Source organism: Scyliorhinus torazame, chromosome 24 (assembly GCF_047496885.1).
Source record: "Scyliorhinus torazame isolate Kashiwa2021f chromosome 24, sScyTor2.1, whole genome shotgun sequence".
Classification (NCBI taxonomy): domain Eukaryota; kingdom Metazoa; phylum Chordata; class Chondrichthyes; order Carcharhiniformes; family Scyliorhinidae; genus Scyliorhinus; species Scyliorhinus torazame.
In genome coordinates, this window is record NC_092730.1 from 7,094,676 (window position 1) to 7,238,854 (window position 144,179).

Sequence of the window (144,179 nt, forward strand, 5' to 3'; positions counted from 1 at the left end):
TTGAGATTTTTGTTTCCCTGCCTGGGTCGAAAAATGTCAATACGGGTGCAGTGGTGAGCTTGGCTTTCAGCTCCAACCACTCTGCCTGATGGGCCGCCTTCCACTCGAAGGCAGTGGACTTCTTCACTAGGTTGCGTAGGGCCGTGGTGTGTGAGGCCATGTCTGGGATGAACTTGTCCAGAAAATTGACCGTGCCCAGGAAGCGCAATACCGCCTTCTTGTCTTCCGAGACCTTCATGGCTGCGATGGCCTTGACCTTGTCTATGTCGGGGCACACGCCCTGCTGAGAGATCTGGTCTCCTAGGAACTTTGAGTGTCGACATGTGAAAGCAACATTTGGCCCTGTTCAGCTTCAGGCCATTGGCGTGGACACGGTGGAATACCTGCTGGAGATGGGAAACATGCTCCTCATGGATCGTGGACCATGTGATGACGTCCACGTACACACGAACCCCTTCGATGCCCTCCATCATCTGCTCCATGATGCAATGAAATATCTCCGATGCCGAACGGCATACGGTTATAGCAGTACCTGCCAAACGGTGTGTTGAAGGTGCAGAGCCTTCAGCTGGATTTGCCAGAATCCACGTGACGCATCTAACTTTGTGAAAAAATGTGTTTGTGCATTCTCCCGCTTCAGGATGACGTAGTATTCACGTATTATATTCTGGTTGAGATCCTTGGGATTAATGCAGATGCGCAGGTCTCCAGAGGGTTTTTTAACCACCACCATCGAGCTGAGCCAGTCAGTCGGTTCGGTTACCCTGGAAATGATCCCCTGCTGCTGCAGCTCCTTGAGCTGTTCCTTCAGGCGCTCCTTCAACGGAGCCGGGACCCGGCGTGGTGCATGGACCACTGGCTTGGCATCAGGTTGCAGTAAGATCTTGTACCAATATGGCAAAGTGCCCATCCCGTCAAACACATCTGGATACTGAGTGAGGATGTTGTCAATGTCCCCAGCTTGAAGATCCACGTTGGAGGATGTCGTTGAATAAACCCGCTGCACCAGGTTTAGCTTTTTGCAGGTATGCGTGCCCAGTAGGGATGCCTTGTCTGGCTTGACAATTTCAAATCTTAGTCGTGCATGATGTTGCCTGGAATGGAGAGTAGGTCTTACGAGGAAAGGTTGAGGGTGCTAGGCCTTTTCTCATTAGAACGGAGAAGGATGAGGGGCGACTTGATAGAGGTTTATAAGATGATCAGGGGAATAGATAGAGTAGACAGTCAGAGACTTTTTCCCCGGGTGGAACAAACCATTACAAGGGGACATAAATTTAAGGTGAAAGGTGGAAGATATAGGAGGGATATCAGAGGTAGGTTCTTTACCCAGAGAGTAGTGGGGGCATGGAATGCACTGCCTGTGGAAGTAGTTGAGTCGGAAACATTAGGGACCTTCAAGCAGCTATTGGATAGGTACATGGATTACGGTAAAATGATATAGTGTAGATTTATTTGTTTAAACATCACCTGCCTCTTGCAGGGCAGTGTCCCTTTAAGTGGGCGTTGCCACAGTTCGGGCATGTCATGGCGTCAGCGTCGTGCACGGTGTACGTCGTCACACATGCGCAGTGCGGTCAGCAGACGTGTGCACCTGTGCAGTGTGGGTGTCGGCCGCTTTGTTATCCTGTTCACATCGCGCATGCGTGGGGCTCCGGGAAAAGCGGGCGAAATGGCCGCTGTCTTCAATGCTGAGGCGCTGCATCCGGGAGATGGCCTGCACACTCACTGCCTCGTGGGAGGCAATTTCTCATTTTCAGCCAATTTGTACTGGGAATACCGATTTTTTGCGTCATCATGCACTGTACATGTTTCAATCGCGACTGGCAGGGTCATATGCTTGGTTTTTAAGAGCTGCTCTCTCAGAGGATCAGAGTGAACTCCAAACACAATTTGGTCTCTGATCATGGAGTCAGCAATATCACCAAAGTTGCAGGACAGCGCTAGCAGGTGGAGGCTAGTTGAGAAGGAATTGAAAGATTCATCTTTACCTTGAAGACGTTGTTTGACTATGTAGCGCTTGAAGATTTCATTGGTGTCCACTTCACAGTGACTATCGAACTTGTTCAGGATGGTCTGCAACATTGTCTTGTCCTGGCCTTCGGTGAAGTTAAACGAGTTGAAGAGTTCGATGGCTTGATCACCCGCTGTTGAGAGGAGAAGCGCGATCTTTCTTGCATCAGACGTACCCTCGAGGTCTGAGGCTTCGATGTACAGCAGAAATTTTTGCTTGAATATCCGCCAGTTGGCACTGAGACTGCCGGAGGTCCTGAGCTGGTGAGGAGCCTGAACCTTCTCCATGGTGCCGGGATACATTCGCTGGTCGTCACGGAACGGACTGAGGTAAACCACCTTAAATTAGGAGTCTCCTGGTATCATGTTGAGTTAGGTACACTGGTCTAACACTGGCTGCAACTGGATGCAGCTTAGATCACAAAGATACTCCAGACCTTGAAGTTAGTTCAATCAGGGTTATTGAACCAGTAGCACAGTTCTGTGAGTTCGACTCTCTACTAACTTAAGTGTGGTTACTCTGTCTGACTGAACCAGACTAGCTCTTAGCCAGTCTGAAGGTGTGAGATTGTAACAACACCCTTGACTGACTCTCTAGATGTTCATTGGTGGAGTGTGAGTGCCTCGTGTCTTTTATAGTCAGATCCCACCCCTGACTGTCCAGCCTGCTTATTGGTCATGTCCTGTTCGCTGTGTCCATTAGATGCTTGACTGTACATCATTATGCATGTGTCTGCATATCATGACAACAAGCACACAGGGGACAGACAGGCACGACATAACACAGGACACTAGCACACAGGGGACAGACAGGCACGGCATAACACGGGACACTAGCACGCAGGGGACAAACAGGCTCGATATAACGCAGGACACTCGCACACAGGGGACAGACAGGCACGACACAACGACACAGGCACACAGGGGACAGACAGGCACGACACGACGACACAGGCACACAGGGGACAGACAGGCACGGCATAACACGGGACACTAGCACGCAGGGGACAGACAGGCTCGACATAACACAGGACACTAGCACACAGGGGACAGACAGGCAAGACACAACACAGGACACTAGCACACAGGGGACAGACAGGCACGACACGACGACACAGGACACAAGCACACACGGGACAGACAGGCACGGCACGACAACACAGGACACTAGCACACCGGGGACAGTCAGACACGGTGTGGTGGTCTGTATTAGGGGTCATGTGGTTACCTGTGAAGCCGAGAGGCTATTAGCTGACAGGTCCCGGGTCCTGGTTGGATCTGCCGACTTCTGGCTCCGCCCTGAAGGCGGAGTATAAGAGCTCGAGTTCTCCCAGCAGCCGCATTCTGTTACTGAGCTGCTGGGGAACAAGTCTTGCTTAATAAAGCCTTGATAGACTTCATCACTTCTCGACTTGTGTAAGTCATTGTGCGCTACAATTTATTAAGCAAGCTTAAAAGACTATGGAGCTCCGGATCGCCCCGGAGTGCATGCGGATCAGCCCCCATGCAGCAAACTCGGCGGCCGTGTTTAAACACTGGCTAGCATGCTTCGAAGGCTACCTTCGAACGGCCCCCGGACGGACCACGGAAGAACAGAAAATGCAGGTCCTGCATTCCAGGGTGAGCCCGGAGATCTACACGCTTATCGAAGACGCGGAGGGTTTCCCGACGGCGCTCACATTGCTGAAAGGCGTCTGCATTCGGCCCGTAAACCAGGTCTACGCAGGCCACCAACTCGCGACGAGACGGCAAATTCCCGGAGAATCGCTCGACGAATTCTACAGCGCTGCTGATTTTGGGACGAAACTGCAACTGCCCGTCGGTGAGCGCGATCGAACACACGGACCTGCTAATCCGAGACGCATTCGTGGCAGGTATGAATTCTCCCCAAATTCGTCAGAGACTTTTAGAAAGAGAGTCGCTAGGACTCTCAGAAGCACGGGCCTTTGCGGCCTCCCTTGATGTGGCCTCTCAAAACGCCCGCGCCTATGGCCCCGACCGCACGGCAGCCCCTTGGGCTCCTTGGACCCCCGTCGCGACCGACTCCCCGGCACCACCCACCCCCCCGCAAGCTTGCGCGGCTAGAGTGTCAGATCATCCCGGGGGGGCCCGCTGCTACTTTTGCGGGCAGGCGTATCACCCCCGGCAGCGCTGCCCGGCCCGCGCAGCTGTTTGTAAAATCTGCGGCATAAAGGGCCATTACGCGGCAGTGTGCCGGTCCCGGGGGGTCGCCCCAATCCCCGGGGAAGAACGAGGACAGCAGATTCCAAACCCCTCCCCAACCCCCCCAACGATCCATGCGCGACCCGCGGGCGCCGCCATATTGGGTCCTGGACACCACGAGGGGAGGATGGGCGCCGCCATCTTGTGAAACCCCGGCCACGTGTGATTCATGGGGGCGGCCATTTTGTCCACCCCCGACCGCGTGCGATTCATGGGGGCGGGCATTTTGTCCACCCCCGACCGCGTGCGATCTATGGACGCCGCCATCTTGGTTGACAACAAAGGACCCCGGCATAGACGGCTCCACGGGGTCCGAAGAAAACGCCGTGACACTACTACCACGACTGGCTTCGGTGACTCTGGATCAATCGCGGCCCCGGACGCTCCAAACGACGACAACAACGGTGCTGGTCAACGGATATGAGACGCCTTGCTTGATCGACTCCGGGAGCACGGAATGTTTTATTCACCCAGATACGGTAAGACGCTGTTTTCTGTCCATTCATCCAAGCACGCAAAAGATTTCCCTAGCTGCAGGATCCCACTCCGTGGAGATCAAAGGGTTCTGCATCGCAAACCTAACGGTGCAGAGGAGGGAGTTTAAGAACTATAGGCTCTACGTCCTTCCCCAACTCTGCGCGCCCACATTACTGGGATTAGATCTCCAGTGTAACCTCCAGAGCCTAACATTCCAATTTGGTGGCCCAATACCCCCACTATCTGCGGCCTCGCAACTCTCAAGGTTGAACCGCCTTCCTTGTTTGCAAACCTCACCCCGGATTGCAAACCCGTCGCCACTAGGAGCAGACGGTACAGCGCCCAGGACCGGACGCTTATCCGGTCTGAAGTCCAGCGGCTGCTGAAGGAAGGCATAATCCAGGCCAGCAATAGTCCCTGGAGAGCCCAGGTGGTAGTCGTGAAGACCGGGGAGAAGCAGAGGATGGTCGTAGACTATAGTCAGACCATCAACAGGTACACGCAGCTAGATGCGTACCCTCTCCCCCGCATATCCAACATGGTCAATCGGATTGCACAGTACAAGGTCTTTTCCACCGTGGACCTCAAATCCGCCTACCACCAGCTCCCATCCACCCAGGTGACCGCAAGTACACGGCCTTCGAGGCAGACGGGTGGCTCTACCATTTCCTAAGAGTCCCATTTGGCGTCACGAACGGAGTCTAGGTCTTCCAACGGGAGATGGACCGAATGGTTGACCAGTACGGGTTGCAGGCCACGTTCCCGATTCTCGACAACGTAACCATCTGCGGCCACGATCAGCAGGACCACGACGCCAACCTCCAAAAATTCCTCCAGACCGTTAACGCCCTGAACCTCACCTAAAACGAGAAAAAATGCGTTTTTAGCACAAACTGTCTGGCCATCCTGGGATACGTAGTGCACAATGGAGTGATAGGCCCCGACCCCTAATGCATGCGCCCCCTTATGGAATATCCCCTCCCCCACTGCTCCAAAGCCTGAAACGCTGCCTGGGCTTCTTTTCATATTACGCCCAGTGGGTTTCCCAGTACGCAGACAAGGCTCGCCCGTTAATACAGTCCACTACCTTCCCCGTCGACAGAGGCCCGCCAGGCCTTCAGCCGCATCAAAGCGGATATATCAAAGGCCACGATGCACGCAATCGACGAGTCCCTCCCCTTCCAGGTCGAGAGCGACGCATCCGATGTAGCTCTGGCGGCCACCCTCAACCAAGAGGGCAGACCCGTGGCCTTTTTCTCCCGGACCCTCCACACCTCAGAAATCAGCCACTCCTCAGTGGAAAAGGAAGCCCAGGCCATAGTGGAAGCTGTGCGACATTGGAGGCATTACCTGGCCGGCAGGAGATTCACTCTCCTCACTGACCAACGGTCGGTAGCCTTTATGTTCGATAATGCACAGCGGGGCAAAATTAAGAATGACAAGATCTTGAGGTGGAGGATCGAGCTCTCCACCTATAACTATGAGATCTTGTATCGTCCCGGAAAGCTGAACGAGCCGCCCAATGCCCTATCCCGCGGCACATGTGCCAACGCACAAGTGGACCGCCTCCAAACCCTCCACGAGGACCTCTGCCACCCGGGGGTCACTCGATTCTACCATTTCGTAAAATCCCGCAACCTCCCCTACTCTGTGGAGGAGGTCCGTACAGTCACCAGGAACTGCCAGATCTGCACAGAGTGCAAACCGCACTTTTTCAGGCCAGATAGAGCGCACCTGATAAAGGTTTCCCGTCCCTTTGAACGCCTCAGTTTGGATTTCAAAGGCCCTCTCCCCTCCACCGACCGCAACGCATACTTCCTGAACGTGGTGGACGAGAACTCCCGTTTCCCCTTCGCCATCCCCTGCCCCGACATGACAGCGGCCACGGTCATTAAAGCCCTCGGCACCATCTTTACACTGTTTGGTTTCCCCGCCTACATCCATAGCGACAGGGGGTCCTCCTTCATGAGTGACGAGCTGCGTCAGTTCCTGCTCAGCAAGGGCATAGCCTCGAGCAGGACGACCAGCTACAACCCGCGGGGGAACGGACAGGTAGAGAGGGAGAACGGTACGGTCTGGGAGACCGTCCTACTGGCCCTACGGTCCAGAGATCTCCCAGTTTCCTGGTGGCAGGAAGTCCTCCCGGACGCTCTCCACTCCATCCGGTCGCTGCTGTGTACCACCACTAACCAAACGCCTCACGAGCGCCTCCTTGTCTTCCCTCGGAAGTCCTCCTCCGGAACGTCGCTGCCGACCTGGCTGGCAGCCCCAGGACCCATCTTGCTTCGGAAACATGTGCGGGCGCACAAATCGGACCCGTTGGTCGAGAGGGTTCACCTTCTCCACGCAAACCCGCAGTACGCCTACGTGGCGTACCCCGACGGCCGACAGGACACGGTCTCCCTGCGGGATCTGGCGCCCGCCGGCAACACACACCCCCAACACCGATCATCCCCTCCCTGCCACCGGCGTACCCCATGACCGCCCCCTTCCCGGGTGGATCGGTCCTCCTCCCGTGCCCGCCCAGGAGTAAAACAGGAACAAACAGCGCAACGTTCCCGGAGACGACAGTGCCCGAGCCAGCACCTGCACCACCACCGGGGCTGATGCGATCGACGAGGACGACCAGGCCACCCGCTCGACTCGTGGAATCCGCGTGACACCAAGAAAGCAGAAATTCTGTTGTAAATAATTTTGTTGTAAATAATTCGGACAAAAACTTGTACATAGCTAAATGTTGGGCTAAAAATGCATAGCCACGGTTCGAAATTTGTTCCAGGACCAGCCTTGTAAACCCCTACCACCATGCGAACCACCACCTCGTCGAGTTCTTTTTTAACAAGGGGTAAATGTGGTGGTATGTATTAGGGGTAATATGGTACCTGTGAAGCCGAGAGGCTATTGGCTGACAGGTCCCGGGTCCTGGTTAGATCTGCCGACTTCTGGTTCCGCCCTGAAGGCGGAGTATAAGAGCGCGAGTTCTCCCAGCAGCCGCATTCTGTAACTGAGCTGCTGGGGAACAAGTCTTGCTTAATAAAGCCTCGATAGACTTCATCACTTCTCGACTTGTGTAAGTCATTGTGTGCTACACACGGCACAACACAGGACACTAGCACACAGGGGACAGACAGGCACGACACAGGACATTAGCACACAGGGGACAGACAGGCACGACATAACGACACAGGACACTAGCACACAGGGGACAGACAGGCACGACACGACGACACAGGACACTAGCACACAGGGGACAGACAGGCACGGCACAACACAGGACACTAGCACACAGGGGACAGACAGACACGACATAACACAGGACACGAGCACACAGGGGACAGACAGGCACGACACAGGACACTAGCACACAGGGGACAGACAGGCACGACACGACGACACAGGACACTAGCACTAGCACACAGGGGACAGACAGGCACGACACAACGACACAGGTCACTAGCACACAGGGGACAGACAGGCACGACACGACGACACAGGCACACAGGGGACAGACAGGCACAACACAGGATACTAGCACACAGGGGACAGACAGGCACGGCACAACACAGGACACTAGCACACAGGGGACAGACAGACACGACATAACACAGGACACTAGCACACAGGGGACAGACAGACACAACGACACAGGACTCTAGCAGACAGGGGACAGACAGGCACGACACGACGACACAGGACACTAGCACACAGGGGACAGACAGGCACGACACGACGACACAGGACACTAGCACACAGGGGACAGACAGGCACGACACAACGACACAGGACACTAGCACACAGGGAACAGACAGGCACGACACAACGAAACAGGACTCTAGCACACAGGGGACAGACAGGCAAGGCACGACGACACAGGACATGCAAAGAATTCATTGCGGATGGTTGGGGGCTATAGTTCTTATCAATTAGGGTTTGGTAGAAATCCTAAAATCCCGTCCATTTTGGATGACCAGCCTCCAGTTGAAGGATTCTGCAACCAACACCCTCATTACCGGCGTAAAACTGCTTGTCAATAGGACAATGCCTTCTTTCTGGTCACTATCTTTTTCCTCTTCTGACTCTTCCGTGTCATGTGTCGCTTCATATCGAGTTGGACAGTTGAAAGCATAATGGTATTGAGTCACATCCAAAACATCGATTTATCATGCCCCGTGTATTTCTGGGTTCATCTTCCTATTGTAGGTTCTAACTGGGTTTCTGTCTTCATAATTTCCTTGTCTCGGTCTCCTTCTATAGTCTTGAGCCCTGTTCGTAGCCATACGATTTCGCCATCCTGTTAGTAGTGTATCTTCCATATTCTGCCTTATTGCAGGCTGACCTATTTGGGTCATCAGAGCCATCGGAATCGAATGTTTCCCCAGAAACTTCCTTATCAGTAAACTGAACTCCTGTCAAAACCAGGAGCCTATCCATGTTGCTCACTCTAGCACAGTCAAGTAATTTAAAGGCCAACACAGACTGTGGAAATTCCAGGTTGTGTTTCTGCAGCCTTTTATATAGTCTGCCAAATTCCATTATCTCGTCTTCCATGGAGATATCCTCCATTTTCCGGAACTTATCAAAATCCGACCATGCTTCATACGCACTTAACAAGTCATCTTTCTTATAAATCTTATCCATATAATGTAATAAAGTCTCCAGACGTTCTTCTGAGTCTAACTCTTCCAATTCCAGCTCAGAAAGCATTTTGTTTCGGATTTTACTGCCATACGGTAGAGAGAGAGCCAATGCCATACCTTGTTTTCTCTTTCCGAAAGCAGTTACCTTAGTCCACATAACTACTGCACTTCTCCATTGGTCGTACGATTCCCTTTCAGAGAATAAGGGAGGATAGTCATATCCAGCCATCTTTATCCTCGGTTCAGCCATATATCCCTTTTTTTTTTCTTTTCTCACTCACTCCTTGGTTTGATCTGGAAAGTTGTATCTTTCAACCCTTCACATTTACACAGCAACCATCCTCTGCTACCAATTGTTAGACATTTTAGTTGCTGTGATATGAAGTCTAAAGTTCTGTTCCTTTTTCACAAACACACATTTATTTCCTTCCAACAGCCTTTGCACAAAACTCTCACTATACATCACCTGACAGAGGCCACCCTGAAGCCCCTTCACATATCAGTGTCAATTAATGGATACTTAACATAAATGAGACAACTAATTGCAATGTCACTTAACCCATTACTTAACAATAGCTACATCCATCATTGTTGAACAAAGAAAATTACAGCACAGGAACAGGCCCTTCGGCCCTCCCAGCCTGCGCCGATCCAGATCCTTTATCTAAACCTGTCACCTGTTTTCCAAGGATCTACTTCCCTCTGTTCCCCGTCCGTTCATATATCTGTCTCGATGCATCTTAAATGATGCTATTGTGCCCGCCTTTACCACCTCCGCTGGCAAAGCGTTCCAGGCACCCACCACCCTCTGCGTAAAAAACTTTCCACGCACATCTCCCTTAAACTTTCCCCCTCTCACCTTGAAATCGTGACCCCTTGTAATTGACACCCCCACTCTTGGAAAAAGCTTGTTGCTATCCACCCTGTCCATACCTCTCGTACTTTTGTAGACCTTAATAAGGTTCCCCCTCAACCTCTTGTCTTTCCAATGAAAACAATCCTAATCTACTCAACCTTTCTTCATAGCTAGCACCCTCCATACCAGGCAACATCCTGGTGAACCTCCTCTGCACACTCTCTAAAGCATCCACATCCTTCTGGTAATGTGGCGACCAGAACTGCACGCAGAATTCCAAATGTGGCCTAACCAAAATCCTATACAACTGTAACATGACCTGCTGACTCTTGTACTCTATACCCCGTCCGATGAAGGCAAGCATGCTGTATGCCTTCTTGACCACTCTATCGACCTGCGTTACAACCTTCAGGGTACAATGGACCTGAACTCCCAGATATCTCTGTACATCAATTTTCCCCAGGACTCTTCCATTGACTGTATAGAACATAACAACGCAGTACAGGCCCTTCGGCCCTCGATGTTGCGCCGACCTGTGAAACCACTCTAAAGCCCATCTACACTATTCCCTTATCGTCCATATGTCTATCCAATGACCATTTGAATGCCCTTCGTGATGACGAGTCCACTACTGTTGCAGGCAGGGCATTCCACGCCCTTACTACTCTCGGAGTAAAGAACCTACCTCTGATATCAGTCTTATATCTATCTCCCCTCAATTTAAAGCTATGTCCCCTCGTGCTAGACATCACCATCCGAGGAAAAAGGCTCTCACTGTCCACCCTATCCAATCCTCTGATCATCTTGTATGCATCAATTAAGTCACCTCTTAACCTTCTTCTCTCTAACGAAAACAGCCTCAGGTCCCTCAGCCTTTCCTCATAAGATCTTCCCTCCATACCAGGCAACATTCTGGTAAATCTCCTCTGCACCCTTTCCAATGCTTCCACATCCTTCCTATAATGCAGCGACCAGAATTGCACGCAATACTCCAAATGCGGCCGCACCAGAGTTTTGTACAGCTGCAACATGACCTCATGGCTCCGAATCTCAATCCCTCTACCAATAAAAGCTAACACACCGTACGCCTTCTTAACAACCCTCTCAACCTGGGTGGCAACTTTCAGGGATCTATGTACATGGACACCGAGATCTCTCTGCTCATCCACACTGCCAAGAATCTTACCATTAGCCCAGTACTCTGTTTTCCTGTTATTCCTTCCAAAATGAATCACCTCACACTTTTCTGCATTAAACTCCAGTTGCCACCTCTCAGCCCAGCTCTGCAGCTTATCTATGTCCCTCTGTAACTTGTAACATCCTTCCGCACTGTCCACAATCCACCGACTTTAGTGTCATCTGCAAATTTACTCACCCATCCTTCTACACCCTCCTCCAGGTCATTTATAAAAATGACAAACAGCAGTGGCCCCAAAACAGATCCTTGTGGTACACCACTAGTAACTGGACTCCAGTCTGAAAATTTCCCATCAACCACCACCCTTTGTTTTCTTCCAGCTAGCCAATTTCTGATCCACACTGCTAAATCACCCTGAATCCCATGCCTCCGTATTTTCTGTAGTAGCCTACCGTGGGGAAGCTTATCAAACGCTTTACTGAAATCCATATACACCACATCAACTGCTTTACCCTCATCCACCTGTTTGGTCACCTTCTCAAAGGACTCAATAAGGTTTGTGAGGCACGACCTACCCTTCAAATTATTCCTTTCCAGATGATTATACATCCTATCTCTTATAAACTTTTCCAAGAATTTGCCCACAACAGAAGTAAGGCTCACTGGTCTATAGTTACCGGGGTTATCTCTACTCCCCTTCTTGAACAAGGGGACAACATTTGTTATCCTCCAGTCTTCTGGCACTATTCCTGGAGACAAAGATGACTTAAGGATCAAAGCCAAAGGCTCAGCAATCTCCTCCCTAGCTTCCCAGAGAATCCTAGGATAAATCCCATCCGGCCCAGGGGACTTATCTATTTTCACACGTTCCAGAATTGCTAACACCTCCTCATTATGAACCTCAAGCCCTTCTAGTCTAGTAGCCTGAATCTCAGTATTCTCCTCGAAAAACATTGTCTTTTTCCTGTGTGAATACTGACGAAAAATATTCATTTAGTACCTCTCGTATCTCCTCGGACTCCAAGCACAACTCCCTACTACTGTCCTTGACTGGCTCTACTCTTACCCTAGTCATTTGTTTATTCCTGACATATCTATAGAAAGCTTTAGGGTTATCCTTGATCCTACCTGCCAAAGACTTCTCATAGTCCGCTCTTGAATTAGATCTTCCAAAATACAAACCTCGCATTTGCCTGGATTGAACTCCATCTGCCATTTCTCTGCCCAACTCTCCAATCTATCTATATTTTGCTGTATTCTCGGACAGTCCTCCTCGCTATCTGCAACTCCACCAATCTTAGTATCATCTGCAAACTTGCTAATCAGACCACCTATACCTTCGTCCAGATCATTTATGTATATCACAAACAACAGTGGTCCGAGCACGAATCCCTTTGGAACACCACTAGTCACCGTTCTCCATTTTGAGACACTCCCTTCCACCATTACTCTGTCTCCTGTTGCCCAGCCAGTTCTTTGTCCATCTAGCTAGTAAACACTGAACCCCATACGACTTCACTTTTTCCATCAACCTGCCATGGGAAACTTTATTGGTGGTATTTCATTGCTGGCTGCTGATATTGAAATGAGAAGTTAATTATAAAAGCACGGGACAATAGCCTGTGTTGATTACCTTGATGTTAAACTCTGTATGGTGATGTATCTCTTGACTGATAAAACTCATCAAGCTGAGAACTAACTCTGTTTCTCATTCCTTCCTCAATGCTGAAGATCTCCAAATTAATCCATCCTTCCAGCACAACCACGTTTTGTAATTGTCTCTCTTCAAAAGTGTATCATTTAAAAGATTAAATTGAATTAATTGAGACGTAGGAATTGTTGTAATGTCTGAGATGTGACACTTTTCTTCAGAGTCCAGGCTCCTGTGCAATTTCGCCTCAGAGCTGTGCAGACGGCACTATCACAGCTACACCAAACACCCCGAGCAGCTAAGTTAAGTATTGGCCAGTAGTGATAGGTTTATTATATAGAAAGTAGTATTAGGGTATTAATATTGCTTGTTGTATATAATACATGACCGTTGTTTTAATCCTTACTAAGCGGTGTGCTGTATTATTAATCATAACCTGAACTTGAACCACGTGGCGGTATCATAAAGATACCTGGCAACTCATGAGCAAAGGTGACGTAAACCGAGCAAATAGACTAAGGTTAAAAAGAGCAACAGACCAGACGGGTTTCCGGTGGAATTCTACAGGAAGTATATGGATCTGTTGGCCCCACTCTTGGCGAGAACCTTTAATGAGGCTAAGGAAAGGGGGATGCTACCCCCGACAATGTCGGAGGCGACGATATCGCTCATCTTGAAACGAGATAATGACCCGCTGCAATGCGGGTCATACAGGCCTATCTCACTCCTAAATGTAGATGCCAAACTGCTGGCAAAAGTGATGGCGACAAGGATAGAGGATTGCGTCCCAGGGGTGGTGCATGACGATCAGACAGGGTTTGTAAAGGGGAGACAACTGAATGTTAATGTACGAAGGTTGCTGGGGGTGATGATGACACCCCCACCGGAGGGGGAGGCAGAGATAGTGGCGGCGATGGATGCAGAGAAGGCATTCGATAGGGTGGAGTGGGACTACCTGTGGGAGGTGCTGAAGAGGTTTGGGTTCAGTGTGGGGTTTATTAGATGGGTCAGACTCTTATATGGGGCCCCGGTGGCAAGCGTAGTCACAAACCGGCAAAGATCGGGGTATTTTCGGCTACACAGGGGTACAAGACAAGGGTGTCCACTGTCCCCGTTACGTTCGCGTTGGCAATTGAACCACTGGCCATAGCGCTGAGGGATTCTAAGAAGTGGAGGGGGGTGCTTAGAGGGGGAGAGGAACACAGAGTGTCGCTCTACGCAGATGATCTACTGCTATACGTTGCGGACCCGGTAGAGGGGATGCCAGAAGTAATGCAGATACTTAGGGAGTTTGGAGAGTTCTCGGGATACAAACTAAATATGGGGAAGAGCGAGCTTTTTGTAATGCACCCCGGGGATCAGGGAAGGGGATGCTCTGCCACTGAGGAGAGTGGAAAGGAACTTCCGATACCTGGGGATCCAGGTGGCCAGGAACTGGGGAACCCTGCATAGACTTAATCTGACCCGACTGGTGGAGCAGATGGAGGAGGACTTTAAGAGGTGGGATATGGTGCCGCTGTCGCTGGCGGGCAGAGTGCAGGCAATTAAAATGGTGGTTCTCCCGAGGTTTCTTTTCATGTTTCAGTGATCACAAAGGCCTTTTTTAAAAAAATAGACAGGAGCATTACAAGCTTTGTGTGGGCAGGAAAGACCCTGAGAGTAAAGAGGGGGTTCCTGCAGCGCAGTAGGGACAGAGGAGGACTGGCGCTGCCGAGTTTGAGCGACTACCATTGGGCCGCCAATGTGTCGATGGTCTGTAAGTGGATGAGGGAGGAAGAGGGAGCAGCGTGGAAGAAGCTGGAGATGGCGTCCTGTAAGGGAACGAGCCTAAAAGCGCTGGTGATGGCGCCGCTACTGTTCTCCCCGAAAAGGTACACCACAAACCCAGTGGTGGTGGCAACCTTGAGGATCTGGGGGCAGTGGAGGCGACACAGGGGAGTGACGGGTGCCTCGGTGTGGTCCCCGATAAGGAATAACCACAGGTTTGTCCCAGGGAGGATGGATGGGGGGGTTCCAGTGTTGGCAACGAGCAGGAATTAGGAAGCTGAGAGACCTGTTTATAGACGTGACGTTTGCAAGTCTGGGAGCGCTAGAAGAAAAATATAAGTTGCCCCCGGGGAACGCCTTCCGGTATATGCAAGTGAGGGCATTTGCAAGGCAACAGGTGAGGGAATTTCCGCAGCTCCCGACGCAGGGGATCCAAGATAGAGTGATTTTGGGAGCATGGATTGGAGAGGGCAAAGTGTCCGAAATATACCGGGAGATGAGGGACAAGGGGGAGGCGATGATAGAGGAGCTGAAGGGAAAATGGGAAGAAGAGCTGGGGGAAGAGATCGAGGAGGGGCTATGGGCGGATGCCCTGGGTCGGGTAAATTCCTCGTCCTCGTGTGCCAGGCTTAGCCTGATTCAATTTAAGGTCCTACATAGAGTACATATGACGGGAGCAAGACTGAGCAGGTTTTTCGGGGTGGAGGACAGGTGTGGGAGGTGCTCGGGAAGCTCGGCGAACCACACATACATGTTCTGGTCGTGTCCGGCACTGCATGAGTTCTGGGGGGGCGTGGCAAGGGTAATCTCAAAGGTGGTGAAGGTCCGGGTCAAGCCAGGCTGGGGGTTAGCTATATTTGGGGTTGCAGAAGAGCCGGGAGTGCAGGAGGCGAAAGAGGCCGATATTTTGGCCTTTGCGTCCCTAGTAGCCCAGCGTAGGATTCTACTCATGTGGAAGGAAGCGAAACCCCCCGGGCGTGGAGGCCTGGATAAACGACATGGCAGGGTTCATAAGATTGGAACGAATAAAATTTGCGTTGAGAGGATCGGCTCAGGGGTTCTCCAGGCGGTGGCAACCGTTCCTTGACTATCTCGCGGAACGATAAGGAAAAGTAAAGATAGAAATGACAGCAGCAGCAACCCAGGGGGGAGGGGGGGGGAGCACTATTCTGTGTTTTTGCTATGTGTTTTTCTTTTTAGTTTTTGTTGTTAGTATATTATTTAAATAATGTTATTTACCAGTTAATGTATAATCCCTTGTTGAGTTGTAAAAACGGAAAAATGTTTGTTTGAAAAATTTTAATAAAATATATATTTTTAAAAAATAAAATAAATGCAAACCCTTTCCCATCGCACCTGTACAGTGGAGTTGTTGTTCTCAGATGAGAAAATCCAGCAGCAGGAAGTCAGGAACATAAACAGGTGCTAACCTGGAATGGGAGAGGAATGATCAACAGGTCTTTATGCAAATGTTTAGCTACAAGCACCTGGCTGTCCTGAGAGAAAGTGAGATCGATTTCAGCGTTTTGATAGTGACATCAATTCAGACAACAAACATAAATATCGATGTAAATATAGATCGTCAACGATTGGTGCAGAGAACACACAATATGGCCGATACAGTCCGGAAGTGTTTGTGAAACTCCGAGGGTGAGAGATTGTTTACCGCTGCCTAACACTTGCTCTCAATAAACAAAAACTGATCTTCAACAAGTAAGTTGATCCTGCACATTTTTGCTCTTTTCCAGTTCTAATGCCTTTAATTCCAGGCTTTTTTGTCCAACAGTCTTCATATTGATAACATCTCCATACAGGTGTACTGATTTTAATCTTTTCAATTTGTAGATGTTACCTGTTGTGTTATGCTGCTTCGGATAACCCAGGCTGCTACTTGATGCAGTCTTAACTAAAGGATGCTCCAGACTCTGAAATTAGTTCAACGTGTTTATTGAACTATTAACACGGTTCTCAAATGAGTTTGACTCTCTGCCAATCTAACTGCAGTAACTCAGGCTAACTGTACCAGCTTGCTCTAAGCCACGTGCTGGGGTGTGATGCTGCTGATGAACCCTGTCTAACTCTCGAGATGTCTGTCTGTGGAAAGAGACACGGAGTGAGTGCCTCATCCTTTTTATAGTGTTTATGTCATGCCCCCTTGTGGTGATGCCACCTCTGAATGTCCTGACTGTCCATTGGTTGTGTCCTATTCTGAGTGTTCCTTGGTTGCATGTTTGCATATCAGAGGGCAACACGGTGGCACAGTGGTTAGCACTGCAGTCTCACGGCGCTGAGGTCCCAGGTTCGATCCGGCTCTGGGTCACTGTCCATGTGGAGTTTGCACATTCTCCCCGTGTCTGCGTGGGTTTCGCCCCCACAACCCAAAGGTGTGCAGGGTAGGTGGGTTGGCCACGTTAAATTGCCCTTAATTGGAAAAAATGAATTGTGTACTCTAAAAAATTTTAATTTAAAAAAAAATGTTTGCATTTCATGACATTACCAATTAGTACATCAATCAGGATTGACAAGCCAATATGGTGGTCGTGTTGAGTTTAATCAGTGTTTAATCAGGACAGCAGGCGTGTTCAGACAGCTCTTTATTTCATCCACATCCCTTCTTGCTGCGCCCACTCTTCTAAATTATTCTGGATTGTTGGGCTGGAGACCTGCAAATTCTTCTCCACAAGCTAACTGCCACTGAGACATTCCCAAGTTTCTTATTTCATACTCTTTTTTAGGGGTGAAGCATTGGTAAGACCTTATTGCCAGGAAAGATTTCTTTATTTGGAAATACCCAATAAAAAGTTGAGTACATTGCCTAAAAGCAACTTTCAGCGTTATCCACCGCCCATTAGCTTCTTGAGCCTTTGCGCATATCCTCTGTCCTTGATCAATCAGACCAACTTCCGCCTTTTCTTATCTTACCCTCGGTTCTTTCGCGTGACTGGTCTGAAAACTCCCTTCCATCTAATAATAATCTTTATTAGTGTCACACGTAGGCTTACATTAACGCTGCAATGAAGTTACTGTGAAAAGCCCCTAGTCGCCACATTCCGGCACCTGTTCGGGTACACAGAGGGAGGATTCAGAATGTCCAATTCACCTAACAAGCACGTCTTTCTGGACTTGTGGGAGGAAACCGGAGCACCCGGAGGAAACCCACGCAGTCACAGGGAGAACGTGCAGACTCCGCACAGACAGTGACCCAAGCCGGGAATCGAACCCAGGACCCTGGCGCTATGAAGCAACAGTGCTAACCACTGTGCGGCCATGCCGCCCATCTCATCTCTGGACTGATCTCAGGGGCTCCATTTTTCCAGCTGGTCTGTTACTATTCATTTCTGCTGTTCGAAAGGTGGATTCAAAATTGGCTGAGCTGTAGGAGACAGAGGGTGAGGACAGACGTCTGCTTTAGTGACTGGATGTCAGTGTCCAGGGTCGTACCACAGGGATCTGTGCTGGGCCCCCTATTCATCATTTATATAAACAACATAGATGACTATGTGGAGGGTGGGGGGATCAGTAAGATTGCGGATGACACAAAGATTGGCCGGGTGGTTAACAGTGAGGCTGAGAGTCCCGGGCTACAGGAAGATACAGACGGGATGGTCAACTGGGCAGAAAAGTGGCAGATGGAATTTAACCCTGAAAAGTCCGAGCTGATATGTAAGGAGCAGTTTAACAAGGAAATATTCAATGAGCGGCCTGACACTGGGACGTTCCGAGGAACAGAGGGAGCTTGGCGTGTTTGTCCATAAATCTCTGAAGGCAGAAGGGCAGGTTAATAGGGAGGTGAAAAAGGCTCATGGGACACTTGCCTTTATCAATCGAGGCATGGATTACAAAAGCAGGGAGGTCCTGTTGGAGTTGTATAGAACTTTGGTGAGGCCACAGCGGGAGCACTGTGTGCAATTCTGGTCACCACATTACAGGAAGGATGTGATTGCACTGGAGGGGGTGCAGAGGAGATTCACCAGGATGTTGCCTGGGATGGAACATTTAAGTTATAAAGAGAGATTGGATAGGCTGGGGTTATTTTCTCTGGAGCAGAGAAGACTGAGGGACGACCTGATCGAGGTGGACAAGATTATGAGGGACATGGACAGGGTGGATAGGGAGCAGCTGTTCCCCTTAGTTGAAGGGTCACAAGTTCAAGGTTAGGGGCAGGAGGTTCATGGGGGATTTGAGGAAAAACATTTTTACCCAGAGGGTGGTGATGGTCTGGAACACGCTGCCTGGGAGGGTGGTGATGGTCTGGAACGCGCTGCCTGGGAGGGTGGTGATGGTCTGGAACGCGCTGCCTGGGAGGGTCATAGAGGCGGGTTGCCTCACATCCTTTAAAAAGTACTTGGGTGAGCACTTGGCATGTCTTAACATTCGAGGGTCTGGGCCAAGGGCTGGCCAATGGGAGTAGGATTAGGTAGAGAGGTCAGGGCCTTTCATGTGTCGGTGCAGACTCAATGGGCCGCTTCTGTGCTGTATTATTCTGGGATTCATTTGGAAAAAAATTACAGTACCCAATTCATTTTTTCCAATTAAGGGGCAATTTAGCGTGGCCAATCCACCTCCCCTGCACATCTTTTTGGGTTGTGGGGGCAAAACCCACACAAACACGGGGAGAATATGCAAACTCCACAGAGACAGTGACCCGGAGCCAGGATTAAACCTGGGACCTCGGTGCCGTGAGGCAGCAGTGCTAACCACTGTGCCACCGTGTTGCCCTAATTCTGTGATTCATAAAGCATATTAATACTTGTACATAATAGCAATCCAGTCTAAATTGGCAATAGAAACTTTTATCCGACTTCCACACACTAACTAACTTCTGCTTTTCAACAGGCATCTTAATGAAGCAAAGTTAAGTGCAAACAACACCCAGCTTTGCATTATGCTCATTTGTTTTAAATATCTTTTCCGTTGATCTCCCACTATTGCAGAAACTCTGTTTAACCGTGGGCAATTCCTAGGTCGTTGTCTAAAAATAGTTCCTCCTCTTGCTGGAGGGAAACGAAACTTTATCTGTTTATGGGAAAACGAAACTTACAGCAATTAACCTCTTCCATTACTTATTGCAAACCAAGTCCTGGAAATTTCACAATGTGCTGAATATATAAATGACAAAGGACCCGGGTGTTTAACTCTATAAATATCATTGTTAATGCAATATCCCAGAGCCCATTCACTTATTAAAACAGAAATAGATGGAGTAAATGGGAACACACATTTCAATTTAATTTCCTGCCTTGATTTAGCTTTGGGATTTTGAGACTCCAGGATCTATTTCAGTTTCAGTATGAGTTTAGGGTAAGAGGGAGGAGGTTTAGAGGAGATATGCCTCCCCCTGAGGGGGGTGAGGGTTTGGAACTCACTGTGTGAAAGGGTGATAGAGGCAGAAACACTCATTACATTTCACAAATACCAGGTCCAGGAGCTGGAGGTGAGAATCGGCTGGATTGCTCCGTGATGCCCAGCACAGAGACGCTGGGCTGAATGGCCTCGTTTCCTGCTGTAAATCTCTGATTCTATGTTTCACCCTGGACTCTCGGGTCATTGACCTTCCTGTGGGAACACTTTCCACGTCTCCATCTTCAATTTCATCCACCATCGTTCTGTTCACTCACCCACCTTTTTCTAATTCATTCTGTCCTTCCTGGACTGTCCCTTCTGATCCCACTCTCCCTCCCAGTCACTTCCTCACAGTGTTCCACATCAATATGAGGTGTCATTGTTCCTAATGGGGAGAAGCTGGAAAGCAGGGGGGGGGGAGTGGCGAGGGGGAGATGGAGAGGGGGAGGGGGAAGAGTGCCGAGGGGGTGGGGGGAGATGGGGTGGGGGGAGATGGAGAGGGGGAGGGGGACGAGTGCCGAGGTGGAGTGGGGAGATGGAGAGGGGAGGGGGAAGAGTGTTGAGGGGGAGTGGGGAGGGGGAGATGGAGAGGGGGAGGGGGAAGAGTGCCGAGAGGGTGTGGGGAGATGAGGGGGAGATGGAGAGGGGGAAGAGTGTCGAGGGGGAGGGGGAGATGGAGAGGGGGAGGGGGAAGAGTGCCAAGGGGGTGTGGGGAGATGAGGGGGAGATGGAGAGGGGGAGTGGGGAGGGGGAGTAGGGGGAGGGGGACGAGTGCCGAGGTGGAGTGGGGAGATGGAGAGGGGGAGGGGAAGATGGAGAGGGAGGGTAGGGGGAGATAGCGAGGGGGAGGGGAGGGGGCATAGAAGAGCGGGGGAGGGGAGGGGGACAGGGGAGAGAGAAGGAGCTGTGATGGGCTATGCACCAGTTGCTACAGCTTAATCCATTACATCCCATGCCACAGGGTGCCCCAACTAAACAGAGAAGCGGTAGGCCGAGTGGTCACGTGACAACGTGATGACACAGCGACAAAAAGAGGTTACAGACGGCAGCACAGAGGTTATCCCCAGGACATTGGGAAGAGCACAAATGTTGTGTAGAGCTGCTGACTTCAGGAATAAACTACCTTCGTTGGAAGTCCTTGTTGTCAGTGATTCAGCGAACCCACAACATTTTACAGGCCTTAACCTCTCCTCATAATACAGCCCTCTAAACTCCAGTATCAATCTAGTGAACGTTCACTGCCTCTCTCTCTAAGGCAGGTCCATTAGCGAAGCAAGTCCAAACTGCACATCAGGTGTGATCTCACCAAAGCCCAGCTTAATTGTTGGCCATTGAAACAATGAGAGTGGAATACAAAGGAGTGGACTTTACATTACACATGATCCAGAGATGTGTTCAGATCCCCCTTCGGGGTAACTGCCTTCAGTTTTGGGCACTGCAATTCAGGAAGGATATATTGACCGTCGAGGGGCGAGTGCTAAGTCACCAGAATTACACCAGTGCCCAAAAGGATTAATGCACAAGAACAAGTTGCACAGACTGACCTTGTATTTCCTCGAATATCGGAGATTGAGGCGATTAAGTCATTAGTTCTATTGTTAATCTGCACCTTAACCACTACAACCCAAAGATCTGTAAATAAATGCACTTTCAAATAGCTGTACTGACATCTAATGTCAAAACTATTTTCTTTCCAACCAAATCCTCTCCCTGATCCTGGAGATTTGATTGAAATATCCCATCATGCATTTAAAGACTGGACCATCTATGTCGGAGATGGATATGGCACTGACTTTATTTCAGGTAAGGGGGATTAAACTTTTCTACTTAGATTCAATGATCTTTTCTATTGACAGAATAAAAGTATGAACCTGAAGTCTGCCCATTATCCATTATTTCCAATGGAGACTGCCGATGTAAACGTCACGCTGCAATTACAACATTTCACCAGTGGAGGTGGTGCAGTGTCACCACTGGAAGGAGGGTGTGACACCGTTCTGAGACCAGGAGCTAGATTCTCCGTCCTGCCGTGCCACATTTCTGTTTCACCCCGCCGACGGGAGATGGATATGTCACTGACTTTATTTCAGGTAAGGGGGATTAAACTTTTCTACTTAGATTCAATGATCTTTTCTATTGACAGAATAAAAGTATGAACCTGGGGCGGGATTCTCCGCAATCGGCGCGATGTCCGCTGACCGGCGCCAGAAACGTCGCGAATCAGATCGGCATCGCGCTGCCCCAAAGGTGAGGAATCCTCTGCCCCTTGAGCGGCCGAGCCCTAACCTTGAGGGGCTAGGCCCGCGCCGGACTGATTTACGCCCCGCCAGCTGGCGGGAAAGGCCTTTGGTGCCCCGCCTGCTGACGCAGAAATGACATTGCCGGGCGGCGCATGCGCGGGAGTGAACCAATTGGTTGGGGTCTGTTTCTCTTGGGTTTGAGGAATTACTGTGTTAGGAGTTTTTAAAAATAAATTTAGAGTCCCCAATTCATTTTTTCCAACTAAGGGGCAATTTAGCGCGGCCAATCCACCTACCCGGCACATCTTTGGGTTGTGGGGGCGAAACCCACGCAGACACGGGGAGAATGTGCAAACTCCACACGGACAGTGACCCAGAGCCGGGATCGAACCTGGGGCCTCGGCGACGTGAGGCAGCAGTGCTAACCACTGTGCCACCGTGCTGCCCCTGTGTTAGGAGTTTGAAAGGTTTGGGTGTGGGGGGCTTTGGTGTTGGTTTTCTCTATGTGGGGGATGGGGCTCTGGCAGGGGGCCACCATGCCAGCAAACGTAAGTTGGCTGGTGAACGGGAGCGCGGTGGAGGGAGGGACCGAGGTCATTGGAACCCCTGTATGGACAGGTTTCAATGGGCCTGGGAGGTGTGAATGGTGGGGGGATGGGGATGATACTGATGATGTCAAGAGGAAGTTGCTGGGGAGTTTCTGGGAAGGGGAGGAGGGGATTGTCGCTGACATAGGGGTAGGGATGAATCCCACCTGTCGAGCGGAGCCAGGAGTAGCGGATAAGAGGGGCGAGGAGTTGAAAGACCCCCGATCCGGCTGGTGATGTGGAACATGCGGTGGCTGGGGACAGGTAAAGCGAGCTAGCGTCTTCTTGCATTTAAAGAGCTTGAAAGCCGACATGGTGCCCTTGCAAGAGACCCATCTGAGGGTGAAGGACCAAGTGAGGCTTCGGAAGGGGTGGGTGAGTCAGGTGTTCCATTCGTACTTTGATAGTAGGGCCCGGGGAGGGGCAGGGGGTTGAGCTATTGGTCGGTAATAGGGTGAGGTTCCAGATGGGGAAGGTAGTGGCTGACCAGCGGGGGAGTAGGAACGCAACAATAATATCAATGCTTTGAGGGGAGGTTGGTGGTGCTGGTTGTGCCATGAGGATGTCACTTTAAGGAATGTTTGGCTGCTCATGTCACTGCAGTGATGTCAGAGTGTGGGTGGAGCTGAGCTCTGGCTCCATTTTTTTAGTTTCACTTTGAGAAAAGCTTGGGCGTGTCTGTGTTTTTTTGGTTTCGTTTCAGTGTTGGAGCTGAAGCCAGACAGAGCAGGTGCACTGTTGATCTCTCTGCCATGAAAAGACTATCTCTTGATCATTTGTGAATTCAGAATTATAAATGTTCTCAGTAGTGCTTCTCTGCACCCCCTCCAGTCCAATCACATCCTTCCTATAATGTGGTGACCAGAATTGCACACAGTGCTTCTGTTAAAAGGTGTTTCTTTGTTCTTCTGGATGTTGTTTGGGAAGTTATTAAGGATTACTTAGTGTTGTAGTCTTTGGGGATTGTATTTGAATTAATGGTTGCTAAGATGTTCACTGTGTTTTAAAAAGATGAACTTAAGAGTTCACAGAATAAACATTGTTTTGCTTTCAAAAATACTTTTCCATTTCTGCTGTCCCACACCTGTAGAGTGGGCCGTGTGCTCCCCATACCACAATCTAGTAAATGTTGTGGGTCAGGTGAACTCCATGATATACTTTGGGGTTCTCTAAACCCTGGCCCATAACAGGTTGGCATATACACCCTGTATTGGGACAACATAGGATTTATGAAATGTTGGCTGCCACACCGAATTTGGATATGCACCAGTTAATACAGCACTTGAATGCAGTGCTGAATCCCAAGTCGGATAGGTCCAAGCCGCGTTCGCTGACCCCATGCAGGGTGGAAGGTGCGAAGGTAATGGCTGGGTTTATGAGGGAGATGGGAGGAGCAGACCCGTGGAGGTTTTTGCAACTTCGGGATAGGGAACGCTCGTTCATTCCCCAGTGTGCAATGTGTATTCAACGATTGACGTTTTTGTCATGGGGAAGGCGCTGTTGGTTGGGGTGAGAAAGGCAGAATAATCGACGATTGTTTTCTCGGGCCGTGCTCCACATTGGGTGGATGTGGTCCTGGAGAAGGGGTCGGTACAGAGGCCTGCCTGGAGGCTGGATGTGGGGTTGTTGGCGGACTCAAAAGTTTGTGCCAAAATGGTGATTGAGGACTACATAGGGTTTAATAGGAATGGGGAGATTTTGCCGTCAGTGGTATGGGAAGCGTTGACAGCAGTAGTGAGAGGCAAGGTTATCTTGTTTAAGGCTCAGGTGGACAGGGAGTTAAGAGGAGCGGCAGCGGCTGGGAGAGGAAATTTTGGAGGTGGATGGGAGGTATGCGGAGGATCCAACTCCAGCTCTTCTAGTGAGGAGGAAGGAGTTACAGGCGAGGTTTGACCTGCTTTCCATAGGAAAGGCAGTTCGGCAGTTGTGGCAGGCGAGGGGGGTCGTGTATGAGTATGGGGGGGGGGGGGGGGGAGGCCAGCCGCTTGCTGCATAAGACATCTCTGTCTGTGGATGATCTGTTGCTGTGTATCTCCAACCCGGGCTCTTCAGTGACGGATATAATGGGACTGCTGAGGAGATTTGGGGCTTTTTCAGGTTACAAATTAAATTTGGGGGAAAATTAGTGTTTTAGAACATAGAACAGTACAGCACAGTCCAGGCCCTTGGGCCCACGATGTTGTGCCGACCATTTATCCTAATCTAAGGTCAATCTAACCTACACCCCTTCAATTTACTGCTGTCCATGTGCCTGTCCAAGAGTCGCTTAAATGTCCCTAATGACTCTGACTCCACCACCTCTGCTGGCAGTGCATTCCACACACGCACCACTCTCTGTGTAAAGAACCTCTGACATCTCCCCTGTAACTTCCTCCAATCACCTTCAAATGATGTCCCCTCGTGACAGCCATTTCCGCCCTGGGGAAAAGTCTCTGGCTATCCACTCTATCCATGCCTCTCATCACCTTGTACACCTCTATCAAGTCACCTCTCTGCCTTCTTCGCTCCAGTGAGAAAAGCCCTGGCTCCCTCAACCTTTCTTCATAAGACATGCCCTCCAGTCCAGGCAGCAACCGGGTAAATCTCCTCTGCACCCTCTCCAAAGCATCCACATCCTTCCGATAATGAGGCGACCAGAACTGGACACAATATTCCAAGTGTGGTCTAACCAGGGTTTTATAAAGCTGCAGCAAAACCTCGCGGCTCTTAAACTCAATCACCCTGTTAATGAAAGCCAACACACCATATGCCTTCTTAACAACCTATCAACCTGGGTGGCAACCTGAGAGATCTATATACGTGGACCCCAAGATCCCTCTGTTCCTCCACACTTTAAAGAATCCTGCCTTTAACCCTGTATTCAGCATTCAAATTCGACCTTCCAAAATGAATCACTTCACATTTATCAAGGTTGAACTCCATCTGCCACTTCTCAGCCAGGCTCTGCATCCTGTCAATGTCCTGTTGTAACCTGCAACAGCCCTCGACACTGTCTACAACTCCCCCAACCTTCGTGTCATCGGCAAACTTACTAACCCACCCTTCCACTTCCTCATCCAAGTCATTTATAAAAACCACAAAGAGCAGAGGTCCCAGAACAGATCCTTGCGGGACACCACTGGTCACCGACCTCCAGGCGGAATACTTTCCATCCACTACCACTCGCTGTCTTCTTTCGGCCAGCCAATTCTGTATCCAGACAGCCAAATTCCCCTGTATCCCGTGCCCCCTAACTTTCTGAATGAGCCTACCATGGGGAACCTTATCAAATGCCTTACTGAAATCCATATACACCACATCCACTGCCCAACCTTCATCAATGTGTCTCGTCACATCCTCAAAGAATTCAATGAGGCTTGTGAGGCATGTCCTGCCCTTCGCAAAGCCAAGGTGACTATCTTTAATCAAACAATGTTTTTCTAAATAATCATAAATCCTATCTCTCGGAACTCCTTTCCAATATTTTGCTCACCACAGATGTAAGACTTTTGGGTATGTAATTCCCAGGGATTTCCCTATTCCCTTTCTTGAATAGGGGAACAACATTCGCCTCCCTCTAATCGTCCGGTACTACTCCAGTGGAGAGTGAGGACGCAAAGATCATCGCCAACGTCGCAGCAATCTCCTGCCTCGTTTCCCGTAGTAACCTTGGGTATATTCCGTCAGGCCCAGGAGACTTATCTATCCTGATGCTTTTCAAAATGTCCAGCACATCCTCCTTCTTAATATCAACCTGTTCGAGTCTATTAACCTAGTTCACACTGTTCTCATGAGCAACAAGGTCCCTCTCTCTCGTGAATACTGAAGCAAAATATTCATTTAGGGCCTCCCCCATCTCCTCAGACTCTAGGCACAAGTTCCCTCCACTATCCCTCATTGGCCCTAATCTCATTCTGATCATCCTCTTATTTCTCACATAAGTGTAGAACGCCTTGGGGTTTTCCCTACTCCTTCCCGCCAGGGTGATGTCTTCTCCAGGGGCGGGAGTTGGGGTGGGGGCTTTGCCACTTTAGGTATCTGGGAGGGCAGGTGTTGTGGGACTGGGCTCGGTTCCGCAAGTTGAACTTTACCAGTCTGGCGGGCTGACTCAAAGCGGATTTCCTGAGGTGGGAAAACCTTCCCCTCTCTTTGGTAGGCCGGTTGCAAGAGGTTAAGATGAATATTTTGCTGCGGTTTTTATTTCAGTACCTATCGGTCATTTTGCCGAAATCGTTTTTTATCGGAGTGGACAGATTGGTCTCATCATTTGTGTGGGCAGGGAAGGTGGCGAGATTAGGACGGTGCTTCAGAGAGGGCAGCAATCGGGGAGGATTGGCTCTTCCAAACCTGTTCTACTATTATTGGCAGGCAAATGCGGAGAAGATGCGGGGTTGAAGCAGGGAGTCGGGGGCTTTGTAGGTGAGGATAGAGCCAGGTTCTTGCAAGGGGTCATGGGCACTGGCAATGGCGTCACTCTCGTTTGCTCCAGGGAGGTACTACGGGAGTCCGGCTGTGGTGGCCATGCTGAAAATATGACGGCAATTTTGGCAGCATTTCAGGTTTCGGGCAGGGTCAAAGTTGATGCCGATCAAAGGAACCATGGGTTTGAACCGGCAAGGATGGATTCTAGGTTTCGGGGATGGGAGGAGCGAGGGGTGAAGCAATGAAGGACCTGTTTTTAGAAGGGCGGTTTGCGAGTCTGGAGGAGCTGGGGGAGAAGTCTGGGATCTTGTGGGGGAGGGTTTTCAGGCACCTTTCTGGTGGTACCTCTCTCCTCGTTGTTGGAGGGGGTATTGTCGGTGATGGGGCTGGAGTGGGGGGTCATCTTGGCGATCTATGGGAGGATTTTGGGGAAAGATAATGTGTCCCTGGAGGGGGTTACATAGGAACATAACATAAGAACTAGGAGTAGGCCATCTGGCCCCTCGAGCCTGCTCCACCATTCAATGAGATCATGGCTGATCTTTTGTGGACTCAGCTCCACTCTCCGGCCCATACACCATAACCCTTAATCCCTTTATTCTTTAGAAAGGTATCTATCTTTTTCTTTAAAATTCCAGAGATTCACAACCCTTTGGGTGAAGAAGTTCCTCCTAAACTCAGTCCTAAATCTACTTCCCCTTATTTTGAGGCTATGCCCCCTAGTTCTGCTTTTACCCGCCAGTGGAAACAACCTCCCCGCATCTATCCTGTCTATTCCCTTCATAATTTTTAATGTTTCTATAAGATCCCCCCCGCATCCTTCTAAATTCCAACGAGTACTGTCCCAGTCTACTCAACCTCTCCTCGTAATCCAACCCCTTCAGCTCTGGGATTAACCTAGTGAATCTCCTCTGCACACCCTCCAGCACCAGTACGTCCTTTTCAGGTAAGAAGACCAAAACTGTACACAATACACCAGGTGTGACCTCACTAACACCGTATACAATTGCAGCATAACCTCCCTAGTCTTAAACTCCATCCCTCTAGCAATGAAGGACAAAACTCCATTCGCCTTCTTAATCACCTGTTGCACCTGCAAACCAACTTTTTGCGACTCATGCACTAGCACATCCAGGTCTCTCTGCACAGCAGCATGTTTTAATATTTTATCATTTAAATAATAATCCCTTATGTTGTTATTCCTACCAAAATGGATAACCTCACATTTGTCAACATTGTATTTCATCTGCCAGACCCTAGCCCATTCACTTAGCCTATCCAAATCCCTCTGCAGACTTCCGGTATCCTCTGCACTTTTTGCTTTACCACTCATCTTAGTGTCGTCTGCAAACTTGGACACATTGCCCTCGGTCCCCAACTCCAAATCACCTATGTAAATTGTGAACAATTGTGGGCCCAACACTGATCCCTGAGGGATACCACTAGCTACTGATTGCCAATCAGAGAAACACCCATTAATCCCCACTCTTCACTTTCTATTAATTAACCAATCCTCTATCCATGCTACCACTTTCCCCTTAATGCCATGCATCTTTATCTTATGCAGCAACCTTTTGTGTGGCGCCTTGTCAAAGGCTTTCTGGAAATCCAGATATACCACATTCATTGGTTCCCCGTTATCTACCGCACTGGTAATGTCCTCAAAACATTCCACGAAATTAGTTAGGCACGACCTGCCCTTTATGAACCCATGCTGCGTCTGCCCAATGGGACAATTTCCATCCAGATGCCTCGCTATTTCTTCCTTGATGATAGATTCCAGCATCTTCCCTACTACCGAAGTTAAGCTCACTGGCCTATAATTACCCGCTTTCTGCCTACCTCCTTTTTTAAACAGTGGTGTCACGTTTGCTAATTTCCAATCCGCTGGGACCACCCCAGAGTCTAGTGAATTTTGGTAAATTATCACTAGTGCATTTGCAATTTCCCATGCCATCTCTTTTAGCACTCTGGGATGCATTCCATCAGGGCCAGGAGACTTGTCTACCTTTAGCCCCATTAATTTGCCCATCACTATCTCCTTAGTGATAACAATCATCTCAAGGTCCTCACCTGTCATAGCCTCATTTCTATCAGTCACTGGCATGTTATTTGTGTCTTCCACTGTGAAGACCGGCCCAAAAAACCTGTTCAGTTCCTCAGCCATTTCCTCATCTCCCATTATTAAATCTCCCTTCTCATCCAATATTTACCGTAGCCACTCTTTTTTTGTTTTATATATTTGTAGAAACTTTTTCTATCTGTTTTTATATTCTGAGCAAGTTTACTCTCATAATCTATCTCACTCTTCTTTATAGCTTTTTAAGTAGCTTTCTGTTGCCCCCTAAAGATTTCCCAGTCCTCTAGTCTCCCACTAATCTTTGCCACTTTGTATGCTTTTTCCTTCAATTTGATACTCTCCCTTATTTCCTTAGGTATCCATGGTCGATTTTCTCTCTTTCTACCGTCCTTCCTTTTTGTTGGTATGAACCTTTGCTGAGCACTGTGAAAAATCGCTTGGCAGGTTCTCCACTGTTCCGCAACTGTTTCACCATAAAGTCTTTGCTTCCAGTCTACCTTAGCTAGCTCTTCTCTCATCCCATTGTAATCTCCTTTATTTAAGCACAAAACACTAGTGTTTGATTTTACCTTCTCACCTCCATCTGTATTTTAAATTCCACCATATTGTGATCGCTCCTTCCGAGAGGATCCCTAACTATGAGATCATTAATAAATCCTGTCTCATTACACAGGGCCAGATCTAGGACCGCTTGTTCCCTCATAGGTTCCATTACATACTGTTCTAGGAAACTATCGTGGATACATTCTATAAACTCCTCCTCAAGGCTGCCTTGACCGACCTGGTTAAACCAATCGACATGTAGATTAAAATCCCCCATGATAACTGCTGTACCATTTCTACATGCATCAGTTATTTCTTTGTTTATTGCCTGCTCCACCATAATGTTACTAATTGGTGGCCTATAGACTACTCCTATCAGTGACATTTTCGCCTTACTATTCCTGATTTCCACACAAATGGATTCAACCTTATCCTCCATAGCACCGATGTCATCCCTTACTATTGCTCGGATGTCATCCATAAATAACAGAGCTACACCACCACCCTTACCATCCACTCTGTCCTTCCGAATAGTTTGATACCCTCGGATATTTAACTCCCAGTCGTGACCATCCTTTAACCATGTTTCAGTAATGGCCACTAAATCATCGTCATTGCCGATGATTTGCACCATCAACTCATTTACCTTATTCCGAATATTACGAGCATTCAGGTAAAGTACACTTATGTTGGCTTTTATACCTCTGTTTTGAATCTTAACACCTCGATCAGTAACCTCTCCTAAGTTATATTTCCTCTTAACTTTTCTCCTAATTTTCCTTGTCGTTGAACCCATATCTTCATGTAACAACCTGCCGCGTCGCTTACCATTAATGCTTTCACTTCCCGTTTTATTCCTTTTAGTATTCCTGGTCCTATTCACTGAGCTCCCCTCAGCCACTGTACCTTGTACTGTCGCCCTTTTTGATTTTTGACTATGGCTTCTCTGCCTTACACTTTCCCCCTTACTGCCTTTTGTTTCTGTCCCTGTTTTACTACCTTCCGACTTCCTGCATTGGTTCCCATCCCCCTGCCACACTGATTGCCCAAGCATCTGACAATATAACCTTTGACCTGGACCAAGCCCAACAAGATGACCAGGCAGCAGGATCTTCCACTCTGTCGGGATGCCACAGGCCCAAGGGCTAATAGATGGCACGCATGTTGCCTTGCACGCGTCACCAGGGAGTGCCCTTCATTAACAGGAAGGGGTTCCACTCCATGAATGTCCAACTTGTGTGCAACCATGTTGGTGCACGCTTCCCCGGGAGTGTGCATGACAGCTCCCACAAGTGTGGGGCCAGTGCTGTCATGAATTATTTGTAGAACTCTGCCGGGGATCTATCTCGCCCGGCTCATTCCCAGCCTACATGAAGGTGATGCTCTCCATGACCCCTCCCTGTTCTAATGGTGCTTCCAGACGTTGTTTCCTATCCTCCCCTGCAACTGGCATGTCCAGTCCATCAAGGGACTGTTTCATCCCCAAGTCACCGGAGGGGGCTTGGAGGTGTACAGCCCCCGGTAGAAGGTCTCGAATGCCTTGTTGACCTTTTCCGGATCTGCTATTAGTTTGCCTCTGTTGTCTCTAACCTGTGCTATTTCCCTCGTGGCTGCCTGCTTTCGCAGCTGGTGAGCGAACAGGAGGCAGGTCTCGTCTCCGTATTCTAAACAGACAGTTACCTAAGGCAGGAATTGAACCCGGGTCCCTGGTGCTGTAAGCCAGCAGTGCTAACCACTATGCCGCCCCATAAATGGAATCTTTATCTCCAGTTCTCTGAATCTTCATCAAATGATTCCATCGTGCCCAAATTTCCCCATATTTTTCAGTATCGGAATGGTCTTCCCACTTCCCTTAAATTAATGGTCTAGCTAAAAAAAAGTTGAACCAACAATTTGTAATCGCTTTATGATGCATTGCAAGCTGTGAGAATCCTTTGATCTCTGCCCCACTCTACCTCCGTGTCTTACTGTATTGCATATGGTGAGCCCTGCGGCCTGACTCCTCAGATTGCCATCTTAAAATTGGTACGAGCCCCTCATTATTAGTATTATCATTTAGAATTTTTGTCCCACAAACCTTACCTGTTCTAACACCAGGTGCAATTTCAGACCTTCTGTTAATCTGACGATCGATCGATCTGGTGAAGCAGCTCCACTCTTCACACGGTAGTACAGTGGTTAGCACAGTTGCTTCACAGCTCCAGGGTCCCAGGTTCGATTCCCGGCTTGGGTCATTGTCTGTACGGAGTCTGCACGCTCTCCCCGTGTCTGCGTGGGTTTCCTCCGGGTGCTCCGGTTTCCTCCAACAATCCTCTTAAAACGCATTTTATTCAAACTTGTATCAAAGTAGGTTACAGCAAATAAACGCCCCGGGAAACATTCTTCCCAACAATCAGCTATACAGTTTGTACAGATTTTTCTTTTTCACCCCCCCTCCCCATCACCCATCCCCCCACCCCCCTGCGACGAACAGCTCCTCAAACACGGTCAAAAACATCCCCCATCTTTTCTCAAACTCTTCTGCTGAGCCCCTTAACTCATACTTTATCTTCTCTAACCGCAGGAAGTCATACAGGTCACTCAACCAAGCTGCTACCCCCGGTGACGATGCCGACAGCCACTCCAGCAAAATTCATCGGCGGGCAATCAGAGAGGCGAAGACCAAGATATCCGTCCTCCTCTCCATGAGCTCCGGCTTCTCTGAAACCCCAAATATCGTCACCAAAGGGTCCGGGTCCACTCCCTCCTTCACTATCCTGGCTAAGACCGCCAACACTCCCGCCCAGAATCGTCCCAATTTTTCACAACCCCAAAACATGTGCACATGATTCGCTGGCCCCCGCCCACACCTCTCACACTCATCTGCTACCCCCTGAAAGAACCCACTCATTCTCGCCCGAGTCATATACACCCTGTGCACCACCTTAAACTGTATCAGGCTCATCCTTGCACAAGAGGTCCCCTTTACCCTTTGCAGTGCCTCACCCCATACTCCCCAATTGATCTCCATTCCCAACTTCGCTTCCCATTTCTCCTGGATCTTCACCACACTGCTCCCCCAGCCACTTATATAGATCCCCAATTCTTCCCTCCCCTTCCACATCCGGAAGCAGCAGTCGCTCCAGCAGGGTGTATCCCGGCAATCTAGGGAACCCCTTCCAGATCTTTCGTGCAAAGTCCCTAACCTGCAGGTACCTGAACTCACTGCCCCTCGGCAGCTCTATCCTCTCCCTTAGCTGCTCCAGACTGGCGAACCCTTCCTCCAAATACAAATCCCTCACCTTGACCAGTCCCACTTCCCTCTACCTCCTGTATCCATCCCCCCCGGCTCAAACCCACGTTTCTCCCACCTCTTAAGACTCTCCCTGGCCTCCTCCACCAGCTTCGTTAAGTTCCACTTATGAAGCCCCGTCCATTCCCTCGCAACCTGAATCCCCAAGTACTAAACCTATCCCTCACTACCGTAAATGGCATCCCCCTTAAATTAGCCCGCTGTGCCAGCTCATTCACCGGGAATACCTCACTTTTCCCTACATTCAGCTTGTATCCCGTGAACCCTCCAAACCTCCCCAACAGGCCCATAATCCTTCCGGTACTCTCCAACGGATCCAAAACATACAGCAAGAGGTCATCGGCATAGAGCGACACCCGATGCTCCCTCTGTCCCCTCATTATCCCCTGCCACTCTGCCAACCACCTGAGAACCATTGCCATTGGCTCTGTGGCCAGCGCAAACTGCAGCGGCGACAGCGGGTACCCCTGCCTCGTACCCCTGTGTAAGTCAAAGCTTCGTGAGCTCATATCATTCGTCCTCACCCTCGCTCTTGGCGCCACATACAGCAACCGCATCCATGTCACAAATCTCGGCCAAACCCAAACCTTCCCAAAACTTCGAACAAGTACCGCCACTCCACCCGATCAAATGTTTTCTCCGCGTCCATGGACACCACCACCTCCAGTACCAGAGCTCTCAACGGATTCATCACCACATTCATCAGCTGTCTTATATTACTCACGAGCTGCAAAGATGTGCAGGTTAGGTGGATTGGCCATGTTCAATTGCCCCTTAGTGTCCAAAATGGTTAGGTGGGGTTACTGGGTTATGGGGATAGGGTGGAGGAGTGGGCTTTCCAAGAGCCAGTGCAGACTCAATGGGCTGAATGGCCTCCTTCTGCACTGTAAATTCTATGACTCTTCTACATGGAACTCTACCTTGCTGGTCAAAGTCTGGCTTTTCTCTTTCTTCTGAAAATATATTTTCTTCTCTGATCCGTTTCTCGTCGCCAGATTTCTTTTTGTAAACTGGCTGGATCTTTAGACTAATAGGACAAAAGAAATAGACTGCTGATGCACGTGGGTTTAATACAAGATCAACAGAGCTTTTTTGGGTAGGTCTTCACTGTATTAAAAAATTTATTGACTTTCCATTCTTCGTGTCAAAGTGGACACGCTCACATTTTCCCCACATGACACCCCATTTGCCAAATATTTGCCCACTCACTTAATCTAGCTACGTCCCGTTGCAGATTCCTTATGTCTTCTTCAGTTTACTTTCCTACCTGTCTTTGTGTCTTCAGTAAATGTAGCTGCCACACATTAAAGAGAGCTTCTCTCTGAGGTTGTTGGAAATGATTGTTACTGCATCAAGAACACTTTGGACACAAGATGGAAACCATTAGCTGTTGACCAGATGATGGAAAATGCTGAAGCAAAGGATGGAGAGAAAGTCAAGTCCAAACCAACAGCAGTAAACTGTAAAGACTTTGTCGATGAGCTTCATTGCGGCAGAGTTAGGATGTTGCAGGAGAGTAGATCCCATAATCCACAAGTACCAGCCTCCCCGAACAGGCGCCGGAATGTGGCGACTAGGGGCTTTTCACAGTAACTTCAATTTGAAGCCTACTTGTGACAATAAGCAATTTTCATTTTCATTTCATTTCATTACTGACGGACAGGAATCCGATTGGTCTCCCAGTCAGCAGGTTATTCGATATACTCAGCAGGACTGACAGCATCTTTGGAGGGAGAAACAGAGTTAACGTTTCAGACTATGTATGTGTGTGTATAGAGAAATAAATGGGATCACAGTCATTGAAAACATCTTCACTGATGAATCTGTTTCCATCACTAACTGATACCCATCTCTTTTCACAGGGTGAGGAAATCCAACGTGACCTTGGAGCTGTTCGTGGTGGTGGCGGCATTGGCGGTGGTATAGGAGGCACGGGTGGTAATGGAGGTAGGGGTTATGGTGGAGGAGGTAGGGGTGGTGATAGGCATGGTGATGGAGGAGGTAGGCATGGTAATGGAGGTGGTAGGCATGTCGATGGAGGTGCTAGGGGTTGCGATAGAGGTAGGCATGGTGATGCAGGTGGTAGGCATGGTGATGCAGGTGGTAGGTGTGGTGATGGAGGTGGTAGGCATGGTGATGGAGGTGGTAGGCATGGTGATGGAGGTGGTAGGCATGGTGATGCAGGTGGTAGGTGTGGTGATGGAGGTGGTAGGCATGGTGATGGAGGTGGTAGGCATGGTGATCGAGGAGGTAGGCATGGTGATGCAGGTGGTAGGCATGGTGATGCAGGTGGTAGGTGTGGTGATGGAGGTGGTAGGCATGGTGATGGAGGTGGTAGGCATGGTGATCGAGGAGGTAGGCGTGGTGATGGAGGAGGTAGGCATGGTGATGGAGGTGGTAGGCATGGTGATCGAGGAGGTAGGCATGGTGATGCAGGTGGTAGGCATGGTGATGCAGGTGGTAGGTGTGGTGATGGAGGTGGTAGGCATGGTGATGGAGGTGGTAGGTGTGGTGATGGAGGTGGTAGGCATGGTGATGGAGGTGGTAGGCATGGTGATCGAGGAGGTAGGCGTGGTGATGGAGGTGGTAGGGGTTGTGATAGAGGTAGATGTGGTGTTGGAGGTGGTAGGCATGGGAATGTAGGTGGTAGGTATGGTGATCGAGGAGGTAAGCGTGGTGATAAAGGTGGTAGGAATGGCAATAGAGGAGGTAAGCGTGGTGATAGAGGTGGTAGGAATGGCAATAGAGGAGGTAGGTGTGGTGATAGAGGTGGTAGGAATGTCAATAGAGGAGGTAGACGTGGTGATGGAGGTGGTAGGCGTGGTATCGGAGGTGGTAGGAATGGCAATAGAGGAGGTGGTGGTTGTGATGGAGGTGGTAGGAATGGCGATAGAGGAGGTAGGTGCGGTGATAGAGGTGGTAGGCATTGCGATAGAGGTGGTAGGGGTTGTGATGGAGGTGGTAGGAATGGTGATAGAAGAGGTAGGGGTTGTGATGGAGGTGATAGGCATTGCAATAGAGGAGGTAGGCGTGGTGGGGAAGGTGGCAGGGATTGTGATATAGGTAGGAGTGGTGTTGTAGGTGGTAGGCTTGGCAATGGAGGAGGTAGGGGATGTGATGGAGGTGGTAGACATGGTGGGTGTGGTGATGGTAATGGAGTTGGTAGGCATTGCGATAGAGGTAGGCATCGTGAGGAAGGCGGCAGGGGTTGTGATATAGGTAGGAGTGGTGTTGTAGGTGGTAGGCTTGGCAATGGAGGAGATAGGGGTTGTGATGGAGATGGTAGACGTGGTGATGGAGGAGGTGAGAGAGTTCATCAATTGATTCCTTGTCTTGCTGGTGTTGGTTTCTGTTCTGCTGCTCGTGTGGCTCTGCGTGTGGCTAGTTATGCTGCTGCTGCTGGTGTTGCCAAAGTTGCTGCAGGTGTTGCCAGTGCTGCTGCAGGTGTGGCCAATGTTGCTGCAGGTGTGGCCAATGCTGCTGCTGGTGTTGCCAATGCTGCTGCTGGTGCTGCCAATGCTGCTGCTGGTGTTGCCAATGCTGCTGCTGGTGTTGCCAATGCTGCTGGCAAACGGAATCAATGAGGGAGACATAGAACATAGAATACAGCGCAGTACAGGCCCTTCGGCCCACGATGTTGCACCGAAACAAAAGCCATCTAACCTACACTATGCCATTATCATCCATATGTTTATCCAATAAACTTTTAAATGCCCTCAATGTTGGCGAGTTCACTACTGTAGCAGGTAGGGCATTCCACGGCCTCACTACTCTTTGCGTAAAGAACCTACCTCTGACTTCTGTCCTATATCTATTACCCCTCAGTTTAAAGTTATGTCCCCTCGTGCCAGCCATTTCCATCCGCGGGAGAAGGCTCTCACTGTCCACCCTATCCAGCCCCCTAATCATTTTGTATGCCTCTATTAAATCTCCTCTTAACCTTCTTCGCTCCAACGAAAACAACCTCGAGTCCATCAGCCTTTCCTCATAAGATTTTCCCTCCATACCAGGCAACATCCTGGTAAATCTCCTCTGCACCCGCTCCAAAGCCTCCACGTCCTTCCTATAATGCGGTGACCAGAACTGTACGCAATACTCCAAATGCGGCCGTACCAGAGTTCTGTACAGCTGCAACATGACCTCCCGACTCCGGAACTCAATCCCTCTACCAATAAAGGCCAACACTCCATAGGCCTTCTTCACAACCCTATCAACCTGGGTGGCAACTTTCAGGGATCTATGTACATGGACACCGAGATCCCTCTGCTCATCCACACTTTCAAGAACTTTACCATTAGCCAAATATTCCGCATTCCTGTTATTCCTTCCAAAGTGAATCACCTCACACTTCTCTACATTAAACTCCATTTGCCACCTCTCAGCCCAGCTCTGCAGCTTATCTATATCCCTCTGTAACCTGCTACATCCTTCCACACTATCGACAACACCACCGACTTGAGTATCGTCTGCAAATTTACTCACCCACCCTTCTGCGCCTTCCTCTAGGTCATTGATAAAAATGACAAACAGCAACGGCCCCAGAACAGATCCTTGTGGTACTCCACTTGTGACTGTACTCCATTCTGAACATTTCCCATCAACCACCACCCTCTGTCTTCTTTCAGCTAGCCAATTTCTGATCCACATCTCTAAATCACCCTCAATCCCCAGCCTCCGTATTTTCTGCAATAGCCTACCGTGGGGAACCTTATCAAACGCTTTGCTGAAATCCATATACACCACATCAACTGCTCTACCCTCATCTACCTGTTCAGTCACCTTCTCAAAGAACTCAATAAGGTTTGTGAGGCATGACCTACCCTTCACAAAGCCATGCTGACTATCCCTGATCATATTATTCCTATCTAGATGATTATAAATCTTGTCTCTTATAATCCCCTCCAAGACTTTACCCACTACAGACGTGATAACATTGTGAATGAACCCACAGGCAGATTGGTAACATTATGGATCCGCCTTCTGCTGAAGTTCTGCACCATGATGTATCTCTTGACTGACAAGAGACACCGTCCGGAGATGTTAACTCTGTTTCTGTCTCTCAGCTGGGCTACTGAGGGTGTACACATTCCCAGTATCCATTGTAATTTGCTTTTATCTGTATCAAAATCAAAGCTCCCTGAAATCATGGATTAAGTTATAGAATTTAATCCAATTATCTCTACTGTGTGTAGTTAACTGTGGTAAGGTGGGAAATGTCAACTTTCCTTCAGGCCCTAAATATTACCTCTTATCTGTAAATCACACAGCAACCCATAGAACCATAGAAAGGTTGTTCTGGGTCCTGGATCAGCAGCTAGGGGGCAGCAAGCACTCTGCCTGCTTTACAAGAGCCTGACGTGATCGGAGCTGCCAGTCCTGAAGGGCTCGCTCTGGCATCCGCACCAATAGCCACCTTCTCCAGTTTCTCAAACGCCTGCCCCTCTTCTCAGGTAGAGAATTCTAATATCATCTCAGTGAGACTGAGAATCAATCTGGCGGAGACCTGTACAAGTGAAGGTGAAGCTCCAGAAGAGTTTGTGAAGCCCAGGAGGTTTAATCAAAGGCAGATATGAAAAGATCCAGACCATCCGATGGTTTTTCAACACCTCGCATTCTGAGAGGATTGGCACCTACCAAGACCACAACCTCAGCAGCGAAGATTGTCATCTCTCATTCCCAGTATAAAAATGTGATTTTGATCCTTCCCTACCCCCACCGTGTGTCTGTCTTGTGTACATCTGGGTGGAGGGTGGGACGGGGTTAGGGGAACAATTAGATTAGCAGACCGTTGTTCAATTATTTACCATTACATGTTTATCCCTTCTCTTGTTATAAATAAAGTTTAAAAAAATGTTTTACTTACAAATCTGGTGCCTGTAAGTTAATGGAACAGTCAAGGGTCAAGCATATCAGGAAAATCTATAAATTATTGGTTAATTCACTTGGGTGGGGACTCGAGGGCCTGTGGAGCTGGAATTGACTGTGCACTAGCCCAGGGTGTCGTAACAGCACCTTTCCCCAGGAAGCTCACCCTCCCATCCACCCCCCCCCGCCGGCAAGGGTTCACCCTACCCTGGGGGGGGGGGGGGTTACCCTACCACTCACAGACCCACCTGCCCTCCGGCTCATCATTCAGATTTGTAACTGAAATCTCCTTGTGTGTAAGTGACACAGAGAATCCAGGAGCTCCTCATGTGTGTTCTGGAATCAGGGGAGAGGGGACTGGAGGACAGAGTGCTGTGATGTGAAGCCAGGGGAGTTACCATTGCAAATCAGGATGATCATGGAATAGTCAGCCCTTTCAGCAGAGGAGAGCAGGACCCGATGATGATTAATGTGGTCCAGGCAGACCTGCTGAGAAACAGCTCAACCAGCTGTCCACCATATTGGTTTCAGTCTGCATCCTTTCATCTTAAGTCAGATCAGGGTCATTCCGGGGAAGTGTGACCAGGATGAGAGGGTTTTTAACAGGGACCAGGGGGTATCGGAGAAGCGGGTGAGGATGTGATTGAGCTGTTCATTGGGTCCAGAAATGTGACTGTGAATGAAGAGCTGAAAACTAGACTGATCCATTTTAGTTTCTATATTTATATTCATCCCGGGAACTCTACTTTTCGAAGCCCATACTTTCCCTCCCATTGTAATGTGTCTACTCCGTACCTGAACTGGACACCCGTTGCTGATTTACTGACCTGTCAATGTCAGATTACAATCCGCCACTTTAGAACTAATGATGATATGATCAATGTTAAATCTAATTAAATGTCAGTGCTGAGGGAGCGCCGCACTGTCAGAGGGTCAGTACTGAGGGAGCGCTGCACTGTCAGAGGGTCAGTACTGAGGGAGTGCTGCACTGTCAGAGGGTCAGTACTGAGGGAGTGCCGCACTGTCAGAGGGTCAGTACTGAGGGAGCGCCGCACTGTCAGAGGGTCAGTACTGAGGGAGCGCTGCACTGTCAGAAGGTCAGTACTGAGGGAGCGCTGCACTGTCAGAGGGTCAGTACTGAGGGAGTGCCGCACTATCAGAGGGTCAGTACTGAGGGAGTGCCGCACTGTCAGAGGGTCAGTACTGAGGGAGTGCCGCACTGTCAGAGGGACAGTACTGAGGGAGTGCCGCACGGTCAGAGGGTCAGTGCTGAGGGAGTGCCGCACTATCAGAGGGTCAGTACTGAGGGAGTGCCGCACTGTCAGAGGGTCAGTACTGAGCGAGCGCCACACTGTCAGAGGGTCAGTACAGAGGGAGTGCTGCACTGAGGGAGGGTCAGTACTGAGGGAGCGCTGCACTGTGGGAGGGTCAGTACTGAGGGAGCACCGCACTGTGGGAGGGTCAGTACTGAGGGAGCACTGCACTGTGGGAGGGTCACTACTGAGGAAGCACCGCACTGTGGGTGGGTCAGTACTGAGGGAGCACTGCACTGTGGGAGGGTCAGTACTGAGGGAGCGCCGCACTGTCAGAGGGTCAGTACTGAGGGAGCGCCGCACTGTCAGAGGGTCAGTACTGAGGGAGTGCCGCACTGTCAGAGGGTCAGTACTGAGGGAGCGCTGCACCATCAGAGGGACAGTACTGAGGGAGTGCTGCACTGTCAGAGGGTCAGTACTGAGGGAGTGCCGCACTGTCAGAGGGACAGTACTGAGGGAGTGTTGCGCTGTGGGAGGGCCAGTACTGAGGGAGCGCTGCACTGTCAGAGGGTCAGTACTGAGGGAGCGCCGCACTGTTAGAGGGTCAGTACTAAGGGAGTGTCTCACTGTCAGAGGGTCAGTACTGAGGGAGTGCCGCATCGTCAGAGGGTCAGTACTGAGGGAGAGCCGCACTGTCAGAGGGTCAGTACTGAGGGAGTGCCGCACTGTCAGAGGGTCAGTACTGAGGGAGTGTCTCACTGTCAGAGGGTCAGTACTGAGGGAGTGCCGCTCTGTGGGAGGGTCAGTACTGAGGGAGTGCCTCACTGTCAGAGGGTCAGTACTGAGGGAGAGCCGCACTGTCAGAGGGTCAGTACTGAGGGAGTGCCGCACTGTCAGAGGGTCAGTACTGAGGGAGCGCCGCACTGTCAGCGGGTCAGTACTGAGGGAGTGCGGCACTGTCAGAGGGTCAGTGCTGAGGGAGTGTCTCACTGTCAGAGGGTCACTACTGAGGGAGTGTCTCACTGTCAGAGGGTCAGTGCTGAGGGAGTGCCGCTCTGTGGGAGGGTCAGTACTGAGGGAGCGCTGCACTGTGGGAGGGTCACTACTGAGGAACCACCGCACTGTGGGTGGGTCAGAACTGAGGGAGCGCTGCAGTGTGATAGGGTCAGTACTGAGGGAGCCCTGCACTGTGGGTGGGTCAGTACTGACGGAGCCCTGCACTGTGGGAGGGTCAGTACTGAGGGAGCCCTGCACTGTGGGAGGGTCAGTACTGAGGGAGCGCTGCACTGTCGGAAGGTCAGTACTGAGGGAGCGCCGCACTGTCAGAGGGTCAGTACTGAGGGAGCGCCGCACTGTCAGAGGGTCAGTACTGAGGGAGCGCTGCACTGTCAGAGGGTCAGTACTGAGGGAGTGCTGCACTGTCAGAGTGTCAGTACTGAGGGAGCGCTGCACTGTCAGAGTGTCAGTACTGAGGGAGCGCTGCACTGTCAGAGGGACAGTACTGAGGGAGTGCTGCACTGTCAGAGGGTCAGTACTGAGGGAGTGCCGCACTGTCAGAGTGTCAGTACTGAGGGAGCGCTGCACTGTCAGAGGGACAGTACTGAGGGAGTGCTGCACTGTCAGAGGGTCAGTACTGAGGGAGTGCCGCACTGTCAGAGGGTCAGTACTGAGGGAGCGCTGCACTGTCAGAGGGACAGTACTGAGGGAGTGCTGCACTGTCAGAGGGTCAGTACTGAGGGAGTGCCGCACTGTCAGAGGGACAGTACTGAGGGAGTGCTGCACTGTCAGAGGGTCAGTACTGAGGGAGCGCTGCACTGTCAGAGGGACAGTACTGAGGGAGTGCTGCACTGTCAGAGGGTCAGTACTGAGGGAGTGCCGCACTGTCAGAGGGACAGTACTGAGGGAGTGCTGCGCTGTCAGAGGGTCAGTACTGAGGGAGTGCCGCACTGTGGGTGGGTCAGTACTGAGGGAGCGCTGCACTGTGATAGGGTCAGTACTGAGGGAGCCCTGCACTGTTGGAGGGTCAGTACTGAGGGAGCCCTGCACTGTGGGAGGTTCAGTACTGAGGGAGCGCTGCACTGTCGGAGGGTCAGTACTGTGGGAGCGCCGCACTGTCAGAGGGTCAGTACTGAGGGAGTGCTGCACTGTCAGAGGGTCAGTACTGAGGGAGCGCTGCACTGTCAGAGGGTCAGTACTGAGGGAGTGCTGTGCTATGGGAGGATCAGTACTGAGGGAGCGCTGCACTGTGGGAGGGTCAGTACTGAGGGAGCACCGCATTGTGGGAGGGTCAGTACTGAAGGAGCACCGCACTGTGGGAGGGTCACTACTGAGGAAGCACCGCACTGTGGGTGGGTCAGTACTGAGGGAGCGCCGCACTGTCAGAGGGTCAGTACTGAGGGAGTGCCGCACTGTCATAGGGTCAGTATTGAGGGAGCACCGCACTATCAGAGGGTCAGTACTGAGGGAGTGCCGCACTGTTGGAAGGTCTGTACTGAGGGGAGTGGCGCACTGTTGGAAGGTCTGTATTGAGGGAGTGGCGCACTGTTGGAAGGTCAGTATTGAGGGAGTGCCAAGCTATTGAAAGGTTAGTGTTGATGGGGCACCGAATTGTTGGGGCCTTTTGCATTAAATATCACACTGAATCTTCTAATAGCCCTCTGAAGTGAAGGTAAAGATCCCACAGCCACCACTGGATGAAGAGTAGAGAAGATCTCTCCTTCGTCTTGGTCAATATTTATCGTTATGTCAATGACACAGAGGGAACAAGATCTATTCATGCGCATGTATTGGATCTGACTGTGCACAAATTGGCTGCTGGGTTATTACAATAATGACTATGTTTCAGTGAGAAGTACGTCAATGTCCATAATGGACTGAGATTTTGTGAGGTTGTGAAAGGTGCTATATAAATGCAATCATTTCTTTCTCGTCACGTCTGTACGATGAAGTTGTTGTTATCAGACAAGAGGATCCAGCAGGAAGTCAAGAATGTTGAGAGGTGGGAACCGGGAATGAGAAGAAGAATGACGATCCTGCTGATGAGGGATATGTTCGGTTGCAACAGTGATGGGCAACCGAGCTGGTGAGGGGGCCGCATGAGAGGCCCTCCTTCATCTCAGTGACCCCAAGATTGACATCGGGCTTGTTCACTAACCATGACCCCATGAATAAGATTAAACACATTTAATACACGGTGAATATTTCATAACGAGTTATAGAAAATGCTTAATCATTCATATATTAATGTGACTGTCAACAGTAAAAACAAGATAAATATTTATATTTGGACATAGAGGGAGGGCACGGCCGTCACAGTCAACGTTGGGAGCAATCAGTCGCACCTGACTTCACATGACCTCTCCTATCACTTCAGTCATTCCCGTCGGAAAATGACTGACGGTTATGTGGACAGAAATCAGCGGAATGTGGGAACCCTGCACACGGGCAAGGATCAACACATGTCTCGTGGGCCGCACGCAGAACCCAGATGGGTCGCATGTGACCCCTGGGCCGCAGGTCATCCAATATTGAGTTACAGGAACCTTTCCCAGCAGCAGATGAGGAATGTTCACAGGTGGGAACCTGCAACTGGCAGGGTATTTGGGCAAAACCTGTATCACAACAACCTTTGTACGTGAGTAATATGGAAAGTGAGATAAGGTGCAAACGTGTCATTAACTGATTATTGCTCCATTTATACTACATATATAAAGGCTGTCAGGGGTCAGTGCGGGGAACAAGCAGTAACAGTCTCCAGGAACTTACATTGTTTCCCAATTCCAGTCTGCAAGTGATTTGAAACTCCATCACAGAGAGACAGGTTACAATTGTCTAATTCTCGATTCCAGTTTGCAGTCACTGATCGATAATGGGAGAAGTAAGTTTGTCTTTTACATTTTTGATCTTTCCCAGTTTTAACATGTTTAACCTCAGCTCTGGATTGTGTCTAACAGGCTTCCTGTTGTTGATAACTGGACCCGGCTGTTTAACTCTATAAATGTTCTCATTAATCCAATATCCCAGAGCCCATTCATTTATCAAATCGGAAATATACGGAGTAAATTGGAACTCACATTGCAATTTAATTTCCTGCCTTGGGTTCGATTCAGGTTTTCCAAGACGTTTTAAGAAATAAATTTAAAGTAACCAATTCATTTTTTTCCAATTAAGGGGCAATTTAGCGTGGCCAATCCACCTACCCTGCACACCTTTTTGGGTTGTGGGATTGAAACCCACGCAGACACGGGGAGAATGTGCAAACTCCACAAGGATAGTGACCCGGGGCCAGGATTGAACCCGGGTCCTCGCCACCTGTGAGGCAGCAGTGCTAACCACTGCGTCACCGTGCCACCCTGGGTTTTCCAAGACTTGTGGATCTATTTTATTTATTCCAGGATTTCCTGGTCATGGATCTTACAGGGACTGAAGAGTCCCTTGTGGAGTCTCGCTGAGGTTTGCAGCTGTAACAGGAATGAGTGACAATGCCAATTCGATTGAATATTTAATAAAGATAACAACCACAACAATAATAATTATTGTAATAAAACTAAAAAACTAAAAGAGAAAGAAAGAAAACTTCATTGGTGTCTACTCACTCGTGCTATCATAGAATTTACAGTGCAGAAGGAGGCCATCCGTCCCATCGAGTCTGCACCGGCCTCTGGAAAGAGCACCAACTTAAGCCCACCCTATCCCCGTAACCCCACCAAACCTTATTCAATAATAATCTTTATTAATGTCACAAGTCGGCTTACATTAACACTGCAATGAAGTTACTGTTAAGGTGGCAGCGTCAAACCTGTGAGGACACCTTAAGTGAACTAATTAATGTTGGATTCCGTTGCCAGTTTCGCTGGACCGAGCGCCCGGAAACTCTTGGCAATTGCAGCTCGCTACACCACTTGGAAATGTTTCCGGAAGATCTCGCCCGGAAAGTGGTTAGTCTGTGGAATTCTCTCCCAGAGAAGAGTCGGGACTGTGGGACATTGAACATATTCACAGATGAGTTAGATGGGTTTCTGATCAACAAGAGAGTTGAGGGGTACGGGGACAGGCAGGAAAGTGGAGTTAAGGGCACATTCAGATCAGACATGATCTTATTGAATGGTGGGAAGTGGAGCAGACTCGATGGGCCGAATGGCCTACCCCACCCCTATTTCTTATGATCATCCCTGTCAGCCCGGTCAGGATCTCACGTTTCAATCAGATCAACTCTCATTCTTCAAAACCCTAAAGAGTAGAGGACCAATCAGCCCTAATCAAGAGGTTTCAGATGATTAAAGGATTCAGTAGGGTCGATAGAGACAAACTATCTCCTCTGGTGCGTGTCGTGTTAATCACCCTGGGGTAACACGGGCTGCAACTGGATGCAGTTGTACTTGAAAGTAGACTCCAAACTGTGATGTTAGTTCAATACGCTTTATTGAACTTGTTAAGCAGTGCACACAGTTCGCTGTGGGTTTGACACTCTACTAATCTAAGCGTGCTTACTATAACTAACTAGACCAGACTAGCTCTGAGCCATGTGTAGAAGGTGCAGACTGATATATACACCCTGACTGTCACTACCAGTGGAAAGAGGCAGAGTGTTGATGCCTCGTGTGTTTTATAGTAGGAGACCACCTTCCAGTGTTCTGCTTGGTGATTGGTTGTGTTCTGTCCAGTGTGTTGATTGGCTGCACTGGGTGTCTGTCACTGCCTGTCTGTATCTCATTATGTGCATATCATGACAGTGCGGGAATCCAGAACAAAGGTATCTCCTCTCTAACCCTCTCCACATCTCTCTCTCTCTCTCCATTCTCTCTTTCACCAACCTTGAGGGTCACAAGTCCTTGGGCGGGATTCTCCGAAATGGAGACAGTGTTCGCGCCGTCATGAACGCCGTTGAGGTTCACGACGGCGCGAAACGGCTCCTATCCCGACCGATTCAGGGCCCGATAATGGGCTAGGAGCGGCGCCGCGCCATTTACGCGCGCCAGGCCTTGGCGCCGCGTAAATGCGGCGCCACATACATGACGCGGCCGGCGCCACATAACTTCCGTCACCGGCGTATGCGCGGGTTGGCCGGCGCCAACCCGTGCGTGCGTGGTTGCCGTTCTCTCCGAGTCCGCCCCGCAAGAAGATGTCAGACGGATCTTGCGGGGCTGCGGAAGAAAGGAGGTCCTCCTTCAGAGAGGCCGGCCCGACGATCGGTGGGCACCGATCGCGGGCCATACCCCATTTGAGGCCCCCCCCCCCCACCGTGCAGGATCCTCCCTCCTCCCCCCAGAGGCAGCCCCCCCCCCCAGCGTTCCCGCTCTGTTCCCGCCGGCAGCGACCAGGTGTGGACGGCGCCGGGGGGAACCCGCCGTTTTGGGCAGGCCGCTCGGCCCATCCGGCACTGAGAATCGTGGGGGTACCGGTGAATCGCCATTTTGGCTGTCTCGGGCGATTCACTGGACCGCGCCGTGCAAAACGCGATTGTGCTGATCTGGCCGCTTCCGTGAATCGCGGGAGGGCGTCAGAACGGCGTGGCGGGAAAATTTGGCGACCCAGGCGTTCTCCCAACTGGCGCGGGAGCGGAGAATCGCGCCCCTTATGTTTATTTATTTGATTTGGAGTCACATCGTCTTTAAAAATGTGACTGTGAAGAACTTTGGGATGTTCAATTGATTGATTGATTTGATCGATTGTCACATGTTCATGTGAAGTACAGTGAAAAGTATTTTTCTGCAGCCAAGGGAACGTACACAGTATATACATAGGAGACAAAAAGAATAAAGAATAAATCAACAGGGTACAACAGAGGAGGGCGTTGTGAACAGAGTTCTTGCAGATAACATAGAACATAGACATAGAACGATACAGCGCAGTACAGGCCCTTCGGCCCACGATGTTGCACCGACATGGGAAGTCAAAAAACAAAAGCCATCTAACCTACACTATGCCATTATCATCCATATGCTTATCCAATAAACTTTTAAATGCCCTCAATGTTGGCGAGTTCACTACTGTTGCAGGTAGGGCATTCCACGGCCTCACCTCTCTTTGCGTAAAGAACCTACCTCTGACCTCTGTCCTATATCTATTACCCTTCAGTTTAAGGCTATGTCCCCTCGTGCTAGCCATTTCCATCCACGGGAGAAGGCTCTCACTGTCCACCCTATCTAACCCCCTGATCATTTTGTATGCCTCTATTAAGTCTCCTCTTAACCTTCTTCTCTCTAATGAAAACAACCTCAAGTCCATCAGCCTTTCCTCATAAGATTTTCCCTCCATACCAGGCAACATCCTGGTAAATCTCCTCCGCACCCGTTCCAAAGCTTCCACGTCCTTCCTATAATGAGGTGACCAGAACTGTACGCAATACTCCAAATGCAGCCGTACCAGAGTTTTGTACAGCTGCAACATGACCTCATGACTCCGGAACTCAATCCCTCTACCAATAAAGGCCAACACTCCATAGGCCTTCTTCACAACCCTATCAACCTGGGTGGCAACTTTCAGGGATCTATGTACATGGATACCTAGATCCCTCTGCTCATCCACACCTCCAAGAATTTTACCATTAGCCAAATATTCCGCATTCCTGTTATTCCTTCCAAAGTGAATCACCTCACACTTCTCTACATTAATCTCCATTTGCCACCTCTCAGCCCAGCTCTGCAGCTTATCTATGTCCCTCTGTAACCTGTTACATCCTTCCGCACTGTCGACAACACCACCGACTTTAGTGTCGTCTGCAAATTTACTCACCCACCCTTCTGCGCCCTCCTCTAGGTCATTTATAAAAATGACAAACAGCAACGGCCCCAGAACAGATCCTTGTGGTACGCCACTTGTAACTGAACTCCATTCTGAACATTTCCCATCAACCACCACCCTCTGTCTTCTTTCAGCTAGCCAATTTCTGATCCACATCTCTAAATCACCCTCAATCCCCAGCCTCCGTATTTTCTGCAATAGCCTACCGTGGGGAACCTTATCAAACGCTTTACTGAAATCCATATACACCACATCAACTGCTCTACCCTCGTCTACCTGTTCAGTCACCTTCTCAAAGAACTCGATAAGGTTTGTGAGGCATGACCTACCCTTCACAAAGCCATGCTGACTCATCCCTGATCGTATTATTCACATCTAGATGATTATAAATCTTGTCTCTTATAATCCCCTCCAAGGACTTCCGGCTGCGGCGATGACCAGCTAAGCCGCACGTTTCGGCGGCTCCAGCTCGAACGGACCTTCGGGCTCTTTTAAGAGCCCCAACGGGGAATTTTTTCGGGACGAAACCCGGTGTGGGGTGAGACAGCAGGGAGTCCCCCCCAACGAAAAAGAAAAATATCTTCGCGGCCAGATCGCGAAGAATCCTCGAGGACAGGGGCAGAAGGAAAAAGGAGCAAGATGGCGGCGGAGAGAGCCCAGGCTACATGGGGGCCGGACCAAGACGAATTTTTGAGACGGTGTGTGGAGCTGCTTAAGAAGGAGGTGCTGGCCCCGATGCTACAAGCAATTGAGGGGCTTAACGAGGCACAAAAGACCCAGGAGATGGAGCTCCGCGTGATGGAGCAGAAGGTGACGGACAACGAGGACGAGATCCTGGGCCTGGCGGTCAAAACGCAGACGCACGAGGCGCTCCACAAAAAGTGCATTGAAAGGATTGAAGTCCTAGAAAACAGATCACGGAGAAAGAACCTTCGGATCCTGGGTCTCCCCGAGGGAGTGGAAGGAGCGGACGGCGGGGCTTATGTGAGCACGATGCTACGCTCGCTAATGGGAGCTGAGGCCCCCTCGGGCCCCTTGGAAGTGGAAGGGGCCCATCAGGTCCCTGCGAGGAGACCAAAGGCGGGTGAACCACCTAGGGCGACGATCGTGCGATTCCATCGCTTCAATGACAGAGAGGTGGTTCTGAGATGGGCCAAAAAGGTACGAAGTAGTAGATGGGAGAATGCGGTGGTATGGGTGTACCAGGATTGGAGTGCGGAGGTGGCGAGAAGGAGGGCGAGTTTTAATCGAGCCAAGGAGGTGCTACACAAGAAGGTGAAGTTTGGGATGTTACAGCCGGCGCGACTGTGGGTCACGCACCAGGAGAGGCATCACTACTTCAAAACGGCGGAAGAAGCATGGAACTTCATTAAAAACTAGAAACTGGATCAGAACTGAGTGACTGATGTTGGAGGGGAAACGACAATGCTGATGTATATAGAGATGTAAATTGGGGAGGGGGGGGGGGGACACTAAGAAATGTGGGCGCCGGTGGGGGGGGGGGGGAAGAAGAGACATAGGCGGGGGATGGGGAATGGGAGTGGGGCGGCAGAGGGAGCTGCGCCACGGGGGGCAGGACGGCTCTAGAGAACACGGGGCTTATTGTTCTTGTTCCCGCGCCAGAAAGATGATGGCGGGAAGATAGGTGCAAGGTAGATGGGAGTTCCCCACACAGGGGGGTCAAGGAGAGAGCGGGAGAAGCCGGGGTCAGTTGAAGTCAGCTGACTTTCGGAAGCAATATGGGGGGAGTAATCATGCTAGATGGGGATCTAGCGGGGGGGGGGGGGGGGGGGGGGGAGGATAACTGGGTTGCTGCTGCAGAGATCGAAGAGGAACTGGTAAAAGAAAAGGTGGTCGGGGCGGGAATGCGCCGCCTGGGGAACGGGTGGGTGCGCGGAACCGGGACGTGGGACTGGCCTAGAGAGGGTGATGGCTAGTCGACAGGGGAGGGGGGGCAGGCAGCCCCCCAGTTCGGCTGATCACGTGGAACGTGAGAGGCCTAAATGGGCCGATTAAAAGGGCCCGAGTGTTCGCGCACTTGAAAGGATTGAGGGCAGACGTGGCCATGCTTCAGGAGACGCACCTGAAGGTGGCGGACCAAGTTAGGTTAAGGAAAGGATGGGTGGGACAGGTGTTCCACTCAGGGTTGGATGCAAAGAACAGAGGGGTGGCCATACTGGTGGGGAAACGGGTGTCATTCGAAGCTAGGAACATTGTAGCAGACAGCGGAGGCAGATATGTGATGGTGAGTGGCAGACTGGAAGGAATGGAGGTCGTGTTGGTTAACGTATATGCCCCGAATTGGGATGATGCGGGATTTATGAAGCAGATGTTGGGACGTATCCCGGACCTGGAAGTAGGAAACCTGATAATGGGGGGGGACTTCAACACCGTGCTGGATCCAGGGTTAGATAGATCTAGATCTAGGACCGGAAGAAGGCCGGCAGCGGCCAAGGTGCTTAGGGGGTTTATGGACCAAATGGGGGGAGTGGATCCGTGGCGATTTGTTAGGCCGATGGCCAAAGAGATTTTCTTCTCCCATGTTCACAAGGTGTACTCCCGGATAGATTTCTTTGTTTTGGGAAGGTCACTGATCTCGAGGGTGGAAGGAACTGAGTACTCAGCCATAGCTGTTTCGGATCATGCCCCACACTGGGTGGACCTGGAACTAGGAGAGGAGAGGGAGCAGCGTTCACTCTGGCGACTGGATGTGGGATTACTGGCGGATGAGGGAGTCTGCGGAAGGGTGCGGGGATGTATCGAAAGGTACCTGGAGGCCAATGACAACGGGGAGGTCCGAGTGGGAGTAGTATGGGAAGCACTAAAGGCGGTGGTCAGAGGAGAGCTGATCTCCATCAGGGCCCACAAGGGGAAAATAGAGGCCAAGGAAAGGGAAAGACTACTGGGGGAGATCTTGAGGGTAGATAAAGAATACGCGGAGGCCCCGGATGAAGGACTATACAGGGAGAGGCGACGACTCCAGACGGAGTTCGACCTGTTGACCACAAGGAGGGCGGAGGCATAGTGGAGGAAGGCACAGGGGATGAGATATGAATATGGGGAAAAGGCGAGTCGCCTGTTGGCCCATCAGCTGCGAAAGAGGACAGCGGCGAGGGAGATAGGGGGAATTAGGGATGAAATGGGAGCTACGGTGCGGAGAGCAGGGAAGATAAACGAGGTGTTTAAGACCTTTTACGAGAGACTATATAGGTCCCAACCCCCGGAGGGAAAAGAGGAGATGCGGCAGTTTTTGGACCAATTAAGGTTTCCGAGGGTGGAGGAGCAGGGGGTGGAAGGCCTGGGGGCGCCGATTGGGGTGGACGAGGTTACCAAGGGGCTGGGGAACATGCAGGCAGGGAAGGCCCAGGGACCAGATGGGTTCCCGGTGGAATTCTATAGAAAATATGTGGACTTGTTGGCCCCGCTGCTGGTAAGGACCTTTAACGAGGCCAGAGAAGGGGGGACCCTACCCCCGACAATGTCGGAGGCGACGGTATCGCTAATCTTGAAGCGGGATAAAGATCCGCTGCAGTGCGGGTCCTATAGGCCTATCTCACTGCTAAATGTGGACGCCAAGTTGCTAGCAAAGGTGCTGGCAACGAGGATAGAGGATTGTGTCCCGGGGGTGGTGCACGAAGACCAGACAGGGTTCGTAAAGGGGAGACAACTAAATGTCAACGTGCGACGGCTATTAGGGGTGATAATGATGCCCCCAGCAGAGGGGGAGGCAGAGATAGTGGCGGCAATGGACGCAGAGAAGGCATTTGATAGGGTGGAGTGGGAGTATCTATGGGAGTTGCTGAGGAGGTTCGGGTTCGGGGACAGGTTTGTCAGCTGGGTTAAACTCCTCTATGGGGCCCCAACGGCAAGTGTGGTCACAGGTCGGCAAAGGTCGGAGTATTTTCGACTACACAGGGGAACAAGACAGGGATGCCCGTTGTCCCCATTACTGTCCACGTTGGCAATTGAACCACTGGCCATAGCGCTGAGAGACTCCAGAAAATGGAGAGGGGTGATTAGAGGGGGAGAGGAACACCGAGTGTCACTCTACGCGGATGACCTACTGTTGTATGTGACGGACCCAGTGGGGGGATGACAGAGGTCATGCAGATATTGAGGGAGTTTGGAGATTTCTCGGGATATAGGCTTAACATGGGAAAGAGTGAGCTATTTGTGATACACCCTGGGGACCAGAGTAGAGGTATAGATGGCCTCCCACTAAGGAGAGTGGAAAGAAACTTCCGACACCTGGGGATTCAGATAGCCAGGAGCTGGGGAACCTTACACAGACTCAATCTGACACGACTGGTGGAACAAATGGAAGAGGATTTCAAAAGGTGGGACATGCAGCCGCTGTCACTGGCGGGCAGAGTGCAGGCAATTAAGATGATGGTCCTCCCGAGGTTCCTATTTGTGTTCCAATGTCTCCCTATACTGATCACTAAGGCCTTCTTTAAAAAAATAGATAGGAGCATCACGAGCTTCGTGTGGGCAGGGAAGGCCCCGAGGGTAAGGAGGGGGTTCCTACAACGTAGGAGAGACAGAGGGGGACTGGCGTTGCCGAATTTGGGCGACTACTACTGGGCCGCCAACGTGGCGATGATTCGTAAATGGATGATAGAGGGAGAGGGAGCGGCGTGGAAAAGGTTGGAGATGAAATCCTGCAAAGGGACGAGTTTAAAAGCGCTGGTGACGGCGCCACTACCGCTCTCCCCAAAATAATTTACCATGAACCCAGTGGTGGCGGCAACATTAAGTATCTGGGGGCAATGGAGGCGACAGAGGGGTGTGCTGGGAGCCTCGGTGTGGTCCCCGATCAGGAACAACCATAGGTTTGCCCCAGGGAGGCTGGACGGAGGATTCCAGAACTAGCACCGGGTCGGAATCAGGAGAGTGGGAGATTTATTTATAGACGGGACGTTTGCGAGCTAGGGAGCGCTTGAGGAAAAGTATGAGCTGCCCCGGGGAAATTTCTTTAGATATATGCAGGTAAGAGCGTTCACGAAACTGGTGAGGGAATTTTGGAGGGGGAGAGGGGACCGGGGGGGGGGGGAGTATTACTTTGTGTTATTTGGTTAGTTTACCATGTTAGTTACACAATGTTGTGTTGCAGTTATCATGTTACCTTTATTTTTATTTTTTTTCATTTGTAAGGGAAAAAATTGTGTTTGAAAACTCTAATAAAATATATTTTTAAAAAAATAATAAATAATCCCCTCCAAGACTTTACCCACAACAGACGTGAGGCTCACCGGTCTATAGTTGCCGGGGTTGTCTCTGCTCCCCTTCTTGAACAAAGGGACCACATTTGCTATCCTCCAGTCCTCTGGCACTATTCCTGTAGCCAATGATGACATAAAAATCAAAGCCAAAGGCTCAGCAATCTCTTCCCTGGCTTCCCAGAGAATCCTAGGATAAATCCCATCAGGTCCCGGAGACTTATCTATTTTCAGCCTGTCCAGAATTGCCAACACCTCTTCCCTACTTACCTCAATGCCATCTATTCTAATAGCCTGGGTCTCAGCATTCTCCTCCACAACATTCTCTTTTTCCTGAGTGAATACTGATGAAAAATATTCATTTAGTATCTCGCCTATCTCTTCAGACTCCACACACAACTTCCCATCCCTGTCCTTGACTGGCCCTACTCTTACCCTAGTCATTCGCATATTCCTGACATACCTATAGAAAGCTTTTGGGTTTTCCTGATAACAGATCAGTCCGAGGGAGAGTTGTTGAGGAGTCTTGTAGCTGTGGGGAAGAAGCTGTTCCTATGTCTGGATGTGCGGGTCTTCAGACTTCTGTACCTTCTGCCTGATGGAAGGGTCTGGAAGAAGACAATGCCTGGTTGGGAGGTGTCTCTGATACTGCTGTCTGCCTTCCTGAGGCAGCGGGAGGTGGAGACAGAATCAATGTGGGGGTGGCAAGCTTGTGTGATGCGTTGGGCTGAGTTCACCACACTCTGCAGTTTCTTGCGATCTTGAGCCGAGCAGTTGCCATACCAGGCTGTGATGCAGCCGAATAGGATGCTCTCTATCGCACATCTGAAGAAGTTTGTGAGAGTCGATGCAGACATGCCAAATTACTTTCGCTTCCGTTAAAGGTTCTAAATAAATGCAATTTGTCAGAGCAGTTGTTATTCTGGACCGTAACTGCAGGAACTTCACTTTCAAATGGTCACGTTGATTTCTAGTGTAAACCCCGTCTTCTTTCCAGTCATCTTCTCAACCCAGACCTGGAGATTTGATTGAAATATTCCGAGGTGCCTACCAACACTGGGCTATCTATATCGGAAATGGATATGTCATTCACTTAACTTCAGGTAAAGGCTACTGAATTTTTCTACTTAGATTCAATGATCTTTTCTATTGACAGAATAAAATTATGAACCTGAAGTCTGTCCATAATCCATTATTTCCAATGGAGACTGCCTATGTAAACATCACACTGTAATTACAATATTTCACCAGTGGAGGTGCTGCTGTGTCACCATTGGAAAGAGGGTGTAATTACAGTGACACCGTTCTGAGACCCTGGGCTGGATTCTCCAATCCCCGACGCTGGAATCGCATTCGGCGAGGGGAGCGGAGAATCCCTGATGACACCCAAATTGGGGGGCCGCTTTCGCGATGCTCCGCCTTACCCACAGCCTCAGGACATTGCCTGAGGCCCCCCCCCCCCCCGCCGATGCGCCGTCCCCAACCAGCCAAGTTCCCAACGGCGTGGGGCACTGTGGTCTCACCCGTCGTGAACTCCGTGTGGCGGCTGCAGACTCATTCCAGGGCCGGCACAGTCCGGGGAGGGCCGATCCGCAGGCAGGGGGGGTTTCATTCAGGGCTGGGTGCACTGTGGAGAGTGAGGGGGGCCCGTTGCGCGCGAGCAGCCGAAGGGGGTACTATTTTTGCGGTCCAGGTCCGTGGGCTGAGTCCGCCATGAACCCCCTCGCGCCGCCACGGACCCGGCAATGCTCCGGGACGTGTCGGCAGCTAGAGCTGGGAGCTCTACGCTGCCTGGCTGCTTGCCCCTCCTTCCTTCGCCAATGGCGGCAAATGTCTTGACATCAAGTTCTGGAATTCCCTCCCTAAACCCCTGCAGCGGACACAAGTGATGGAACCAGTGGGATGTTGTGACCTTACTCCCAATTATTTTGAGGTCAGCATTAATTAGACTGCATGCAGGTAAACTGGCTCAATGTGGGAATGACCTCCCCGCACTCCCTTCCTCTAGCCTGTCTCTGCTACTGTCTGAGTTCACGCTGACTAACTTTAAACCCTCTGTGAGTAAAGTTAACCTCAGCTCCCTGAACTCAATAACCCAGCTTTGACAGAATCGTCCAGACTGGAAACGTTTGCTCCCTTCTCTCTCCCCAGAGGCTGTCAGACCTACTGAGATTGTCCAGTATTTTCTGTTTTTGTTTTAGATTCCAGCATCCACAGTAATTTGCTTTTATCAATAACCCAGCTCTTCATTTCACTCCTCGTTGATACACCTTGGGATATTTAGTCTTAAAGGTAGCAGCGAACTGTAACTTGTAACTAATGGAGGCTTTTAATCAGCTTCAGTAACACATTCCCTTTAACTGCAACTAACCCACGGCCCATCCCTCTAACTGTAAAGACCCTGGATATTCAAACAACCTCAATAAACACTAAAAAAAAGCAAACACATGTGTGGAATCTGAAACAGAAAATGCTGGAAGAACGCAGGTCTGGCAGCTTCTGTGGTGATAGACTGACCACCAACATTCATTACAAAGCCTACCGACTCCCACAGCCACCTCAGAATCACAGTATAATGCAGTGCAGAAGAGGCCCTTTGGTCCACCGCCACATGAAAGACCCTGACCTGCCCATCTAATCCCATTTGCCAGCACATGGCCCACAGCCTTGAATGTTAAGACGTTTCAAGTACTCACCCAGGTACTTCTTAAAGGATGTCAGGTCACCCGCCTCTACACCCTCCCAGGCAGTGCATTCCAGACCATCACCACCCTCTGGGTAGAAAAGGTTTGAACTCCATCTCCCCCTAAGCCTCCTGCCCCTAACCTTGAACTTGTGTCCCCCTCATAACTGCCCCTTGAACTAAGGGGAACAGCTGCTCCCTATCCATGCCCCTCATAATCTTGTACACCTCGATCAGGTCGCCCCTCAGTCGTCTCTGCTCCAGAGAAAATAACCCGAGCCTATCCAATCTCTCTTTATAACTTAAATGTTCCATCCCAGGCACCATCCTGGTGAATCTCTTCTGCACCCCCTCCAGTGCAATCACATCCTTCCTGTAATGTGGCGACCAGAATTGCACACAGTACTCCCGCTGTGGCCTCACCAAAGTTCTATACAACTCCAACAGGACCTCCCTGCTTTTGTAATCCATGCCTCGATTGATAAAGGCAAGTGTCCCATGAGCCTTTTTCACCTCCCTATTAACCTGCCCTTCTGCCTTCAGAGATTTATGGACAAACACGCCAAGCTCCCTCTGTTCCTCGGAACGTCCCAGTGTCAGGCCGCTCATTGAATATTTCCTTGTTAAACTGCTCCTTCCAAAATGTATCAGCTCACACTTTTCTGGGTTAAATTCCATCTGCCACTTTTCTGCCCATTTGACCATCCCGTCTGTATCTTCCTGTAGCCCGGGACTCTCAGCCTCACTGTTAACCACCCGGCCAATCTTTGTGTCATCCGCAAACTTACTGATCACCCCCCCCCCCCCCCCCCCCCCACACACACATAGTCATCTATGTTGTTTATATAAATGATGAATAATAGGGGGCCCAGCACAGATCCCTGTGGTCCGACACTGGACACTGACTTCCAGTCACTAAAGCAGACGTCTGTCATCACCGTTCTTGTCTCCTACAGCTCAGCCAATTTGAATCCACCTTATCAAGTTACCCTGGGACCACATTAGTTGTTCTCCAGTTCTCTGGCACCTCCCCGGTGGCCAGGCAGGAATTAAAGATTTGGGGTCAGATCCCCTGCAATCTCCTCCCTCGCACCCCACAGCATCCTGGGACACAATTCATTCGGACCTGAAGATTTGTCCACTTTTAAGCCTGCCAGCACCTCCGAAACCTTGTCACCCCCAATGTCAATGTGCCCAAGAAACTCCTAGTCTCCCTGAGGTACCCTCAATAATGATGCTTAGAGATTAAACTGTAAAGAAGGCTTTATTAAGCTAATAACTATGCTACAGATTTGGACGAGAGCTGACTGCTATACAGACCATGAGGCAGGCCTTTATGTATGGCTCCCAGATGGGCGGAGCCAGAGGCGGAGTCCCCAGGGTTCCAAGCCTGGTCTTAAAGGGGACATCACCTTACATGATGATAAGGCAGTAACCGTTCATCACATTCGCCCCCTGTTTAAAAAGGAGTCCGGCGGGGATGAAGTGCCATCATAGGTCCATCCGTCTCGGCGGCCGGATCATCCTCCTCGATCTCCTCAGTTCGGGCGATGGTGCGGCGGGCACGGACGTCCCGGTTGAGGGCACATCCGGGAGCACAGCGGTCGGAGCTTCGGTCCGGGTCGGGGCAGAGGAACTAGGCAGGGCCGGGGGTAGCGGAGCCGGCGCCGGCGGGGTGTGTAAAGGGTGGGGGTGGGCCGCACGGTCGGAGCTCACCAACGGGTGATACCAGAAGGGGGTGTTGTAGGGGGTGACGGGTCCTGCAGGGGAGCGGCGCGGGAAGGGGCGTCTGTGGTGGAGGATCCAGCGCGCCAGATCCCGGAGGGAAACCGTATCTTGCCTGCCGTCGGAGTACTCCACGTAGGCGTAACTGGGGTTGGCGTGGAGCAGTCGGACCTTTTCAACTAGGGGGTCCGTTTTATGGCTCCTCGCGTGCCTCCGGAGAAGAACAGGTCCCGGAGCCGTCAGCCAAGGTGGAAGCGAGACCCCGGAGGTAGACTTCCTGGGGAAGAGAAACAATCGCTCATGAGGGGTCTCATTTGTGGCCGTGCAGAGGAGTGACCTAATGGAGTGTAGGGCATCGGGTAGGACCTCCTGCCAGCGGGTGGTTGGGAGATTTCTCGACCGCAGGGCCAGAAGGACAGCCTTCCACACGGTCGCATTCTCCCTCTCCACCTGCCCGTTTCCCCGTGGGTTATAGCTGGTCGTTCTGCTCGAGGCGATGCCTTTGCTGAGCAGATACTGACGCAGTTCATCGCTCATGAACGATGTACCCCGGTCGCTGTGGATATAAGCAGGGAAACCGAACAGGGTGAAGATGCTGTGCAGTGCCTTAATCACCGTGGCTGAGGTCATGTCGGTGCAGTGAATGGCGAATGGGAAACGGGAGAACTCATCGATCACGGTGAGGAAATAGGCATAACGGTTGGTGGACGGGAGGGGCCCCTTGAAGTCCACGCTCAGTCGCTCAAAGGGGCCCGAGGCCTTCACGAGCCGAACCTTGTCTGGCCGATAGAAGTGCGGTTTGCACTCCGCACAGACCTGGCAGGCCCTGACCATGGCCTTGACCTCCTTGGTTGAGTAAGGTAGGTTGCGGGACTTAATGAAATGGACGAGCCGGGTAACCCCCGGGTGGCAGAGGTCATTGTGGATGGCTTGCAGGCGGTCCTCCTGCGCGTTGGCGCATGTGCCGCGGGACAGGGCATCTGGGGGCTCGTTGAGCTCCCCTGGACGATACTTGATATCGTACGAGTAGGTGGAGAGTTCGATCCTCCGCCTCAAAATTTTATCGTTTTTTATTTTGCCCCGTTGCATGTTATCGAACATATAGGCGACCGACCGTTGGTCGGTGACGAGGGTAAACCTCCTACCGGCGAGGTAGTGTCTCCAGCACCGCACAGCCTCCACAATGGCTTGTGCCTCCTTTTCGACTGCAGAGTGTCGAATCTCGGAGGCGGTGAGGGTTCGAGAGAAGAACGCTACTGGTCTGCCTCCTTGATTGAGGGTAGCAGCCAGGGCGATGTCTGATGCATCGCTCTCTCTCTGGAAAGGGATGGTTTCGTCCACCGCGTGCATGGCGGCCTTGATGATGTCGGCCTTGATGCGGTTGAAGGCCAATTGAGCCTCAGCCGAGAGGGGAAAAGTGGTGGTCTTTAGGAGTGGGCGGGCTTTGTCCGCATACTTGGGGACCCACTGGGCGTAATAGGAGAAAAGCCCCAAGCGCCGTTTGAGGGCCTTGAGGCTGCGGGGGAGAGGGAGTTCCTTAAGGGGGCGCATGCGGTCGGGGTCGGGACCTAGGACCCCGTCTTCCACGCCATAGCCGAGGATGGCCAGCCGGGTGGTGTGGAAAACGCATTTGCCCTCGTTATAGGTCAGGTTAAGGGCTCGGGCGGTCTGGAGGAACTTTTTGAGGTTAGCGTCATGGTCCTGCTGATCATGGCCGCAGATGGTGACATTGTCCAAGTACGGGTATGTAGCCCGCAAACCGTACTGGTCCACCATTTGGTCCATCGCCCTTTGAAAGACGGAGACCCCATTTGTGACACCAAAGGGGACCCTGAGGAAGTGGAAGAGCCGGAAGGCTGCTTCGAAGGCAGTATAGAGGCGGTCTTTCGGTCGGATGAGGAGCTGGTGATAGGCAAATTTGTGGTCGACCGTGGAAAAGACTCGGTATTGGGCGATCCGATTTACCATTTCCGCGATGCGAGGAAGGGGTACGCATCAAGCTGCGTGAATCGGTTTATGGTCTGGCTATAATCCACGGCCATCCGTTTCTTGTCCCCGGACCGGACTACCACCACTTGCGCTCTCCAAGGGCTGTTGCTATCCTCGATGACCCCCTCTCCCAGTAAACGCTGGACCTCTGACTTGATAAAAGCCATATCTTGGGCACTGTAGCGCCGGCTCCTGGTGGCGACGGGCTTACAGTCGGGAGTGAGGTTAGCGAATAGCGAGGGGGGTGCGACTTTCAGTGTCGCAAGGCAGCACACCGTGAGGGGGGGCAAGGGTCCGCCGAACTTCAGTGTCAGGCTTCGGTGGCTGCACTGGAAATCCAGTCCGAGCAGCAGGGGGGCACAGAGGTGAGGGAGGATATAAAATTTGAAACGGGTGTATTTGGCACCCTGGATCGAGAGATCCGCAATACAGTACCCAGTGATTTGTACCGAGTGGGACCCAGATGCGAGGGCTATGGTTTGGGATGTGGGATGGGTGCGTAGGGAGCAGCGCCTTACCGTTTCAGGGTGGATAAAGCTCTCCGTGCTCCCGGAGTCGAAGAGGCATGCAGTGTCGTGCCCGTTGACCTGGACCTGCATCATGGAGTTCTGCAGGTGTTTCGGCCGAGTTTGATCGAGGGTGATCACACCCAGTCGTGGGTAGTTGGAGTCGTAAAATGGCCGCTGCCGTTGGTCGCACGTGTCGGGTCGAGAAGATAGCCGCCGACCAGATGGCCGCTCCCATGATTCGCACGAGGCTGATGACGCGTCAGAAGAGGACGTGTTGGGTCGGTGCGCAGCAGCATTGCGAGGCCTACGGGCCTGAGAGCCTGATTTTCGGGCCGGCTGTTCTTTGTTTTTCTGGCCCCTGGGTCTGGCCAGGCAGACCCTCGCAAAGTGCCCTTTCTTCACGCAGTCGCTGCAGATCGCGGAGCGGGCTGGGCAGCGTGGGCGTGGGTGCTGACCCTGCCCGCAGAAGTAGCAAGGTGTGCCCCCATGGTGAGCGGGTCGCCGCGTGGCGCAGGCCTGTAATACGGGCGAGTCTGAGGAAGTCCAGGGGGGGGCTGGCAGAGTCCGCGGGGTACGAACCCAAGTTATGTCGGACCACCTCGAGCGAGGAGGCGAGCGTTAGCGTCTCCTGGAGGTCTTTTGCCCCGTTTTCGAGCAGTTGCTGCCGGATGTAGGTTGAGCGGATGCCGGACACGAAAGAATCTCTGATGTGCAGGTTCATATGGACTTACCCTGTCACATCCTGATGGTCACAGTCCCTGGCCAGCGCGGTGAGTTTCTCAACAAACTCGTCGAGCGATTCCCCCGAGCGCTGCCGGCAGGTAGAGAGCAGATGCCGGGCGTGCACCTCATTGACGGGTTGACAAACCGCTTGCGGAGCAACTCAATCGCTTCCTCATAAATAGTCGCCTTTTCGAGCGTGGCGGAGATTCTGTGACTCACCCGGGCGTGGAGTAGACGCAGTTTGCGTGGCCCCAGGATGGGAGTCTCTGCGGAGTCCAGGTAGGCCTCGAAGCACCGCAGCCAGTATTTAAAAATTTCCTATGCCTCCGGCGTTCGTGCTTCTAGATTGAGCTTCTCTGGTTTTAGGCCTGCGTCCATCCTGAATCTAGTTTAGCCTAATAAATTGAGGTACCCTCAATAATGATGCTTTGGGATTAAACTGTAAAGAAGGCTTTATTAGGCTAATAACTATGCTACAGATTTGGACGAGAGCTGACTGCTATACAGACCATGAGGCAGGCCTTTATGTATGGCTCCCAGATGGGCGGAGCCCCCAGGGTTCCAAGCCTGGTCTTAAAGGGGACATCACCTTACATGATGATAAGGCAGTAACCGTTCATCACACTCCCTCAATTACAGCTCCTCACATCCTGCTTCCTGTAAGGACTCTGTCCCTTTCTCCCAGTTCCTCTGCCTCCGTCGCACCTGTTCTGATGATGCCACCTTTGAAAATGGAGCTTCTAACATGTCTACCTATTTTTAAATTGAGATACCCCCCACACCACGTGGTTGACAGATGATAGGGTCCCATGATAGGGTCCCCCTTTTCCTCACTTTCTACTCCAACAAACTCCACATTCAAAGGATCATCCTCCGTCATTTCTGCCAACTCCAGCATGGTGCCACCACCAAACACATCTTCCCCTCACCCCCTTGTCAGCATTCTGCAGAAACCGCTCCCTTCATTGCACCTTGGTCCACTTCTACATCACCCCCAACACCCCAGCCCCTTCCCACAGCACTTTCGATGCAATCTCAGAAGGTGCAACACCTTCTTCTGTAGCCATGTAAAATGGCTGCGGTCCGATTAATCTGGCCAAAACCCAGTTTGAAATGGCTAACCCGAAAGACTGCTGGGAAAAGCAGCCAAGAAGACACAAGCAGGCAGCTGCAGACAGGTTTGCATATTCACCTCTGGGAACGTAGCCCAGATCGATACTCAGGGCTATCAACAGCCCTTCAACACAGGTATCCGCAGTTTCATTCAGGACTGTTTACACCTAATCAACTCAGACATCCAGTTAAATCGGCTATCCCCGGGAACAATTGCAACATATTAGCAATTGAATATCGGGCCAGACCTGTCGGCGCCTGCAGTGGCCGAAACAAAGACAGGTGAGCGACCACCCCCCCCGATCGAGGAATCGCCTCACCATTGGACACATCGACCCCAGAGACTGGGGACAGAATCCAATCACTTGGGACTCAGGGTCAAGGCCCGCCCCGGGAGGCGGGAAGCCCCTGGGCCCTATAAAAGTAAAGGTCCAAGTTCAGATCTCTCTCTCTCTCATCTTCGCCTGCTCGAGACCTTCGGAAGACCAGCCACCGGCAGCAGTAAGTTTGAATTCAACGATCGCTATCCGGTAGAGACACCTAGCCACCGACCTGTAGCAGCCCTTTTGAATCCCGCGGGCCAGATTTGATTGGACAAGCCATTCGTTTCCCGGACCTGGTGGGCTCTTCCTAAGTTAAGTATTGGCCAGTAGTGATAGGTTTGTTATATAGAAAGTAGTATTAGGGTATTAATATTGCTTGTTGTATATAATAAATGACCGTTGTTTTAATCCTTACTAAGCGGTGTGCTGTATTATTAATCATAACCTGAACTTGAACCACGTGGCGGTATCATAAAGATACCTGGCGACTCATGAGCAAAGGTGACCTAAAGAGAGCAAATAGACTAAAGCTAGAAAGAGCAACACTTCTTTACACCCGTACTCCTCACTGTTCAAGGCCCCAAACACTCCTTTGAGGTGAAGCAATACTTTGTTTGCACCTCCCTCCATTTGGTACACTGGATTCGCTGCTCCCATTGTCCGCGTGTCTCTCCTCGGCCTGCTGCAATGCTCCAGTGAAGCCAACGCAAACTGGAGGAGCAGCACCTCATCTTCCAATTAGGCACCTTACAGCCCCTGGGCTCAACACTGGGCTCAACAACTTTAGACTAGGAACTTTCTCCTCCATCTTGACATTTTCTTTAATATCCCAAACAATTTTTGCCGCAATGCAAATCGCCTCCACTTTACTGGGGCCATTTGTCACGTGTTCCTCAGTTTTGCTTTCACTGGGCACTGACCTTTATGCTCCCGTCAACACATTCTGATATCTTACATCATGGCAACTCCTAGCACCTTCCTCTGGCATGAATGCTTCATCTGTCTCGTGACCACACATCTTTGTTTCAACCTCTTCCACCAATCACTGATATTCTACTCTGCTCCACCCTCTCTTGTACAGTAAATAATCCAACACATTTCTCTGTCTTTATCTCTGGCGAAGTCAAACGGACTTGAAACGTTCGATTCTGGCAGAGCAGGCTCGAAGGGCTGAATGGCTTCCTCCTGCTTCTATTTTCTGTGTGTGTTCGCTTGGTTTTCTCTCCCCACAGATGCTGCCAGACCTGATGAGTTGTTACAGAATGTTTTTAAACTCAATAAACTGTTCCATTAATATATCAAAACTGTCTCAATAAACTGCTGCTTTAATACATTTTCTAGATGGAGGATCTGGTGAAACATTGAGCAATGTAATGTCCAGTTCTACAATATTTGCTGTGGTTAAAAAAGAGCGTCTCTCTGCAGTAGCTGGATCCAGTGAATACCGTGTCAACAACACGGCTGATCAGATCAGGAACAGGTTACCTGTTCGCCAGATACTACAAAATGCCGAAGCGCAAGTTGGAAACAGACAGAAGTATAACGTAACAGCAGCAAACTGTGAACACTTTGTCAAATGGCTTTGTTACGGGAAAGCTGAATCGAGGCAGGTGAGTGAGTCAATCCCATAATCCACAGGTAATTATAGACTAGCAGGATCTTCTGGTCATGGACATTCTTCCATCTGTTGCTGAACAAGGAGACATCTGAGCAGTTACAGCAGCCCCAGGAGGAAGGGTGAGAGTGACACCACCCCACTGATGTAGAAACCCCGTTATTAAATCTGACTCCAGCTCAGATAACTGGCACTGTGTGAACTATAGAAGGTAGTGTAGTCAGGATCTGCGTGGGTCACAGGGGATGAGCGACCACAGGAAGATCGGGAAGGTGTCAAATCGCTGAAGGTTGAGGTTGCAGACGGGGTCTTGTTATGTATTTATATTTATTCCTCTGAGCTTCACAAAGCTCTGCTCTGTTATGTATTGCTGTATTCACCAGAAATGATGTCAGCAGTCACTCGCGCGGGGAAAGAGGCTGAGATGAAGCAGCCACCTAAGTGAACACACACCTGTAAATAAAGCTCGTTGTTTTTAACCCTCGGTGCTCCCGAGTGTCACTCTCTGATATACAAAAGCACCCATGGACCAGTTGAACCAGTAACATTCCTCGTCACAATGGACGTCTCAGCACTCTATACCAGCATCCCCCATGACGACGTGTAGCCACTTAAAATGGCTAACTCCCGATTCAAAATGGCGAACGGCAAAGGCTAATGGGAAAATCAGCCAACAGGACAAAAACGAGCAGCTGCAGGTTGACTGTGTATTCACCTCTGGGAAGGCCAGACAAGATCGATACCAGTAACCATCAGCATAACAAAACACCAGCCATCTGCATACTAATGAGCAATCCCCGGGAACAATGAGCAACATTTAGACACACAAAGCCAAACCAGACTCTTGGGCGCCAGCAGAAGGCGACACAAAGGGAGGTGAACGACCACCTCAAGACCGCCCATCGATCAGGGAACCGCTCCAGCATTGGAGAAAATCGAACCAAGTGATTGGGACAAAGTCCAATCACTTGGGACCAGGTACAGGGTCCGCCCCGAAAGGCGGGAAGCCCCTGGGAACTATAAGAATTGAGCCCAAGTTCAAGTCGCTCTCTTCTCTTCAACTGCCCTCCACCAGCACTCTGCTCTTCAGCTCTTCAACAGCCGCTTAAAACAGTAAGTCTTACTTCAACGCTCGCTACGAGATAGGCGGTCCTAGCTACCAACCTGTACCAACTTCGAATCCCGCAGGCTCAGAACCCGAACGAAAGGCCATTCATTTCCCTGACCTGGTGGGCCAGTTCCAAGTTAAGTATAGGCCTGTTAGTCGTAGAAGTAGCTTAGACGTAGAATTTATGCATGAGTAGTGATTACTGTGTATAATAAATGTGCTTTGATTTAAATCTTACTAAGCGGTGTATTGGATTATTGATCATTACTCGGACTTGAACCACGTGGCGGTATCATAAAGATACCTGGCGACTCAAGAGCAAAGGTAATAAAACAGAGCAATTAAACTAAGGCCAAGTTAGCAACAGACGGCATTGCTGCAACAGCCTCAGTGCTCAACACCGACAACTGCCAATCTCCAGACGCAATTCTGCAACTCATCCGCTTCATTCTGGATCACAACGTCTTCACCTTCGACAACAAGTTCTTCATCCAGACGCATGGAACAGCCATGGGGACCAAATTCGCACCCCAATACGCCAACATCTTCATGCACAAGTTTGAACAGGACCTACTCACCGCACAGGACCTTCAACCGACGTTATACACCAGATATATCGATGACATTTTTTTCCTTTGGACCCACGGCGAAGAATCACTGAAACAACTACACGATGACATTAATAAGTTCCATCCAACCATCAGACTCACCATGGACTACTCCCCAAAATCAGTTGCATGCTTGGACACACTCGTCTCCATCAAGGACGGTCACCTCAGCACTTCGCTTTACCGCAAACCCACGGATAACCTCACGATGCTCCACTTCTCCAGCTTCCACCCTAAACACATTAAAGAAGCCATCCCCTATGGACAAGTGCTCCGTATACACAGGATCTGCTCAGACGAGGAGGAGCATAACAGACATCTACAGACATTGAAAGATGCCCTCGTACGAACGGGATATGGCGCTCGACTCATCGATCAACAGTTCCAACGCGCCACAGGAAAAAACCGCACCGACCTCCTCAGAAGACAAACATGGGACACAACCGACAGAATACCCTTCGTCGTCCAGTACTTTCCCGGAGTGGAGAAACTACGACATCTTCACAGCCTTCAACGTGTCATCGATGAAGATGAACATCTTGCCAAGGTCATCCCCACACCCCCAATACTTGCCTTCAAACAACTGCGCAACCTCAAACAAACCATTGTTTGCAGCAAACTACCCAGCCTTCAGAACAGTGACCACGACACCACACAACCCTGCCATGGCAATCTGTGCTAGACGTGCCCGATCATCGACATGGATACCACCATTACACGCGAGAACACCACCCACCAGGTACGCGGTACATACTCGTGCGACTCGGCAAACGTTGTCTACCTCATATGCTGCAGGAAAGGATGTCCCGAAGCGTGGTACATTGGCGAGATCATGCAGACGCTGCGACAACGAATGAACGGACATCGCGCGACAATCACCAGGCAGGAATGTTCCCTTCCAGTCGGGGAACACTTCAGCAGTCAAGGGCATTCAACCTCTGATCTCCGGGTAAGCGTTCTCCAAGGCGGCCTTCAGGAGGAGCGACAACGCAGAATCGCCGAGTTCCGCACACATGAGTGCGGCCTCAACCGGGACCTGGGATTCATGTCGCATTACATTCATCCCCCACCATCTGGCCTGCGAAATCCTACCAACTGTCCTGGCTTGGTACAATTCACACCTCTTTAACCTGGGGTTACCCCATCTCTGGATCTGTAAAGATTTAATCACCTGCTAATGCTCGCATTCCAAGCATTGTCTGGCATCTTTGAATCTGTCTATATATGTGTTTCTGGAACATACCTCTTCATTCACCTGAGGAAGGAGCAGCGCTCCGAAAGCTAGTGACATCGAAACAAACCTGTTGGACTTTAACCTGATGTTGGAAGACTCTTACTATACAAAATAAAAACTGGCGACGAGGGCTTCAAATGATGATTGCCAGCTGCCTGGGAAGAGGAATTTGTCAAAGAAAAGCTGGGAAAAGAAAATTTAGAGAAGAAGGCTTTTGCATGTGCTCCAGACCGAATGGGCGAGGCGGACGTGAGTAACCATACTCTGCTGCAGTTATAGAGCTGGGTATGTTAAAAAAGAGGCTGAAACTCGGGTTCTTGCCGTGTGTGAAAGAACACTCGAGGTAGCTGCTGGGAACGCGTTTCAAAGTGTGCATACAGAAAACCTCCATTCGTAGAGAAAATGGCGGGAGTTTTCAACTATGATGAAAATGTGGAGCAATGGAGCTCCTATACGGAGCATTTTGACTATTTTACGCAGGCAAACAAAATAGCTGAAGATGTTCTGCTGCCCACTTTCCTGAGCGTGATGGGGGGGAAATGTTTAATCTCCTCCATAGTTTAGTGCAGCCTGAGAAGCCAGACCCTAAAACGTATGAACACACAGACACGCGTGTGTGTAACCTCACAGTCTCTCTCCCGAGCTCCAAATCTGCCTCCTCATTCTCTTGGGTGAAGATCGATGTGAAATATTAGTTTAACACTCTACCGATGTCCTCTAGATCCACCCACAGATTCCCCCCATGGTCCCTAATGGGCTCTACCTTTTCTCAGGTTATCCTCTTCCCACTGATATACTCTTAGAATATCTTGGGATTTTCCCTACTTTTACCAGATAGATTCCTCATATCCCCACTTTGCTCTCCGAATTGCTTTCTTAAGCTCCATCCTACACTTTCTGTACTCCATTAATGCCTCCGCTGATTTCCTTCCCTTGCACTTATTAAAAGTCTCTTTCTTCCTTCTCATTGTATCCTGAATATCTCCGGTTATCCCTGGTTTCTTGGGTTTGTTACTCCTTCCTATTGCCTGAGAGGGAACATGCTGGGCTTGTACCCTCCACATTTCCACTTTGAACGTCTCCCACTGCTCTTCAGTAGATCTCCCCACCAGTAACTTGTTCCAATCTATCTTGGCCAGATCCTGCCTTATTTTACTAAAGTCGGCTCTCCCCCAATCCAAGACCTTTGCAATTTGTCTATTTCTTTGTCCATAACAAACTGAAATTGTACCATGTTGTGGTCGCTATCACTAAAATGCTTCCCCACCGTCTCATCAACCACCTGTCTGATCAAAATTTGAATGCCACTCTCCAGAGATTGGGGGACTATGGTCTGGGAGTCCGTAAGGACAAGTGTGAGTTCTTCCAATCCTCCAATGAGTATTTGGGACGTGATTGATTCCATGGGTCTTCACAAATCTCATTCAAAGGTTAAGGTTATCACAGAGGTGCCTGTACCTCATATTGTTCACCAGTTACATTCCTTCCTGCGATTGTTGAACAACGGTGGAAGATTTGTTCCAAACTTGGCAACCATTCTGAAACTGTTACATAACCTCTTGTGCCAGAACAAGGAGTGGAAGAGGTCAGATCAATGCAATAATGCTTTCATGCAATCCAAAACAGCGTCACTTAAATCTGAAGCTCTTACGCATGATGATCTTACTCTACCCCTACAGTTAGCTTGTGATGTGTCCCCTTACAGTGTAGGGGCCGTGCTCGCCCACATCATGCTGCTGAGTGAAGAAAGGCCCATTGCTTTTGGGTCTCGAACATTGAGAGAAGCTGAAAGGAACTATGCCCAGATTGAAAAGGAAGCTTTAGAGATCACCTTTAGAGTAAAGAAATTCCTTCAGTTCCTATATGGGAGAACGTTTAACTTGCTGCCAGACCATCGCCCATTAACAAACATTTTTTGGCCACACACGGGATCTGTCACTTGCAGCAAGTAGAATGCAGAGATGGGCACTGCTTTTGTCTGCACACTTATACCATGAAGTATCGACAATCAAGTCTACATAGGAACACGGATGGACTTTCAAGATTAATACCAGGTAGTTTGTCAGACTACTCAAATAGGAACATTTTCTACTTTGAACAAGGAGACAATACACCAGTCACTTCTAGACAAGTGAGGAAATACACTCGGAGCGATCCGATACTCCCAGACATGATGGATATGGTATTACGAGGGAAGACTTTAAAACTAGCGCCTAACCTGAAACCCTCCTCCCCCAGGGAATAGAGCTGTCAGTACCATCAGGATGTCCGCTGTGGGGGCTCAGAGTGATCATTCCACTACCATTGAGAAAGTGAGTGTTAGAGAAGCTACATGAGGGCCATTGCACAGTTTTACGTATGAAGGAAAGAGCGAGGCGTTATTTCTGGCGGTCTGGACTGGAAGCAGAAATTAAAGAGAAAGCTGGAATATGTTCCTCTTGTGCAAAGATAAGAAAACTGCCACCCTTAGCAACGCTGCATCCATGGGAATGGCCTGAAGAGGCTTGGCAATGAGTGAATGTGGAATTTGCAGGACCTTTTGAAGGACACATGTTCTTGATGCTCACACCAAGTGGCCAGAGGTCACCGTGATGAAATCTAATTCATCAGAGAAGACTATCGAGAAGTTAGAAGTGTTTAATCGTTTTGGATTCCCTGAACAACTGGTAAGTGACAACAGACCTCAACTTGTCTCACAAGAATACCCAGCAGACAGGCACTAAGGGAATGCACAATAGCTTATTTGTGTTTGTATGAATGGATGTGTTGTTGGAGAAAGTGGTTAGCACTACTGCCTCGTGGCGCCAGGGACCCGGGTTCAATTCCAACCTTGGGTTACTCTGTGGAGTTTGCACGTTCTCCCCGTGTCTGCGTGAGTTTCCTCCGGCTCCTCCAGTTTTCTCCCACAGGTTAGGTTGGATCGGCCATGATCAATTGCCCCTTAGTGCCCAATGGTTATGTGGGGTTACCGGGTTATGGGGGGCTGGGCCTAGGTAGGGTGCTCTTTCAGAGGGTCAGTGCAGACTCGATGGGCTGAATGGCTTCCTTCTGCACTGTAGAGATTCCATGAAAAGGTTGATGTGAGGAATGGTGGGCCATGGTGGCTGGGGCTCCAATCCCTGGTTATTCCAGAGAATGGGAATGGAGAGCGATGACATCTGAACTGGAAGAGGCAGACTGGGAAGGTCACTAGGGGCCATACCTCAGTGACTCGGGAGATTATCTATCGCTGGGTCCCAGAGTCTCTGAAAACATCTTCACTGTGCTGCCTGTTTCTGTCTCTCTGACTGATACAATCTCTTCTCACAGGCAGAAAATGCTGTTGCTGCTGGTATTGTTGGTGCTATCGCGGCCATTATAACTTCCGCGATGCGGCAAACTTAGGTTGTCCTCTTGAACGTTGACAGAAGCACTGACTGATGATTAACCGTATGTATTAAGTTGCTTCATTTTGTTTTTAAAAATTTAGAGTACCCAATTTTATTTTCCAATTAAAGGGCAATTTAGCGTGGCCAATCCACGTATCCTGCACATCTTTGGGTTGTGGGGGTGAGACTACACGGACATGGGGAGAATGTGCAAACTCCACACGGAGAGTGACCCGGGGCCGGGATCCAACCTGGGTCCTCAGCGCCGTGAGGCATCGGTGCTAACCATTGCGCCGCCATTAAGTTGCTTCATAAACTCCATGTTCCCATTTAAATCAACATTCTTTGTAATTATTCATTGAAGAATGTGAATAAATGATCTCCATTAAAGACAGGCCGATATTTCTCGAGTGCCTTTCATAACCTCCCAGTCCCCAGCGGTTCAGTTAATGGCGCTGTTTTGATGTGTACTAACTGTTTGTAATGAAGGGAATGTGACAGCTTCCTTTAGGCTCCAATACTGATCACCAATCCGGAGAATTTCCACAGCATCAGTCTGGCTGGGATATGAAAGGGTTTGTGGCGAGGGAGCTGGTGTTGGGATTAGACCGTGTTGTGAACACTCTGTCCGTGACATTCAATATGGTACAATCGTATCACATCAGGTGAGAACATCCCAAAATCCACAGGGAATTATAGATTGGCGGGAATCTGGTCTTCCTTTCGTCTTCGAGTCAGCAGCTGCCCATCCAAGAGTCTGAAACATATTGAAAGAAGCAGGTGAGAGGAGTGGGCGAGCGCAGTGGGGGGTGCGGTGGGGTGAATGGCAGAATTCTATCAGTTTAATCAGGAGGGAATTGAGGAACCTGACTGGGGAAATGCGGTGAGGTTAGAATTCCCTGGTTATTCCAGAGAATGGGAATGGAGAGTGGTGACATGTGAGCTGGAAGAGGCAGACTGGGAAGGTCACTAGGGGCCATGTACTCAATGACTCGGGAGATTATCTATCGCTGGGTCCCAGAGTCTCTGAAATCATCTTCACTGCACTGTCTGTTTCGGTCTCTCTAACTGATACAATCTCTTTCCACAGATCGCCAAATCCCTGCGCTGTGGCTCACAGTCTGTCAATGGCTGCTTGCGGTGTTGCTGTTGTTTCCCTGGCTCTCTCTGCAGTTTGTATTGCTCCTGTCACTGTTGAGGTTACTGTGGAAAATGTGCAAAAACTCTGTTCCAACACATCTCTCAATAATTACTTAGCAATAAAGATGATTTCTCCCGATCTGCCCCAGTCGGAGAGTTTCTGAAGTTGAACCATTTCTCTGGGATTCTATCCATGTAAGGTCAGTACACCACAGGGATGGACAGAAGGACAGAGCGGGGAATTGGAAAGGTGAGTCCGGAACAATATTAACTCACAATAAAGCAACAGGACACTGGGACGCAGGGAGAAACCAGGAAATAGGGGGAGCAGAAACTAACACGGAGAGTTTACGATTCACAAGAAGGAACGGTGACTCCCGGGGATGGATTTCTGGGTTATAGCAGGAAATCCACAAACAACAGCAATCGGGTGGGATATAAACAGAAAATGCTGGAAAATGCTGAGCAAGTCTGGCAGCATCAGTGGAGAATTCTATTTTTAATGCAGATTTCTAGCTTTCAAACTAGTTGGATGGGGTTTGGATGGATATTGATTGATGGATGACCAGATGTGACAAAGTAATCACCTCTGAGAATCTTATAAGACAGGATCTCCCCCCCTCTGGTTCTGTGACCGATTCTCTTCAATCTGGGCCCCTCTGGTTACCCACTGTCCTGCCAACTGGGAAACACTTTCTCCTCATCGCCTCTCTCCAAACCCTTCCTGATTTTGAACGCCTCCTCGATTAAATCTCCCCTTAACCTTCTCTGCTCTATGGAGAACAATCCCAGCTTCTCGCAGTCTCTCTCCACATTCACTGAAGTCCCTAATCCCTGGGGACATTCTAGAAAATCTCCCTCCGTACCCTCTCTGAATCCTCAACGTCCTTCCTAAAGTGAGGGGTCCAGAATTGGACTGAATTCTCCATTCCGGTTGTAATTGTCCCAGGGTAAATGGTGTTAGAACAAGTTGTAATCACTCGGGTGCATGAACTGCAACAAAGTGAAACCGGATGAACCACCCAGCATCAACCTCGGCAATGGAAATGACATCGGCAAACTCAACCCTGTCGAAGTTCTCCTTACTAACACTTGGGGACCTGTGCTAAATTTGGGAGAGCTGTCTCATAGACTGATCAAGCTTCCGGCTGACATAGTGTTGCGCCACTCTGGGCTCGTGCGCAGTCAATTCCAGCCCTGGAGTCCCAACACAAGTAAATTAACCAAGAATCCCTATACAACTTGCAGAATCTTTGGCCCTTTGACTGCTCAAGAGGTCATAGCTACCAGGTTTCTAAGTTGAACACAATAACTGCTTATTTATAACAGAAAGAAAGTTGAAATATGCAATAATTATAACTGAATAACTGCCAGTTACTACTCCCCCCTTTTACTGTCCCACCCTCTACCCAAACACACACAAGGCAGACACAGACAGAGGTGGGGAGAGGGGTAAAATAAAGGGAATTAAAATTAAATGAAAGACGAGTGTCCTTGTTTCATTGTTGAGGACGTTGCAACAGGCTGTCCTCACAGGATGCTTGAGGATCCAATGACACTGGTGTTTGGTGAGAGATGATCTCCTGGCAGTATCATTCAGTCAGTACTCCCAGACAATAGGTTTTCCTCTGGAGAGGCACTTTAACTTTTAGCAAACTGGACATTCACTCAAAGGAAGCGCCTCAGGCCTGTCCAACTCTTACTTGTTTCCAATTCCACCAGAATGACCAACAGCCTTACTGAGGTGAGAACAGAGTACCCCACACATGCTTTGAAAAGGGTTGTAAACAACTGACCATGTCTTCAGCTGGTGGCTGGACTGGATTTCCTTGCAGTTCAGTCTGGCTGTGGAGATCCATTAGATGATAGAGAGATTAGGCTGTGACCCTCCAGCTTCGGACATCGAAACAAAAGGTTAAAAAAAACACACCGGAAGGAAAATTCCAGATTCAGCCCTGACCAATCCGCAGCAGGCATTGATAAGGCCTGGCAATTCGAAAGTCCACTGAAAGACAGCCAAGTCCATCACAATATGTCAGCACTGATCTCCCTTGAATCTGCTGATCCGAAATATAAATGGCTCCTTGAAACCTTCCTAAATCAGTCCTCAGTTTACCAGCCACTCGAATTAAAGGTGTAGTCCATCTTAAAGGCATAGGCACATTAAATGGTCTATGTACAAAAATTGAAATAGCAGAACAACAGAAATTAAGGTAAAAACAAGGGATTAACAGGAGGACCCTTACAATATTCATACTCATGGAATCATGCCTTACAGATAATGTTCCAGACACCACCATCACCATCCTGGATCTGTCCTGTCCCACCAACAGGACAGATCCAGCAGAAGTGGCGGCTCAGTGATATACAGTTGAGAGTTGTCCAATCTGTAACCTCATAGCCCAGCATATCCCCCGCTCCACCATCACCAAGGCAGGGAATCAAACCTGGTTCAGTGAAGGGTGCAGGAGGGCATGCTAGCAGCAGCACCAGGCAGACCTAAAAATGAGATGGTAAACTGTTGAAGCAACACAGGACTACTTGTGTGTCAAACAGCATAAGCAGCAAGTAATAGACAGAGCTGAGTGATTCCACAACTAACAGATCAACTCTTAAGCTCTGCAGCCCTGCCACATCCAGGAGTGAGTGGTGGTGGACAAGTAAACAACTCACAGGAGGAGGAGGCTCCACTAATATCCTCATCCTCAATGGTGGAGGAGTCCAGCTCATCAGTGCAAAAGAAAAGATTGAAGCATTTGCAGACATCTTCAGCCAGAAGTGCCGAGTGGATGATCCATCTCGGTCTCCTCTAGAGGTCCCCAGCATCACAGGTGTCAGTCTGCAGCAAATTCCATTCACTGAAACAGCTGAAGGCACTTGATACTGCAAAGGCTTTGGGCCCTGACAATATTCTAGCAGTAGTACTGAAGACCTGTGCTCCAGAACTTGGTGTGCCCCTAGCTAAGCTGTTCCAGTACAACTACAACACTGGCATCTACGCAGTGATGTCCTGTCCACAAAAAGCAGGACAAATACAACCCGACTAATTACCACCCCATCAGTCTTACTTGATCATCAGTGAAGTGATGGAAGGGGTCATCAACAGCGTAATCAAGGACACTTCCCAGGAATAGGCGGCATGGTGGCACAGTGGTGAGCACTGTTGCTTCACAGCGCCAGGGACCTGGGTTCGAATCCCACTTGGGTCACTGTCTGTGCGGAGTCTGCACGTTCTCCCCGTGTCTGCGTGGGTTTCCTCCGGGTGCTCCGGTTTCCTCCCACAGTCCAAAGATGTGCTGTTGGGTGGATTGGACATTCTGAATTCTCCCTCTGTGTACCCGAAAAGGCGCCGGAATGTGTCGACGAGGGGATTTTCGCTAACTTCATTGCAGGGTTAATGCAAGCCTACTTGTGACAATAAAGATTATTATTATGTAGTGCTTTGTGAGGTTTGTCATGAGACACATCAACTCTAATCTTCCAGATTGCCTTGATCCACTGCAATTCGCTTACCGCCATAACCGGTCTACAGCAGACGCTATCTCCCTGGCCCTACACTCATCCCTGGAGCATCTCGACAACAAGCAACACCTCCTCCACGATAGTCCTCAATATCGAGGCTCCACAAGGCTACGCACTTAGCCCCCGACTATGCTCCCTACACATACGACTGTGTGGCAAATTACAGCTCCAAATCCATCCACATGTTTGTTGATGACACGACCATAGTAGGTCGCATCTCAAACAATGACAAGTCATAGTTCGGGAGGGAGATAGAGAACCTAGTGGAGTGGTGCAATGACAACAATCTCTCCTTCAACGTCAGCAAAACTAAAGAGCTGCTCATTGATTTCAGGAAGCAAAATATCGTCCACGCCCCTGTGTGTGTTAATAATGCAGTGCTTGAGATGGTTGACAGCTTCAAATTCCTAGGTGTGCACATCACCAACAATCCTGTCCACCCACGTAAACGCTACGACCAAGAAAGCACAACAGTACTGATACATCATCAGGAAACTGGTATGGCAACTGGTCAGCCCAAGACCGTAAGAAATTGCAGAGAGTTGTGAACACCGCCCAGTCCATCACGCCTCCCATCCATTGACTCCATCTACACCTCCCGCTGCCTGGGGAAAGCGGGCAGCATATTCAAAGACCCCTCCCACCCTGTTCATTCTCTCTTCCAACCTCTTCCATCGGGCAGGAGATACAAAAGTCTGAGAACGCGCATTAACAGATTCAAAAACAGCTTCTTCCCCGTTGTTACCAGGGTCCTGAACGACCCTCGTATGAACTGAACTGATCACTCTACGCATCTTCTCTACTGAGTAGTACTACAGTCCGTATGCTTCACCCAATGTCTGTGTCGATATATTTACATCGTGTATTTATCGTATGTCCTATGTTTTTCATGTATGGAATGATCTGTCTGGGCTGTACACAGAACAATACTTTTCACTGTACCTCGGTACACGTGACAATTAATCTAAGTCTAATCTAAATCAGAGTGCGGGGAAGATAGATTCACCTGTGCCTTTCCACAGCATATTGGCGGGATGGCTCTTGCAGAGAGTTTGCACAGTCAAGATGGGCTGAATGGTCTCCTTCTTTGCTCTAACCATTCTAGGAGTGTGTGTCCTAAACAGGTAACAGCAGAGGTGGGGAATGGGCTTTAACCCAGATAGAGTGATGCTAAAACTGAAGAGGCTGTGTGGTGTTTGTCATAATATACATCTATGTATATAATGGAGTGCAGACAGGCAGTGATTGACACACAGGATGACCAGCAAGCACACAGAACAGAGCAGCCAATCACCAGACAGGACATGACCACTATAAAGCCAGAGGGCACCAGTTTTCCCGCTCTCTCGGGACCCAGCCTCTGAGACAGTCAGAGTTTGTGAGCTAGCCAGTGCAAACACCATGTGGTAGCTAGTAAGTCTGGTTAGGCTAGTATCAGGTCTCCAGTCAAGTCAGCAAAGTGTCAACCCACAGTTGAACATGTATAATAGTTTAGATGTTAAATAAAATCGTGTTGCAGCTTATCAAGTGTTGGAGGTCTGTCTCTCGCTACACTGCATCAAGTGCAGTCCACATCAACCCAGCCTACCCAACACATCAGTGTTTTGTGGTGATTGTTCCTTTAAGGGTGGCACAGCAGAAGAGGGTCATCTGGCTTAGGGGACTAATTGGGACTGAGAGTGGGTAATCACCCCAGGGGCTGGAATCCTCTCTTAGGCAGAAGACAAATAGAAGACATGTAGGGACTGGGGCAGCCGATTGGGCAGTTCTAGAGCAGCCGGGAGGACTTCTGGCCTCTCTACAGTTTCTCTGATTAATAAATACCTTTTGTGTTTCTAACAAAGTCTGTGAACGTGCAGCATTACAGGCTGAATACATGGTCAGAGTCACAGCAGCTAAGTCTCACAGTGTGAAAGGTGCTATATAAATGCAAACCCTTTCCCATCACGCGTGTATGGTGGAGTTGTTGTTAGACAAGAGGACCCAGCAGCAGGAAGTCAGGAATGTTCACAGGCGTTAACCTGGAGACAGCGGAGAATGACTGATGTGCTGTTTAGGGAAGTGTTCAGATATAAAAACCAGATCCTGCTGCAGGAAGTCAGGAATGTTGTCAGGAATTTTCATTCCAGAACTGAGAGAGGAATGACTGATGTGCGGATTGAGGAAGTTTCAGTTATAAGAATCTGTTTGTACCCGAGATAAACCGAAACTGAAGCCACGGCATGCAGAGAGCTGATTGGTCAATTTTATCCACACTGTTAATGAAAATGCAAAGATGGCATTTGAAACATGAAGGTCTGATGATAAAACCCAAGGAACGTGAGAAAAAGCAAAGGAACAGAAAGGATCCCATAAAAGTAAATGCTAAAATGAAATAGCAGAAGGCGTTCGAAGGGTTAACTGCAGACAAAGGTTCTTTAGAAGGCAGACAGCCATTATCACACAGGCCTCGAGATCAGGAAGCAGTTCAGGCTGTAACTAGATATCTTTAGTCAGAGAAAGTTTCAGAAAAGTTAAGTTTTAAGTTATAAAAAGAGAATTTGAGTTTTATACCCTTTAATAGAAGTTAATGAGTTTAGCAAGCAATTTATTGGAATTGTCAGAATCTTAATTTTGAATAACTTGAAACATTTAAGAATACAAGAAAATACAATACTTTCAAAAGATAAGGGAGTGAAAGGCTGGAATGCCCCAGTATAATTAACAGGAAACCTCCCTGCCAGTAAGCTGGCAGACCAAGGTCAGGTTTACACGAAGGCCCTCTCATGATATTACGAGTACTCGATGTGGAATCACATGGACAGAAAGGGTATTGCGATCAGGAGCAGAAGAAAATACTGTAGAATAATGTCATGTAATCAGCAAAGCTGTTTTAAAGGTGCTATATATCCCAGATCGACCCAGCCAGGCACTCTCACTCACTCTCAGCCTGCAGGGTGATCTCGGTCATGGGAAGGACTGAACATGAAAGCCGAGCAGAACCGTAGAACAGCCGGGAGGAGACCCACAGATAAAGGAGAGATTGTCGAGGGGGCCCAGGAAGGTCTGATCAGCCGACCAGGAGAATCCAGAAGCAAGGGGCGCTATCCTTCCCCCCCCACCCCCACGCCGGGTGGGAGAATCGCCGGGGCGCCGCGCGAATTGTGCCACGCCACCCCGACCCTCGCACACGATTCTCCCACCTCCCGGAAACCAGCGACGCGCGATTCGCACCGGGCCGCTCGGAGAACCGGCGAGCGGCGATTCTCCGGCCGAATGGGCCGAGCGGCCGCTACGATACGATAGGTTCCCGCCGGTGCCGTCCACCCGTGGTCGCTGCCGGCGGGAGCTCTGCGGGAACGCTGGGAGGGCGGCCTGTGGGGGAGGGAGGGAGGCTCCTTCACCGGGGTGGCCTCCGATGGGGTCTGGCACGCGATCAGGACCCACCGATCGGCAGGCCGGCCTCCCCTCCCACCCCCGGGCCTACCTCCTTCCGCGCGCGGCCCCAGAACAGCGGCGCCATGTTGGTGAGGGGCCGGCGTACGTAAGACGTTCCCTGCGCAAGCGCAGGATGGAGCGGCCCAACTGCACATGCACGGGTTGGCGCGGCGCCCATTTGGCACTGCGTAAGGACGCTGGAGCGGCGTGAACCGCTCCAGTACCCACAGTACCCCTGTGGGGGCCAGAATAGGTCGTGCCCGGGCCCTGTTCACGCCGTCGTGAAACGCGACGGCGTTCACGACAGCGCGAACACTTGGCCTCCAAATCGGAGAATTGCCCCCAAGATCCTTTTACTTTTCTGTAAAGACAGTGATTTTATCTTTTAAAAGAAAAAATAAAATAGCTTAAAGTTTAAACTTGAAACAGTGGTTCATTACAAAAGTCTACTTTACTTACCTAGCAACGCGGGACCCAGGATCGAGGCTACTAGGTGGTAAGTAGATAAAATTCTTCTATGAAGATACGGTTATCCCGGGGAATAACCTGAAACACTAGTTTGACCTGAATAGCACTCATTAGTAAGTCTGCATAGGAGTCGGGGAGTGTGAATCCCTGTCCACCATTTAGAATCTCTTGACCTTTGTTCCGTAAAGGGGAAACCTAAGAATTCTAAGAATAGTGGTGAGGTTTAAATATAACACATGAATACAGCCAGTGCAGGACGGGAGTGTCGTGTGAGGTACATTGGTCTAACACTGGCTGCAACTGGATACAGCTTAGATCACAAAGATACTCCAGACCTTGAAGTTAGTTTAATTAGGTTTATTGAACTAATAGCACAGTTAGCACAGTTCTCTGTGAGTTTGACTCTCTGCTAACTTAAGTGTGGTTACTCTGACCAGACTAGCTCTTAGCCACGTGGTGGAGGTGTGAGATTGTAACGACACCCTTGACTGACTCTCTAGAAGTTCATCAGTGGAAAGAGGCAGAGTGTGAGTGCCTCGTGTCTTTTATAGTCAGATCCCACACCTGAGTGTCCTGCCTGCTTATTGGTCATATCCTGTTCTCTGTGTTCATTAGGTGCCTGTCTGTATATCATTATGTGTGTGTGTGTGTGTCTGCATATCATGACATCTCCCCTTTGTTTTTATGTTTGGATGACATATGTGAGCGTATTTATAAGAATAGGCCAATATTAACATATATACATGCAGGGAATGTGAACATTTGTACATGTGAAGACAGCTGTTGTGATGGATATCACGTTCACCGCAGAATTCGGATTTAAAATATGGCATTAATACAAACTGCATTCTAATTCAAGATGGAATAAAACCACTCCAGCTAAAGGTCAGATAGAGGTTACCACCTGATGGGAGAGACTCCAAGCTGGTTCCTAGGACTCATTAGTATCAAACAATTAGAGGCTCTTCTTTGACAGACCATAAATTCTTGGAGACAAACTCCCCCTACCGAGAAGTATTCAAAATAAGAGAACAGATATACAAACATACAAATCCTTCTCAAACTATATCTTTGGACACTTACGATAACACCTTCACAAAAGAGTATGTTTTGATATCCGGAGAGAATGTCACCCTGATAAGAGGCAGGCACCAAACGGTGCCAATATATTTTAGGATTCCTGACAATTACACAGACACTACAACCATTAAAAGATCTATCAGTGCCCCATTACGGGGGAACCACCGGTTCGCCCCAGGAAGAAAAGGTGGAGGGTTTTCGGGGTGGCACAGGGCAGGCATACGAAAGTTGGGGGACCTGTTTGTGGACGGGAAGTTCGCGAGCTTGGGTGAGCTGGAGGAGAAGTGCGGGCTCCCCCCCGGGAAGACCTTCAGGTACTTACAGGGAAGGGCGTTTGCCAGACGGCAGGTGATGGAATTCCCACGGCTACTGCCACACACAGTACAGGACAGGGTGCTCTCGGGGGGGGTGGGTGGGAGTGGGGAATATCTCGGAAACTTACCAGGTGATGCAGGAGGAGGAGAGGCCTCGGTGGTGGAGTTGAAAGGTAAGTGGAAGGAGGAGTTGGGAGAGGAGATCGAAGAGGGGACGTGGGCAGATGCCCTAGGGAGGGTGAACTCTTCCTCTTCATGCGCGAGGCTCAGCCTCATACAGTTTAAGGTGCTGCACAGGGCACACATGACCGGGACAAGGATGAGCAGGTTCTTTGGGGGTGAGGACAGGTGTGTTAGGTGCTCAGGGAGCCCAGTAAATCACACCCATATGTTCTGGGCATGCCCAGCGCTGGAGGAATTTTGGAAGGGCGTAGCGAGGACGGTGTCGAGGGTGGTAGGATCCAGGGTCAAACCGGGCTGGGGGCTCGCAATATTTGGGGTGGCAGAGGAGCCGGGAGTGCAAGAGGCAAAAGAGGCCGGAATTCTGGCCTTTGCGTCCCTGGTAGCCCGGCGAAGGATTCTCCTTCAGTGGAAAGATACGAGGCCCCCAAGCGTGGAATCCTGGATCAGCGATATGGCAGGGTTCATTAAATTGGAGAGGGTGAAATTCGCCTTGAGAGGGTCGGTACAAGGGTTCTTTAGGCGGTGGTAACTGTTCTTAGACTTTCTGGCAGAACGATAGACATTGGTCAATGGCAGCAGCAGCTCGGGGGGTGGGGCTTTACTTTATTTTTGTTTATGTTATTTACACTGGAGGGTCTGAGGGGGTGTATATACCGGTTGTGTTAAGTCGGGGTGTTTATGTTAATTTATTATTTAGGTACGGGGGGGAAGGGATTTGGGGGGTTGCTTTTTTAGATTGTGTTTTGTACTTAACCCTGTTGGGTTCTTTTTTCTTTCTCATTTTGTTATTGATATTTTATGAAAACCTTTAATAAAAATTATTTAAAAAAAAAAAAGATCTATCAGTGATAGTACATCCAATTAGCCATTTGGCTATAGGTAATTAACCAACAATAAATGCCACGGTAACAAATGCCTTCCTGAACCGATAAGCAAGTTTAATGTATATAAGGAGAAGGCATTTTAGCAGAAGTACCTCTCTCTCTCTCTCTCTGAACCTGACCCCCTTTTAGGGCGAGAGTCAGTTCTGTTCTTAGGAAGCTTGTCTCGTCGGACAAAACCTCAGGTTATAAGTATGGTTTTGCAATAACTTCTTAGAAATGTACTAAGGAACTGATAGAGATGCTTTAAGGATTTTTCCATGTTTAGATATCTCATTCGATTGAGAGAAGTTAGTATGTTAGTAGATAATTAGAAGGACTGTTTAGTCCACTTATACTTTAACTCTGCAATTCAGTATGCATCTATTGGTAGTATTTTCACAATAAAGATACTTTAATTAAAATCATACTGTGTGAAAATTAATCTCGAGGTTGATCTCCTAGACACTCATTTAGGAAGCCTAAATAGGCATAGGACCCACGACCTCAAGAGGTATCGATTTAGTTATGAGTGACGAATCTGAACTCTCCCTATAAAAAGTAACTGAGACCTTGTTTAACTGTCTGAGACCTGGAAAAGCATTCTCCCTTCGTGAGATCTATTCTGAGTTTTGGCAGGAAAACTGGTTTCCCTCTTTTGATGGGTTAACCTAGGGCACAGGTAAGTAATAGAGCATTATCAGGTCCGGAATAACCTAAATCCACAACACTGTCTAATGCGAGAACACAGAACATAGCAAACAGAACAAATGTTCATAAGTCCAGTCTCTGGGGCTTGCGTCTGATCCTGGTCGACCGCCGGAGAGGTGGTGGTGGGGACGACAGCGCCTTGATGGGCGGGATTGAAGCCTGACTGGGGTGGCCTCGTGAGTCGAGGTATCAGGAGGTGGCAAGACAACAGAAGGAAACGGAGAAGAATGTGGTTGCGGGCAGGCAACTTTGCGCAGTGCCCGTCTGTTTCGTCGCACAACAGAACCATCAGCCAGACGCACAACATACGAGCGGGGGGCAGCCTGTAGAAAAACAATAGCTGGAGCTGACCAGCCTCCATCAGGGATCTTGACCCGAACAGTGTCTGACGGGGATAACACGGGTAAATCGGTGGCATGAGCATCATAGCCCTGTTTTTGCCGGTCTCAGAGCTGCTGCACCTTCTGCAGGACCGGAGGGTGATCCGGGTTGGGCATGTGTATGGCTGGAAGTGTCGTTTGCAGGTCCCTGTTCATCAGGAGTTGAGCCGGCGACATGCCAGTGGACAGTGGGGTCGCCCTGTACGCAAGCAGCGCAAGGTGAATGTCAGACGCAGAATCCGCGGCCTTGCAGATGAGCAGCTTCACTATGTGCTCCCCTTTCTCAACTTTTCCGTTTGACTGCGGATAGTGTGGGCTGGAAGTGACGTGTTTGAACTGATGCGACTGGGCAAACAGAGACCATTCATGGCTGCTGAAGCACGGGCCATTGTCACTCATGACAGTGAGTGGGATACCATGCCTGGGGAACGTCTCCTTACAGGCCTTGATGATGGTACGAGATGTGAGATCTGAGAGCTTCATGACTTCAGGGTAATTGGAAAAGTAATCAATGATTAACATGTAATCACGACTATTTGCATGAAAGAGGTTGATGCCAACCTTGGACCACGGAGAGGTTTTGATTTCATGCTGCTGAAGTGTTTCCTTACTCTGCGCAGGCTGGAAGCATTGACAGGTCGCCAGTAGACAGCCTGCCTGGCTCTGCGTCTGCACTTTTCCACACCCAGGTGGCCCTCATGGATTTGACGGAGCACCAAGCTCCGGAGACTGTGTGGAATAACAATCCGGTCCAGTTTGAGGAGGATACCATCAACCACCATCAGGTCGTCCTTTACATGAAAAATTGAGGGCACTGCCCTTTATGCCAGCCATTGGCTAGGTGTTGCATAACATGCTGCAAGAGGGGGTCTTTGGGTGTCTCCTCACGGATACGAATCACCTTCTCATCAGATGCCGGGAGGATGCTAGCACACAAAGAACAAAGAAAATTACAGCACAGGAACAGGCCCTTCGGCCGTCCCAGCCTGTGCCGATCCAGATCCTTTATCTAAACCTGTCGCCTATTTTCTAAGGATCTACTTCCGTCTGTTCCCTGCCTGTTCATATATCTGTCTAGATGCATCTTAAATGATGCTATTGTGCCCGCCTCTACCACCTCCGCTGGCAAAGTGTTCCAGGCACCCACCAACCTCTGCGTAAAAAACTTTCCACACACATCTCCCTTAAACTTTCCCCCTCTCACCTTGAAATCGTGACCACTTGTAATTGACACCCCCACTCTTGGAAAAAGCTTGTTGCTATCCACCCTGTCCATACCTCTCATCATTTTGTAGACCTCAATCAGGTCCCCACTCAACCTCCGTCTTTCCAACGAAAACAATCCTAATCTACTCAACCTTTCTTCATAGCTAGCACCCTCCATACCAGGCAACATCCTGGTGAACCTCCTCTGCACCCTCTCTAAAGCATCCACATCCTTCTGGTAATGTGGCGACCAGAACTGCACGCAGTATTCCAAATGTGGCCTAACCAAAGTCCTATACAACTGTAACATGACCTGCCGACTCTTGTACTCAATACCCCGTCCGATGAAGGCAAGCATGCTGTATGCCTTCTTGACCACTCTATCGACCTGCGTTGCCACCTTCAGGGTACAATGGACCTGAACTCCCAGATCTCTCTGTACATCAATTTTCCCCAGGACTCTTCCATTGACCGTATAGTCCGCTCTTGAATTAGATCTTCCAAAATGCATCACCTCGCATTTGCCTGGATTGAACTCCATCTGCCATTTCTCTGCCCAACTCTCCAATCTATTTATATTTTGCTGTATTCAGCTGCACCTGTGACTCAACCTGTGACTCAATTTACCGGATGACGTTCGGTGGTTCGCTAGGCCCGGTGATGGAGCGGGACAGTGTATCGGCAATGATGAGCTCCTTGCCAGGCGTGTAGACCAGATCAAAGTTGTACCTTCTGAGTTTGAGGAGGATGCGCTGCAACCGAGGCGCCATGTCATTAAGGTACTTGTGAATAATGTGGACCAGGGACCTGTGATCCGTCTCGACTGTGAATGTCGGCAGGCCGTAGACATAGTCGTGAAACTTGAGAATGCCAGTGAGAAGGCCCAGGCATTCCTTCTCGATTTGTGCATACCTTTGTTCGGTGGGCGTCATTGTCCTTGATGCGTAGGCAACCGGTGCCCAGGATGAAGTGTCATCGCGTTGCAGCAGGACCGCACCGATGCCATCCTGGCTCGCATCTGTTGAGATTTTTGTTTCCCTGCCTGGGTCGAAAAATGTCAATACGGGTGCAGTGGTGAGCTTGGCTTTCAGCTCCAACCACTCTGCCTGATGGGCCGCCTTCCACTCGAAGGCAGTGGACTTCTTCACTAGGTTGCGTAGGGCCGTGGTGTGTGAGGCCATGTCTGGGATGAACTTGTCCAGAAAATTGACCGTGCCCAGGAAGCGCAATACCGCCTTCTTGTCTTCCGAGACCTTCATGGCTGCGATGGCCTTGACCTTGTCTATGTCGGGGCACACGCCCTGCTGAGAGATCTGGTCTCCTAGGAACTTTGAGTGTCGACATGTGAAAGCAACATTTGGCCCTGTTCAGCTTCAGGCCATTGGCGTGGACACGGTGGAATACCTGCTGGAGATGGGAAACATGCTCCTCATGGATCGTGGACCATGTGATGACGTCCACGTACACACGAACCCCTTCGATGCCCTCCATCATCTGCTCCATGATGCAATGAAATATCTCCGATGCCGAACGGCATACGGTTATAGCAGTACCTGCCAAACGGTGTGTTGAAGGTGCAGAGCCTTCAGCTGGATTTGCCAGAATCCACGTGACGCATCTAACTTTGTGAAAAAATGTGTTTGTGCATTCTCCCGCTTCAGGATGACGTAGTATTCACGTATTATATTCTGGTTGAGATCCTTGGGATTAATGCAGATGCGCAGGTCTCCAGAGGGTTTTTTAACCACCACCATCGAGCTGAGCCAGTCAGTCGGTTCGGTTACCCTGGAAATGATCCCCTGCTGCTGCAGCTCCTTGAGCTGTTCCTTCAGGCGCTCCTTCAACGGAGCCGGGACCCGGCGTGGTGCATGGACCACTGGCTTGGCATCAGGTTGCAGTAAGATCTTGTACCAATATGGCAAAGTGCCCATCCCGTCAAACACATCTGGATACTGAGTGAGGATGTTGTCAATGTCCCCAGCTTGAAGATCCACGTTGGAGGATGTCGTTGAATAAACCCGCTGCACCAGGTTTAGCTTTTTGCAGGTATGCGTGCCCAGTAGGGATGCCTTGTCTGGCTTGACAATTTCAAATCTTAGTCGTGCATGATGTTGCCTGGAATGGAGAGTAGGTCTTACGAGGAAAGGTTGAGGGTGCTAGGCCTTTTCTCATTAGAACGGAGAAGGATGAGGGGCGACTTGATAGAGGTTTATAAGATGATCAGGGGAATAGATAGAGTAGACAGTCAGAGACTTTTTCCCCGGGTGGAACAAACCATTACAAGGGGACATAAATTTAAGGTGAAAGGTGGAAGATATAGGAGGGATATCAGAGGTAGGTTCTTTACCCAGAGAGTAGTGGGGGCATGGAATGCACTGCCTGTGGAAGTAGTTGAGTCGGAAACATTAGGGACCTTCAAGCAGCTATTGGATAGGTACATGGATTACGGTTAAATGATATAGTGTAGATTTATTTGTTTAAACATCACCTGCCTCTTGCAGGGCAGTGTCCCTTTAAGTGGGCGTTGCCACAGTTCGGGCATGTCATGGCGTCAGCGTCGTGCACGGTGTACGTCGTCACACATGCGCAGTGCGGTCAGCAGACGTGTGCACCTGTGCAGTGTGGGTGTCGGCCGCTTTGTTATCCTGTTCACATCGCGCATGCGTGGGGCTCCGGGAAAAGCGGGCGAAATGGCCGCTGTCTTCAATGCTGAGGCGCTGCATCCGGGAGATGGCCTGCACACTCACTGCCTCGTGGGAGGCAATTTCTCATTTTCAGCCAATTTGTACTGGGAATACCGATTTTTTGCGTCATCATGCACTGTACATGTTTCAATCGCGACTGGCAGGGTCATATGCTTGGTTTTTAAGAGCTGCTCTCTCAGAGGATCAGAGTGAACTCCAAACACAATTTGGTCTCTGATCATGGAGTCAGCAATATCACCAAAGTTGCAGGACAGCGCTAGCAGGTGGAGGCTAGTTGAGAAGGAATTGAAAGATTCATCTTTACCTTGAAGACGTTGTTTGACTATGTAGCGCTTGAAGATTTCATTGGTGTCCACTTCACAGTGACTATCGAACTTGTTCAGGATGGTCTGCAACATTGTCTTGTCCTGGCCTTCGGTGAAGTTAAACGAGTTGAAGAGTTCGATGGCTTGATCACCCGCTGTTGAGAGGAGAAGCGCGATCTTTCTTGCATCAGACGTACCCTCGAGGTCTGAGGCTTCGATGTACAGCAGAAATTTTTGCTTGAATATCCGCCAGTTGGCACTGAGACTGCCGGAGGTCCTGAGCTGGTGAGGAGCCTGAACCTTCTCCATGGTGCCGGGATACATTCGCTGGTCGTCACGGAACGGACTGAGGTAAACCACCTTAAATTAGGAGTCTCCTGGTATCATGTTGAGTTAGGTACACTGGTCTAACACTGGCTGCAACTGGATGCAGCTTAGATCACAAAGATACTCCAGACCTTGAAGTTAGTTCAATCAGGGTTATTGAACCAGTAGCACAGTTCTGTGAGTTCGACTCTCTACTAACTTAAGTGTGGTTACTCTGTCTGACTGAACCAGACTAGCTCTTAGCCAGTCTGAAGGTGTGAGATTGTAACAACACCCTTGACTGACTCTCTAGATGTTCATTGGTGGAGTGTGAGTGCCTCGTGTCTTTTATAGTCAGATCCCACCCCTGACTGTCCAGCCTGCTTATTGGTCATGTCCTGTTCGCTGTGTCCATTAGATGCTTGACTGTACATCATTATGCATGTGTCTGCATATCATGACAACAAGCACACAGGGGACAGACAGGCACGACATAACACAGGACACTAGCACACAGGGGACAGACAGGCACGGCATAACACGGGACACTAGCACGCAGGGGACAAACAGGCTCGATATAACGCAGGACACTCGCACACAGGGGACAGACAGGCACGACACAACGACACAGGCACACAGGGGACAGACAGGCACGACACGACGACACAGGCACACAGGGGACAGACAGGCACGGCATAACACGGGACACTAGCACGCAGGGGACAGACAGGCTCGACATAACACAGGACACTAGCACACAGGGGACAGACAGGCAAGACACAACACAGGACACTAGCACACAGGGGACAGACAGGCACGACACGACGACACAGGACACAAGCACACACGGGACAGACAGGCACGGCACGACAACACAGGACACTAGCACACCGGGGACAGTCAGACACGGTGTGGTGGTCTGTATTAGGGGTCATGTGGTTACCTGTGAAGCCGAGAGGCTATTAGCTGACAGGTCCCGGGTCCTGGTTGGATCTGCCGACTTCTGGCTCCGCCCTGAAGGCGGAGTATAAGAGCTCGAGTTCTCCCAGCAGCCGCATTCTGTTACTGAGCTGCTGGGGAACAAGTCTTGCTTAATAAAGCCTTGATAGACTTCATCACTTCTCGACTTGTGTAAGTCATTGTGCGCTACAATTTATTAAGCAAGCTTAAAAGACTATGGAGCTCCGGATCGCCCCGGAGTGCATGCGGATCAGCCCCCATGCAGCAAACTCGGCGGCCGTGTTTAAACACTGGCTAGCATGCTTCGAAGGCTACCTTCGAACGGCCCCCGGACGGACCACGGAAGAACAGAAAATGCAGGTCCTGCATTCCAGGGTGAGCCCGGAGATCTACACGCTTATCGAAGACGCGGAGGGTTTCCCGACGGCGCTCACATTGCTGAAAGGCGTCTGCATTCGGCCCGTAAACCAGGTCTACGCAGGCCACCAACTCGCGACGAGACGGCAAATTCCCGGAGAATCGCTCGACGAATTCTACAGCGCTGCTGATTTTGGGACGAAACTGCAACTGCCCGTCGGTGAGCGCGATCGAACACACGGACCTGCTAATCCGAGACGCATTCGTGGCAGGTATGAATTCTCCCCAAATTCGTCAGAGACTTTTAGAAAGAGAGTCGCTAGGACTCTCAGAAGCACGGGCCTTTGCGGCCTCCCTTGATGTGGCCTCTCAAAACGCCCGCGCCTATGGCCCCGACCGCACGGCAGCCCCTTGGGCTCCTTGGACCCCCGTCGCGACCGACTCCCCGGCACCACCCACCCCCCCGCAAGCTTGCGCGGCTAGAGTGTCAGATCATCCCGGGGGGGCCCGCTGCTACTTTTGCGGGCAGGCGTATCACCCCCGGCAGCGCTGCCCGGCCCGCGCAGCTGTTTGTAAAATCTGCGGCATAAAGGGCCATTACGCGGCAGTGTGCCGGTCCCGGGGGGTCGCCCCAATCCCCGGGGAAGAACGAGGACAGCAGATTGCAAACCCCTCCCCAACCCCCCCAACGATCCATGCGCGACCCGCGGGCGCCGCCATATTGGGTCCTGGACACCACGAGGGGAGGATGGGCGCCGCCATCTTGTGAAACCCCGGCCACGTGTGATTCATGGGGGCGGCCATTTTGTCCACCCCCGACCGCGTGCGATTCATGGGGGCGGGCATTTTGTCCACCCCCGACCGCGTGCGATCTATGGACGCCGCCATCTTGGTTGACAACAAAGGACCCCGGCATAGACGGCTCCACGGGGTCCGAAGAAAACGCCGTGACACTACTACCACGACTGGCTTCGGTGACTCTGGATCAATCGCGGCCCCGGACGCTCCAAACGACGACAACAACGGTGCTGGTCAACGGATATGAGACGCCTTGCTTGATCGACTCCGGGAGCACGGAATGTTTTATTCACCCAGATACGGTAAGACGCTGTTTTCTGTCCATTCATCCAAGCACGCAAAAGATTTCCCTAGCTGCAGGATCCCACTCCGTGGAGATCAAAGGGTTCTGCATCGCAAACCTAACGGTGCAGAGGAGGGAGTTTAAGAACTATAGGCTCTACGTCCTTCCCCAACTCTGCGCGCCCACATTACTGGGATTAGATCTCCAGTGTAACCTCCAGAGCCTAACATTCCAATTTGGTGGCCCAATACCCCCACTATCTGCGGCCTCGCAACTCTCAAGGTTGAACCGCCTTCCTTGTTTGCAAACCTCACCCCGGATTGCAAACCCGTCGCCACTAGGAGCAGACGGTACAGCGCCCAGGACCGGACGCTTATCCGGTCTGAAGTCCAGCGGCTGCTGAAGGAAGGCATAATCCAGGCCAGCAATAGTCCCTGGAGAGCCCAGGTGGTAGTCGTGAAGACCGGGGAGAAGCAGAGGATGGTCGTAGACTATAGTCAGACCATCAACAGGTACACGCAGCTAGATGCGTACCCTCTCCCCCGCATATCCAACATGGTCAATCGGATTGCACAGTACAAGGTCTTTTCCACCGTGGACCTCAAATCCGCCTACCACCAGCTCCCATCCACCCAGGTGACCGCAAGTACACGGCCTTCGAGGCAGACGGGTGGCTCTACCATTTCCTAAGAGTCCCATTTGGCGTCACGAACGGAGTCTAGGTCTTCCAACGGGAGATGGACCGAATGGTTGACCAGTACGGGTTGCAGGCCACGTTCCCGATTCTCGACAACGTAACCATCTGCGGCCACGATCAGCAGGACCACGACGCCAACCTCCAAAAATTCCTCCAGACCGTTAACGCCCTGAACCTCACCTAAAACGAGAAAAAATGCGTTTTTAGCACAAACTGTCTGGCCATCCTGGGATACGTAGTGCACAATGGAGTGATAGGCCCCGACCCCTAATGCATGCGCCCCCTTATGGAATATCCCCTCCCCCACTGCTCCAAAGCCTGAAACGCTGCCTGGGCTTCTTTTCATATTACGCCCAGTGGGTTTCCCAGTACGCAGACAAGGCTCGCCCGTTAATACAGTCCACTACCTTCCCCGTCGACAGAGGCCCGCCAGGCCTTCAGCCGCATCAAAGCGGATATATCAAAGGCCACGATGCACGCAATCGACGAGTCCCTCCCCTTCCAGGTCGAGAGCGACGCATCCGATGTAGCTCTGGCGGCCACCCTCAACCAAGAGGGCAGACCCGTGGCCTTTTTCTCCCGGACCCTCCACACCTCAGAAATCAGCCACTCCTCAGTGGAAAAGGAAGCCCAGGCCATAGTGGAAGCTGTGCGACATTGGAGGCATTACCTGGCCGGCAGGAGATTCACTCTCCTCACTGACCAACGGTCGGTAGCCTTTATGTTCGATAATGCACAGCGGGGCAAAATTAAGAATGACAAGATCTTGAGGTGGAGGATCGAGCTCTCCACCTATAACTATGAGATCTTGTATCGTCCCGGAAAGCTGAACGAGCCGCCCAATGCCCTATCCCGCGGCACATGTGCCAACGCACAAGTGGACCGCCTCCAAACCCTCCACGAGGACCTCTGCCACCCGGGGGTCACTCGATTCTACCATTTCGTAAAATCCCGCAACCTCCCCTACTCTGTGGAGGAGGTCCGTACAGTCACCAGGAACTGCCAGATCTGCACAGAGTGCAAACCGCACTTTTTCAGGCCAGATAGAGCGCACCTGATAAAGGTTTCCCGTCCCTTTGAACGCCTCAGTTTGGATTTCAAAGGCCCTCTCCCCTCCACCGACCGCAACGCATACTTCCTGAACGTGGTGGACGAGAACTCCCGTTTCCCCTTCGCCATCCCCTGCCCCGACATGACAGCGGCCACGGTCATTAAAGCCCTCGGCACCATCTTTACACTGTTTGGTTTCCCCGCCTACATCCATAGCGACAGGGGGTCCTCCTTCATGAGTGACGAGCTGCGTCAGTTCCTGCTCAGCAAGGGCATAGCCTCGAGCAGGACGACCAGCTACAACCCGCGGGGGAACGGACAGGTAGAGAGGGAGAACGGTACGGTCTGGGAGACCGTCCTACTGGCCCTACGGTCCAGAGATCTCCCAGTTTCCTGGTGGCAGGAAGTCCTCCCGGACGCTCTCCACTCCATCCGGTCGCTGCTGTGTACCACCACTAACCAAACGCCTCACGAGCGCCTCCTTGTCTTCCCTCGGAAGTCCTCCTCCGGAACGTCGCTGCCGACCTGGCTGGCAGCCCCAGGACCCATCTTGCTTCGGAAACATGTGCGGGCGCACAAATCGGACCCGTTGGTCGAGAGGGTTCACCTTCTCCACGCAAACCCGCAGTACGCCTACGTGGCGTACCCCGACGGCCGACAGGACACGGTCTCCCTGCGGGATCTGGCGCCCGCCGGCAACACACACCCCCAACACCGATCATCCCCTCCCTGCCACCGGCGTACCCCATGACCGCCCCCTTCCCGGGTGGATCGGTCCTCCTCCCGTGCCCGCCCAGGAGTAAAACAGGAACAAACAGCGCAACGTTCCCGGAGACGACAGTGCCCGAGCCAGCACCTGCACCACCACCGGGGCTGATGCGATCGACGAGGACGACCAGGCCACCCGCTCGACTCGTGGAATCCGCGTGACACCAAGAAAGCAGAAATTCTGTTGTAAATAATTTTGTTGTAAATAATTCGGACAAAAACTTGTACATAGCTAAATGTTGGGCTAAAAATGCATAGCCACGGTTCGAAATTTGTTCCAGGACCAGCCTTGTAAACCCCTACCACCATGCGAACCACCACCTCGTCGAGTTCTTTTTTAACAAGGGGTAAATGTGGTGGTATGTATTAGGGGTAATATGGTACCTGTGAAGCCGAGAGGCTATTGGCTGACAGGTCCCGGGTCCTGGTTAGATCTGCCGACTTCTGGTTCCGCCCTGAAGGCGGAGTATAAGAGCGCGAGTTCTCCCAGCAGCCGCATTCTGTAACTGAGCTGCTGGGGAACAAGTCTTGCTTAATAAAGCCTCGATAGACTTCATCACTTCTCGACTTGTGTAAGTCATTGTGTGCTACACACGGCACAACACAGGACACTAGCACACAGGGGACAGACAGGCACGACACAGGACATTAGCACACAGGGGACAGACAGGCACGACATAACGACACAGGACACTAGCACACAGGGGACAGACAGGCACGACACGACGACACAGGACACTAGCACACAGGGGACAGACAGGCACGGCACAACACAGGACACTAGCACACAGGGGACAGACAGACACGACATAACACAGGACACGAGCACACAGGGGACAGACAGGCACGACACAGGACACTAGCACACAGGGGACAGACAGGCACGACACGACGACACAGGACACTAGCACTAGCACACAGGGGACAGACAGGCACGACACAACGACACAGGTCACTAGCACACAGGGGACAGACAGGCACGACACGACGACACAGGCACACAGGGGACAGACAGGCACAACACAGGATACTAGCACACAGGGGACAGACAGGCACGGCACAACACAGGACACTAGCACACAGGGGACAGACAGACACGACATAACACAGGACACTAGCACACAGGGGACAGACAGACACAACGACACAGGACTCTAGCAGACAGGGGACAGACAGGCACGACACGACGACACAGGACACTAGCACACAGGGGACAGACAGGCACGACACGACGACACAGGACACTAGCACACAGGGGACAGACAGGCACGACACAACGACACAGGACACTAGCACACAGGGAACAGACAGGCACGACACAACGAAACAGGACTCTAGCACACAGGGGACAGACAGGCAAGGCACGACGACACAGGACATGCAAAGAATTCATTGCGGATGGTTGGGGGCTATAGTTCTTATCAATTAGGGTTTGGTAGAAATCCTAAAATCCCGTCCATTTTGGATGACCAGCCTCCAGTTGAAGGATTCTGCAACCAACACCCTCATTACCGGCGTAAAACTGCTTGTCAATAGGACAATGCCTTCTTTCTGGTCACTATCTTTTTCCTCTTCTGACTCTTCCGTGTCATGTGTCGCTTCATATCGAGTTGGACAGTTGAAAGCATAATGGTATTGAGTCACATCCAAAACATCGATTTATCATGCCCCGTGTATTTCTGGGTTCATCTTCCTATTGTAGGTTCTAACTGGGTTTCTGTCTTCATAATTTCCTTGTCTCGGTCTCCTTCTATAGTCTTGAGCCCTGTTCGTAGCCATACGATTTCGCCATCCTGTTAGTAGTGTATCTTCCATATTCTGCCTTATTGCAGGCTGACCTATTTGGGTCATCAGAGCCATCGGAATCGAATGTTTCCCCAGAAACTTCCTTATCAGTAAACTGAACTCCTGTCAAAACCAGGAGCCTATCCATGTTGCTCACTCTAGCACAGTCAAGTAATTTAAAGGCCAACACAGACTGTGGAAATTCCAGGTTGTGTTTCTGCAGCCTTTTATATAGTCTGCCAAATTCCATTATCTCGTCTTCCATGGAGATATCCTCCATTTTCCGGAACTTATCAAAATCCGACCATGCTTCATACGCACTTAACAAGTCATCTTTCTTATAAATCTTATCCATATAATGTAATAAAGTCTCCAGACGTTCTTCTGAGTCTAACTCTTCCAATTCCAGCTCAGAAAGCATTTTGTTTCGGATTTTACTGCCATACGGTAGAGAGAGAGCCAATGCCATACCTTGTTTTCTCTTTCCAAAAGCAGTTACCTTAGTCCACATAACTACTGCACTTCTCCATTGGTCGTACGATTCCCTTTCAGAGAATAAGGGAGGATAGTCATATCCAGCCATCTTTATCCTCGGTTCAGCCATATATCCCTTTTTTTTTTCTTTTCTCACTCACTCCTTGGTTTGATCTGGAAAGTTGTATCTTTCAACCCTTCACATTTACACAGCAACCATCCTCTGCTACCAATTGTTAGACATTTTAGTTGCTGTGATATGAAGTCTAAAGTTCTGTTCCTTTTTCACAAACACACATTTATTTCCTTCCAACAGCCTTTGCACAAAACTCTCACTATACATCACCTGACAGAGGCCACCCTGAAGCCCCTTCACATATCAGTGTCAATTAATGGATACTTAACATAAATGAGACAACTAATTGCAATGTCACTTAACCCATTACTTAACAATAGCTACATCCATCATTGTTGAACAAAGAAAATTACAGCACAGGAACAGGCCCTTCGGCCCTCCCAGCCTGCGCCGATCCAGATCCTTTATCTAAACCTGTCACCTGTTTTCCAAGGATCTACTTCCCTCTGTTCCCCGTCCGTTCATATATCTGTCTCGATGCATCTTAAATGATGCTATTGTGCCCGCCTTTACCACCTCCGCTGGCAAAGCGTTCCAGGCACCCACCACCCTCTGCGTAAAAAACTTTCCACGCACATCTCCCTTAAACTTTCCCCCTCTCACCTTGAAATCGTGACCCCTTGTAATTGACACCCCCACTCTTGGAAAAAGCTTGTTGCTATCCACCCTGTCCATACCTCTCGTACTTTTGTAGACCTTAATAAGGTTCCCCCTCAACCTCTTGTCTTTCCAATGAAAACAATCCTAATCTACTCAACCTTTCTTCATAGCTAGCACCCTCCATACCAGGCAACATCCTGGTGAACCTCCTCTGCACACTCTCTAAAGCATCCACATCCTTCTGGTAATGTGGCGACCAGAACTGCACGCAGAATTCCAAATGTGGCCTAACCAAAATCCTATACAACTGTAACATGACCTGCTGACTCTTGTACTCTATACCCCGTCCGATGAAGGCAAGCATGCTGTATGCCTTCTTGACCACTCTATCGACCTGCGTTACAACCTTCAGGGTACAATGGACCTGAACTCCCAGATATCTCTGTACATCAATTTTCCCCAGGACTCTTCCATTGACTGTATAGAACATAACAACGCAGTACAGGCCCTTCGGCCCTCGATGTTGCGCCGACCTGTGAAACCACTCTAAAGCCCATCTACACTATTCCCTTATCGTCCATATGTCTATCCAATGACCATTTGAATGCCCTTCGTGATGACGAGTCCACTACTGTTGCAGGCAGGGCATTCCACGCCCTTACTACTCTCGGAGTAAAGAACCTACCTCTGATATCAGTCTTATATCTATCTCCCCTCAATTTAAAGCTATGTCCCCTCGTGCTAGACATCACCATCCGAGGAAAAAGGCTCTCACTGTCCACCCTATCCAATCCTCTGATCATCTTGTATGCATCAATTAAGTCACCTCTTAACCTTCTTCTCTCTAACGAAAACAGCCTCAGGTCCCTCAGCCTTTCCTCATAAGATCTTCCCTCCATACCAGGCAACATTCTGGTAAATCTCCTCTGCACCCTTTCCAATGCTTCCACATCCTTCCTATAATGCAGCGACCAGAATTGCACGCAATACTCCAAATGCGGCCGCACCAGAGTTTTGTACAGCTGCAACATGACCTCATGGCTCCGAATCTCAATCCCTCTACCAATAAAAGCTAACACACCGTACGCCTTCTTAACAACCCTCTCAACCTGGGTGGCAACTTTCAGGGATCTATGTACATGGACACCGAGATCTCTCTGCTCATCCACACTGCCAAGAATCTTACCATTAGCCCAGTACTCTGTTTTCCTGTTATTCCTTCCAAAATGAATCACCTCACACTTTTCTGCATTAAACTCCAGTTGCCACCTCTCAGCCCAGCTCTGCAGCTTATCTATGTCCCTCTGTAACTTGTAACATCCTTCCGCACTGTCCACAATCCACCGACTTTAGTGTCATCTGCAAATTTACTCACCCATCCTTCTACACCCTCCTCCAGGTCATTTATAAAAATGACAAACAGCAGTGGCCCCAAAACAGATCCTTGTGGTACACCACTAGTAACTGGACTCCAGTCTGAAAATTTCCCATCAACCACCACCCTTTGTTTTCTTCCAGCTAGCCAATTTCTGATCCACACTGCTAAATCACCCTGAATCCCATGCCTCCGTATTTTCTGTAGTAGCCTACCGTGGGGAAGCTTATCAAACGCTTTACTGAAATCCATATACACCACATCAACTGCTTTACCCTCATCCACCTGTTTGGTCACCTTCTCAAAGGACTCAATAAGGTTTGTGAGGCACGACCTACCCTTCAAATTATTCCTTTCCAGATGATTATACATCCTATCTCTTATAAACTTTTCCAAGAATTTGCCCACAACAGAAGTAAGGCTCACTGGTCTATAGTTACCGGGGTTATCTCTACTCCCCTTCTTGAACAAGGGGACAACATTTGTTATCCTCCAGTCTTCTGGCACTATTCCTGGAGACAAAGATGACTTAAGGATCAAAGCCAAAGGCTCAGCAATCTCCTCCCTAGCTTCCCAGAGAATCCTAGGATAAATCCCATCCGGCCCAGGGGACTTATCTATTTTCACACGTTCCAGAATTGCTAACACCTCCTCATTATGAACCTCAAGCCCTTCTAGTCTAGTAGCCTGAATCTCAGTATTCTCCTCGAAAAACATTGTCTTTTTCCTGCGTGAATACTGACGAAAAATATTCATTTAGTACCTCTCGTATCTCCTCGGACTCCAAGCACAACTCCCTACTACTGTCCTTGACTGGCTCTACTCTTACCCTAGTCATTTGTTTATTCCTGACATATCTATAGAAAGCTTTAGGGTTATCCTTGATCCTACCTGCCAAAGACTTCTCATAGTCCGCTCTTGAATTAGATCTTCCAAAATACAAACCTCGCATTTGCCTGGATTGAACTCCATCTGCCATTTCTCTGCCCAACTCTCCAATCTATCTATATTTTGCTGTATTCTCGGACAGTCCTCCTCGCTATCTGCAACTCCACCAATCTTAGTATCATCTGCAAACTTGCTAATCAGACCACCTATACCTTCGTCCAGATCATTTATGTATATCACAAACAACAGTGGTCCGAGCACGAATCCCTTTGGAACACCACTAGTCACCGTTCTCCATTTTGAGACACTCCCTTCCACCATTACTCTGTCTCCTGTTGCCCAGCCAGTTCTTTGTCCATCTAGCTAGTAAACACTGAACCCCATACGACTTCACTTTTTCCATCAACCTGCCATGGGAAACTTTATTGGTGGTATTTCATTGCTGGCTGCTGATATTGAAATGAGAAGTTAATTATAAAAGCACGGGACAATAGCCTGTGTTGATTACCTTGATGTTAAACTCTGTATGGTGATGTATCTCTTGACTGATAAAACTCATCAAGCTGAGAACTAACTCTGTTTCTCATTCCTTCCTCAATGCTGAAGATCTCCAAATTAATCCATCCTTCCAGCACAACCACGTTTTGTAATTGTCTCTCTTCAAAAGTGTATCATTTAAAAGATTAAATTGAATTAATTGAGACGTAGGAATTGTTGTAATGTCTGAGATGTGACACTTTTCTTCAGAGTCCAGGCTCCTGTGCAATTTCGCCTCAGAGCTGTGCAGACGGCACTATCACAGCTACACCAAACACCCCGAGCAGCTAAGTTAAGTATTGGCCAGTAGTGATAGGTTTATTATATAGAAAGTAGTATTAGGGTATTAATATTGCTTGTTGTATATAATACATGACCGTTGTTTTAATCCTTACTAAGCGGTGTGCTGTATTATTAATCATAACCTGAACTTGAACCACGTGGCGGTATCATAAAGATACCTGGCAACTCATGAGCAAAGGTGACGTAAACCGAGCAAATAGACTAAGGTTAAAAAGAGCAACAGACCAGACGGGTTTCCGGTGGAATTCTACAGGAAGTATATGGATCTGTTGGCCCCACTCTTGGTGAGAACCTTTAATGAGGCTAAGGAAAGGGGGATGCTACCCCCGACAATGTCGGAGGCGACGATATCGCTCATCTTGAAACGAGATAATGACCCGCTGCAATGCGGGTCATACAGGCCTATCTCACTCCTAAATGTAGATGCCAAACTGCTGGCAAAAGTGATGGCGACAAGGATAGAGGATTGCGTCCCAGGGGTGGTGCATGACGATCAGACAGGGTTTGTAAAGGGGAGACAACTGAATGTTAATGTACGAAGGTTGCTGGGGGTGATGATGACACCCCCACCGGAGGGGGAGGCAGAGATAGTGGCGGCGATGGATGCAGAGAAGGCATTCGATAGGGTGGAGTGGGACTACCTGTGGGAGGTGCTGAAGAGGTTTGGGTTCGGTGTGGGGTTTATTAGATGGGTCAGACTCTTATATGGGGCCCCGGTGGCAAGCGTAGTCACAAACCGGCAAAGATCGGGGTATTTTCGGCTACACAGGGGTACAAGACAAGGGTGTCCACTGTCCCCGTTACGTTCGCGTTGGCAATTGAACCACTGGCCATAGCGCTGAGGGATTCTAAGAAGTGGAGGGGGGTGCTTAGAGGGGGAGAGGAACACAGAGTGTCGCTCTACGCAGATGATCTACTGCTATACGTTGCGGACCCGGTAGAGGGGATGCCAGAAGTAATGCAGATACTTAGGGAGTTTGGAGAGTTTTCGGGATACAAACTAAATATGGGGAAGAGCGAGCTTTTTGTAATGCACCCCGGGGATCAGGGAAGGGGATGCTCTGCCACTGAGGAGAGTGGAAAGGAACTTCCGATACCTGGGGATCCAGGTGGCCAGGAACTGGGGAACCCTGCATAGACTTAATCTGACCCGACTGGTGGAGCAGATGGAGGAGGACTTTAAGAGGTGGGATATGGTGCCGCTGTCGCTGGCGGGCAGAGTGCAGGCAATTAAAATGGTGGTTCTCCCGAGGTTTCTTTTCATGTTTCAGTGCCTCCCCATTCTGATCACAAAGGCCTTTTTTAAAAAAATAGACAGGAGCATTACAAGCTTTGTGTGGGCAGGAAAGACCCTGAGAGTAAAGAGGGGGTTCCTGCAGCGCAGTAGGGACAGAGGAGGACTGGCGCTGCCGAGTTTGAGCGACTACCATTGGGCCGCCAATGTGTCGATGGTCTGTAAGTGGATGAGGGAGGAAGAGGGAGCAGCGTGGAAGAAGCTGGAGATGGCGTCCTGTAAGGGAACGAGCCTAAAAGCGCTGGTGATGGCGCCGCTACTGTTCTCCCCGAAAAGGTACACCACAAACCCAGTGGTGGTGGCAACCTTGAGGATCTGGGGGCAGTGGAGGCGACACAGGGGAGTGACGGGTGCCTCGGTGTGGTCCCCGATAAGGAATAACCACAGGTTTGTCCCAGGGAGGATGGATGGGGGGGTTCCAGTGTTGGCAACGAGCAGGAATTAGGAAGCTGAGAGACCTGTTTATAGACGTGACGTTTGCAAGTCTGGGAGCGCTAGAAGAAAAATATAAGTTGCCCCCGGGGAACGCCTTCCGGTATATGCAAGTGAGGGCATTTGCAAGGCAACAGGTGAGGGAATTTCCGCAGCTCCCGACGCAGGGGATCCAAGATAGAGTGATTTTGGGAGCATGGATTGGAGAGGGCAAAGTGTCCGAAATATACCGGGAGATGAGGGACAAGGGGGAGGCGATGATAGAGGAGCTGAAGGGAAAATGGGAAGAAGAGCTGGGGGAAGAGATCGAGGAGGGGCTATGGGCGGATGCCCTGGGTAGGGTAAATTCCTCGTCCTCGTGTGCCAGGCTTAGCCTGATTCAATTTAAGGTCCTACATAGAGTACATATGACGGGAGCAAGACTGAGCAGGTTTTTCGGGGTGGAGGACAGGTGTGGGAGGTGCTCGGGAAGCTCGGCGAACCACACATACATGTTCTGGTCGTGTCCGGCACTGCATGAGTTCTGGGGGGGCGTGGCAAGGGTAATCTCAAAGGTGGTGAAGGTCCGGGTCAAGCCAGGCTGGGGGTTAGCTATATTTGGGGTTGCAGAAGAGCCGGGAGTGCAGGAGGCGAAAGAGGCCGCTATTTTGGCCTTTGCGTCCCTAGTAGCCCAGCGTAGGATTCTACTCATGTGGAAGGAAGCGAAACCCCCCGGGCGTGGAGGCCTGGATAAACGACATGGCAGGGTTCATAAGATTGGAACGAATAAAATTTGCGTTGAGAGGATCGGCTCAGGGGTTCTCCAGGCGGTGGCAACCGTTCCTTGACTATCTCGCGGAACGATAAGGAAAAGTAAAGATAGAAATGACAGCAGCAGCAACCCAGGGGGGAGGGGGGGGAGCACTATTCTGTGTTTTTGCTATGTGTTTTTCTTTTTAGTTTTTGTTGTTAGTATATTATTTAAATAATGTTATTTACCAGTTAATGTATAATCCCTTGTTGAGTTGTAAAAACGGAAAAATGTTTGTTTGAAAAATTTTAATAAAATATATATTTTTAAAAAATAAAATAAATGCAAACCCTTTCCCATCGCACCTGTACAGTGGAGTTGTTGTTCTCAGATGAGAAAATCCAGCAGCAGGAAGTCAGGAACATAAACAGGTGCTAACCTGGAATGGGAGAGGAATGATCAACAGGTCTTTATGCAAATGTTTAGCTACAAGCACCTGGCTGTCCTGAGAGAAAGTGAGATCGATTTCAGCGTTTTGATAGTGACATCAATTCAGACAACAAACATAAATATCGATGTAAATATAGATCGTCAACGATTGGTGCAGAGAACACACAATATGGCCGATACAGTCCGGAAGTGTTTGTGAAACTCCGAGGGTGAGAGATTGTTTACCGCTGCCTAACACTTGCTCTCAATAAACAAAAACTGATCTTCAACAAGTAAGTTGATCCTGCACATTTTTGCTCTTTTCCAGTTCTAATGCCTTTAATTCCAGGCTTTTTTGTCCAACAGTCTTCATATTGATAACATCTCCATACAGGTGTACTGATTTTAATCTTTTCAATTTGTAGATGTTACCTGTTGTGTTATGCTGCTTCGGATAACCCAGGCTGCTACTTGATGCAGTCTTAACTAAAGGATGCTCCAGACTCTGAAATTAGTTCAACGTGTTTATTGAACTATTAACACGGTTCTCAAATGAGTTTGACTCTCTGCCAATCTAACTGCAGTAACTCAGGCTAACTGTACCAGCTTGCTCTAAGCCACGTGCTGGGGTGTGATGCTGCTGATGAACCCTGTCTAACTCTCGAGATGTCTGTCTGTGGAAAGAGACACGGAGTGAGTGCCTCATCCTTTTTATAGTGTTTATGTCATGCCCCCTTGTGGTGATGCCACCTCTGAATGTCCTGACTGTCCATTGGTTGTGTCCTATTCTGAGTGTTCCTTGGTTGCATGTTTGCATATCAGAGGGCAACACGGTGGCACAGTGGTTAGCACTGCAGTCTCACGGCGCTGAGGTCCCAGGTTCGATCCGGCTCTGGGTCACTGTCCATGTGGAGTTTGCACATTCTCCCCGTGTCTGCGTGGGTTTCGCCCCCACAACCCAAAGGTGTGCAGGGTAGGTGGGTTGGCCACGTTAAATTGCCCTTAATTGGAAAAAATGAATTGTGTACTCTAAAAAATTTTAATTTAAAAAAAAATGTTTGCATTTCATGACATTACCAATTAGTACATCAATCAGGATTGACAAGCCAATATGGTGGTCGTGTTGAGTTTAATCAGTGTTTAATCAGGACAGCAGGCGTGTTCAGACAGCTCTTTATTTCATCCACATCCCTTCTTGCTGCGCCCACTCTTCTAAATTATTCTGGATTGTTGGGCTGGAGACCTGCAAATTCTTCTCCACAAGCTAACTGCCACTGAGACATTCCCAAGTTTCTTATTTCATACTCTTTTTTAGGGGTGAAGCATTGGTAAGACCTTATTGCCAGGAAAGATTTCTTTATTTGGAAATACCCAATAAAAAGTTGAGTACATTGCCTAAAAGCAACTTTCAGCGTTATCCACCGCCCATTAGCTTCTTGAGCCTTTGCGCATATCCTCTGTCCTTGATCAATCAGACCAACTTCCGCCTTTTCTTATCTTACCCTCGGTTCTTTCGCGTGACTGGTCTGAAAACTCCCTTCCATCTAATAATAATCTTTATTAGTGTCACACGTAGGCTTACATTAACGCTGCAATGAAGTTACTGTGAAAAGCCCCTAGTCGCCACATTCCGGCACCTGTTCGGGTACACAGAGGGAGGATTCAGAATGTCCAATTCACCCAACAGCACGTCTTTCTGGACTTGTGGGAGGAAACCGGAGCACCCGGAGGAAACCCACGCAGTCACAGGGAGAACGTGCAGACTCCGCACAGACAGTGACCCAAGCCGGGAATCGAACCCAGGACCCTGGCGCTATGAAGCAACAGTGCTAACCACTGTGCGGCCATGCCGCCCATCTCATCTCTGGACTGATCTCAGGGGCTCCATTTTTCCAGCTGGTCTGTTACTATTCATTTCTGCTGTTCGAAAGGTGGATTCAAAATTGGCTGAGCTGTAGGAGACAGAGGGTGAGGACAGACGTCTGCTTTAGTGACTGGACGTCAGTGTCCAGTGTCGGACCACAGGGATCTGTGCTGGGCCCCCTATTATTCATCATTTATATAAACAACATAGATGACTATGTGGAGGGTGGGGGGATCAGTAAGATTGCGGATGACACAAAGATTGGCCGGGTGGTTAACAGTGAGGCTGAGAGTCCCGGGCTACAGGAAGATACAGACGGGATGGTCAACTGGGCAGAAAAGTGGCAGATGGAATTTAACCCTGAAAAGTCCGAGCTGATATGTAAGGAGCAGTTTAACAAGGAAATATTCAATGAGCGGCCTGACACTGGGACGTTCCGAGGAACAGAGGGAGCTTGGCGTGTTTGTCCATAAATCTCTGAAGGCAGAAGGGCAGGTTAATAGGGAGGTGAAAAAGGCTCATGGGACACTTGCCTTTATCAATCGAGGCATGGATTACAAAAGCAGGGAGGTCCTGTTGGAGTTGTATAGAACTTTGGTGAGGCCACAGCGGGAGCACTGTGTGCAATTCTGGTCACCACATTACAGGAAGGATGTGATTGCACTGGAGGGGGTGCAGAGGAGATTCACCAGGATGTTGCCTGGGATGGAACATTTAAGTTATAAAGAGAGATTGGATAGGCTGGGGTTATTTTCTCTGGAGCAGAGAAGACTGAGGGACGACCTGATCGAGGTGGACAAGATTATGAGGGACATGGACAGGGTGGATAGGGAGCAGCTGTTCCCCTTAGTTGAAGGGTCACAAGTTCAAGGTTAGGGGCAGGAGGTTCATGGGGGATTTGAGGAAAAACATTTTTACCCAGAGGGTGGTGATGGTCTGGAACACGCTGCCTGGGAGGGTGGTGATGGTCTGGAACGCGCTGCCTGGGAGGGTGGTGATGGTCTGGAACGCGCTGCCTGGGAGGGTGATAGAGGCGGGTTGCCTCACATCCTTTAAAAAGTACTTGGGTGAGCACTTGGCATGTCTTAACATTCGAGGGTCTGGGCCAAGGGCTGGCCAATGGGAGTAGGATTAGGTAGAGAGGTCAGGGCCTTTCATGTGTCGGTGCAGACTCAATGGGCCGCTTCTGTGCTGTATTATTCTGGGATTCATTTGGAAAAAAATTACAGTACCCAATTCATTTTTTCCAATTAAGGGGCAATTTAGCGTGGCCAATCCACCTCCCCTGCACATCTTTTTGGGTTGTGGGGGCAAAACCCACACAAACACGGGGAGAATATGCAAACTCCACAGAGACAGTGACCCGGAGCCAGGATTAAACCTGGGACCTCGGTGCCGTGAGGCAGCAGTGCTAACCACTGTGCCACCGTGTTGCCCTAATTCTGTGATTCATAAAGCATATTAATACTTGTACATAATAGCAATCCAGTCTAAATTGGCAATAGAAACTTTTATCCGACTTCCACACACTAACTAACTTCTGCTTTTCAACAGGCATCTTAATGAAGCAAAGTTAAGTGCAAACAACACCCAGCTTTGCATTATGCTCATTTGTTTTAAATATCTTTTCCGTTGATCTCCCACTATTGCAGAAACTCTGTTTAACCGTGGGCAATTCCTAGGTCGTTGTCTAAAAATAGTTCCTCCTCTTGCTGGAGGGAAACGAAACTTTATCTGTTTATGGGAAAACGAAACTTACAGCAATTAACCTCTTCCATTACTTATTGCAAACCAAGTCCTGGAAATTTCACAATGTGCTGAATATATAAATGACAAAGGACCCGGGTGTTTAACTCTATAAATATCATTGTTAATGCAATATCCCAGAGCCCATTCACTTATTAAAACAGAAATAGATGGAGTAAATGGGAACACACATTTCAATTTAATTTCCTGCCTTGATTTAGCTTTGGGATTTTGAGACTCCAGGATCTATTTCAGTTTCAGTATGAGTTTAGGGTAAGAGGGAGGAGGTTTAGAGGAGATATGCCTCCCCCTGAGGGGGGTGAGGGTTTGGAACTCACTGTGTGAAAGGGTGATAGAGGCAGAAACACTCATTACATTTCACAAATACCAGGTCCAGGAGCTGGAGGTGAGAATCGGCTGGATTGCTCCGTGATGCCCAGCACAGAGACGCTGGGCTGAATGGCCTCGTTTCCTGCTGTAAATCTCTGATTCTATGTTTCACCCTGGACTCTCGGGTCATTGACCTTCCTGTGGGAACACTTTCCACGTCTCCATCTTCAATTTCATCCACCATCGTTCTGTTCACTCACCCACCTTTTTCTAATTCATTCTGTCCTTCCTGGACTGTCCCTTCTGATCCCACTCTCCCTCCCAGTCACTTCCTCACAGTGTTCCACATCAATATGAGGTGTCATTGTTCCTAATGGGGAGAAGCTGGAAAGCAGGGGGGGGGGAGTGGCGAGGGGGAGATGGAGAGGGGGAGGGGGAAGAGTGCCGAGGGGGTGGGGGGAGATGGGGTGGGGGGAGATGGAGAGGGGGAGGGGGACGAGTGCCGAGGTGGAGTGGGAGATGGAGAGGGGAGGGGGAAGAGTGTTGAGGGGGAGTGGGGAGGGGGAGATGGAGAGGGGGAGGGGGAAGAGTGCCGAGAGGGTGTGGGGAGATGAGGGGGAGATGGAGAGGGGGAAGAGTGTCGAGGGGGAGGGGGAGATGGAGAGGGGGAGGGGGAAGAGTGCCAAGGGGGTGTGGGGAGATGAGGGGGAGATGGAGAGGGGGAGTGGGGAGGGGGAGTAGGGGGAGGGGGACGAGTGCCGAGGTGGAGTGGGGAGATGGAGAGGGGGAGGGGAAGATGGAGAGGGAGGGTAGGGGGAGATAGCGAGGGGGAGGGGAGGGGGCATAGAAGAGCGGGGGAGGGGAGGGGGACAGGGGAGAGAGAAGGAGCTGTGATGGGCTATGCACCAGTTGCTACAGCTTAATCCATTACATCCCATGCCACAGGGTGCCCCAACTAAACAGAGAAGCGGTAGGCCGAGTGGTCACGTGACAACGTGATGACACAGCGACAAAAAGAGGTTACAGACGGCAGCACAGAGGTTATCCCCAGGACATTGGGAAGAGCACAAATGTTGTGTAGAGCTGCTGACTTCAGGAATAAACTACCTTCGTTGGAAGTCCTTGTTGTCAGTGATTCAGCGAACCCACAACATTTTACAGGCCTTAACCTCTCCTCATAATACAGCCCTCTAAACTCCAGTATCAATCTAGTGAACGTTCACTGCCTCTCTCTCTAAGGCAGGTCCATTAGCGAAGCAAGTCCAAACTGCACATCAGGTGTGATCTCACCAAAGCCCAGCTTAATTGTTGGCCATTGAAACAATGAGAGTGGAATACAAAGGAGTGGACTTTACATTACACATGATCCAGAGATGTGTTCAGATCCCCCTTCGGGGTAACTGCCTTCAGTTTTGGGCACTGCAATTCAGGAAGGATATATTGACCGTCGAGGGGCGAGTGCTAAGTCACCAGAATTACACCAGTGCCCAAAAGGATTAATGCACAAGAACAAGTTGCACAGACTGACCTTGTATTTCCTCGAATATCGGAGATTGAGGCGATTAAGTCATTAGTTCTATTGTTAATCTGCACCTTAACCACTACAACCCAAAGATCTGTAAATAAATGCACTTTCAAATAGCTGTACTGACATCTAATGTCAAAACTATTTTCTTTCCAACCAAATCCTCTCCCTGATCCTGGAGATTTGATTGAAATATCCCATCATGCATTTAAAGACTGGACCATCTATGTCGGAGATGGATATGGCACTGACTTTATTTCAGGTAAGGGGGATTAAACTTTTCTACTTAGATTCAATGATCTTTTCTATTGACAGAATAAAAGTATGAACCTGAAGTCTGCCCATTATCCATTATTTCCAATGGAGACTGCCGATGTAAACGTCACGCTGCAATTACAACATTTCACCAGTGGAGGTGGTGCAGTGTCACCACTGGAAGGAGGGTGTGACACCGTTCTGAGACCAGGAGCTAGATTCTCCGTCCTGCCGTGCCACATTTCTGTTTCACCCCGCCGACGGGAGATGGATATGTCACTGACTTTATTTCAGGTAAGGGGGATTAAACTTTTCTACTTAGATTCAATGATCTTTTCTATTGACAGAATAAAAGTATGAACCTGGGGCGGGATTCTCCGCAATCGGCGCGATGTCCGCTGACCGGCGCCAGAAACGTCGCGAATCAGATCGGCATCGCGCTGCCCCAAAGGTGAGGAATCCTCTGCCCCTTGAGCGGCCGAGCCCTAACCTTGAGGGGCTAGGCCCGCGCCGGACTGATTTACGCCCCGCCAGCTGGCGGGAAAGGCCTTTGGTGCCCCGCCTGCTGACGCAGAAATGACATTGCCGGGCGGCGCATGCGCGGGAGTGAACCAATTGGTTGGGGTCTGTTTCTCTTGGGTTTGAGGAATTACTGTGTTAGGAGTTTTTAAAAATAAATTTAGAGTCCCCAATTCATTTTTTCCAACTAAGGGGCAATTTAGCGTGGCCAATCCACCTGCCCGGCACATCTTTGGGTTGTGGGGGCGAAACCCACGCAGACACGGGGAGAATGTGCAAACTCCACACGGACAGTGACCCAGAGCCGGGATCGAACCTGGGGCCTCGGCGACGTGAGGCAGCAGTGCTAACCACTGTGCCACCGTGCTGCCCCTGTGTTAGGAGTTTGAAAGGTTTGGTTGTGGGGGGCTTTGGTGTTGGTTTTCTCTATGTGGGGGATGGGGCTCTGGCAGGGGGCCACCATGCCAGCAAACGTAAGTTGGCTGGTGAACGGGAGCGCAGTGGAGGGAGGGACCGAGGTCATTGGAACCCCTGTATGGACAGGTTTCAATGGGCCTGGGAGGTGTGAATGGTGGGGGGATGGGGATGATACTGATGATGTCAAGAGGAAGTTGCTGGGGAGTTTCTGGGAAGGGGAGGAGGGGATTGTCGCTGACATAGGGGTAGGGATGAATCCCACCTGTCGAGCGGAGCCAGGAGTAGCGGATAAGAGGGGCGAGGAGTTGAAAGACCCCCGATCCGGCTGGTGATGTGGAACATGCGGTGGCTGGGGACAGGTAAAGCGAGCTAGCGTCTTCTTGCATTTAAAGAGCTTGAAAGCCGACATGGTGCCCTTGCAAGAGACCCATCTGAGGGTGAAGGACCAAGTGAGGCTTCGGAAGGGGTGGGTGAGTCAGGTGTTCCATTCGGACTTTGATAGTAGGGCCCGGGGAGGGGCAGGGGGTTGAGCTATTGGTCGGTAATAGGGTGAGGTTCCAGATGGGGAAGGTAGTGGCTGACCAGCGGGGGAGTAGGAACGCAACAATAATATCAATGCTTTGAGGGGAGGTTGGTGGTGCTGGTTGTGCCATGAGGATGTCACTTTAAGGAATGTTTGGCTGCTCATGTCACTGCAGTGATGTCAGAGTGTGGGTGGAGCTGAGCTCTGGCTCCGTTTTTTTTGTTTCACTTTGAGAAAAGCTTGGGCGTGTCTGTGTTTTTTTGGTTTCGTTTCAGTGTTGGAGCTGAAGCCAGACAGAGCAGGTGCACTGTTGATCTCTCTGCCATGAAAAGACTATCCATTGATCATTTGTGAATTCAGAATTATAAATGTTCTCAGTAGTGCTTCTCTGCACCCCCTCCAGTCCAATCACATCCTTCCTATAATGTGGTGACCAGAATTGCACACAGTGCTTCTGTTAAAAGGTGTTTCTTTGTTCTTCTGGATGTTGTTTGGGAAGTTATTAAGGATTACTTAGTGTTGTAGTCTTTGGGGATTGTATTTGAATTAATGGTTGCTAAGATGTTCACTGTGTTTTAAAAAGATGAACTTAAGAGTTCACAGAATAAACATTGTTTTGCTTTCAAAAATACTTTTCCATTTCTGCTGTCCCACACCTGTAGAGTGGGCCGTGTGCTCCCCATACCACAATCTAGTAAATGTTGTGGGTCAGGTGAACTCCATGATATACTTTGGGGTTCTCTAAACCCTGGCCCATAACAGGTTGGCATATACACCCTGTATTGGGACAACATAGGATTTATGAAATGTTGGCTGCCACACCGAATTTGGATATGCACCAGTTAATACAGCACTTGAATGCAGTGCTGAATCCCAAGTCGGATAGGTCCAAGCCGCGTTCGCTGACCCCATGCAGGGTGGAAGGTGCGAAGGTAATGGCTGGGTTTATGAGGGAGATGGGAGGAGCAGACCCGTGGAGGTTTTTGCAACTTCGGGATAGGGAACGCTCGTTCATTCCCCAGTGTGCAATGTGTATTCAACGATTGACGTTTTTGTCATGGGGAAGGCGCTGTTGGTTGGGGTGAGAAAGGCAGAATAATCGACGATTGTTTTCTCGGGCCGTGCTCCACATTGGGTGGATGTGGTCCTGGAGAAGGGGTCGGTACAGAGGCCTGCCTGGAGGCTGGATGTGGGGTTGTTGGCGGACTCAAAAGTTTGTGCCAAAATGGTGATTGAGGACTACATAGGGTTTAATAGGAATGGGGAGATTTTGCCGTCAGTGGTATGGGAAGCGTTGACAGCAGTAGTGAGAGGCAAGGTTATCTTGTTTAAGGCTCAGGTGGACAGGGAGTTAAGAGGAGCGGCAGCGGCTGGGAGAGGAAATTTTGGAGGTGGATGGGAGGTATGCGGAGGATCCAACTCCAGCTCTTCTAGTGAGGAGGAAGGAGTTACAGGCGAGGTTTGACCTGCTTTCCATAGGAAAGGCAGTTCGGCAGTTGTGGCAGGCGAGGGGGGCCGTGTATGAGTATGGGGGGGGGGGGGAGGCCAGCCGCTTGCTGCATAAGACATCTCTGTCTGTGGATGATCTGTTGCTGTGTATCTCCAACCCGGGCTCTTCAGTGACGGATATAATGGGACTGCTGAGGAGATTTGGGGCTTTTTCAGGTTACAAATTAAATTTGGGGGAAAATTAGTGTTTTAGAACATAGAACAGTACAGCACAGTCCAGGCCCTTGGGCCCACGATGTTGTGCCGACCATTTATCCTAATCTAAGGTCAATCTAACCTACACCCCTTCAATTTACTGCTGTCCATGTGCCTGTCCAAGAGTCGCTTAAATGTCCCTAATGACTCTGACTCCACCACCTCTGCTGGCAGTGCATTCCACACACGCACCACTCTCTGTGTAAAGAACCTCTGACATCTCCCCTGTAACTTCCTCCAATCACCTTCAAATGATGTCCCCTCGTGACAGCCATTTCCGCCCTGGGGAAAAGTCTCTGGCTATCCACTCTATCCATGCCTCTCATCACCTTGTACACCTCTATCAAGTCACCTCTCTGCCTTCTTCGCTCCAGTGAGAAAAGCCCTGGCTCCCTCAACCTTTCTTCATATGACATGCCCTCCAGTCCAGGCAGCAACCTGGTAAATCTCCTCTGCACCCTCTCCAAAGCATCCACATCCTTCCGATAATGAGGCGACCAGAACTGGACACAATATTCCAAGTGTGGTCTAACCAGGGTTTTATAAAGCTGCAGCAAAACCTCGCGGCTCTTAAACTCAATCACCCTGTTAATGAAAGCCAACACACCGTGCGCCTTCTTAACAACCTATCAACCTGGGTGGCAACCTGAGAGATCTATATACGTGGACCCCAAGATCCCTCTGTTCCTCCACACTTCCAAGAATCCTGCCTTTAACCCTGTATTCAGCATTCAAATTCGACCTTCCAAAATGAATCACTTCACATTTATCAAGGTTGAACTCCATCTGCCACTTCTCAGCCAGGCTCTGCATCCTGTCAATGTCCTGTTGTAACCTGCAACAGCCCTCGACACTGTCTACAACTCCCCCAACCTTCGTGTCATCGGCAAACTTACTAACCCACCCTTCCACTTCCTCATCCAAGTCATTTATAAAAACCACAAAGAGCAGAGGTCCCAGAACAGATCCTTGCGGGACACCACTGGTCACCGACCTCCAGGCGGAATACTTTCCATCCACTACCACTCGCTGTCTTCTTTCGGCCAGCCAATTCTGTATCCAGACAGCCAAATTCCCCTGTATCCCGTGCCCCCTAACTTTCTGAATGAGCCTACCATGGGGAACCTTATCAAATGCCTTACTGAAATCCATATACACCACATCCACTGCCCAACCTTCATCAATGTGTCTCGTCACATCCTCAAAGAATTCAATGAGGCTTGTGAGGCATGTCCTGCCCTTCACAAAGCCAAGGTGACTATCTTTAATCAAACAATGTTTTTCTAAATAATCATAAATCCTATCTCTCGGAACTCCTTTCCAATATTTTGCTCACCACAGATGTAAGACTTTTGGGTATGTAATTCCCAGGGATTTCCCTATTCCCTTTCTTGAATAGGGGAACAACATTCGCCTCCCTCCAATCGTCCGGTACTACTCCAGTGGAGAGTGAGGACGCAAAGATCATCGCCAACGTCGCAGCAATCTCCTGCCTCGTTTCCCGTAGTAACCTTGGGTATATTCCGTCAGGCCCAGGAGACTTATCTATCCTGATGCTTTTCAAAATGTCCAGCACATCCTCCTTCTTAATATCAACCTGTTCGAGTCTATTAACCTAGTTCACACTGTTCTCATGAGCAACAAGGTCCCTCTCTCTCGTGAATACTGAAGCAAAATATTCATTTAGGGCCTCCCCCATCTCCTCAGACTCTAGGCACAAGTTCCCTCCACTATCCCTCATTGGCCCTAATCTCATTCTGATCATCCTCTTATTTCTCACATAAGTGTAGAACGCCTTGGGATTTTCCCTACTCCTTCCCGCCAGGGTGATGTCTTCTCCAGGGGCGGGAGTTGGGGTGGGGGCTTTGCCACTTTAGGTATCTGGGAGGGCAGGTGTTGTGGGACTGGGCTCGGTTCCGCAAGTTGAACTTTACCAGTCTGGCGGGCTGACTCAAAGCGGATTTCCTGAGGTGGGAAAACCTTCCCCTCTCTTTGGTAGGCCGGTTGCAAGAGGTTAAGATGAATATTTTGCTGCGGTTTTTATTTCAGTACCTATCGGTCATTTTGCCGAAATCGTTTTTTATCGGAGTGGACAGATTGGTCTCATCATTTGTGTGGGCAGGGAAGGTGGCGAGATTAGGACGGTGCTTCAGAGAGGGCAGCAGTCGGGGAGGATTGGCTCTTCCAAACCTGTTCTACTATTATTGGGAGGCAAATGCGGAGAAGATGCGGGGTTGAAGCAGGGAGTCGGGGGCTTTGTAGGTGAGGATAGAGCCAGGTTCTTGCAAGGGGTCGTGGGCACTGGCAATGGCGTCACTCTCATTTGCTCCAGGGAGGTACTACGGGAGTCCGGCTGTGGTGGCCATGCTGAAAATATGACGGCAATTTTGGCAGCATTTCAGGTTTCGGGCAGGGTCAAAGTTGATGCCGATCAAAGGAACCATGGGTTTGAACCGGCAAGGATGGATTCTAGGTTTCGGGGATGGGAGGAGCGAGGGGTGAAGCAATGAAGGACCTGTTTTTAGAAGGGCGGTTTGCGAGTCTGGAGGAGCTGGGGGAGAAGTCTGGGATCTTGTGGGGGAGGGTTTTCAGGCACCTTTCTGGTGGTACTTCTCTCCTCGTTGTTGGAGGGGGTATTGTCGGTGATGGGGCTGGAGTGGGGGGTCATCTTGGCGATCTATGGGAGAATTTTGGGGAAAGATAATGTGTCCCTGGAGGGGGTTACATAGGAACATAACATAAGAACTAGGAGTAGGCCATCTGGCCCCTCGAGCCTGCTCCACCATTCAATGAGATCATGGCTGATCTTTTGTGGACTCAGCTCCACTCTCCGGCCCATACACCATAACCCTTAATCCCTTTATTCTTTAGAAAGGTATCTATCTTTTTCTTTAAAATTCCAGAGATTCACAACCCTTTGGGTGAAGAAGTTCCTCCTAAACTCAGTCCTAAATCTACTTCCCCTTATTTTGAGGCTATGCCCCCTAGTTCTGCTTTTACCCGCCAGTGGAAACAACCTCCCCGCATCTATCCTGTCTATTCCCTTCATAATTTTTAATGTTTCTATAAGATCCCCCCCGCATCCTTCTAAATTCCAACGAGTACTGTCCCAGTCTACTCAACCTCTCCTCGTAATCCAACCCCTTCAGCTCTGGGATTAACCTAGTGAATCTCCTCTGCACACCCTCCAGCACCAGTACGTCCTTTTCAGGTAAGAAGACCAAAACTGTACACAATACACCAGGTGTGACCTCACTAACACCGTATACAATTGCAGCATAACCTCCCTAGTCTTAAACTCCATCCCTCTAGCAATGAAGGACAAAACTCCATTCGCCTTCTTAATCACCTGTTGCACCTGCAAACCAACTTTTTGCGACTCATGCACTAGCACATCCAGGTCTCTCTGCACAGCAGCATGTTTTAATATTTTATCATTTAAATAATAATCCCTTATGTTGTTATTCCTACCAAAATGGATAACCTCACATTTGTCAACATTGTATTTCATCTGCCAGACCCTAGCCCATTCACTTAGCCTATCCAAATCCCTCTGCAGACTTCCGGTATCCTCTGCACTTTTTGCTTTACCACTCATCTTAGTGTCGTCTGCAAACTTGGACACATTGCCCTCGGTCCCCAACTCCAAATCACCTATGTAAATTGTGAACAATTGTGGGCCCAACACTGATCCCTGAGGGATACCACTAGCTACTGATTGCCAATCAGAGAAACACCCATTAATCCCCACTCTTCACTTTCTATTAATTAACCAATCCTCTATCCATGCTACCACTTTCCCCTTAATGCCATGCATCTTTATCTTATGCAGCAACCTTTTGTGTGGCGCCTTGTCAAAGGCTTTCTGGAAATCCAGATATACCACATTCATTGGTTCCCCGTTATCTACCGCACTGGTAATGTCCTCAAAACATTCCACGAAATTAGTTAGGCACGACCTGCCCTTTATGAACCCATGCTGCGTCTGCCCAATGGGACAATTTCCATCCAGATGCCTCGCTATTTCTTCCTTGATGATAGATTCCAGCATCTTCCCTACTACCGAAGTTAAGCTCACTGGCCTATAATTACCCGCTTTCTGCCTACCTCCTTTTTTAAACAGTGGTGTCACGTTTGCTAATTTCCAATCCGCTGGGACCACCCCAGAGTCTAGTGAATTTTGGTAAATTATCACTAGTGCATTTGCAATTTCCCATGCCATCTCTTTTAGCACTCTGGGATGCATTCCATCAGGGCCAGGAGACTTGTCTACCTTTAGCCCCATTAATTTGCCCATCACTATCTCCTTAGTGATAACAATCATCTCAAGGTCCTCACCTGTCATAGCCTCATTTCTATCAGTCACTGGCATGTTATTTGTGTCTTCCACTGTGAAGACCGACCCAAAAAACCTGTTCAGTTCCTCAGCCATTTCCTCATCTCCCATTATTAAATCTCCCTTCTCATCCAATATTTACCGTAGCCACTCTTTTTTTGTTTTATATATTTGTAGAAACTTTTTCTATCTGTTTTTATATTCTGAGCAAGTTTACTCTCATAATCTATCTCACTCTTCTTTATAGCTTTTTAAGTAGCTTTCTGTTGCCCCCTAAAGATTTCCCAGTCCTCTAGTCTCCCACTAATCTTTGCCACTTTGTATGCTTTTTCCTTCAATTTGATACTCTCCCTTATTTCCTTAGATATCCATGGTCGATTTTCTCTCTTTCTACCGTCCTTCCTTTTTGTTGGTATGAACCTTTGCTGAGCACTGTGAAAAATCGCTTGGCAGGTTCTCCACTGTTCCACAACTGTTTCACCATAAAGTCTTTGCTTCCAGTCTACCTCTTCTCTCATCCCATTGTAATCTCCTTTATTTAAGCACAAAACACTAGTGTTTGATTTTACCTTCTCACCTCCATCTGTATTTTAAATTCCACCATATTGTGATCGCTCCTTCCGAGAGGATCCCTAACTATGAGATCATTAATAAATCCTGTCTCATTACACAGGGCCAGATCTAGGACCGCTTGTTCCCTCATAGGTTCCATTACATACTGTTCTAGGAAACTATCGTGGATACATTCTATAAACTCCTCCTCAAGGCTGCCTTGACCGACCTGGTTAAACCAATCGACATGTAGATTAAAATCCCCCATGATAACTGCTGTACCATTTCTACATGCATCAGTTATTTCTTTGTTTATTGCCTGCTCCACCATAATGTTACTAATTGGTGGCCTATAGACTACTCCTATCAGTGACATTTTCGCCTTACTATTCCTGATTTCCACACAAATGGATTCAACCTTATCCTCCATAGCACCGATGTCATCCCTTACTATTGCTCGGATGTCATCCATAAATAACAGAGCTACACCACCACCCTTACCATCCACTCTGTCCTTCCGAATAGTTTGATACCCTCGGATATTTAACTCCCAGTCGTGACCATCCTTTAACCATGTTTCAGTAATGGCCACTAAATCATCGTCATTGCCGATGATTTGCACCATCAACTCATTTACCTTATTCCGAATATTACGAGCATTCAGGTAAAGTACACTTATGTTGGCTTTTATACCTCTGTTTTGAATCTTAACACCTCGATCAGCAACCTCTCCTCAGTTATATTTCCTCTTAACTTTTCTCCTAATTTTCCTTGTCGTTGAACCCATATCTTCATGTAACAACCTGCCGCGTCGCTTACCATTAATGCTTTCACTTCCCGTTTTATTCCTTTTAGTATTCCTGGTCCTATTCACTGAGCTCCCCTCAGCCACTGTACCTTGTACTGTCGCCCTTTTTGATTTTTGACTATGGCTTCTCTGCCTTACACTTTCCCCCTTACTGCCTTTTGTTTCTGTCCCTGTTTTACTACCTTCCGACTTCCTGCATTGGTTCCCATCCCCCTGCCACACTGATTGCCCAAGCATCTGACAATATAACCTTTGACCTGGACCAAGCCCAACAAGATGACCAGGCAGCAGGATCTTCCACTCTGTCGGGATGCCACAGGCCCAAGGGCTAATAGATGGCACGCATGTTGCCTTGCACGCGTCACCAGGGAGTGCCCTTCATTAACAGGAAGGGGTTCCACTCCATGAATGTCCAACTTGTGTGCAACCATGTTGGTGCACGCTTCCCCGGGAGTGTGCATGACAGCTCCCACAAGTGTGGGGCCAGTGCTGTCATGAATTATTTGTAGAACTCTGCCGGGGATCTATCTCGCCCGGCTCATTCCCAGCCTACATGAAGGTGATGCTCTCCATGACCCCTCCCAGTTCTAATGGTGCTTCCAGACGTTGTTTCCTATCCTCCCCTGCAACTGGCATGTCCAGTCCATCAAGGGACTGTTTCATCCCCAAGTCACCGGAGGGGGCTTGGAGGTGTACAGCCCCCGGTAGAAGGTCTCGAATGCCTTGTTGACCTTTTCCGGCTCTGCTATTAGTTTGCCTCTGTTGTCTCTAACCTGTGCTATTTCCCTCGTGGCTGCCTGCTTTCGCAGCTGGTGAGCGAACAGGAGGCAGGTCTCGTCTCCGTATTCTAAACAGACAGTTACCTAAGGCAGGAATTGAACCCGGGTCCCTGGTGCTGTAAGCCAGCAGTGCTAACCACTATGCCGCCCCATAAATGGAATCTTTATCTCCAGTTCTCTGAATCTTCATCAAATGATTCCATCGTGCCCAAATTTCCCCATATTTTTCAGTATCGGAATGGTCTTCCCACTTCCCTTAAATTAATGGTCTAGCTAAAAAAAAGTTGAACCAACAATTTGTAATCGCTTTATGATGCATTGCAAGCTGTGAGAATCCTTTGATCTCTGCCCCACTCTACCTCTGTGTCTTACTGTATTGCATATGGTGAGCCCTGCGGCCTGACTCCTCAGATTGCCATCTTAAAATTGGTACGAGCCCCTCATTATTATTATTATCATTTAGAATTTTTGTCCCACAAACCTTACCTGTTCTAACACCAGGTGCAATTTCAGACCTTCTGTTAATCTGACGATCGATCGATCTGGTGAAGCAGCTCCACTCTTCACACGGTAGTACAGTGGTTAGCACAGTTGCTTCACAGCTCCAGGGTCCCAGGTTCGATTCCCGGCTTGGGTCATTGTCTGTACGGAGTCTGCACGCTCTCCCCGTGTCTGCGTGGGTTTCCTCCGGGTGCTCCGGTTTCCTCCAACAATCCTCTTAAAACGCATTTTATTCAAACTTGTATCAAAGTAGGTTACAGCAAATAAACACCCCGGGAAACATTCTTCCCAACAATCAGCTATACAGTTTGTACAGATTTTTCTTTTTCACCCCCCCTCCCCATCACCCATCCCCCCACCCCCCTGCGACGAACAGCTGCTCAAACACGGTCAAAAACATCCCCCATCTTTTCTAAAACTCTTCTGCTGAGCCCCTTAACTCATACTTTATCTTCTCTAACCGCAGGAAGTCATACAGGTCACTCAACCAAGCTGCTACCCCCGGTGACGATGCCGACAGCCACTCCAGCAAAATTCATCGGCGGGCAATCAGAGAGGCGAAGACCAAGATATCCGTCCTCCTCTCCATGAGCTCCGGCTTCTCTGAAACCCCAAATATCGTCACCAAAGGGTCCGGGTCCACTCCCTCCTTCACTATCCTGGCTAAGACCGCCAACACTCCCGCCCAGAATCTTCCCAATTTTTCACAACCCCAAAACATGTGCACATGATTCGCTGGCCCCCGCCCACACCTCTCACACTCATCTGCTACCCCCTGAAAGAACCCACTCATTCTCGCCCGAGTCATATACACCCTGTGCACCACCTTAAACTGTATCAGGCTCATCCTTGCACAAGAGGTCCCCTTTACCCTTTGCAGTGCCTCACCCCATACTCCCCAATTGATCTCCATTCCCAACTTCGCTTCCCATTTCTCCTGGATCTTCACCACCCTGCTCCCCCAGCCACTTATATAGATCCCCAATTCTTCCCTCCCCTTCCACATCCGGAAGCAGCAGTCGCTCCAGCAGGGTGTATCCCGGCAATCTAGGGAACCCCTTCCAGATCTTTCGTGCAAAGTCCCTAACCTGCAGGTACCTGAACTCACTGCCCCTCGGCAGCTCTATCCTCTCCCTTAGCTGCTCCAGACTGGCGAACCCTTCCTCCAAATACAAATCCCTCACCTTGACCAGTCCCACTTCCCTCCACCTCCTGTATCCATCCCCCCCGGCTCAAACCCACGTTTCTCCCACCTCTTAAGACTCTCCCTGGCCTCCTCCACCAGCTTCGTTAAGTTCCACTTATGAAGCCCCGTCCATTCCCTCGCAACCTGAATCCCCAAGTACTAAACCTATCCCTCACTACCGTAAATGGCATCCCCCTTAAATTAGCCCGCTGTGCCAGCTCATTCACCGGGAATACCTCACTTTTCCCTACATTCAGCTTGTATCCCGTGAACCCTCCAAACCTCCCCAACAGGCCCATAATCCTTCCCGTACTCTCCTGATGAATGTGGTGATGAATCCGTTGAGAGCTCTGGTACTGGAGGTGGTGGTGTCCATGGACGCGGAGAAAACATTTGATCGGGTGGAGTGGCGGTACTTGTTCGAAGTTTTGGGAAGGTTTGGGTTTGGCCGAGATTTGTGACATGGATGCGGTTGCTGTATGTGGCGCCAAGAGCGAGGGTGAGGACGAATGATATGAGCTCACGAAGCTTTGACTTACACAGGGGTACGAGGCAGGGGTACCCGCTGTCGCCGCTGCAGTTTGCGCTGGCCACAGAGCCAATGGCAATGGTTCTCAGGTGGTTGGCAGAGTGGCAGGGGATAATGAGGGGACAGAGGGAGCATCGGGTGTCGCTCTATGCCGATGACCTCTTGCTGTATGCCTCTATTAAGTCTCCTCTTAACCTTCTTCTCTCCAACGAAAACAACCTCGAGTCCATCAGCCTTTCCTCATAAGATTTTCCCTCCATACCAGGCAACATCCTGGTAAATCTCCTCTACACCCGCTCCAAAGCCTCCACGTCCTTCCTATAATGCGGTGACCAGAACTGTACGCAATACTCCAAATGCGGCCGTACCAGAGTTTTGTACAGCTGCAACATGACCTCCCGACTCCGGAACTCAATCCCTCTACCAATAAAGGCCAACACTCCATAGGCCTTCTTCACAACCCTATCAACCTGGGTGGCAACTTTCAGGGATCTATGTACATGGACACCGAGATCCCTCTGCTCATCCACACTTTCAAGAACTTTACCATTAGCCAAATATTCCGCATTCCTGTTATTCCTTCCAAAGTGAATCACCTCACACTTCTCTACATTAAACTCCATTTGCCACCTCTCAGCCCAGCTCTGCAGCTTATCTATATCCCTCTGTAACCTGCTACATCCTTCCACACTATCGACAACACCACCGACTTGAGTATCGTCTGCAAATTTACTCACCCACCCTTCTGCGCCTTCCTCTAGGTCATTGATAAAAATGACAAACAGCAACGGCCCCAGAACAGATCCTTGTGGTACTCCACTTGTGACTGTACTCCATTCTGAACATTTCCCATCAACCACCACCCTCTGTCTTCTTTCAGCTAGCCAATTTCTGATCCACATCTCTAAATCACCCTCAATCCCCAGCCTCCGTATTTTCTGCAATAGCCTACCGTGGGGAACCTTATCAAACGCTTTGCTGAAATCCATATACACCACATCAACTGCTCTACCCTCATCTACCTGTTCAGTCACCTTCTCAAAGAACTCAATAAGGTTTGTGAGGCATGACCTACCCTTCACAAAGCCATGCTGACTATCCCTGATCATATTATTCCTATCTAGATGATTATAAATCTTGTCTCTTATAATCCCCTCCAAGACTTTACCCACTACAGACGTGATAACATTGTGAATGAACCCACAGGCAGATTGGTAACATTATGGATCCGCCTTCTGCTGAAGTTCTGCACCATGATGTATCTCTTGACTGACAAGAGACACCGTCCGGAGATGTTAACTCTGTTTCTGTCTCTCAGCTGGGCTACTGAGGGTGTACACATTCCCAGTATCCATTGTAATTTGCTTTTATCTGTATCAAAATCAAAGCTCCCTGAAATCATGGATTAAGTTATAGAATTTAATCCAATTATCTCTACTGTGTGTAGTTAACTGTGGTAAGGTGGGAAATGTCAACTTTCCTTCAGGCCCTAAATATTACCTCTTATCTGTAAATCACACAGCAACCCATAGAACCATAGAAAGGTTGTTCTGGGTCCTGGATCAGCAGCTAGGGGGCAGCAAGCACTCTGCCTGCTTTACAAGAGCCTGACGTGATCGGAGCTGCCAGTCCTGAAGGGCTCGCTCTGGCATCCGCACCAATAGCCACCTTCTCCAGTTTCTCAAACGCCTGCCCCTCTTCTCAGGTAGAGAATTCTAATATCATCTCAGTGAGACTGAGAATCAATCTGGCGGAGACCTGTACAAGTGAAGGTGAAGCTCCAGAAGAGTTTGTGAAGCCCAGGAGGTTTAATCAAAGGCAGATATGAAAAGATCCAGACCATCCGATGGTTTTTCAACACCTCGCATTCTGAGAGGATTGGCACCTACCAAGACCACAACCTCAGCAGCGAAGATTGTCATCTCTCATTCCCAGTATAAAAATGTGATTTTGATCCTTCCCTACCCCCACCGTGTGTCTGTCTTGTGTACATCTGGGTGGAGGGTGGGACGGGGTTAGGGGAACAATTAGATTAGCAGACCGTTGTTCAATTATTTACCATTACATGTTTATCCCTTCTCTTGTTATAAATAAAGTTTTAAAAAATGTTTTACTTACAAATCTGGTGCCTGTAAGTTAATGGAACAGTCAAGGGTCAAGCATATCAGGAAAATCTATTGGTTAATTCACTTGGGTGGGGACTCGAGGGCCTGTGGAGCTGGAATTGACTGTGCACTAGCCCAGGGTGTCGTAACAGCACCTTTCCCCAGGAAGCTCACCCTCCCATCCACCCCCCCCCCCCCCCCGCCGGCAAGGGTTCACCCTACCCTGGGGGGGGGGGGGGTTACCCTACCACTCACAGACCCACCTGCCCTCCGGCTCATCATTCAGATTTGTAACTGAAATCTCCTTGTGTGTAAGTGACACAGAGAATCCAGGAGCTCCTCATGTGTGTTCTGGAATCAGGGGAGAGGGGACTGGAGGACAGAGTGCTGTGATGTGAAGCCAGGGGAGTTACCATTGCAAATCAGGATGATCATGGAATAGTCAGCACTTTCAGCAGAGGAGAGCAGGACCCGATGATGCTTAATGTGGTCCAGGCAGACCTGCTGAGAAACAGCTCAACCAGCTGTCCACCATATTGGTTTCAGTCTGCATCCTTTCATCTTAAGTCAGATCAGGGTCATTCCGGGGAAGTGTGACCAGGATGAGAGGGTTTTTAACAGGGACCAGGGGGTATCGGAGAAGCGGAGAAGGGGGTGAGGATGTGATTGAGCTGTTCATTGGGTCCAGAAATGTGACTGTGAATGAAGAGCTGAAAACTAGACTGATCCATTTTAGTTTCTATATTTATATTCATCCCGGGAACTCTACTTTTCGAAGCCCATACTTTCCCTCCCATTGTAATGTGTCTACTCCGTACCTGAACTGGACACCCGTTGCTGATTTACTGACCTGTCAATGTCAGATTACAATCCGCCACTTTAGAACTAATGATGATATGATCAATGTTAAATCTAATTAAATGTCAGTGCTGAGGGAGCGCCGCACTGTCAGAGGGTCAGTACTGAGGGAGCGCTGCACTGTCAGAGGCTCAGTACTGAGGGAGTGCCGCACTGTCAGAGGGTCAGTACTGAGGGAGCGCCGCACTGTCAAGAGGGTCAGTACTGAGGGAGTGCTGCACTGTCAGAGGGTCAGTACTGAGGGAGTGCCGCACTGTCAGAGGGTCAGTACTGAGGGAGTGCTGCACTGTCGGAGGGTCAGTACTGAGGGAGTGCTGCACTGTCAGTGGGTCAGTACTGAGGGAGTGCTGCACTGTCAGAGGGTCAGTACTGAGTGAGTGCCGCACTGTCAGAGGGTCAGTACTGAGGGAGTGCTGCACTGTCGGAGGGTCAGTACTGAGGGAGTGCTGCACTGTCAGAGGGTCAGTGCTGAGGGAGTGCTGCACTGTCAGAGGGTCAGTACTGAGGGAGCGCTGCACTGTCAGAGGGTCAGTACTGAGGGAGTGCCGCACTGTCAGAGGGTCAGTACTGAGGGAGTGCCGCACTGTCAGAGGGTCAGTACTGAGGGAGTGCCGCACTGTCAGAGGGACAGTACTGAGGGAGTGCCGCACGGTCAGAGGGTCAGTGCTGAGGGAGTGCCGCACTGTCAGAGGGTCAGTACTGAGCGAGCGCCACACTGTCAGAGGGTCAGTACAGAGGGAGTGCTGCACTGAGGGAGGGTCAGTACTGAGGGAGCGCTGCACTGTGGGAGGGTCAGTACTGAGGGAGCACCGCACTGTGGGAGGGTCAGTACTGAGGGAGCACTGCACTGTGGGAGGGTCACTACTGAGGAAGCACCGCACTGTGGGTGGGTCAGTACTGAGGGAGCACTGCACTGTGATAGGGTCAGTACTGAGGGAGCCCTGCACTGTGGGAGGGTCAGTACTGAGGGAGCCCTGCACTGTGGGAGGGTCAGTACTGAGGGAGCCCTGCACTGTGGGAGGGTCAGTACTGAGGGAGCGCCGCACTGTCAGAGGGTCAGTACTGAGGGAGCGCCGCACTGTCAGAGGGTCAGTACTGAGGGAGTGCCGCACTGTCAGAGGGTCAGTACTGAGGGAGCGCTGCACCGTCAGAGGGACAGTACTGAGGGAGTGCTGCACTGTCAGAGGGTCAGTACTGAGGGAGTGCCGCACTGTCAGAGGGACAGTACTGAGGGAGTGTTGCGCTGTGGGAGGGCCAGTACTGAGGGAGCGCTGCACCGAGGGAGGGTCAGTACTGAGGGAGCACTGCACTGTGGGAGGGTCAGTACTGAGGGAGCGCTGCACTGTGGGAGGGTCAGTACTGAGGGAGCGCTGCACTGTCGGAGGGTCAGTACTGAGGGAGCGCCGCACTGTTAGAGGGTCAGTACTAAGGGAGTGTCTCACTGTCAGAGGGTCAGTACTGAGGGAGTGCCGCATCGTCAGAGGGTCAGTACTGAGGGAGAGCCGCACTGTCAGAGGGTCAGTACTGAGGGAGTGCCGCACTGTCAGAGGGTCAGTACTGAGGGAGTGTCTCACTGTCAGAGGGTCAGTGCTGAGGGAGTGCCGCTCTGTGGGAGGGTCAGTACTGAGGGAGCGCTGCACTGTGGGAGGGTCAGTACTGAGGGAGCACCGCTCTGTGGGAGGGTCAGTACTGAGGGAGCACTGCACTGTGGGAGGGTCACTACTGAGGAACCACCGCACTGTGGGTGGGTCAGAACTGAGGGAGCGCTGCAGTGTGATAGGGTCAGTACTGAGGGAGCCCTGCACTGTGGGAGGGTCAGTACTGAGGGAGCCCTGCACTGTGGGAGGGTCAGTACTGAGGGAGCGCTGCACTGTCGGAAGGTCAGTACTGAGGGAGCGCCGCACTGTCAGAGGGTCAGTACTGAGGGAGCGCCGCACTGTCAGAGGGTCAGTACTGAGGGAGTGCCGCACTGTCAGAGGGTCAGTACTGAGGGAGCGCTGCACTGTCAGAGGGACAGTACTGAGGGAGTGCTGCACTGTCAGAGGGTCAGTACTGAGGGAGTGCCGCACTGTCAGAGGGACAGTACTGAGGGAGTGCTGCGCTGTCAGAGGGTCAGTACTGAGGGAGTGCCGCACTGTGGGTGGGTCAGTACTGAGGGAGCGCTGCACTGTGATAGGGTCAGTACTGAGGGAGCCCTGCACTGTGGGAAGGTCAGTACTGAGGGAGCCCTGCACTGTGGGAGGTTCAGTACTGAGGGAGCGCTGCACTGTCGGAGGGTCAGTACTGTGGGAGCGCCGCACTGTCAGAGGGTCAGTACTGAGGGAGTGCTGCACTGTCAGAGGGTCAGTACTGAGGGAGCGCTGCACTGTCAGAGGGTCAGTACTGAGGGAGTGCTGTGCTATGGGAGGGTCAGTACTGAGGGAGCGCTGCACTGTGGGAGGGTCAGTACTGAGGGAGCCCTGCACTGTGGGCGGGTCAGTACTGAGGGAGTGCTGCACTGTGGGAGGATCAGTACTGAGGGAGCGCTGCACTGTGGGAGGGTCAGTACTGAGGGAGCACCGCATTGTGGGAGGGTCAGTACTGAGGGAGCACCGCACTGTGGGAGGGTCACTACTGAGGAAGCACCGCACTGTGGGTGGGTCAGTACTGAGGGAGCGCCGCACTGTCAGAGGGTCAGTACTGAGGGAGTGCCGCACTGTCATAGGGTCAGTATTGAGGGAGCACCGCACTATCAGAGGGTCAGTACTGAGGGAGTGCCGCACTGTTGGAAGGTCTGTACTGAGGGAGTGGCGCACTGTTGGAAGGTCTGTATTGAGGGAGTGGCGCACTGTTGGAAGGTCAGTATTGAGGGAGTGCCAAGCTATTGAAAGGTCAGTGTTGATGGGGCACCGAATTGTTGGGGCCTTTTGCATTAAATATCACACTGAATCTTCTAATAGCCCTCTGAAGTGAAGGTAAAGATCCCACAGCCACCACTGGATGAAGAGTAGAGAAGATCTCTCCTTCATCTTGGTCAATATTTATCGTTATGTCAATGACACAGAGGGAACAAGATCTATTCATGCGCATGTATTGGATCTGACTGTGCACAAATTGGCTGCTGGGTTATTACAATAATGACTATGTTTCAGTGAGAAGTCCTCAATGTCCATAATGGACTGAGATTTTGTGAGGTTGTGAAAGGTGCTATATAAATGCAATCATTTCTTTCTCGTCACGTCTGTACGATGAAGTTGTTGTTATCAGACAAGAGGATCCAGCAGGAAGTCAAGAATGTTGAGAGGTGGGAACCGGGAATGAGAAGAAGAATGACGATCCTGCTGATGAGGGATATGTTCGGTTGCAACAGTGATGGGCAACCGAGCTGGTGAGGGGGCCGCATGAGAGGCCCTCCTTCATCTCAGTGACCCCAAGATTGACATCGGGCTTGTTCACTAACCATGACCCCATGAATAAGATTAAACACATTTAATACACGGTGAATATTTCATAACGAGTTATAGAAAATGCTTAATCATTCATATATTAATGTGACTGTCAACAGTAAAAACAAGATAAATATTTATATTTGGACATAGAGGGAGGGCACGGCCGTCACAGTCAATGTTGGGAGCAATCAGTCGCACCTGACTTCACATGACCTCTCCTATCACTTCAGTCATTCCCGTCGGAAAATGACTGACGGTTATGTGGACAGAAATCAGCGGAATGTGGGAACCCTGCACACGGGCAAGGATCAACACATGTCTCGTGGGCCGCACGCAGAACCCAGATGGGTCGCATGTGACCCCTGGGCCGCAGGTCATCCAATATTGAGTTACAGGAACCTTTCCCAGCAGCAGATGAGGAATGTTCACAGGTGGGAACCTGCAACTGGCAGGGTATTTGGGCAAAACCTGTATCACAACAACCTTTGTACGTGAGTAATATGGAAAGTGAGATAAGGTGCAAACGTGTCATTAACTGATTATTGCTCCATTTATACTACATATATAAAGGCTGTCAGGGGTCAGTGCGGGGAACAAGCAGTAACAGTCTCCAGGAACTTACATTGTTTCCCAATTCCAGTCTGCAAGTGATTTGAAACTCCATCACAGAGAGACAGGTTACAATTGTCTAATTCTCGATTCCAGTTTGCAGTCACTGATCGATAATGGGAGAAGTAAGTTTGTCTTTTACATTTTTGATCTTTCCCAGTTTTAACATGTTTAACCTCAGCTCTGGATTGTGTCTAACAGGCTTCCTGTTGTTGATAACTGGACCCGGCTGTTTAACTCTATAAATGTTCTCATTAATCCAATATCCCAGAGCCCATTCATTTATCAAATCGGAAATATACGGAGTAAATTGGAACTCACATTGCAATTTAATTTCCTGCCTTGGGTTCGATTCAGGTTTTCCAAGACGTTTTAAGAAATAAATTTAAAGTAACCAATTCATTTTTTTCCAATTAAGGGGCAATTTAGCGTGGCCAATCCGCCTACCCTGCACACCTTTTTGGGTTGTGGGATTGAAACCCACGCAGACACGGGGAGAATGTGCAAACTCCACAAGGATAGTGACCCGGGGCCAGGATTGAACCCGGGTCCTCGCCACCTGTGAGGCAGCAGTGCTAACCACTGCGTCACCGTGCCACCCTGGGTTTTCCAAGACTTGTGGATCTATTTTATTTATTCCAGGATTTCCTGGTCATGGATCTTACAGGGACTGAAGAGTCCCTTGTGGAGTCTCGCTGAGGTTTGCAGCTGTAACAGGAATGAGTGACAATGCCAATTCGATTGAATATTTAATAAAGATAACAACCACAACAATAATAATTATTGTAATAAAACTAAAAAACTAAAAGAGAAAGAAAGAAAACTTCATTGAAAGAAGAAAGCACTTTACACATTGTACGATCCCAGCTGAAGTTACGACTCAACAGTCAGCTCTGCAAATGGAATAAATCGTAACTTTTGGATCCCGGTGGTTCCTCACCTCTGCGGCGTCCGCCAACCTCTGTGTTGGGTGACCGCCCTGTCCTCTGCCACACTGGTCACCTCCAGGGCCCACTCCTCGAAGGAGGTGAGGATTCGCAAGGGAGGGAGCGCTGGGGGTCACTTGGAGATTTGGATTGTGGATGCTCCCTGGGGAGGGAGGGAGGGAGGGGGGGGGGGCATTGGTGTCTACTCACTCGTGCTATCATAGAATTTACAGTGCAGAAGGAGGCCATCCGTCCCATCGAGTCTGCACCGGCCTCTGGAAAGAGCACCAACTTAAGCCCACCCTATCCCCGTAACCCCACCAAACCTTATTCAATAATAATAATCTTTATTAATGTCACAAGTCGGCTTACATTAACACTGCAATGAAGTTACTGTTAAGGTGGCAGCGTCAAACCTGTGAGGACACCTTAAGTGAACTAATTAACGTTGGATTCCGTTGCCAGTTTCGCTGGACCGAGCGCCCGGAAACTCTTGGCAATTGCAGCTCGCTACACCACTTGGAAATGTTTCCGGAAGATCTCGCCTGGAAAGTGGTTAGTCTGTGGAATTCTCTCCCAGAGAAGAGTCGGGACTGTGGGACATTGAACATATTCACAGATGAGTTAGATGGGTTTCTGATCAACAAGAGAGTTGAGGGGTACGGGGACAGGCAGGAAAGTGGAGTTAAGGGCACATTCAGATCAGACATGATCTTATTGAATGGTGGGAAGTGGGGCAGACTCGATGGGCCGAATGGCCTACCCCACCCCTATTTCTTATGATCATCCCTGTCAAGCCCCGTCAGGATCTCACGTTTCAATCAGATCAACTCTCATTCTTCAAAACCCTAAAGAGTAGAGGACCAATCAGCCCTAATCAAGAGGTTTCAGATGATTAAAGGATTCAGTAGGGTCGACAGAGACAAACTATCTCCTCTGGTGCGTGTCGTGTTAATCACCCTGGGGTAACACGGACTGCAACTGGATGCAGTTGTACTTGAAAGTAGACTCCAAACTGTGATGTTAGTTCAATACGCTTTATTGAACTTGTTAAGCAGTGCACACAGTTCGCTGTGGGTTTGACACTCTACTAATCTAAGCGTGCTTACTATAACTAACTAGACCAGACTAGCTCTGAGCCATGTGTAGAAGGTGCAGACTGATATATACACCCTGACTGTCACTACAGTTGTCACCAGTGGAAAGAGGCAGAGTGTTGATGCCTCGTGTGTTTTATAGTAGGAGACCACCTTCCAGTGTTCTGCTTGGTGATTGGTTGTGTTCTGTCCAGTGTGTTGATTGGCTGCACTGGGTGTCTGTCACTGCCTGTCAGTATCTCATTATGTGCATATCATGATAGTGCGGGAATCCAGAACAAAGGTATCTCCTCTCTAACCCTCTCCACATCTCTCTCTCTATTCTCTCTTTCACCAACCTTGAGGGTCACAAGTCCTTGGGCGGGATTCTCCGAAATGGAGACAGTGTTCGCGCCGTCATGAACGCCGTTGAGGTTCACGACGGCGCGAAACGGCTCCTATCCCGACCGATTCAAGGCCCGATAATGGGCTAGGAGCGGCGCCGCGCCATTTACGCGCGCCAGGCCTTGGCGCCGCGGAAATGCGGCGCCACATACATGACGCGGCTGGCGCCGCATAACTTCCGTCACCGGCGTATGCGCGGGTTGGCCGGCGCCAACCCGTGCATGCGTGGTTGCCGTTCTCTCCGAGTCCGCCCCGCAAGAAGATGTCAGACGGATCTTGCGGGGCTGCGGAAGAAAGGAGGTCCTCCTTCAGAGAGGCCGGCCCGACGATCGGTGGGCACCGATCGCGGGCCATACCCCATTTGAGGCCCCCCCCCCACCGTGCAGGATCCTCCCTCCTCCCCCCAGAGACCACCCCCCCCAGCGTTCCCGCTCTGTTCCCGCCGGCAGCGACCAGGTGTGGACGGCGCCGGGGGGAACCCGCCGTTTTGGGCAGGCCGCTCGGCCCATCCGGCACTGAGAATCGTGGGGGTACCGGTGAATCGCCATTTTGGCTGTCTCGGGCGATTCACTGGACCGCGCCGTGCAAAACGCGATTGTACTGATCTGGCCGCTTCCGTGAATCGCGGGAGGGCTTCAGAACGGCGTGGCGGGAAAATTTGGCGACCCAGGCGATTCTCCCAACTGGCGCGGGAGCGGAGAATCGCGCCCCTTATGTTTATTTATTTGATTTGGAGTCACATCGTCTTTGAAAATGTGACTGTGAAGAACTTTGGGATGTTCAATTGATTGATTGATTTGATCGATTGTCACATGTTCATGTGAAGTACAGTGAAAAGTATTTTTCTGCAGCCAAGGGAACGTACACAGTATATACATAGGAGACAAAAAGAATAAAGAATAAATCAACAGGGTACAACAGAGGAGGGCGTTGTGAACAGAGTTCTTGCAGATAACATAGAACATAGACATAGAACGATACAGCGCAGTACAGGCCCTTCGGCCCACGATGTTGCACCGACATGGGAAGTCAAAAAACAAAAGCCATCTAACCTACACTATGCCATTATCATCCATATGCTTATCCAATAAACTTTTAAATGCCCTCAATGTTGGCGAGTTCACTACTGTTGCAGGTAGGGCATTCCACGGCCTCACCACTCTTTGCATAAAGAACCTACCTCTGACCTCTGTCCTATATCTATTACCCCTCAGTTTAAGGCTATGTCCCCTCGTGCTAGCCATTTCCATCCGCGGGAGAAGGCTCTCACTGTCCACCCTATCTAACCCCCTGATCATTTTGTATGCCTCTATTAAGTCTCCTCTGAACCTTCTTCTCTCTAACGAAAACAACCTCAAGTCCATCAGCCTTTCCTCATAAGATTTTCCCTCCATACCAGGCAACATCCTGGTAAATCTCCTCCGCACCCGTTCCAAAGCTTCCACGTCCTTCCTATAATGAGGTGACCAGAACTGTACGCAATACTCCAAAGGCAGCTGTACCAGAGTTTTGTACAGCTGCAACATGACCTCCTGACTCCGGAACTCAATCCCTCTACCAATAAAGGCCAAAACTCCATAGGCCTTCTTCACAACACTATCAACCTGGGTGGCAACTTTCAGGGATCTATGTACATGGACACCTAGATCCCTCTGCTCATCCACACTTCCAAGAATTTTACCATTAGCCAAATATTCCGCATTCCTGTTATTCCTTCCAAAGTGAATCACCTCACACTTCTCTACATTAATCTCCATTTGCCACCTCTCAGCCCAGCTCTGCAGCTTATCTATGTCCCTCTGTAACCTGCTACATCCTTCCGCACTGTCGACAACACCACCGACTTTAGTGTCGTCTGCAAATTTACTCACCCACCCTTCTGCGCCCTCCTCTAGGTCATTTATAAAAATGACAAACAGCAACGGCCCCAGAACAGATCCTTGTGGTACGCCACTTGTAACTGAACTCCATTCTGAACATTTCCCATCAACCACCACCCTCTGTCTTCTTTCAGCTAGCCAATTTCTGATCCACATCTCTAAATCACCCTCAATCCCCAGCCTCCGTATTTTCTGCAAGAGCCTACCGTGGGGAACCTTATCAAACGCTTTACTGAAATCCATATACACATCAACTGCTCTACCCTCGTCTACCTGTTCAGTCACCTTCTCAAAGAACTCGATAAGGTTTGTGAGGCATGACCTACCCTTCACAAAGCCATGCTGACTATCCCTGATCATATTATTCCCATCTAGATGATTATAAATCTTGTCTCTTATAATCCCCTCCAAGGACTTCCGGCTGCGGCGATGACCAGCTAAGCCGCACGTTTCAGCTCGAACGGACCTTCGGGCTCTTTTAAGAGCCCCAACGGGGAATTTTTTCGGGACGAAACCCGGTGTGGGGTGAGACAACAGGGAGTCCCCCCCAACGAAAAAGAAAAATATCTTTGCGGCAAGATCGCGAAGAATCCTCGAGGACAGGGGCAGAAGGAAAAAGGAGCAAGATGGCGGCGGAGAGAGCCCAGGCAACATGGGGGCCGGACCAAGACGAATTTTTGAGACGGTGTGTGGAGCTGCTTAAGAAGGAGGTGCTGGCCCTGATGCTACAAGCAATTGAGGGGCTTAAGGAGGCACAAAAGACCCAGGAGATGGAGCTCCGCGTGATGGAGCAGAAGGTGACGGACAACGAGGACGAGATCCTGGGCCTGGCGGTCAAAACGCAGACGCACGAGGCGCTCCACAAAAAGTGCATTGAAAGGATTGAAGTCCTAGAAAACAGATCACGGAGAAAGAACCTTCGGATCCTGGGTCTCCCCGAGGGAGTGGAAGGAGCGGACGGCGGGGCTTACGTGAGCACGATGCTACGCTCACTAATGGGAGCTGAGGCCCCCTCGGGCCCCTTGGAAGTGGAAGGGGCCCATCGGGTCCCTGCGAGGAGACCAAAGGCGGGAGAACCACCTAGGGCGACGATCGTGCGATTCCATCGCTTCAATGACAGAGAGGTGGTTCTGAGATGGGCCAAAAAGGTACGAAGTAGTAGATGGGAGAATGCGGTGGTACGGGTGTACGAGGATTGGAGTGCGGAGGTAGCGAGAAGGAGGGTGAGTTTTAATCGAGCCAAGGAGGTGCTACACAAGAAGGTGAAGTTTGGGATGTTGCAGCCGGCGCAACTGTGGGTCACGCACCAGGAGAGGCATCACTACTTCAAAACGGCGGAAGAAGCATGGAACTTCATTAAAAACGAGAAACTGGATCAGAACTGAGGGACTGATGTTGGAGGGGAAACGACAATGCTGATGTATATAGAGATGTAAATTGGGGAGGGGGGGGCACTAAGAAATGTGGGCGCCGGTGGGGGGGAAGAAGAGACATAGGCGGGGGATGGGGAATGGGAGTGGGGCGGCAGAGGGAGCTGCGCCACGGGGGGCGGGACGGCTCTAGAGAACACGGGGCTTATTGTTCTTGTTCCCGCGCCAGAAAGATGATGGCGGGAAGATAGGTGCAAGGTAGATGGGAGTTCCCCACACAGGGGGGGTCAAGGAGAGAGCGGGAGAAGCCGGGGTCAGTTGAAGTCAGCTGACTTTCGGAAGCAATATGGGGGGAGTAATCATGCTAGATGGGGATCTAGCGGGGGGGGGGGGGTGGGGGGGGGGGAGATAACTGGGTTGCTGCTGCAGAGATCGAAGAGGAACTGGTAAAAGAAAAGGTGGTCGGGGCGGGAATGCGCCGCCTGGGGAACGGGTGGGTGCGCGGAACCGGGACGTGGGACTGGCCTAGAGAGGGTGATGGCTAGTCGACAGGGGAGGGGGGCAGGCAGCCCCCCAGTTCGGCTGATCACGTGGAACGTGAGAGGCCTAAATGGGCCGATTAAAAGGGCCCGAGTGTTCGCGCACTTGAAAGGATTGAGGGCAGACGTGGCCATGCTTCAGGAGACGCACCTGAAGGTGGCGGACCAAGTTAGGTTAAGGAAAGGATGGGTGGGACAGGTGTTCCACTCAGGGTTGGATGCAAAGAACAGAGGGGTGGCCATACTGGTGGGGAAACGGGTGTCATTCGAAGCTAGGAACATTGTAGCAGACAGCGGAGGCAGATATGTGATGGTGAGTGGCAGACTGGAAGGAATGGAGGTCGTGTTGGTTAACGTATATGCCCCGAATTGGGATGATGCGGGATTTATGAAGCGGATGCTGGGACGTATCCCGGACGTGGAGGTAGGAAACCTGATAATGCGGGGGGGGGGGGACTTCAACACCGTGTTGGATCCAGGGTTAGATAGATCTAGATCTAGGACCGGAAGAAGGCCGGCAGCGGCCAAGGTGCTTAGGGGGTTTATGGACCAAATGGGGGGAGTGGATCCGTGGCGGTTTGTTAGGCCGATGGCCAAAGAGATCTTCTTCTCCCATGTTCACAAGGTGTACTCCCGGATAGATTTCTTTGTTTTGGGAAGGTCACTGATCTCGAGGGTGGAAGGAACTGAGTACTCAACCAACAGCTGTTTCGGATCATGCCCCACACTGGGTGGACCTGGAACTAGGAGAGGAGAGGGAGCAGCGTTCACTCTGGCGACTGGATGTGGGATTACTGGCGGATGAGGGAGTCTGCGGAAGGGTGCGGGGATGTATCGAAAGGTACCTGGAGGCCAATGACGACGGGGAGGTCCGAGTGGGAGTAGTATGGGAAGCACTAAAGGCGGTGGTCAGAGGAGAGCTGATCTCCATCAGGGCCCACAAGGGGAAAATAGAGGCCAAGGAAAGGGAAAGACTACTGGGGGAGATCTTGAGGGTAGATAAAGAATACGCGGAGGCCCCGGATGAAGGACTATACAGGGAGAGGCGACGACTCCAGACGGAGTTCGACCTGTTGACCACAAGGAGGGCGGAGGCATAGTGGAGGAAGGCACAGGGGATGAGATATGAATATGGGGAAAAGGCGAGTCGCCTGTTGGCCCATCAGCTGCGAAAGAGGACAGCGGCGAGGGAGATAGGGGGAATTAGGGATGAAATGGGAGCTACGGTGCGGAGAGCAGGGAAGATAAACGAGGTGTTTAAGACCTTTTACGAGAGACTATATAGGTCCCAACCCCCGGAGGGAAAAGAGGAGATGCGGCAGTTTTTGGACCAATTAAGGTTTCCGAGGGTGGAGGAGCAGGGGGTGGAAGGCCTGGGGGCGCCGATTGGGGTGGACGAGGTTACCAAGGGGCTGGGGAACATGCAGGCAGGGAAGGCCCCGGGACCAGATGGGTTCCCGGTGGAATTCTATAGAAAATATGTGGACTTGTTGGCCCCGCTGCTGGTAAGGACCTTTAACGAGGCCAGAGAAGGGGGGACCCTACCCCCGACAATGTCGGAGGCGACGATATCGCTAATCTTGAAGCGGGATAAAGATCCGCTGCAGTGCGGGTCCTATAGGCCTATCTCACTGCTAAATGTGGACGCCAAGTTGCTAGCAAAGGTGCTGGCAACGAGGATAGAGGATTGTGTCCCGGGGGTGGTGCACAAAGACCAGACAGGGTTCGTAAAGGGGAGACAACTAAATGTCAACGTGCGACGGCTATTAGGGGTGATAATGATGCCCCCAGCAGAGGGGGAGGCAGAGATAGTGGCGGCAATGGACGCAGAGAAGGCATTTGATAGGGTGGAGTGGGAGTATCTATGGGAGGTGCTGAGGAGGTTCGGGTTCGGGGACGGATTTGTCAGCTGGGTTAAACTCCTCTATGGGGCCCCAACGGCAAGTGTGGTCACAGGTCGGCAAAGGTCGGAGTATTTTCGACTACACAGGGGAACAAGACAGGGATGCCCGTTGTCCCCATTACTGTCCACGTTGGCAATTGAACCACTGGCCATAGCGCTGAGAGACTCCAGAAAATGGAGAGGGGTGATTAGAGGGGGAGAGGAACACCGAGTGTCACTCTACGCGGATGACCTACTGTTGTATGTGACGGACCCAGTGGGGGGGATGACAGAGGTCATGCAGGTATTGAGGGAGTTTGGAGATTTCTCGGGATATAGGCTTAACATGGGAAAGAGTGAGCTATTTGTGATACACCCTGGGGACCAGAGTAGAGGGATAGATGGCCTACCACTAAGGAGAGTGGAAAGAAACTTCCGACACCTGGGGATTCAGATAGCCAGGAGCTGGGGAACCTTACACAGACTCAATCTGACACGGCTGGTGGAACAAATGGAAGAGGATTTCAAAAGGTGGGACATGCAGCCGCTGTCACTGGCGGGCAGAGTGCAGGCAATTAAGATGATGGTCCTCCCGAGGTTCCTATTTGTGTTCCAATGTCTCCCTATACTGATCACTAAGGCCTTCTTTAAAAAAATAGATAGGAGCATCACGAGCTTCGTGTGGGCAGGGAAGGCCCCGAGGGTAAGGAGGGGGTTCCTACAACGTAGCAGAGACAGAGGGGGACTGGCGTTGCCGAATTTGGGCGACTACTACTGGGCCGCCAACGTGGCGATGATTCGTAAATGGATGATAGAGGGAGAGGGAGTGGCGTGGAAAAGGTTGGAGATGAAATCCTGCAAAGGGACGAGTTTAAAAGCGCTGGTGACGGCGCCACTACCGCTCTCCCAAAAATAATTTACCATGAACCCAGTGGTGGCGGCAACATTAAGTATCTGGGGGCAATGGAGGCGACAGAGGGGTGTGCTGGGAGCCTCGGTGTGGTCCCCGATCAGGAACAACCATAGGTTTGCCCCAGGGAGGCTGGACGGAGGATTCCAGAACTGGCACCGGGTAGGAATCAGGAGAGTGGGAGATTTATTTATAGACGGGACGTTTACGAGCTAGGGAGCGCTTGAGGAAAAGTATGAGCTGCCCCGGGGAAATTTCTTTAGATATATGCAGGTAAGAGCGTTCACAAAACAACTGGTGAGGGAATTTCCGCTGCTCCCGACACAAGGGATCCAGGACAGGGTGCTTTCGGGGGTGTGGGTCGGGGAGGGCAAAGTGTCAGAGATATACCGGGAGATGAGAGAAGAGGGGGAGGAGTTGGTGGGCGAACTGAAGGGAAAATGGGAAGAAGAGCTCGGGGAGGAGATTGAGGAGGGTTTGTGGGCTGATGCCCTAAGCAAGGTAAATTCCTCTTCCTCGTGTGCCAGGCTTAGCCTGATCCAATTTAAGGTGCTGCATAGAGCACACATAACGGGAGCAAGGTTGAGCAGGTTCTTCGGAGTAGAGGACAAGTGTGGGAGGTGCGGGGGAAGCCCGGCGAACCACACACATATGTTTTGGTTGTGTCCGGCACTGGAGGGGTATTGGAGGGGAGTGACAGGAGTGATCTCGAAGGTGGTGAAGGTCCGGGTCAAGCCAGGCTGGGGGTTAGCTATATTTGGAGTAGCGGATGAGCCGGGAGTGCAGGAGGCGAAAGAGGCCGATGTCGTGGCCTTTGCGTCCCTAGTAGCCCGGCGTAGGATTTTACTCATGTGGAAGGAAGCGAAACCCCCCGGACTGGAGGCCTGGATAAACGATATGGCGGGGTTCATAAAACTAGAGCAGATGAAGTTTGCGCTGAGAGGATCGGCTCAAGGGTTCACCAGACGGTGGCAACCGTTCCTCGACTACCTAGCGGAACGTTAGAGGGAAGATAGATGACCAGCAGCAGCAACTCAGGGAGCGGGGGGGGGGGGGGGGGGGGGGTAAACTGTTTGGGTTTTTGGAGGGGGAGAGGGGGCGGGGGGGGAGTATTACTTTGTGTTATTTGGTTCGTTTACCATGTTAGTTACACAATGTTGTGTTGCAGTTATCATGTTACCTTTATTTTTATTTTTTTTGATTTGTAAGGGAAAAAATTGTGTTTGAAAACTCTAATAAAATATATTTTTTAAAAAATAATAAATAATCCCCTCCAAGACTTTACCCACAACAGACGTGAGGCTCACCGGTCTATAGTTGCCGGGGTTGTCTCTGCTCCCCTTCTTGAACAAAGGGACCACTTTTGCTATCCTCCAGTCCTCTGGCACTATTCCTGTAGCCAATGATGACATAAAAATCAAAGCCAAAGGCTCAGTAATCTCTTCCCTGGCTTCCCAGAGAATCGTAGGATAAATCCCATCAGGTCCCGGGGACTTATCTATTTTCAGCCTGTCCAGAATTGCCAACACCTCTTCCCTACTTACCTCAATGCCATCTATTCTAATAGCCTGGGTCTCAGCATTCTCCTCCACAACATTCTCTTTTTCCTGAGTGAATACTGACGAAAAATATTCATTTAGTATCTCGCCTATCTCTTCAGACTCCACACACAACTTCCCATCCCTGTCCTTGACTGGCCCTACTCTTACCCTAGTCATTCGCTTATTCCTGACATACCTATAGAAAGCTTTTGGGTTTTCCTGATAACAGATCAGTCCGAGGGAGAGTTGTTGAGGAGTCTTGTAGCTGTGGGGAAGAAGCTGTTCCTATGTCTGGATGTGCGGGTCTTCAGACTTCTGTACCTTCTGCCTGATGGAAGGGTCTGGAAGAAGACAATGCCTGGCTGGGAGGTGTCTCTGATACTGCTGTCTGCCTTCCTGAGGCAGCGGGAGGTGGAGACAGAATCAATGTGGGAGTGCAAGCTTGTGTGATGCGTTGGGCTGAGTTCACCACACTCTGCAGTTTCTTGCGAACTTGAACCGAGCAGTTGCCATACCAGGCTGTGATGCAGCCGGATAGGATGCTCTCTATCGCACATCTGAAGAAGTTTGTGAGAGTCGATGCAGACATGCCAAATTACTTTCGCTTCCGTTAAAGGTTCTAAATAAATGCAATTTGTCAGAGCAGTTGTTATTCTGGACCGTAACTGCAGGAACTTCACTTTCAAATGGTCACGTTGATTTCTAGTGTAAACCCCGTCTTCTTTCCAGTCATCTTCTCAACCCAGACCTGGAGATTTGATTGAAATATTCCGAGGTGCCTACCAACACTGGGCTATCTATATCGGAAATGGATATGTCATTCACTTAACTTCAGGTAAAGGCTACTGAATTTTTCTACTTAGATTCAATGATCTTTTCTATTGACAGAATAAAATTATGAACCTGAAGTCTGTCCATAATCCATTATTTCCAATGGAGACTGCCTATGTAAACATCACACTGTAATTACAATATTTCACCAGTGGAGGTGCTGCTGTGTCACCATTGGAAAGAGGGTGTAATTACAGTGACACCGTTCTGAGACCCTGGGCTGGATTCTCCAATCCCTGACGCTGGAATCGCATTCGGCGAGGGGAGCGGAGAATCCCTGATGACACCCAAATTGGGGGGCCGCTTTCGCGATGCTCCGCCTTACCCACAGCCTCAGGACATTGCCTGAGGCCCCCCCCGCCGATGCGCCGTCCCCAACCAGCCAAGTTCCCAACGGCGTGGGGCACTGTGGTCTCACCCGTCGTGAACTCCGTGTGGCGGCTGCAGACTCATTCCAGGGCCGGCACAGTCCGGGGAGGGCCGATCCGCAGGCAGGGGGGGTTTCATTCAGGGCTGGGTGCACTGTGGAGAGTGAGGGGGGGCCCGTTGCGCGCGAGCAGCCGAAGGGGGTACTATCTTTGCGGTCCAGGTCCGTGGGCTGAGTCCGCCATGAACCCCCTCGCGCCGCCACGGACCCGGCAATGCTCCGGGACGTGTCGGCAGCTAGAGCTGGGAGCTCTACGCTGCCTGGCTGCTAGCCCCTCCTTCCTTCGCCAATGGCGGCAAATGTCTTGACATCAAGTTCTGGAATTCCCTCCCTAAACCCCTGCAGCGGACACAAGTGATGGAACCAGTGGGATGTTGTGACCTTACTCCCAATTATTTTGAGGTCAGCATTAATTAGACTGCATGCAGGTAAACTGGCTCAATGTGGGAATGACCTCCCCGCACTCCCTTCCTCTAGCCTGTCTCTGCTACTGTCTGAGTCCACGCTGACTAACTTTAAACCCTCTGTGATAATGTTAACCTCAGCTCCCTGAACTCAATAACCCAGCTTTGACAGAATCGTCCAGACTGGAAACGTTTGCTCCCTTCTCTCTCCCCAGAGGCTGTCAGACCTACTGAGATTGTCCAGTATTTTCTGTTTTTGTTTTAGATTCCAGCATCCACAGTAATTTGCTTTTATCAATAACCCAGCTCTTCATTTCACTCCTCGTTGATACACCTTGGGATATTTAGTCTTAAAGGTAGCAGCGAACTGTAACTTGTAACTAATGGAGGCTTTTAATCAGCTTCAGTAACACATTCCCTTTAACTGTAACTAACCCACAGCCCATCCCTCTAACTGTAAAGACCCTGGATATTCAAACAACCTCAATAAACACTAAAAAAAAGCAAACACGTGTGTGGAATCTGAAACAGAAAATGCTGGAAGAACGCAGGTCTGGCAGCTTCTGTGGTGATAGACTGACCACCAACATTCATTACAAAGCCTACCGACTCCCACAGCCACCTCAGAATGACAGTATAATGCAGTGCAGAAGAGGCCCTTTGGTCCACCGCCACATGAAAGACCCTGACCTGCCCATCTAATCCCATTTGCCAGCACATGGCCCACAGCCTTGAATGTTAAGACGTTTCAAGTACTCACCCAGGTACTTCTTAAAGGATGTCAGGTCACCCGCCTCTACACCCTCCCAGGCAGTGCATTCCAGACCATCACCAACCTCTGGGTAGAAAAGGTTTGAACTCAAACTCCCCCTAAGCCTCCTGCCCCTAACCTTGAACTTGTGTCCCCCTCATAACTGTCCCTTGAACTAAGGGGAACAGCTGCTCCCTATCCATGCCCCTCATAATCTTGTACACCTCGATCAGGTCGCCCCTCAGTCTTCCCTGCTCCAGAGAAAATAACCCGAGCCTATCCAATCTCTCTTTATAACTTAAATGTTCCATCCCAGGCACCATCCTGGTGAATCTCTTCTGCACCCCCTCCAGTGCAATCACATCCTTCCTGTAATGTGGCGACCAGAATTGCACACAGTACTCCCGCTGTGGCCTCACCAAAGTTCTATACAACTCCAACAGGACCTCCCTGCTTTTGTAATCCATGCCTCGATTGATAAAGGCAAGTGTCCCATGAGCCTTTTTCACCTCCCTATTAACCTGCCCTTCTGCCTTCAGAGATTTATGGACAAACACGCCAAGCTCCCTCTGTTCCTCGGAACGTCCCAGTGTCAGGCCGCTCATTGAATATTTCCTTGTTAAACTGCTCCTTCCAAAATGTATCAGCTCGGACTTTTCTGGGTTAAATTCCATCTGCCACGTTTCTGCCCATTTGACCATCCCGTCTGTATCTTCCTGTAGCCCGGGACTCTCAGCCTCACTGTTAACCACCCGGCCAATCTCTGTGTCATCCACAATCTTACTGATCACACCCCACCCCCCCCCCCCCCCACACATAGTCATCTATGTTGTTTATATAAATGATGAATAATAGGGGGCCCAGCACAGATCCCTGTGGTCCGACACTGGACACTGACTTCCAGTCACTAAAGCAGACGTCTGTCATCACCGTTCTTGTCTCCTACAGCTCAGCCAATTTGAATCCACCTTATCAAGTTACCCTGGGACCACATTAGTTGTTCTCCAGTTCTCTGGCACCTCCCCGGTGGCCAGGCAGGAATTAAAGATTTGGGGTCAGATCCCCTGCAATCTCCTCCCTCGCACCCCACAGCATCCTGGGACACAATTCATTCGGACCTGAAGATTTGTCCACTTTTAAGCCTGCCAGCACCTCCGAAACCTTGTCACCCCCAATGTCAATGTGCCCAAGAAACTCCTAGTCTCCCTGAGGTACCCTCAATAATGATGCTTAGAGATTAAACTGTAAAGAAGGCTTTATTAAGCTAATAACTATGCTACAGATTTGGACGAGAGCTGACTGCTATACAGACCATGAGGCAGGCCTTTATGTATGGCTCCCAGATGGGCGGAGCCAGAGGCGGAGTCCCCAGGGTTCCAAGCCTGGTCTTAAAGGGGACATCACCTTACATGATGATAAGGCAGTAACCGTTCATCACATTCGCCCCCCGTTTAAAAAGGAGTCCGGCGGGGATGAAGTGCCATCATAGGTCCATCCGTCTCGGCGGCCGGATCATCCTCCTCGATCTCCTCAGTTCGGGCGATGGTGCGGCGGTCACGGACGTCCCGGTTGAGGGCACATCCGGGAGCACAGCGGTCGGAGCTTCGGTCCGGGTCGGGGCAGGGGAACTAGGCAGGGCCGGGGGTAGCGGAGCCGGCGCCGGCGGGGTGTGTAAAGGGTGGGGGGCGCACGGTAGGAGCTCACCAACGGGTGGTAGGGCCGGAAGGGGGTGTTGTAGGGGGTGACGGGTCCTGCAGGGGAGCGGCGCGGGAAGGGGCGTCTGTGGTGGAGGATCCAGCGGGCGCCAGATCCCGGAGGGAAACCGTATCTTGCCTGCCGTCGGAGTACTCCACGTAGGCGTAACTGGGGTTGGCGTGGAGCAGTCGGACCTTTTCAACTAGGGGGTCCGTTTTATGGCTCCTCACGTGCCTCCGGAGAAGAACAGGTCCCGGAGCCGTCAGCCAAGGTGGAAGCGAGACCCCGGAGGTAGACTTCCTGGGGAAGAGAAACAATCGCTCATGAGGGGTCTCATTTGTGGCCGTGCAGAGGAGTGACCTAATGGAGTGTAGGGCATCGGGTAGGACCTCCTGCCAGCGGGTGGTTGGGAGATTTCTCGACCGCAGGGCCAGAAGGACAGCCTTCCACACGGTCGCATTCTCCCTCTCCACCTGCCCGTTTCCCCGTGGGTTATAGCTGGTCGTTCTGCTCGAGGCGGTGCCTTTGCTGAGCAGATACTGACGCAGTTCATCGCTGATGAACGATGTACCCCGGTCGCTGTGGATATAAGCAGGGAAACCGAACAGGGTGAAGATGCTGTGCAGTGCCTTAATCACCGTGGCTGAGGTCATGTCGGTGCAGAGAATGGCGAATGGGAAACGGGAGAACTCATCGATCACGGTGAGGAAATAGGCATAACGGTTGGTGGACGGGAGGGGCCCCTTGAAGTCCACGCTCAGTCGCTCAAAGGGGCCCGAGGCCTTCACGAGCCGAACCTTGTCTGGCCGATAGAAGTGCGGTTTGCACTCCGCACAGACCTGGCAGGCCCTGACCATGGCCTTGACCTCCTTGGTTGAGTAAGGTAGGTTGGGGGACTTAATGAAATGGACGAGCCGGGTAACCCCCGGGTGGCAGAGGTCATTGTGGATGGCTTGCAGGCGGTCCTCCTGCGCGTTGGCGCATGTGCCGCGGGACAGGGCATCTGGGGGCTCGTTGAGCTCCCCTGGACAATACTTGATATCGTACGAGTAGGTGGAGAGTTCGATCCTCCACCTCAAAATTTTATCGTTTTTTATTTTGCCCCGTTGCATGTTATCGAACATATAGGCGACCGACCGTTGGTCGGTGACGAGGGTAAACCTCCTACCGGCGAGGTAGTGTCTCCAGCACCGCACAGCCTCCACAATGGCTTGTGCCTCCTTTTCGACTGCAGAGTGTCGAATCTCGGAGGCGGTGAGGGTTCGAGAGAAGAACGCTACTGGTCTGCCTCCTTGATTGAGGGTAGCAGCCAGGGCGATGTCTGATGCATCGCTCTCTCTCTGGAAAGGGATGGTTTCGTCCACCGCGTGCATGGCGGCCTTGATGATGTCGGCCTTGATGCGGTTGAAGGCCAATTGAGCCTCAGCCGAGAGGGGAAAAGTGGTGGTCTTTAGGAGTGGGCGGGCTTTGTCCGCATACTTGGGGACCCACTGGGCGTAATAGGAGAAAAGCCCCAAGCGCCGTTTGAGGGCCTTGAGGCTGCGGGGGAGAGGGAGTTCCTTAAGGGGGCGCATGCGGTCGGGGTCGGGACCTAGGACCCCGTCTTCCACGCCATAGCCGAGGATGGCCAGCCGGGTGGTGTGGAAAACGCATTTGCCCTCGTTATAGGTCAGGTTAAGGGCTCGGGCGGTCTGGAGGAACTTTTTGAGGTTAGCGTCATGGTCCTGCTGATCATGGCCGCAGATGGTGACATTGTCCAAGTACGGGTATGTAGCCCGCAAACCGTACTGGTCCACCATTTGGTCCATCGCCCTTTGAAAGACGGAGACCCCATTTGTGACACCAAAGGGGACCCTGAGGAAGTGGAAGAGCCGGAAGGCTGCTTCGAAGGCAGTATAGAGGCGGTCTTTCGGTCGGATGTGGAGCTGGTGATAGGCAAATTTGTGGTCGACCGTGGAAAAGACTCGGTATTGGGCGATCCGATTTACCATTTCCGCGATGCGAGGAAGGGGGTACACATCAAGCTGCGTGAATCGGTTTATGGTCTGGCTATAATCCACGACCATCCGTTTCTTGTCCCCGGACCGGACTACCACCACTTGCGCTCTCCAAGGGCTGTTGCTATCCTCGATGACCCCCTCTCCCAGTAAACGCTGGACCTCTGACTTGATAAAAGCCATATCTTGGGCACTGTAGCGCCGGCTCCTGGTGGCGACGGGCTTACAGTCGGGAGTGAGGTTAGCGAATAGCGAGGGGGGTGCGACTTTCAGTGTCGCAAGGCAGCACACCGTGAGGGGGGGCAAGGGTCCGCCGAACTTCAGTGTCAGGCTCGGTGGCTGCACTGGAAATCCAGTCCGAGCAGCAGGGGGGCACAGAGGTGAGGGAGGATATAAAATTTGAAACGGGTGTATTTGGCACCCTGGATCGAGAGATCCGCAATACAGTACCCAGTGATTTGTACCGAGTGGGACCCAGATGCGAGGGCTATGGTTTGGGATGTGGGATGGGTGCGTAGGGAGCAGCGCCTTACCGTTTCAGGGTGGATAAAGCTCTCCGTGCTCCGGGAGTCGAAGAGGCATGCAGTGTCGTGCCCGTTGACCTGGACCTGCATCATGGAGTTCTGCAGGTGTTTCGGCCGAGTTTGATCGAGGGTGATCACACCCAGTCGCGGGTAGTTGGAGTCGTAAAATGGCCGCTGCCGTTGGTCGCACGTGTCGGGTCGAGAAGATGGCCGCCGACCAGATGGCCGCTCCCATGATTCGCACGAGGCTGATGACGCGTCAGAAGAGGACGTGTTGGGTCGGTGCGCAGCAGCATTGCGAGGCCTACGGGCCTGAGAGCCTGATTTTCGGGCCGGCTGTTCTTTGTTTTTCTGGCCCCTGGGTCTGGCCAGGCAGACCCTCGCAAAGTGCCCTTTCTTCACGCAGTCGCTGCAGATCGCGGAGCGGGCTGGGCAGCGTGGGCGTGGGTGCTGACCCTGCCCGCAGAAGTAGCAAGGTGTGCCCCCATGGTGAGCGGGTCGCCGCGTGGCGCAGGCCTGTAATACGGGCGAGTCTGAGGAAGTCCAGGGGGGGGCTGGCAGAGTCCGCGGGGTACGAACCCAAGTTATGTCGGACCACCTCCAGCGAGGAGGCGAGCGTTAGCGTCTCCTGGAGGTCTTTTGCCCCGTTTTCGAGCAGTTGCTGCCGGATGTAGGTTGAGCGGATGCCGGACACGAAAGAATCTCTGATGTGCAGGTTCATATGGACTTACCCTGTCACATCCTGATGGTCACAGTCCCTGGCCAGCGCGGTGAGTTTCTCAACAAACTCGTCGAGCGATTCCCCCGAGCGCTGCCGGCAGGTAGAGAGCAGATGCCGGGCGTGCACCTCATTGACGGGTTTGACAAACCACTTGCGGAGCAACTCAATCGCTTCCTCATAAATCGTCGCCTTTTCGAGCGTGGCGGAGATTCTGTGACTCACCCGGGCGTGGAGTAGACGCAGTTTGCGTGGCCCCAGGATGGGAGTCTCTGCGGAGTCCAGGTAGGCCTCGAAGCACCGCAGCCAGTATTTAAAAATTTCCTATGCCTCCGGCGTTCGTGCTTCTAGATTGAGCTTCTCTGGTTTTAGGCCTGCGTCCATCCTGAATCTAGTTTAGCCTAATAAATTGAGGTACCCTCAATAATGATGCTTTGGGATTAAACTGTAAAGAAGGCTTTATTAGGCTAATAACTATGCTACAGATTTGGACGAGAGCTGACTGCTATACAGACCATGAGGCAGGCCTTTATGTATGGCTCCCAGATGGGCGGAGCCCCCAGGGTTCCAAGCCTGGTCTTAAAGGGGACATCACCTTACATGATGATAAGGCAGTAACCGTTCATCACACTCCCTCAATTACAGCTCCTCACATCCTGCTTCCTGTAAGGACTCTGTCCCTTTCTCCCAGTTCCTCTGCCTCCGTCGCACCTGTTCTGATGATGCCACCTTTGAAAATGGAGCTTCTAACATGTCTCCCTATTTTTAAATTGAGATACCCCCCACACCACAGTGGTTGACAGATGATAGGGTCCCATGATAGGGTCCCCCTTTTCCTCACTTTCTACTCCAACAAACTCCACATTCAAAGGATCATCCTCCGTCATTTCTGCCAACTCCAGCATGGTGCCAC

General features: G+C 50.3%; 2 protein-coding genes across 5 annotated transcripts in view; both read left to right on the top strand.

The window, feature by feature from the left end:
* The first annotated feature begins 16,628 nt into the window (after positions 1–16,628).
* On the top strand, positions 16,629–71,634 carry LOC140399848 (phospholipase A and acyltransferase 3-like). 2 transcript variants are annotated; one of them, XM_072489309.1, is made up of 6 exons: positions 16,629–16,872; positions 21,959–22,192; positions 54,323–54,428; positions 63,732–64,000; positions 70,265–70,384; positions 71,414–71,634. In XM_072489309.1, the coding sequence occupies exons 1-5, from the start codon at positions 16,846–16,848 to the stop codon at positions 70,337–70,339; spliced, it is 711 nt and encodes a 236-aa protein (XP_072345410.1). In that variant the 5' UTR covers positions 16,629–16,845; the 3' UTR covers positions 70,340–70,384; positions 71,414–71,634. The 2 variants fall into 2 exon arrangements, with proteins under 2 accessions (XP_072345410.1, XP_072345411.1); XM_072489310.1 differs by lacking the exons at positions 16,629–16,872; positions 21,959–22,192 and adding an exon at positions 44,074–44,240 and having other exon boundaries at positions 71,414–71,602.
* A 29,213-nt stretch (positions 71,635–100,847) lies between these two features.
* LOC140399849 (phospholipase A and acyltransferase 3-like) overlaps positions 100,848–144,179 on the top strand; it is a 57,780-nt gene continuing 14,448 nt past the window's right edge. Inside the window, exons 1-3 of one of the 3 annotated variants that reach the window (XM_072489312.1) lie at positions 100,848–101,109; positions 106,597–106,830; positions 136,649–136,754. In XM_072489312.1, the coding sequence (XP_072345413.1) occupies positions 106,606–106,830; positions 136,649–136,754 (331 nt within the window). In that variant the 5' untranslated portion in view covers positions 100,848–101,109; positions 106,597–106,605. Of the gene's footprint in view, positions 101,110–101,256; positions 101,510–106,596; positions 106,831–125,330; positions 125,516–136,648; positions 136,755–144,179 lie in introns of those variants that run through there. The other 2 variants (XM_072489311.1, XM_072489313.1) reach the window with 2 other exon arrangements.

Bases quoted from the DNA above. Each gene is read 5' to 3' on its own strand.
- LOC140399848 (XM_072489309.1), top strand. From the start codon at position 16,846: ATGTCTGTCTGTGGAAAGAGACACGGA. The intron at 16,873-21,958 runs GTGAGTGCCTCA...TTCTATTGACAG, and splicing joins TCTGTGGAAAGAGACACGGA to AATAAAAGTATGAACCTGAA. The intron at 54,429-63,731 runs GTAAAGGCTACT...TACATTTTCTAG, and splicing joins TGTCATTCACTTAACTTCAG to ATGGAGGATCTGGTGAAACA.